This window comes from Falco rusticolus, chromosome 7, assembly GCF_015220075.1.
Source record: "Falco rusticolus isolate bFalRus1 chromosome 7, bFalRus1.pri, whole genome shotgun sequence".
Taxonomy (NCBI): domain Eukaryota; kingdom Metazoa; phylum Chordata; class Aves; order Falconiformes; family Falconidae; genus Falco; species Falco rusticolus.
Window position 1 is genome coordinate 2030775 of NC_051193.1, and position 138506 is coordinate 2169280.

The window sequence follows — 138506 nt, forward strand, 5'->3', positions numbered from 1 at the left end:
AAGGGTGAAATCTGTGGCTGGAAACAGGGCACGGAGCTGGCCACATTGCTTTCTTACCTTAAAAATGCAGCCTGCATCCATAGGTGGACCTACGCAGCTCAGCTTGCACCAGTCCCTTGGGAAGGACAGTAGTTTCCATGTGTTTTCCAACAGGCTCTTTTCTTTTCTGCACCATTTTCATCCTGGGGTCTTCCCTCCTCTCTGTGTGAGTGAATCCATTCATCGCAAGCTTTCAGCTCCTGCCCACGAGCAGGTGGTTGGGAAAATTTCAGTAGTAAAACTCTTGCCCAGAAACCCCCCATGATTCACTTTGAGACTGGAGGGGTGGGGGGAAACTCATTTTCATAATGTTATCTTGAAAAAGAAAGAACTGTCAGCTGCTAACAGACCATAGCCATGATCAAGCAGTTGCTGCTGGAGGGTTTCCCCTGGGAGCAGAGAGAAGAGGATGACCTGGATGTGCCAGGCAGCATCCCTGAGGGATGCGGCGCTGAGCGCATGGTGCTTGAGGAGCTGCCAGGGGCACTCAGATGGACCCAGCCAGGACAAGCTTTAATCTGAAACAGCAGCAATTCTACCTTGTTTTTATTGCCCTGCTCCATTAAACTGAATCTCCTCTTACTAATTTATTTCGTGCAGTCCCCAAACCAAAAATTGCCGGGCTGATGCCTGGATTTCGGGGCCTCCATCAAGCTGGGATGGGGCACCTCACCCTCGTGGCTGGGACTGCTCCTTGGGGATCTCAGGGTGGAAGTTCATGGCTGGGGGAAAAGCATTTGTGCGGCTGAGGGCAGGAGGAGTGTGGCCCACGGGAGGAAGGCACACTGGTTTAGCTCATGTTTAACTTCCTCCAGCATCTCTAGGTCACCTCGTTTCCAGTAAACGGCTGGATTTCCCACTCGCGTTGCTCACCGCTCCGTCTTGGTGGCAGAGCATCACCCACGCCACATCTGCCATGCCCCAGCATGGGCCACGGGCAAAAGGAACCCAGAGCCACACACAGGCAGACAGACACCTGTCCAAGGCTGGCCAGATCCTGAGATCCCCAGGGAAAAGGGGGGGAACGGCAGCAAACACCCCCTGCAAGCAGAGCTGCCACATCACCGACGGGGAAACGGCTTGGACAGGGAGGAGCAAGGGGTGACGGCAGCTGGGTGGCAGGGTTTCGGGCACCCGACCCAGACACCTGAGCTCAGCGGATGGCTCCCTTTTGCCCCCCTGTCCCAGGGGGCGCGGGCGATGGCACTGGGCCAGGTGGGGTGGGCTGGGTGGGCAGGACACCCGTGGGGAGATGGCCCGGGGGTGACAGCCCGTGGGAGCGCGGCTGGGTCGCGCCGGCTCTGGTTGCGGCTGCAGTTCGATGCAAGAAAAGATGCAAGATAGAAAAATGCAGGGGGAGGGCTCCAGCCGGTCTGCCGCAGGGAACGAACGGGGAGGGTGGAAGCTGTTGCCGTGAGGCGGCAGCACCTCTCCATCCCTGGGATCCAGCTCTTGCGAAACCAGGAGCGGCCGCCGGGGCTTTCGCATTCCAGGCTCCAGCCGGCGCCTTCTGGGATTGCTCTGCACCCTCATCCCGCCGGGAAAAGCTGCCCAGGGGGTTGATGTAGCTGCAGACAGCATCTCAGATGAGCCTGCAGTCAGTGCGTGCCCTGGATGCCTCGCGTGGAGCGAGCAGGCAGCTCCTGTGGGATTTCTCACCAGCTCTTGCATCCAGTTCAGACGGATACAGGATTTCCTGGGTCTATTGTCCTGCCCAGCAAAGCCTCCTCCCAGAGCAGCTTCCAAGGCCGCTGGTAAGGCTGGAGACAGAAATAGCCCCAAAAAACAGTGCTGGGGAAAAAACTGAACACTGTTGGGGCTTTTGTTCCAGGCGTGCGACCGTGCCTCCCTCCGCCTGCGCCGCAGGAAGCCTGGAGAAGCTGCTGCAGTACCTGACCTTCCTGTGCGTGCCTGCTGCCATTGAAACAAGGCTCTCGAAATAACTCGCTCAAACAATGTGGCCATCGAGCAACGCCTCAGCCTTGCCCTCCCCACACGCAGGTTCTCCCTCCGGCAGCCCCGGAGCCTGCAATCAATTCCAGCGCATATGTTTGCCCACATCTTTCAGCTCATAGTACCTAGAGGAAATAGTTGGTGGCCAGGGGAAATGCAGCCCAGAACAAAACACAACCTGAAATGTGCAGTCTGATGCTTTCCTCAAGAAATTTAGCAAAAGGCTCCATCTTTTGTCCTGGCTGTCCTCGGGGAGCAGGGTTGGGGACCCACTTACAAAAGCTGGGCTGGGGGAGGAGACGCTGCTGCAAGGCCCTGTGCAGGTCTGAGGGGTCTCTGTGCTGCCCAGGGACTCCGAGTTGTCCCTGTGGCACTTGGTCCCATGCTCCGAGCCTGCTTCTTGGGCAAGAAAAAGGAGCCTGGGCAGCCCCAATGCTGCTACTGCAGCCCTGCACCCCGCACATCCCCAGCCCATCGATTCTGACCCGCTCCCGGGGGTTCAGCATCGCCTCCGTGTGCTGCTCCCCACCCTCCCACTTGCCTCTTCCCAGGGCACCGCAGAACACGTCAGTGTCTGGGCTTTTTCCTGAGGGGTTTTAGAGCTTTGGTAATCCAACCCTTGGCAACAACAGAGCTGGAAATGCAACATCTCCATGTCCACACGCAGCACCCAAGCGATGACACCGGGGCACGGGCTGTCTCTCCCCTCCTGTCCTGGGTGAGCTCCCGCCGCCTCCCACCACAAAGGTGGGGGCTGCCAGAAATCCCGCTTCTTGTTTTAGCTCCACTGAAACCCACCTGCCTTTCGGGCTCATTTCTTCTTCTTTACGTCAAGATGCCGCTGCCGCATATGCTGCCGGCGCCAGCGGGAAGTTTTCTGCCAAACCCAGTGCTAAGAAAGAAGTAAGGCAGGGGAGGCTTTCACTTTCAGCTGCCAATCCCTCCCTGCAGACCAAGGACCTGCAAAACCCTCCTGCAAACCCAGGTCCCAGGGGACAGAGGTGCCCGTCCCCGTGCCCCTACCCAGTCCCCGTCACCGCCGAGGCTTTGTGGATGGAGCTCGATGGGGCACGGCCACAAACCAGGGCTGGAGCCTGGGGGGCTCCTACCCCACTGCCAGTGCCTCCTGCATATTTTCTGACCTACCTGCAGGAACAGGCCCAGCAGCAAGCGCTAGGAGTAGCACACAGAAAGGCAGCTGGGCACGGCTTTAGCTGAAGCCACAACCCTTTGAAAGCCCTGCAACAGGGGGCCGAGAGCCGCAACAGGTCTGCTGGGTTCTGCAGCCAGTCCTGCTTTTGTGCCAAGGTGCTTTGATGGAGGGTTTGAAAGAGAAGGGGAGGCATCGTTCTCTCCTGCTTCTGCTGGCACATTTTAAAAGCTTGAATTCCTATTCCCTGCTTCCTTCCATCCCAAGCTTTCTCCCCACCCGCCGGCTGTCAACCACCAGCTCATTTTTCCCAAACCCAGCAAATGAAGAGAGCTGCGAGTTCAGCGTCGCTCCGTCTCACGGGCTGTCCAGCCAGGCAGCCCCTGCATTCACCCCTAAAAGCCACCCCTGATGTCAGAGCCACTGCAACCACCCCCAGCTCCCCGCAAGCAGCAGAGCTGCAGGCAGAAGGTGCTGGGATGGCTCCGTGCCCAGGAGGACCCGCTATTTATATCCCTCCCTTTCTGCGGGTGGTGGGCAGTGGCGAGTGGGGTGCTGCTAACAGCCCCCTTGGGTTTTTCCAGCAGGAATCTGCCCAGCTTTTCACTCCCGATGGTGCCAGCCTGAAGTGGGAGCAGCAAGCCCAGGGCACAAGGGATGGCCAGGGGCTGCTGCTGGAGAGGAGAGGCAGGCGAGACATGGAAGGGGACCCCTTGGTTGTGGAGGAAGAGGGACAGGGGAGACCCCAGGCACCATCTCAGCAGCATCCCTTGGCTCCTGGTGAGGAACACAGCACTTGCCTGCTCTTTTCCATTCTTTATTTCAACAATCACATTCTCACTTTGGTCACAGCTCTGAAAGGATTTTTTTGGTAGCTGTTGTTTTTTCTCTTCTCTAATTTGAACTCACTTTCTATAATATTATAAAATTATACAAGTACAGTAATTACCAGCTGATAATAAATAGGTATTTGTTAGTTCACAAAGTTAAAGTGCTTTGAGAAGGGATGTAAGAAGCTCTATCCTAGATTTGGGGAGGGTATCTTGGAAATGTAGTGCAGTAGGAAGCTCTGGCCCGTTGTCCATAGTCCGTGGTCACAAGAGGCACGTGGCATCTCTCCCCCTTGCCAAAAAGACCCCTCGGACACCCCTGAGCATCTCTGAGCAGACACGAAGCAGGAGTTGTGCTGCTGTGACAGCTTACTGGAAGCATGAGATACGATGCCCACTCCATTAGACGGCCCAAGGCTGGGGCATTTCAGCCGTCGAGAGGGCTAGGAAAGGTTCAGACAAGGTGTGGGATTGCCCCTCGCCCACAGGGGTGGGGAGAGCATCCCATTTTTCACAGTTTAGTCTTGCTCGGAGACCTCAAAGCAAACCCTGGTGCTCGCCTGTCCCCTCACTGCGAGGGAGAGAGGCACATCTGCTCCGGGCGGTGGGGACAGCCACAGCCCCCCTGAGATGCGCAGCCTGCCGCCCCTTTCCCTGAGGAAGCCCGGTCCCTCTCCTGGAGGAGAGGTGCTGGGAGCAGGGCTGCCTGCTGCCCACAGATAAATGCCCTTAGCTGCCTGCAGAGGATTTGTGCGTTTAAAACTTCTTCCCAGGGCCTCCTGGTTTTCGTTCAGGCTCTTGCTTCTACGTTCCCTTCCCGTCCCCTTCGGTCTGACCTTCCCCACACCCCAAATCTAGTCATCTTCCGAGGCTTTTCCGTGCAAAATGCTAACTTTGCGCCTGCCCTCGCCTTGCAGGTTTCCAGTGCTAGTTCCCGATCCCCCTCCCATGTCAAAGCCAGCTGCAAAAAACAAAAATAAACCAAACCCTAGAACCCTTCCAGAGCACAATTCTCCAGGTCAGAAGGGGATTCACATGCGACACTGGGAACGTTCCAGCTGCTTGCCAGCCCAAACAGACATTAGCCACTAAAAACTTGGAGGCATTAGTCCCCGCTTGGAGCGAACCACAGATCAACAAGTTAAAAAGGCCAAGGGCTGGCTCCTCCTCTTCATCACATGCATGTTCCCAAAGAGAGGAGTCATTGTGCCCTGAGGATCAGTGCATGCACATCGGCAGAAGTCCCCTGAATGTCCACACCCAGGGTAGGCTCAGGACGATAACCAGTACAAAGCGACCAGCACGGGCTCGGGGAGAGGCTGACACCACTCCCTTCAAGCTGCTGGCTACAGTGAATGTCCCCCACTTGTTAGGGTACCCCTTCCCTCCCTGTCCCCAAACCCTGCTCCATCTGGCCCTGCAGTCATATCTTCCTTGCCACAACCCTTCCACCAAGGCCAAAGATGGAGGGGCTGCTGCCCAGGACCCCTTCTGAGACAGTCAGAGATTAACGTCCAAGGAGCAACTAAAAGAATGGCAATCTCGCCTCAGGAGCGGACAGCAAGTGCAGGAAGAGTAGCAGCAGCCAGGACGGTGGGAACACAGTCCTGTTGTGTTCAGTGGAAGAGCTCCACCAACACCACCATCAGGAGCAGCTGCAGCCAAGAGCCAAACGTCATGGTGGCCTGGCCCTTCTGGGACATGAACCTGAGTTGGTTGACCAGGCGCTCCTTCACCAGAGCCTGCCTGAAGCCATCCTCCTCCGAGATGCAGACGTAGTGGCCGTAGTGAATGTGGCTCACGTTCTGGATGAAGTGGAAGCAGTCCTGCTGAGGGTGGGTGGTGTTGCAGGTCTTGATGAGGCTGTTGTTGTGGTACCAGTTGTAAGTGGCATAGTGGGACTCAATGGGACAGTTGAGATAGTAGCGGGAGAAAGGGACGACTGTGATGTTCTGATAGTCATCTACTGGAAGAGATGGAGAAGGGGGGATGAGACAGGCATGTCCAGGAACCACGGATTCCCTCCAGAAGTCTGGCGGAAAGAACAGCTGGGTCGCTGGGGCCATGTTACACAGCCTTTTAACAATAATGGCAGAGCCTGACCCAAGCCTGGTGAAGTCCATGGGATCCTTCTCCCAGGACATCAGCAAACACAGAGTTTAAGCCCTCTCACCCAGCCCAGAAATGCATTACCAATTAACTCCAAGCTGAGACTTGCTCGGTGTGTTGGCTCCAGCACGGTCATTCCCAGCTCCCCAGCAATGAGCTGCAACACCGTGCACAACCCATACAAAGACCTGAGAATCCATCACCCTGCCCCAAACAGCCCCTGCACACATGGCCTACAGCTCAAAACCTTTACATACCTTCCTTAACATCCCCCTTTTGGCACTTCCCTCCCCATGGGTCCAGGTTCAGGGTCTGGTGCACCTCCCTAGCAGATGGGAATAAACATTAACAACGCATTTAACGTTAGGGAAGCAGCGCTTCAGGGCTAGGAAAGGAACTGCTCGTACAAGATATGATGGATCAGATAAGGAAGAAAGTTTAAACTGTTACCTGGGTGAGGAAAAACACGTGCCGCACCCTCACCCAGGAGCTCAGTGGATGACAAGTTTGAGACCCAGCAACCCACCACAATCAGCTGCTTTAAACAGCAGAGCTACGCACATCTCTAACGGCAAAAGAGAGGCTGGGTGCTCAAAACCCACTGGCCTCTCCCCTCTCCAGGGCAGGGGTGCTGCGGGAGGGGTGGGTCCCTGCAGAGGCACAGCTTCTGGGGACAGCGCAGATGACTGTGCTGTTACTGCCTGGATATGACGGGGCCATCTCTCCCTGTGATGGGAAGATGGCCTCAAAACCACCTGGCCAGGAAGAGGAATACTGAGGGTCTGGGTATTTCACACGTGAAAGCAAGCAGCTGAAGGTGATGGAGAAACAGTGGACTGTCTGCTCGGAGCGCCACGTACCGGCTTAGATAAACCGACTGACAACTCCCATTGAGCCACCCGCAGTACGGGTCCCTCGCCAGCAAGCAGCTGTCACAGTTGTTGCGATACACCCTGCACATGTCCATGGGTATCTCCATGACTTTATTTGTTGAGCCAACGTACAGCATCGCCTGCAGGAGGAAAGCAGAGGGGCTGATCACCCTGGCACCGTGTCCCAGTGCCACCTTATGAGTGTCTAGCTGTCTAGCACTTTTCCTGCAGCTTCACCATGATACTGGGGTGGATTTCACCAGCGAGGCTGGTAGGTCTCCAGGCAATGCAGTCAGAAGTCCCTATCATGGGAAGGGAAGCAGCCGTCCTTCCCCCATCAGCCCAGTGTATAAATAAGTTTGTTCCATCAGTGACAGCAGTGTCGTCACCTCTGGGATGGAGCACCAGTGCTGTCTGACAGCTCATCTGCCAGCAACGCTGGACAAGAGGGAAACTGCAGGGGGAGACCACTGTGCTGGGATTTGGCCAGCCCTCACCTCCAAAAGGTGTCTGAAAAGCTCTGCTGCCCACTGACCACACAGCTACCCAGGACTGGGGACATCAGCCTAGCTGTTCAGATTTAGCAAAGCGTGCTGCAGGTCCCTCCACCCCCCCCAACCCCTCCAGAGGCTACTTCCAGATCCAGGGGTTGTCATTAAACCATCTGTCCCTGCCTCCCCTGCTGCCTGCTTTTAAAGCTAAATAAAGCCTGACCCACTGTTTTCCTTCCTATGGAGCAGGCAGACTCACTCTCTTGTGGTCCAGGATCATGGACTGGATTGGGTCCTTCTTTGGGAAGACCTGGATCTCCATGATGTTCTGCACCCCATCCGGCAGCTCCACGATCTTGTGGATGGATCCCTTGTCTAGAAAGAAAGAGGGGAGAGCCCTGATGAAGCATGCTGAGAGCAGAAAGGCAAGGCAGAGGGGCTGCAGGCAGGGGTGGGGAAGCCAGGCAGAGAACCAGCTCTGCCCCCAGCCCTCTCGCTGTGGCAGACAATACCCACTCCGCAGAGTCAGGCTCGACTGGATTCCTGAAACCAGCCACCCGGAGAAGACAGGGCCTTTCTTGGAAGGAGCCTGCTTGCTCTGCTAGGAAATCATCCCCCAGACAGTGGCGTTTCCCACAGCGGAGCCTTGTCATCCTCCCAGCCAAGAGCCATGAGGAACCCATTTCCCACCGCCCTTCGGGACCCAGCAGTGCCTGCCTCCATCAGCTGCTCTGTAACAGCCTCAGCAAGAAAAACCAACCGCTTTCGGGCTCCGCTCTGCTTTGATCACTGGCCTCTTCTTCTGTGAGCCTCATCTCACTGCTCGCCTGAGGCTGAAACTTGGGGGTTTGCCTTTCTGTTTTTCTAATTAAACTGACTCCCCTCTCCAGTTAGACAACTCCAAACCGGTGATTTAAGAAAATGAGTCAGTTTGGCGGAGGGGCAGAAAGGCAGATCCTGAGGGAACAGCACTCAGGAATCCCCTCAGGAAAAATAAAACCCTCTTTTAGTACTTGCATGGTTCCCCCTTCCCAAACAGGCGCTCCCTTCTCCACCATCAACCAGGGGTAGGTGAAAGATGTGACCCCAGGTCAGGCAGGGATTAGGACCTCCCAGATGCTGGCCCTTGCCTCTGTGCCTGCCCCAGTGAGGGTGGGCAGCTGCCCTGCGCAGCTCTGCATCTTGGAGCAAGCTCCCTGGCAGGACTCTGCAAGGCGTTAGCTGCATTTAAGCTACGGCTTTCAGCAAGATAAGAACAATCTGAGCATGCGCGGGCCCTAATCCAACGTAGGCCACCTACTGAGAGCCGTCTGCATGTTTCTAATCACAGATTAGGAAAACAAACCCCCCAGAAAGTCCCTCCACAAGTGCCAGTGAAGAAATCCCAGCACAGTGCAGAAAAGACCAGGAGCATAGCTGTAGGGAGCAAGCCCTGGGGAGGGGAGGCAGGCCGGCTTCTAAGAGAGGGAAGCACTGCGTCAGGGACCTTTGCACCTTCTGGGCAGTGAGCAGCTGCATTGCAGGGGAACCCAGGCAGATGCCTGAGTTTACCAACCTTTTGCTCTCCATCCCATTCACCTGCAGCTTAATTGCCTTGGTCCAGCTCGGCAGCACCTCCAGGGGGCAGCCCCCAAGACCACCAGCAGCTGTGATCAGCTGGCCGTGTCTCCAGCCAGAGGTGCTGGCCTCACAGGAAACCTGCACAGCTGCACCAGAGCAATCGGGGACAGGAGATGACAGAGTGGGTCCCTTTGCAAAGGATTTCTGCTTGACAGTGTAAAGCTGCACCTGGGGAGAGCTGTGCTACGCTACCTCTCTCGCCCTAAAAACTCTTTGCCTCAGACCTACCACAGTCTGAAGCAGCCCAGCTAGGGTAAATGCCACGTGCTGGGGTTCTGCTTTCAGTCTTTGCCTACGCAGCCAAATTGGATGTATTTAGCTGTACTGGGACTTGGCAGCTCTTTTCTGCTTGACAAACATATGCCAAGTTGGCAACACAGCCCCTTGCTTTGCTCTGCACTGGGGGTCTTGTCTGCTTCCCTTGGGTTCCCTGCCCTTGAGGGGAAAGCAAACTCCAGGGAACTTCAAAGGGAATGGTTCCTAGTACCTGTTGCCAGATAAAGCACGTTGTAGCGGCGTCCATCACCCACAGAGACCTCGTGCACCCCGATCTTCTGATAGCGGTGCTTGTTGTGGAATAAGGGGCTCTTGGTAGGTGAGAGGGGCTCCACCCGGTCCTCCACCTCTGGGTGGCTGTCGGCTATCTTGAAGGTCTCACTGGGGGTGTGCTGTCCAGAGGCAACGCACTACGGCAAGTGGGGACAAAAGCCACCGTCAGTCAGACGGGTCCCTCAGGATGAGGCTCGAGGGCAGGAGAGCAAGGCAGGGCACAGCGCAGATACCTCAGCCCACAGGATGCCCTGGCATGGGCACAAACCTGTCCTGGGGCTAAATGCAAGCCCTGCAGCTGCTGCACTCATGCTCATGCCAGGTCCTACCAGCGATCTGCCCCAGCAGAAGCTGCAGTTTAGGAGACTCACGCCCTGTCACCCCTGCAGAGGCTTAGGGGAGCCTCTCCCCACCCTGCTGTTTGCTGCCAGGTCAGTGGTGCACCCGTAACCACAAGGCTGGGCTGCAGGTTGGCTTGGCAAAACCCACAGGGTTAGCAAACACAAGGCACGTCATTGCCCTCCAGCTTCACACACAGACCTGTTCACCAAGGTGCATAAGAGCCCATCCCCCCCCTCTTTCTATGAAGGCATTGGACCTTATCCAGCCTCCTTTTTTTTTCCGGCAACAAAGCTCAGATCCTTCCCGCAGCACCTACAACCTTCTTCGCTGCCCCAGCTCCCACCTGGCTGCTCAGTGGTGGGACTGTCCCCACAACCGTCCCAGCTACTCTGCCAACTAACTGCAGTGGCAGAGCAGGGACCAGCTCTCCTGGCCTCGGGAGGCCTCTCCACTTCATGTCGGCATCTTTTATCACTCACTCACCTGCCCAGGCTTGATCTCTGGGTTGGGACCATTATAGCCTTTGAGTTTAGATGTCCGGAACACATTGTCAATGTCCCCAAAGGAATAGACGCAAACAGCGGAGCTTCCCCTGTGGGCAATAAGACAAAGAGGGGGTCAGGGAGATAGTGGCCATTAGCCCTACAGCTGGGGCACGGCCGCGTGCATCGTGCCTTCACTGACGACATCCACTGGTTTCCGCCCATGTGACTGCCAGAGACACTAAAGGGCTGAAAGAAAGGATTTGGCCCATGGGACAGGACATGCCGCTGGTCTGGCAAAGACCCTCACCAGGTGTTTGTGAAGAGCCCATAGACTTTGGAGTGCCGCCAGTTACTTGCAGGGACAAAGAAGACATCTTGCAACCAGTTGAAGTTGCCCTTTGTGACTGGGTCAACACAAATCAAGCTGGCCTTCAGGAAGGTGGTCCACTTGGAAGCAGAGAGTGAACTGGTTCCCCCTTTATCTTCCTGGGGAGAGGGAAAGAAAGGAGTCAGGGTTTGGCAGAGAAGAACACAAAGTGCCCCCCAGTCCAGCATCTTGGATGGATAACTGGGGGATGCTCCAGAGGTATATTTGATACTGGTCACTGCAACTGTTGTGTGCCTCCCTAACATCCCAGAAAGACAGAACAGGGCTTTCTCTCCCCTGCAGGCAAGATGGGAGCCAGATGACGGGAAGGCCAAGGGACATGGCTGTACCCCACACAAACTCTGTGGCAGAGGAGAGGGGCCAAATCATGTGCCGACAGCACCAGGCATGTCCATTTGCCAGCCTTGTAATACTCTTGGCCACCCACCACACTGCTCCCGTGGTACCTTACACAGCTGGGCCACTCGGGAGATGTTTCGAGGGGCCTCAGGACTCTTATCCGGGTTATCTTCACGAAAGAAGTAGTAAATCTTGTCCTGGTGAGGCTCTTCATGCCTTAACGTGGTGGCTTTGACAAACTGAGGGTCTGAAAAGAGAAGTGAGCCATCAGAAAACCTTGGCCTGAACACATGCATTAGAGCTGAAAAGTCACTAGTGGGAACCAAACCAGCATGCTCTGCAGCTAACCACTCACACTCGCGCAAGATGCAGAAACACGCACACAGTCTGTGCTGCAGGTGAAGGACAGGTCCAAGCACATCTTCTACACCTGAGCGGTGCATCTCACTAACAACCGCTCTTCACATGCCACCTTCCCCGTGGATTCCCCTTTCTCTCCCTTCCGCCCAAATCCACGCAAGTCCCCAGAGCCCGGTGAAGTCTCGGCTACTTAGCAGCAAAGGAAACCTGTTCTCCCTGCTTGCGCAGCAGAGCTGTTATCACAGAGGAAGGCTCCCTCAGTGGCAGCAAGCTGCACTGTTGTTTGTTTGCTGTGGAAAACCCAGTGATGCTCTTCCTATTAATACAGCGCTGCCATAAAGGGCATCCCCAGCAGTACCAGGGTCCCTCTGAACATCGTTAGCTGGCTTCCCCATGGCAGGGAGTTCTGCGTAAGCAGGGGATGAGCCTCGCGGCTCCATTAGTTTTGTTTGCTGGTGGCTTGGTTGCCCCCTCCATTGCCCTGCATGCACAAGTTCTGTTTTGCCCTGGTGTCATTTTGATTTGCTTTTTTTCTTTGGCCAGTGGTTCAATAATCTCCCATTTCCCCGTGTCACTGGAGAGGCTTGCGGGAAGGCAATGTAATAAGCTCACGGAAACTGAGGAGGGTCCTTTCTCTCTATTCCCCACCCTGTCCCATGCACAGCCCAACATGTTCCTGCTTCAAGGTCTCACCCTGGCTGGGGATTTGGAAAGAGTCACTGCCCGGAGTGGAAGTTGTTCTTCCCGTTTCCATCACTGCATGGCAGCTGATGGGCACCTTTACACAACTGCATTTCCTTCCAGCATCTGACAAGGGACTTGCCACTCATTTGTCTTCATTTCCCCATCTCCTCACCCTGAGCAAGAGGAACTCAATTGTCTTGTTCCACAAGCAAAGAGGTGAAATTTCCCCAGCTGGCAGCAAGAGAGCCGCTGGGTCACTGGCATTGCGGATGGGGACCAGATCAGCCCTCTCCGCTGCTCTAGGGGTGACTGAACCCAAACAAGAAGCTCTGGAGCTACGCCCCAGCTGAGCAGAAAGGATGTACCCCTCCAAGCTGTACTGTGTACTTACCGCCCACAGGTGTGGGCTGACCAAAAGTTCAACTTATCTGCCTGGTGGGGCAAAGCAGCGGGTCCCGTGCCTTCAGGATGTTCCCCGTACTTACTCTGCATCACTGTGTCACTTGTGTAGAGCTCTCCACCCCCTCTCACTCGACGGAAACGGGGTATCTTGCCATTCTGCTGGCTCTTCTTGATGGTGGAGTAGATGTCGTGACCTGTGGGAATAGGAAAACTCATTTGCAGCCTAGTATTTCTGGAGGGGGCAGAAGGGTGTGTGCGAAGAAAACAAAGAACCTAGAACTCTGGGCACATGGACTCACAGAGGCAGTGGATAGAGTTTGAGAAACCCAGTCCTCACTGCTAGTACTGAGCAAGCCTGGCTGGACTCCCCCAGTCCTTTTTGTTAAAGAGTGGCTGGGACAGATTCCCTGCCTCTGGGAAGGATCCTCATCTGTCCCTCTGTCAGTTCCAGAGCAGTGGAGTCACTGCAGGACCCTCCTTCCCCACCATTACCATTGCACTCTACCCTCTCGCGCAGAGACTCAATCCTCATGCCCTGGGCAGGAATAAACAACCTTGTGCCACGCTCTGTCCCAGGAGGACGTGCATTTCAATGAGGTAAAAGCAAGAAGCACCAAGGCCAACTAGAGAAGAGGGACAAAGCCCTTAGAACAGCCTCAAGATGCCCCTTTTTGCCACAGAGAGCCCAGCCTTCCTACACAGCACTACGACTGAAAATACGTGAGTAGTCAGACTTACCATCAACGACGACGAGGGTATTCGAGTCAGGGGTGAAAGGAGCAATACCTCTCCCATCCCACGGAGTGCTCTCCTTTCTCTGCGTCTGGGTAAGGACAGAAATGGCCCCCAGGTGTGATCAGTTCAGGGAAGGCAGGGGAGCCAGGTGCCCACATCCACCCCTGCGAAAGGAGGAGAGCAGCTCTCCTTGGCTAGCGCAGCCCAAGTAAGAGAAGGGCACAGCCCATCGCTGAATGGGCCAGGCAGAGCCCCTGCTGCAGACAAGAGGTGAGGAGAGGGGAGCTACAACAAGTGAGCACAGAGGTGGCAAGCACAGACCTCTGCTCACATGGGCTGTCCCATGCTGTCACGATAAGCTCCTCAAGGGTGCTGGCATTTGGGCTTTTCGGAGCACTCTGAGAAGGAGGGGGGATCAGGGCACCATTTTATAGGTGGAGGTAACATGAAACAAAATAGCAAATGCCTCTGGTCCCATCACAGGTGGCCACAGCATACCAAGTTCCAGCAGGTAGGAGCACAGGCACCGGTCCCACACACTAACATCCCGTCTCCATACTTCTCCACTAAAGTGAGGTAATTTTTATTGTCCCCCTGCAAGAGAAAGAAAAGAAGCGTGAGTGGCTGCTAATGGCAGATCACAGACCCACAGCTCCAAGCCCCCTGCACTACCAAGCACACTGCTATATGGCTTCCTAGCTTTCTCATGGGTCTTAAAACCAGAGGAGGAAGCTACTATCACCTCATCTGATCTCTTGCTCCACAGGCACTTGAGGTCTTCACCCAGAGAAAGCACGTGTGGAGCATGCACAGCTCCTTCCCTAGCAGTCCTCCAACCCTCACCCATCCAGCTGTTCCACATGCTGTTCCACCACAGGTAGGACCTACCAAACTCCCAGGCATCATGCACTGTCCTTCATTTTTCACAGGGAATTCTTCCTAGGATAAAAGAGAAAGAGATATGATTTAATTTCTGCCCTCTAAAAGCCAACTAACATGGGCTCAGCCCCATGTACTACATGCTAGTCACTCTCTTCACAAGAAGCAAAACAAGCATGTTGGTGAGAAGGTCATTAAACACTGCAATGCAGCCCTCTTCCCCACCTTGGCATTTGAAAACCCTTGGGGAGGCTGGGCTGGATCTCTCAGTCCCTCAAGGTGATGGGGAGAAGTGGGATGCAGGGCCAAAGCAGCAGACATGACTGGCAGCCAGCCTGAGCTGCTCTCCAAAGGATTTTGGGAGAGGATCTGTCATTGTGGGGAACAGCCGTTTGACAGTGGGTGGTGGAGTCCAATGGTTGGGATCCATGAACCACACTGTTCCTGGGACAACAAGAAGGGAAATACCTGGGCCCAAGCTTCAACAACTGACTTGAGCAGGACAAGAAGAGGTCATGAGAAAGCCAGCTGGGGGTTTTCCTGCTGTAGTAACAGTGCCCAGCTGATCCAGAACTTCCTGCTTTTGAGAAGGGCTCCAACAATGGAAAGGGATGAGAACGTAGCTTCTCCCCAGTGACATGAGTTTGAGCATCCCTTCTCACACTAAAGAAAGGGTCCCTCATTGGAAAAATCCTCCCCCTGGGGCAACAAAGGCCGCAGGAGGATCATAGCCTGGGAAAAATCCACCCATGGCTAGCATAGCAGACTTCCCCCTTGCTGCAGCTATTCACCATACTGACATTGCAGCTTCCCAGATGGATGGGACAGGCTGGGCAGAGATCAGACCCTTCCAGATCTGACTTCGCTGCTGGCAAAGACACTAAGCAAGGTATCTAGTGTTTGGGCTGTGAGACAGATGCTGCACACTTTCTTATAGGGCTCCATAGCCAAATGTAGAGCATCCTTACCGTGTAGTTCTCATAGGTGGCAAAGTCATAGTAATAAAGTCTTCCCTCTCCTCCAATGTAAATGGCTGAGCTGTTTTCTTTATGATAGAAGACCGGGTACCTCTCACTCCTGGGAAATGCATACTCTTTCGCACCTAGAAACAGCACAAGAGGAGATACTCGTCAGGGGAACCGCAGCTGACTGTGGAGAACACCTGCAGCCAGCTCAGGCTGATCAACTCCCTTTCTATGTCCTCCGATGAGAAAAACAAGGACACGGGGCTGGGAGCCCTCTGGGATGGCTGGCCCCGTGCCAAAGAGGCCGGGAAAGGCAGCTCCTGGGCTCAGAGATGCGCTATTGTCCCCTTGGCCCCAGGGGAAGGAAGAGCTGCACAATGGAGCAGCCCAGCCTGGCTTCTGCAGGGCTGGTGATGGAGGAAGATGAGGAGGAAGGGAAACTTTGATGCAGGAGCTGAGGCAGGAGAGCAGAAGTTCAAGGTGACCTAGAACTGGCTGTGCAGCAGCCAGGTGAGCGCTGCCTTCCCACCTGCTCTAATGGCCAAGTGCCTCCCAGCTTTGACATGAAGGGCTCCCTCCTCACTCTGGCCATCCCCTGACAGCCACACTGGGCAAGTGCCTCGGAGATTTGGCTCCTGCACCCTCTTGCATTTGACAGGCCTGCAGGTTTTTCTGCCCTGCAGCTTTTTCTGCCCTGCTTTGGGCCCCTGCACATGCTTAACTGGAGCTGTGAGTTCTTATCTGGCTGAACGGGAGAGGAGCTGCTGTGCTGCTCTGCAGCTGGGGGTCAACCGCCCTGTGCCCATGGGGTAGGTCACCCGCCACAGCCCAGCACCACACCTCTCCTCGCCAGCCTCCAGCCGCACCGTCAGCATGCTCCCTGCAAGGGCCAGGAGGGGACGGACAGGGTTTGGAGCCCACACATGACAAGGGAATGGTGCACATAAAGCCACAACTCATGGGCTCCACACCCCAGATGTGAACAAGAAGTGACCTGCAAGACCTAGGTCCCATGTCACAACCAGCTGTTGCAGATGGGAAGCTTTCCAGGCCCAGCTGGGAGGAAGAACTGCCTGTCCTCCCCTCTTTCCTTCCTCTTTCACCTGCCAACTTTTCCATCTCCTCTTTCCTAAAACCATCCTCCCTTTCCCGCTGCATTGCCAGCTCAGGTGTGGGAGGCTGGCCCTGCACTGCAGCACAGTTGTGATTATCCTCCCCTGAGGCTTTTGCTGTTGCTTGAAGGGGTCTGCTGGTCCTTCATCCCTCTCCAGGATGGTGCAGCCACATCTGGGCAGCTTTGAGCAGCTGTGCCAGGGCCCAGCTCCACAGCAGGGTGCAATGCCCGTGGCACATGTGCTGCTGTAGGCTAACCTGTCCCCTACCACAGTCTGCAGCAGTGACACCAGGAGGATTGCTCCTCCAAGAGGGAAAAGTCTCCAGTCAGGACTGACCTCTGCTTAGTGTGACAGGGCACTCTGTTTTCATCTCTCCCTCTTTTCCCTTTTCCAAAGAAGAGGGGGCCTCTCTCCTGGCAAGTGTTGCTGCTCCCAGCAGACAAAGGCTGCGTCTGCCTCGGGAGCTGGCTGCCTGCATAGACAGGCAATTAATCAGTGGCACGTGTCCCCCTCTATTTATAGGGGCACTTGGCAGGACAGGCAAAGGACAATCTTTGCACAGTCCAGCACTCCCCCTCTGCCCGGAGCATGCTGCGCAGGGGTCCTGCTAAGGCTCTGCCAAGCCAAAAATAAAAAAGACTTAGAGGTCACTGGGGCTACTGAATGCCCCCTTGATTTGCAGCTTTTTTCCTCCACTATGCTGGTCACACCTCCTCCGGGTCTCTAATCCCTGTGGGGTTAAATGGCACCCAGCCAGCAAGGCCTTCCCATCACCAGCTTGATGCCAGCCACCACTTTGTGATGGGAAATCCTGCCAAACCCAGGGGTGGCTCTTTCGCAAGGGTACCTCAGCCGCAAAGAGAGAGGGTGGAGGTGTGCCATGGGCCAGAACTATCTCTGCCCTCCAGCCCACAGTTTCTCACTAACGCAACACCTCTGGGCTGCCCCCCCCCCCCCCCCCCCCCCCCCCCGGACCACAGAACAGAGGCTGTGGGGCTGCATGGCAGCAGGGGGGATTCAGCAGTTGGGACCCTGCAGCTAGGAAAGCTCGGCAGAATGATGGTCCCTGCCTGCTCCCTGTCTCCTCCCAAGCCCTACTGTCTCTCCTCTGCCCAAGGACACAGAGAAACTCCTGAGCATGTGCTTTGCCTGCTGGAGAAGCTGGCATCAAATCTTTTCAGAGTGACTGTGCAACTCACTTGCCTAAATGGCCCCAACAAGCAGGCAGCCAGCGGAGCATGCCAGCTAGCCCCGGGAATCTCATCAGCCACAGACCAAGTCTGTGCTTGCTAGGGAGGAGAGGACTAATCCCCTCTTCACCACTCCCCTTCTTTCCAGCAGTCCTTAAAATCCCCCTCTTGACCTACAGAGCAGGCAGGCAACAGCCCACGCACACGGCAGCCCCTAAAGCCCCTCTCCCCCATCCAGCTACCACCGTCAGTACAACCCATCACCAACATGCCACAAGCCGGTCTGGCAAGACTTCAGCAAACTTTGCTCTTGTTTTCAAACCTCCAGCCCAGCCCCTAAAGTTGCTGCTAATACAGGAAAATGTACACCTGCAGCCACTCCCTGCTCCTCTTCCTCCACCTCACCCTTTCGCACACTTCAGGCCCCCCCCCCCCCCCCTCCTATTAACTTTGGGTTTGATTTGAGGCTTTTTCACAGCATTGCCTCTTCCTTAAGCTCAGCTCCGAGAGCCGTGCCAACCTACAAGGACACACTTCTCTCCAAACAGCCAGAAACAAACAAGCCCAAAACAATAATTTGGTCGGCACCAACATATTATTTATCCTACCGCTCCCCAGGGACGGCACTGAATCACTAAGCTGAGGGTAAACAGCTCTGCTAGCCAGGGCCCAGAAGCGTGTTTGCGGCTCCAGCACTGATATAACTTAATCTGGAAGGGAGCTTTTAAAAGGTGCTTTCACAAGCAGGTGCTGGGGTCCTTCTGCCTCTGCATCAGCCCCCTGGCTGAACTGCAAAGCTGGCCCTCAGCCCCTGCTCTGCCTCAGACAGCTGGGCTTAAGGAAGTGGTTTGACCGCCTTTGCCTCTGCTTCTCATCTGGCAGGATCAGGGGGAGCAACCCTGCACCCACAGACTGGGGACCTGGGGTATAAATGGCTTCAAGAGCCAGGGACGATGAGGCCGAGAGCATCTAATGGCCCACATTATGCCCCCCGAGAAGGGCACATGCCTCCCCTAGCAAGTCCAAGGCTGCTTTTGACACTGCGAATAAAGGCTTGCCCGCCCTGGAAGGGGGAAAGGCATGACCCTGCCATCACCCTCCCTCCAAAATAGAGTCTGGAGCTTCAGAAGACACAGGGCTCATTTCCAGAGCCTTGCTAACCCCGCTGAGTCCCTCTGCCTGGCATTTACTGCAAACGCCACCATCAGCGCACAAATCAATGGCACAATTGTCAATTGAAATGCTAACCCCAGTCCGGAGGAATGAAAGGGAGAAAGAGCAGCTTTGTGCTTTACAGGGAGGATGGAGAGTACCACACCAGACTGAAGAAGAAGAATATTAAATGAGGGAGAAGGAGGGAGCCCGGTGCATCTCAGAAGGATGCCTGCAGGGTGAGGTAACGGAGGAGGATGGAAACGAAGAGGGAGGTGCTCTGGATGAGATGAGGGTAGGGAGGCCTGTCCTAAACACAGAGAGCAATGCAGATAACAAATGGAGCAATCCTGCTTCCCCCACCTGACAGGGAGCGATGGGCCTGCCTCCCTAGCCACAGCTTGGGAAAATCCAGCTTTAATAACACACCAAAGGGCTGTGGCCCCCTCTGGGTCCAGAAGCCCTTTCACAAAGGCACATAGAGCCTGCGCAGGGCCTGGCCCTCCCCAGCACCATGGCAGGGTCAGGCTCCCAGAGCATCCCAGAGCTTTGTGCAGGAGGGAGCATGCCCCCCACCTCCAGAACAGATGTCCAACTAGAGAAGCAGCGTGGGTGTACAGCCTCATTGCAGACAAACTCAACAACCCAGCTCTCATTCCGGCTGACTCAGCTACGGCCATTCTCCCTTCCACACTCCCGGTCTGGCAGCTGGCTCCAGCACCCCAGACACTCAGCTTAGTCATTGGCTTGCACAGCTCCCAGCACCAGTAGCGGGCCAGTCTTTGTGGGTCTACGATTCACTGATGCTGGGGGAGGACTACATCTCCCTGAAATGGAAGTCGTGGTTCAAATCCACCCTGGTGCCAGCATTTTAAAATGAGGAACTGAGATAAAGCCTGGGTAAAGTAAAAAAGGAAAGGAGGACAAGATTAAGAACCCATTGCTTCTTGGAAGCAACACTGATGCAGACAAGGGGCAGATCTTTTACTTGCTGTTCATAAAACCCTTGTTAAGTGGGATCCCCCCTTGGAGTATGAAGAGTGAAAATCAGGCAGAGTATGGGGTTTACCCGCTCCCTGGCATTACCTGCTCCATACCACAGGGTCTGTGCTGCCCTGAGCAGGGGAAGTTCCTTTAGCTAGGCTGCCTGTGTTCTCCCACTCTCGTGCTGCTGTCATATGATGCGGACACAGGGCTGGGCCACCCATCAAATGGCAAAATGGGATTTAAACAGGTGCAGCACCAAAGCTCACTGCTGTGGCAAACGCAGCCAAATCTCCAGCGCCACCGCACTCCCTGACGCCCAGGCAATCCACCCGGCAGCCCTGGGAACTCTTCTCGCTATAACACATTAGAACGCTGTCAGCCGTCACCATCATGCATCCTACCCTCCCCAGCATGATGCTGGTGACACTGCCACCTGCTCTGCTGCCTGCAGGTCTGACAGCGAGCACTCTCTTGCCTGAGTCATAGCACTGGTTGGATCCTTTCTAAGTTCCCTACTTCTACAACCAATTTCTCATTTCCCAGGTTTTACTTCTTTATTCCTCTTTGAATAGACTGAGCAGATTACGACCTTGATAGCAACGTGTCTGCTGCAATCTGACTAGGATTGGCTCTGACAGAAAAAGGAAATCTGTCTGCTCAACGCTGACTCAAGGACTGGCAACGCCGAGGACTCCCCGGGGTCTCGTCTCCTACACCTGTGCCAGAGCTCTCACCTCCCAGCAATGCCATGAGTCAGGGCTGACTGCGTGCTCCAGGCTCCTGCACATCACCCCGCTTTGGGGACACAAGAGCTGCCTTGACTCGGTGATATCAATCACCCTTCCGCTTCCCCAGCGCACTCAGGATGTGTGATAAGCAGCCCAGCACAGGCGGATCAACTGCTTTTCTTTAAGGGCTGGGAATGTGACTCAGGTCCGCTACCTTAGTCACACACAGGGATCAGGACTCCTGGTTCTGGTCCCAGCTCTGACATCACTCATTACGGCAGTTCCAGTTTCACTATTTGCCCAGGCAAGACCAGGAGGACTATACCCCGATTTCCTACCTCCTTGGCCAGACACCTGCCTGGAAGCCCCATCAGCAGACGGTCTCCTCTAAGGGGAGCACGGGAAGTCACGGCACCCACCCCAGAGGGATGTGAACACCACACGGAGCCACCATGGGTCCCCTCCATCCCTGGGAGAAGGACTGGACTGAACCACACTGCTCCCCATCCAAGAGCCACACGCCGTCTGTCTCCGCAGCTCCACCACAGATGCTGGTGAGAAGCCAAGCTGCGTGTTTGGTTTTTCTTTTTTTTTTTTTTTTAGATGATCTATAAATTCCCAAGTTGAGACATTTCAGAAGGAGGAAGCATGCCTCCGGGGGAGCTGCTGTGCTCACCAAGCAGCTAGGTTTTTTCTTCCCTTGTGACTTTGCCCAAAGGGAGCAATGTGACACAAGGAAACCACAGTCAGGCCTGGGAGGTGCTCCCCAGAGCCACGCTCACCCGCCAGCCAACTCCTTCCCAGGGGATGGATGCCTCCAACAGTCTGACAGGCCTTTGGGAGCCGGCAGATCCTGCAGTGACAGGGGGTTTTATAGGAACAATTTGTCTCTAGATGAGACAACCCAGGAGGGACACTCTGGGGGGGGGGGTTGCCCTGACCTGCCACAGAGTAATTGAGGGGCTTTGAGTTGCAAGGTCTCTAACACACACCAGCCAACACGCCTTGTGGAAAATTGTATGCTTCGTAGGAGGGGTTTCTGAGAAAGGAGCAAAAAGGCAATACAATGTGGGAAACCACTTCCTTCCCATTGTTCACGGCAAAACTTGGCCTGTTGTTCCCTCCTCTTCCCAGCTTATGCCACCAGCACTCTACACCAAGGGATTTAGCTGCACCCCTGGGAGCCGGGGTCCTTACAGCCAGCTGTCAGTGCTGGGGCAGGAAGGCACGGGAAGGCTGAAGGGCCAGCCCAAACACCGCTCGGTGTACAGAGCTCCCCCGCACCGTTTCGGGTCAGCCCGTGCTCCAACATCAGTCATTTCTCAAGAAAGCAAAATAAAAAGAGCAGAACCTGATCCCCTACAGATTTCTATCCTGTACCCCAAAAAGCTCCCTCCACAGTCCTCCCAGGGCCAGGTATCATCCTTGTCCCTCCCTGTTCCCTACCTATTCAGCTTGGCACAACATAGCTGACTGGGAGCATGGCCATGAGCCCATCAGCCTGGTAGCTGGCACATCTCAGAAGGGATCTGTGTTGCCTGCCTTCCCCTCCCTGTCTCCCCTCGCCCCTGCCTTCTTTTCAGGATGCTTGCAGGGACACTCCAAAACTCCTCTGTGGTATTAGTCTGCCAGGAGCCAAAAGGCACTGGGGAGCAGCAGCAAAAACCAGGCAGCCAGAAAGAGTGCTAAAAATGTCTCTTACTGAAGCGTGACCAGACACAGACATGCATGTTTCCTGCTCCTTAAAGCCCTCTGCACTCTCCTTGGGACCACACAGCTCCCTGGCATGGGGAGACCCCCAGCTGATGCCCACCAGGAGAGCCAGAGGGCAGGGTCTGGCAATTCAGATCAAACAAGCCTTGTTGTGGCCATGAGTCACCTGCGTACTTCATATCTGACACAGCCTCCCCCGCCGGGGCAGGGGGCACCGGCCAGGTAGGGCAGCAACACTGAGGTCAGTGCAGCTGCCTTTGCTTTAACCAGGCACTCCCACAAACGCATCCCAAGAGCATGAGTGTGCCCAGAAAGGACAGAGTAAGTAAAAATGGTTTCTAAGTAAAGGCAAAGTGCTTTCTCATCACCCGGGGCAGGTAAAAGCCCTGATCATAATTCTCCCCTGACCTCCATCCTGTAGGAAACATTGCAGTTTGGCTCCCGAAAGCAGCACAGCTGAGAGTGAGGGCGAGGGCTGTGTACTGCTGTCCTTTCTGTTTTCCATCTGTAGCCATCATCCCTCATGCAGAGAACCAGTAAGCCCAGCACTGGGCAGCACAGGCAGCCCGCAGGAGGCTGGAGAGGATCAGGGGGACGTGCAGCCCTGTAGCTAAGGGGCCCATGTGCTTGTGGGGAAACCCAGAAGAAAGAGAGGTGTGAAAGTAGAGAGTGGGGACAAGCAGCCAGGAAACCCATGTTACTCAAACCCAGACCTGCTTGCCTTACACATTTCACCCCTCTTTCTTCTTTTAAGTTTGCAGCAAGCCAGTTTAATCTGTTTAGTATTTCTCCTCCTGTCTCTTCCCCAAGACGGTTTGGAGACAAGCAGTATTTAATCATCTGCCAAGAAACCTCATGCTATCTTTCCCTCACACCCCTTCCAAACTGCTTCTGACTCCCTCCAAGCACCCCTTACAAAGGAAAGAGCGAGGCTATGGATATCTCAGTAACATCTACATCCTCTCTGCAGTGGGACTTTTCCACCCTTGGCCAAGCTACATTCCCAGCTGCCACCATACAACACTGCTCGCCTTCTCTCTGGCTTCTTCCCCAACCGCCTCTGAAGACCCTGCAATCACAGGGTGCTTGTGCAGCTGCTTTCTGCTGCCCTCAAGACACCCCTGCCATCAACAGCAAAATGCTCTGGAGCAGAGGAAACAATTCAGCCTGCATTTTCGGGGATATATCCTACCAAAGCTCTCAGCCTGTGTGCAGTCCAAATGCCCAGGAGGGCTGCGCTAGCGTGGCAGAAAGGCAGGCTCAAGCTCACCGAGTATGCTCTAACTAGATGAATATGCTTTATTTTAGAGTTACACTACAGAAGGCAAATATTCTGGCACATTAACAATTTCCACGCTATTTCTGGTGAGCTCCGGAGCGTCTTGGCAGCAGGCAGCAGTATTCAATGCAGGGGTGAGCTAGGGCAGGAAGAAAGAGGGGGAAAAAAAAAAAAACCTCTCAGTTTGGTAACCCAGCTGCTGGGCATGGGCATGCCTGCTCAAAAGCTCTTCTGAGAGCTATGCAGCCTATATCCCCTTCGCCGGAGCCAGAGCCAGCAGTGGGCTCAAACACCCACTCATCGAGCAACAAAAGAGGCCCCTAACCTGCAGCCAGGAAGGAACAAGCCTTGAATTCAAAGTCTCTGCCATCAGGCAGGGCTCCGTGAACAGGGGCAGCGTTGCAGGACTCCGCTTACCCTCCGAAGGCTTGAACCAGAGCGCTTTGTGCTCCAGGAAAGATAGGTTTCTCCTTTCTAAACACAAAATGACTACGTGACAGGCATCGCAGTATTTTCTATGCATGCTAACACACCACCGATATCCCCTGCCCCCCAGCCGCCTGCTCACCCCCCCAAAATTATGCAGCACTGAAGCCTGTGCCACTGCAAGATGAGTCCGGAGCCTTTGATTTCACGGATATAGCCTGTCATCTAGCAGGTACGTTTTTCCCAACCAGCCCCGAAGCAGAGCTGCCTGCTGCACCCTACGGATTGCGGGTGCTAAATTTAGAGCCAGGTTTTGTTACTTTCCAAAAGCTGCTCCCTGTAATGACAGTCCTGAGCTTTGCCGTGTTCCTGCTGGAAGCTGGGCAACTTCGGCCTGTGATTATGCTATTTTATTATACGGTCACTGGAACAATGGCAGAACAATAAAAGGATGGGTTTAGCAGGAGAGCTGCTATCTGGAGAGCACAGCTGCCCCTCCTGCTAGGAAGGTCAGTTTCCAGAGAGTGATTTATCATAAAAAGCCTTGCAGGATAAAGATTGCCCCAAGCACCTCCATGAGCATCCACCAGCAAAACAGCCGCTTTACCTTTTAGCTTAATTGGCAGCCATCTCCCGCCTCCCTGCTGCTGGTTAGGGCAGGGCAGCCAAGAAACCCTTCTCGGGCACATGCCATCTTCTCCCAGCCCAGGGAAGGCTAGCCAGAAGGTGGACACAGGGTAAGGGGACCTGTGCAATTCCCCGTGAAGCCTCCACCCTCTGCAGAGGTTTAAAGGTGGGAAGAAAGATCTGTGGCTCTGGAGTGAGGATGAAGTTTCAGTTTCCTATAGAAAACTGATGAGATTATGCACACAGCAAAGGGAGTTCCTCACCAGGTTGGGAAGGGCCTCCTCAGGCTCTTTGCCGCCCTTCTACCTGCTGCTGTAGGCTTCCCACCCATGCAACGAGTGTCAGCCAGGTCTCAGCCCTGCAGCCTTCTGGGTTTGTGCTGGGGCAGGCCACGCAGCCCTTCCTAGCATCCCCTTTCTGCCCGCTTGCACCCCACCAGCAGGAACACACAGTATCTATTCTTCTCACGTCCGTCTTTGGCTGCAGTGCCACATTACTCACACTTGGAAAGCCAAACCACTGCGTTACAGTCAGTCGTTTCAAACCAGACACTCAAATGAGACTTGCCAAAACTTGTATTATCCAAGATACAAGCAAATCCATGGCCATGGTTGTTGCAAGCAGCCCAAGGGCAGGTGTCTGGCTGGAACGGTCCATGCATTCCCCACGGAAGCTCCGACAGCTCCTTAAACTTGTAGTGCCCTCTCCCTCCCAGAACACACACCCAATAAAGGAGAATAATTTAACCCCAGCGGGTAATTAGATGTGGAGTCATTGCTGCAGGAGGATGCTGACACCAGGGTTCAAACTGGGGACTGAGTAGTTATAGCACTAGAGAACCAGAGCTGTCAGTAAGGCTGATACGAGGTCTATTATATGAAGCCTGTTGCTTCAGACTTAAGCTGCTCTGAAATTAGTAGAGGTGGTAGGAGATGCTTCCACATCCAGCTCCTGGGGCACTCTTACCATATTCCTCTGTCACACCAGACACAGACAGAGCCTACTACACCGGGTGGAGCTGGGATTGAAAAGAGTGCCCAACAGGAGGAACAAGTCCTATTCTTGGAGCAACCAGAAATAGCCACACACCATAGGATGTAGCTCAATAGGAGAGAGCTGGCTGCAAAACAAGCAATTTCCTCCTTCTAACTTACCTTCCAGCCTTTTTTCTGGATACAAGCTTCTCTAAAAAGCATCATGTACTCAGTGCTTAGATTTAGTTTGTACTCAAGTACTCAGGCTTAGATTTAGTTTGTCCTGCTCCAAGGCACTGAGCCTGGCTACATAACTACAGAATACCTTCCAAGGGCAATTTTCTGCGATTCTGACCAAGAATCAGCCCGAGGGCTGGCACAGAGCTGAGCAGCAGGTCAGCAATTTGCATCTGCCTCTCTTTCCCAGCCCTGAGCATTTCAGTGCAGCAGCCACAACTTTTGTTAGTTTGCCCATGCCTGTTGTTTTTGTGTCACGCTCTTGCAACAGGAGGTGGTTGTGATTCACTCGCTTGGTTTGTTTGGTTTGTTTTTCCTTTTCAATCTGCACAGAGCAAAAAATATTTTCAACCAACGTTTCATGATACCAGCATCACCCACCCTGTAAAAATGAGCCGTCTGCAGAAAATAGCATTGCTGGGAAAGAGAGACGCTTTCTCCTGGAAATACTGATGCGCTGAGACCTTCATGTGAAACTGTCCTACAGAGATGCTTCACACCCATGGGACCATGGCTCCTGAGAAAACAGTGCCACTGTCACGACGGAGTAAAAGCTAGTGCTAACACCACTCTCATTTTGCCACCACTCCCCATCAGTACGAGTTCAACCTCATCTCTGATCAGCTCTCTTGCTTTGCTAGCTGAATGCAGCACCACTGCACTGGCGGGCACAAAGAGCTCCTAGAAGAGCTCCTACAGCACTCAGAGATGCTTCCTGGCACAGTTTTCCCAGGGAAAGGAGAGGCAGCCGAGCTTGGCAAAGCCCAGGAGCTGCTATGGGCAGGGCAGGCAATTTCCAGGAACGGCCATCTCAATGCCTCCCCGTCACCCAGGGCAGGCTAGAGCCAGTTTACCCCGTTCAAGGCAGCCAAGGGTCAAGTGTATAATCTTTCTTTTCCCCTGCAGGACCTGCTTATCTCCTGTGAGCTACGCACCAGCTCAGAACCTGTCCCTTCCAGTTTCCAGCGTCACCTGTTAATGAGAAACAGGGTAATAATTAAACTGTTAGACCCCATGCTATTGCAAGGTATAAATGCAGCAGGCAGCCAGAGAAGGGCTGAGTTTATCTTAGATCTACACACATGCAAGCAAACAGGGACAAGACAATCTTAAGCATGGCGGTAGCTAAAAATTATTCCTATGCTGCACCAAAGGCCCCAGGCTACAGCAGCCTGACACAGCCCTCAGGCTCCTTGCTGTCCTCACTGCACTTCTCTGCTCTCCCAATGCTCGGTGACTTTCCGGTCATGAGACAGCCAGCCTAGGATGCCACCCTCCCACTCCACACAGAGGGGCTTATCTGCCTCTGCTCCGTCACCCGGACAGCGCTGCCCAGCCCCAGGACATAGCGGCCTCCATCTCTGCAGATGGGTCAGAAGAGTAAACATGCTATCTGTGCTGACAAGCAAAAGCTCAGTGTGGGATGTGAACGCACCTTTCTCAAAGCAAAGCCCAGCCGGTCAGCATTTAGTTAGAAAAATACATGGAGGCAGGGGGAGGCTGGAAATAAAAGGGAAGATAAGCAAGAACACAATGTGCAAAGTTGAAGCACTTGCTTCTGCGCCAGCCCAGGCTGCTAAGGCTGAACTCACTCCCACTCTGCATATTTCAACAGACAGGGAACTTGCCGTTTACCATCTTCCTTCGTTAGGACACTGGAGAGGGTAATAGCCAGAAGAGACCCTGACCCACCCGCATGCTGTGTCAGCTGCAAAGGAGAGACAGGGCAAAGCCCTGGCCACTAAAAAGGATCTTCAGCACTTCAGATATGAGCAGTGGTCTGGAGCTGACCTCAGCCCTTTGGTCTCAGTGTCTTTCCAGTAAGAGGAAGAAATCCTGCAGAGTCAGACGTGCTTTGAAAGAGCTGCTTTACCCAGCCGGACCCCAGAGCTGGCCACCTGTGCCAGCTGCCGGGAGAGCATCAGGGATCACTCACCCTGCCTTTGGTGGCAAACGCTCCCCAGCACATGTTGAAACTGGGCTGGTCTTTGGGGAAACCTGTCCCTTCCTCACCCCCTCCTGCACTGCGCTGCGCCCTCAGGGAGGCGAAATAAAGGCAGCACAGCGGCCGAGGCCTTGGGGCTGGCTTTATACGCACTGCATTCATGGAAAGGCAGATCTGCAGAACACGGTGCTCCAGCCACCCACCGCCCTGGCCCCACACCACAGGTCTGAGGCCCCAGGACTGTAAAGTTACTTAAATCCCAGAGCTCCAAGCACCGAGACAGGCTGACTCTGTTTCTTTGTCTTCAGATGTGAGCTCGGGATTGTGCCACCTAAGCCCAGCTACATATTCTTCCCATGTCGCAATGTCCCCTCACCTATTTCTTGCTATGAAAACGGACAATGAGGGACCATGGGGCAAAAGAGCAGAGTAGTTCAGGCTGCCTGCAGCGAGGCCAGCGCTCCCTCCCTGAGCCTGGGGGGGTGCTGGCGAGGGGAGCAAGGCTGAGAGATGGAAGGGCAGCTGCACTTTGCCCAGCACCAATTTCCTCCTCTTCCCCAGCACCGCAGCCCAAGGAGGGATCCCACACATGTACTCTTCCCTCCGGGAGAAGGCTGGGTTTTGGCCAGCACCAGGAATCTTTCCCTTCACCCACAGGGCTGTAACGTCTTGAGGTGTCTTTACTGAGGCTGCCGTACCTGGTGCTAGTAACGATGGGCTATGGCGTGTAAGAAATTTAATTATGTGAAAAGCTGCCGGCTCCTGCAGAGCCCAGGGCTGAGGCCAGCGTTGCACCACTGCAAACGCAGTACATCAGGCCCAGCCCCAGCATGAACACCCATGCAAATGTCCCAGACTGCTGCTCTTCTCCATCCAGCTCCCAGCCTCCAGGACCAGGGCTCAAGCCGCAAACCGAGCCCTGCAGTACTGTGACCCCCACTGCGAGGGACGAGCCTCTCCATGCGGATGCAAACAGCAGCAGTGTGCTGACCTGCAGGTTTTACTAAAGATGCTGCGCTTGCCTTTCACTGTGTCTGGATCATTGGGGAAGTTAACAAGGGCTCCCTGTTGTCCCTGGCATCCCCTTTGCCCCTGTCCCATGTCTTCACCCTCCTCCAGAACCTCCTCTGCACCCTCCTCCCCACCCACAGACCCACTTCCTAAAGGGTAGAGGTTACGCTGAGCAAAATGCAATCTGTTAAATAGGACACAGGACTGACACGTAACGAGTGTGCCACACAGCTACCTCTGAGATCTCCCTAACTGATTTCCCTCTTGGCCTGTGTCCCAGCTAAGCGCTCACTCACTCTCTCTCTCTTAAAAAAAAAAAAAAAAAAAAAAAGAGAGAGAAACAGATATAAGCAGAAGCTGATCCCCTTGCAGGGAAGTGTCCTAACACTAATTGGCTTCGGTGTTTCTCAGTAACAGATCCTTGTTGTGTTCGATGCCGGGAAAGCCACCCTCTGACACAGATGCAGGGAAAGGTCAAATGACCACACCGCACATGCATGCCAAGCACAGCCCACGGACACAGGTAGAAATCAAGCACTCTAGCCCCCTCTTCCCCCGCAGCACAGCTTTACTCCAGGACAGGCATTTCCAGCCACACCAGCCTCCAGCAATTTAACTTTCCCCCCTACCTTCCCTAAGCAGGGCAGGGGAAACGTCTACAGAGAAATGCATAACCCCCATCCTCTGTTCAGTCTCAGGCTCTGTGCCTTTTTCCCTGCTTGCACCCCCTTTTCTGAGCCACTTAATGTGCCAGCAGATAAAACAAATGACGCAATACCAGAAGCAACCTTTTGCTGCCCTCCCTACCGGTGTTTCTCCCCTTTGTGCGATGACGGAGGCCACCTCCGAGCCACGCACCCACTGCCCTTCCCTCTGCTCCGGGCCCTTCCTCCACAGGCAGCAATGGGCCTGAAGGAGAAGGGCATAATAAATAATGGCAGAAGAATAACAGATGGCGCAGAATAAACCACGGGAAATTTGTGTCCTCTGAAGTTGTCGGCGAATAGGAAACACAGAGGAGCTGTTGTACTGCAGAGCAGCGTGAGATCTGCAGCTCGGCTCAAACCGCCGGCTTAGCCAAACACCAGAACTGCCGGGGACAAGACGGGGTCTTTTGTTAAAGCCTCCCTGGAGGGTATTAATCAAAAAGCTTGGAAGACACATGATAAAACCAGTAAACGTTAGTCTGCTCTTTTCAACACATGAAGCTCAGGCTGTACTCTAAGCTTGCTCCTTGAAAACATTTCTTTGTTCAGTTTCTGCTAAAATCAGATCTGATTATAAGTCCTTGTGTGACATTTCAGATGTATATATTTTCTCAGAGAACAGAGATCTTCTGCAAATATTTACTCACAGAACTCATTTGCAACTAACAGGGTAAGTACATCAGATGAATAAGAAAATTAACTGTATTATGCAAATACACTTCTCCATTTCTCTCTGCAAGTTACGGGAAATGGTTACTGTGTCTGTTTCAGGGCTTTTCGACAGCCTTTAATATAGCCAGCCTGTAGGAAAGTATTTTTAGAATATAAAAAGGAAAGGAGTTGGAAAGAACAGCAATCTAAAAATTCAATTAAAAGCAATCGAGCAAGCCAGAAGCCCCTTCCTGAGATTACAGGCATTTTAGCTCATCTTAATGAGGGCCAAAAGTCTCCCCAAAGAGACAAAAGGAATAAAACAAAAAGACCAACTCTTCTCAAAAAGCAAGACACAGGTAGAAAATGCACAGTGCAGGGAGCAGCTGTCAGCTGCAGACACTGCTGCATCTCAAGGTTGCAGCCCACCGCAGCCCGGGACTTACCTTGCGGAGCCGTGATGATCCTGGGGTTCACCTTGGAGCGCCCCGCTGCCCACATGCCCAGCTGGCTGGCCCACAGGGCCACCAAGAGGGCAACAGGCGACCTCCTGCCCATTTCTACTTATTCAGTGAGCAGAGATCATGAGCCTGTGAGGCTGACAGCTGCATCGCTCGCCTTATACAAAAGAGTGGGCAGCATCCAGGGCAGCCAATGAGTGGAACAGAGGGCGGGACCAAAGCAAACCTATTAAAAACACCGGAGACTTCATCTAACACCGATCTTCATCAGTTCTTACCTCCAGGCTCTGCTGGGGTTTTTGGTCCTTTCTTTCCACCACCCCCCCGCCCCTCCTCCTGTAAGGGGAAGGTGAGAGTCTGATGGCTTTGTTCACCTTCAGGCTCTTGAGAAAAGCTGCAGCTGGCTCAAGGCTCACCATCAACTTACCAGAGACTTTTAAGAGGAATATTGAGGTTGATACAAACAAAGTAAGAATTAAAATATGTGTAAGAACGCACAAGCAGCAAGAGCAGACCAAGGGTGCAGAGGCTGATAACAAAGGATTGCTGCACCCGGTTGCTTCAACAGAAGGATGTGTGGAGAGCAGAAAGCTGTGCTCAGAGAGAGGGCAGCAAGAACAGCTCACCAACAGAAGACCTTGCGCTACCATCAGGAGGATGCAGCAGGGCTGCAGCATATCTCATGCGCCAGCCCTCTTCCTGCTGGGGCTACAATGAAATAATAGCAAAAGGCCACTCCTAGCAAAATGAAACACTGCCCAAAACGTCATTCCTTCATCACCAGAGGTCAGGAAGACTATGAGACAAATACCAGAGACACGACGACAACTCATCTGTGCCTTATCCTGTGGCACACACCCCCCTCACCAAACCAGTCGAACTTGTATGGTGGTGCCTGCATGAGTGCTGGTGGGAATGAGTGTAATCCCAGAGCACATGTGGGAAATCCACTTGGAGCTGGGGTGAAGAAATACTCCTTCCCTAAGATCCCGCCCTTACTTTTGTGATGCTAATGTTCTCCGAAAGGAGGGGATGCTGAGCAGCCTGCTCACGGGGCTGGCCTGCCACAGGGCTGTGGCACAACCTTTGGAAAGTCACTTTGCTTTGCCAAACCTTCCCATCCTCCCGATTCCCCATCGAGAGGCCAGGAAGGGCTGACAGTCTTTGTGAAGCGCTGTGAGGCTTGTTAATGAGAAGAGCAGGGCATTACGTGCAAGGAAAGCGAGGTCGGACGTGACCAGAATAGGAGAGCCCCACGGGGAACTCACAAGGATGAGAGACGCAGCTGCACTCTGTAAAGTTGGTATTGAAGCTAGACCCGGGACTGCTCTGCTCCTGAAGGAGATGAACAGTGGCAGGGCAAGGGGGGCAGTCTGGAGGAAGCAAAAAATTAATGAGCCAGCTAATAGTGAATTTTAAGGACCCACAGGAATTTCCCACCAACTCTAAGTATGGGGTTTCATCTTTCTCTTTAACGAAGTACCTGCTGGGGTAATGACAGTGTAATAACATACAAATCATTCTGGTTTTTCACTTCTGGATATGGTGATTCCCAGCCTTGAACCATTTTGGGTTCCTGCTCAGCTTGAAACAACTGCCTGCTCCCCCACAGAGGCAGCTGCATTTCTCTACCTGCCCCACTGCTCCCAGAGGTGCTAAAACCTGTTATCACTTGTTTTCTTGCAGAGAATGCTTCCTGAAAAACATGGAATTCATTAGGACCCTTCCACACAGTCACAAGTGAAAAAGAAATGCCATTTGTAAATCAACAGTCTAAGCCATACAACCCATGCTGGTTCCTTAATAAAAAGATGGGGACTTAGCATTTTGCATTCACCCCAAATTTGGGCTCCACTATGAGAGCTGCATACGTTATTATCTGCTTTGCCTTCTATGACACGATGCAGCTGGTGGGCTAGGAAACTGGCTTTCAACTCCTACTCTTGACAAAGTTGCCAACTGGAAACACAGAAGGGTTCTGATCAGAGATGAACAAGGAGAGTTTCTGCCATATTAGAACAGCAAATCCTTTGCTTTTCCGTTTTTCTTGCCCCTAACACAGCTGGGGACTCTGCATGGTTAACTTTTAGGGGTTTTTTTTTCCACCTACAGCTAAATACAATGCTCCTGTGTATAAAATTCAGCTTCAAGCTCTCCCAAGAGCTTGGAAGTGTTCAGCTCTAGGCTCTTTTTACTTCAACACATGATACCACTCCACCTCCTAGACGAGGAGCTGAGCCTCCCCATGAACATGACTGTATTGTGGTCCTGGATACAGAACGATGTTGTAGCACCTTTGCTTTCGCGAAGCAAGAAACTCAGCAGACCGGCATGTATCAATTAAATACAAAGCTGTGTGAGATCTCTGCGTGCATCTCACCAGCAAAGGAGCGCACAGCAGAGGAGAAAAATGTGATAGTGATGGAACACGCAAGTACGCAGGAGCATCCCACTCAAAGTGCTGGTTACAACTCTTGAAATGAATGGTCTTCATTAAAACTGAGCTTTCACCCAAATGCCTTTGCTCCCTCCAGAAGCTACAGCTCACCTTAGCGTCCTTTTCCCTCCCCACAAGCTCCTTCAGGGCAGCAATGTGACTGCTCAGCCAGGGTGAGACGGACTCCCACAGATGAAGAAACATTAGATCATTGCGCAGGCCAACACTGAGAAAAAGACTTCAACATGCGGGCAAGATTTAGAGGGTCAGGGGAGTGGCATGACACACACTGTGTGATGCATTGCGAAAATAATCCCACCATGAGTTCCCCGTGGGCAGGGCTGTCCCACAGACGAGACAAGCAGCACAGCGCAATGCTGCACACATTTGATCAAGAAGCAGCCCAGCCTGCACACTTGGGAGGAGTGCAGAGATGGTTTCAAGGTTGCTTCAACCCTGTACCAGTTTGCAGGAGGCGCTGAACACAGAACATTGCCCTGAATACATCCAGAAACCTGCTGTGCACTAAGTACACACACCCCCGTCCCACAGCAGGAAGCACTTCTGTGAGGGTTTGTTTCTCAGGACCTGCTCAGCCACATGTCCTCCAACTATCCGACAAGGAACATGTAACACAAATCCATTAGATTCCAGGCACGAACTCCCGCCTCAGCCCCCTCCTGCAGAGGTTTCCGTCTGCTTCACTCAAGTATCAAAACTTCCACAGTGCAAATTATGTGCAGTTTTTTCCAGATCATGCTACTCTGTTCCAACATAGATCAGAAGGCAGCTTCCCCCAAGTATCCTGTAAAAATCATAAAGCACAGACTTTCCTTGGGAGGAACAGTTTTATTCATCACTGCAGAGAAGACAGAATGCTTTCGTGTTTGTGGCCCAAGCAGTCTAACCATTACGAAACCTCCCATTTTAGCTGGCATCTTTTCATTAAAGATGAGCAGGTACATAGAATATTATTCACAAGAACATCTCAGTTACCTCCTGCTAACCTCAGGCCAGGAATGTGACCCTGGGAAACAGTCAGTAGGCGTTGATGGGTTTGAACACAGACAAATCTTCCTTGGAAAAAAAATGTCAACACCACAAACATTCTTATCCCTGCAAAAGCCAGGCAAAGAAATTTTTTCTCTGTTGTGCTATCTCTTCCAGAAACCCGACAAGGACATCTCGATTTCTGGCTGTTATCAGCTCCAGCAGCTTCAGAATAGCACAAACAGGGACCTTTCTGAACATGGTGCAAAGGGCTGAGGATGCTCACCAGGTCCATCATGGCACATGTGTTTCCCCAGTCCCTCCCTAGACGATACTGGGAGACTGCATGTTTTGACACAGAGCACGGGAAATCCTGTTAAGCCCTGCTTGTGCAGGGACCCTGCTCTGGGATGGACTGATGTCCCATGAGGCTGGGACACAAGCATAAATGACCATTACAGAGCTTTGGAAGATCAGAGCTTCTATTTCTTACCCCTTGCATTTTGCCTTTGGGAACAAGTTAACTTATAAGCATAGACTTTAAGAGAAAAAATTTGAAATTCCACTCACTTGTTTCTTTTGGCACGGACCAACAGGTCCTTCAGTCCTCAGATGACAAAGTGAGGCAAGAAGGAAGCAAAGCAGATCATTTATCAGCAAGCTGCTGCATTCTGCTTTCAACACACAAATCCTACCCCCAACTCACATTCACTGCAGAGAGCTACAACCTCAACCATCCCTTCCTAAAGCCACAGCCCTGCAATGGCCATCAACCCTTCAGCCTCTCCAGGCATCCTGTTTTCATGCAAGCACATCTCCATCAGCTCTTTAAGCTGGACTGAGTCTGGGGGAGGGAGCTGATCAGCTGGTCTACCTCCCCTTCTCAGTTCTACCATGATGCTGAAAGACAGCACAGAGTAGCTACTGCCCCAAGAAGCGTTACTGAAGGGGTCAGAAGCCTCCACGTGCTAGATGCCACTCCCAAGCCTTTAAATGTGAGTCAGGGAAGGGGTGAAGGAACCATGTGTCCCAGGACATTTTCCAGTAGATCAACCCCTTTGACTTGCAGAAACAAACCCGTGACAGAGCTGTCTCATACTCAACTCTTTGGACAGCAGCACAAAAAACCCTACAGTGGGACTCCCCTTCTTTCAGTGCTTTCCCCTCTGCACTGAGGAAACCCCTGGGGCTCGCCCCAGGCAGGACCTCCCAGAGCAGAGCTTCACACCGCTAGTCACTGACTGCAGTAGCTTGCAGAGGTCCTGCCCGAGGACCAGCCACAAACTCAGCTCATCTAGATGACCCCAAACTACACCTTTTCTTTACAAACACCCATTTCGTTGGCAATATGCATTTCACCTGAATGCCTGTCACATTAACAAGCAGCACTGACAATATTGATTCAGTGACAACTCACTGACAGAGCAGGAAAGGAGGTAAAAAAGATGCACATCGGTGACATACTGCCACGTGTGCGCACCCCTCAGACAGGGGTGCCAAAGGCTTTAGGCAGAGTAAATTAAATCCAATGCAGAGTCCTACCCAATTAAGAGAAAGTTAAAACAAAAAAGAACAGAAATAAGTTGCTTTGTGGAGATTGATCTGCCACACTCCCACCTCCAGAGCTGCATATTGATATATTAATGCTGCACAGCACGTCAGCTCTGTCTTCTGCCGAGGGCCCAGCAGGCCAGACTCTTTTGCTTACCTGAAACTCCTGGTGTTTCTTTTCTTGACCGCTGTGTTTCTCTGCTTCCTGGCAGGACCTGGATTTCACGCTCTCCTGCAAGAATGGCTAACTTTCAGCAGTGGGCAATGCAGCCACCTCAGCAGTACCAATTCCCACATCTGCCAGCTGCTCTGAATGGCCCCAAGAAGGGTCCAGCACCCACCATCCCATAAACAAGCTTATAAGCCCCTTTTATCAGCTCCAGTAAACCCACAAAGCTCTCCTGGTAACACACAAGTTAAGGTTCACTCTCTGCAGTTTGGTCTCATCCCCTGCCATAATGTGGGTTGGAATTTTAGTCCACATTTCCCTCTGGGGAATCAAAGTCAGTCACCTGGCCCCCAAGAAGCCACTTCAAACTGCTGCTGGGAAAAATGCCAACAGAATCTCTTCTATGCTGACCAGGCACATAAGATTAAGTGGAGGCTGCTCAGGAAAGTAAACTATTTTATAGATATTAAACTGACCTTCTAGTGCTCAAGTACTTCCAGCAGTGATATCTGTCTCGCCAGGAAGGGAGAGACATCCAAGTGGTCCATTTCCTACTCCTCCCTCCTGTTTTGGCCCCTGCTAGCCAACCCTGGGCCAAATGACGCAGAAGGTAAGTGTCTGCAGTTCAGCACTGTCCTTGGCTCTAAATTCTGAGCCTGCCCAGTGACATGAAGGCTCAGCACCACAGATGCACTGGTTTCTCCTTCCATCAGACATGGCAAGCCCTCCATCTCTTCCAGCAGGAGGTTGGGAACAGCTCAGGATCTCACTCTGTGCTAGACCCATTTGACCTATTTTTCCCTGTGAGCTGTCAAAACTCTTAAAAGGGACACCGGCCTGGGCAGGAAAGAGCTCCTCTTTCTTCCTGCCTCCTATCTGCCCATCCCTGTTTAGGCTCCATGCCTGTCACCAGCTTCCCGGTTATTATGTGTCCAGACTGCTCCCACACAGCTCATTGTGAAAAGCGATTGCAGGAAGCCGTAGAAGCAACCAGGTCACAGACTTTTGGGAGAGGAGGAAAAGAAAAATAAAAAATGAGGTGGAGGAGGAATAAATGGACAGGAACTCACATGATCAAACACCAGCTGGCAGGATCCATGAGCTAATTAAATTATGTGTAACTGAAGATCCTCTGGGATCAAAGCATTTAATGCCAGGGAGCTACACCTTGGAATGGAATCCTGAAGAGACTGAATTGTCAGGACTCTTTCCCTTCCCTGGAACATGGACATATGCAAGCAACCCCATTAACACAAAGGTAAACAGCGTGAAGCCTGCTTTGCAGGATGTCGGGGCAGCATGCTGTGCATTGCTGTCATTAGCAATCCTCTCTGCTCTTTAGTGAGATTAAGTGACAATTTTCTTCCTGACTGCCTGACTCCCCTAGCTATCCTTGTCACCTCTTGCTGCTTCAGTGGCCACAGCAGTCCCAGGCACCCAAAAATGAAACCTCCAGCTTTACTGGGACCACTGCCACCCCTTTAGAGTGCAACATCCCAGAAATTACCTGTGCCACAGTCCCACGGCTGCACATCATCTCTTCCTTCCAGCTGCTGGACACTCTTGTGGGTCACTGATTTTGAAACTGTGGCTAAAGCACAGGACTCCCTGCTGCAGGGTGGGACAGAGGCTACAATTTTATCTGTGTTTAAAGAAAAAAGTTCTGTGGGGTCTGTTAACTATCAACATCCCATAACTAGCTCTACAAGTCCCTAAGCCTCAGAGAACTGGATGCTGGAAAACCTATTAAAGATGGATCTTTCTCTACTCACCCTGTTCTTAAGTTTTCCTGCAGCACCTGTTATTGGCCATTGCAGGAAGACAGGGGACTGGCTCTGATCCTACACAACCCATTTGATGCTTTTATTACCCCTGGAGTGGAACTCCACAGCTCTCCAGCTTCTCCCTCAAACTTAACACCTACAGTAATGCACCCTACTCAACAAGCGGTCCACGACTCTTAAATCAGCAAGGTACTTATTTCAGGGCCGGGGCAGGGCGGGGGAAAGTCACAAAGTGATTCTTTGTGCTGGCAGCCTGGAACACCCAGAAGTCAGCTAGAGAGACTGCGCAGTCAGAAATGCTCCCCCAAATCCTGGTCTCACTTTAAGAGCATTGGGATTTGGGTGGGGGGTTTTTTGTTGTTTTTTATTAAAAGTTTCCAGGTTCAGTTCAAAAGGACTAGAGTCAGGAAGCTTCACGTTCAAAGCCAGTGGCCCAGCCATTGTCTTGACTTCAAAGGATTTATCAGGGGATGTTTGTCATCTTCCCTCTGAACTTTCCTTTTGCTTACCATACTCTTAAACTCAAGCATCCTTTTAAGGCACAACTAGAACTACATGCACTACTATAAACCAAAGGATTATTCGTAAACAGTGTTATTTATAAATATACTGAAAATGTCACATCATGAAAATATTTCTATTTCCTAATACTTTTTTCTATATTTATACTTTTATAATGTTTCTGCTTACACCAACTTAAAATAGTCAGTTGCCTTAAAACCACACTGTTTTATAGTGCTGTTCTCCAGTTAGCATCAGACCGACTTAGCTGTGCAAAGCGCAGTTCCTTAGGAGGATGCTTTGATGACTGAAGTCACAGAGCTCCCCTTTCGTCACTTCTAAGGAAAATGTTGATCCATGCTAGGAAAGGGACTGAGTCCCACAGGAGACAGACTGTTGGGAAGCCGCACTGTATCACCTGTCCTGATCTTTGGGCTCTCACCTTATTCCTGATCAGCTGTCCCAGCATCCGTAAAACTCTTTCCTCCTTCCTCAAAAGTCTGCCTGAGACAGAGTAAGACCAAGATTTCATTATTTCCAAGGAAATCCCAACCAGGTCCCACTGCTCCCTCTTCCCTTTGCCCTGCCACTAGCCTGTCCCCCTTAGTGAGACTGTTCGGCTCACTCAACCGGGACAAAGCTAACTTAAGAATAAAACCTGAAAATGATTATGTTTCCTGACACTTCAGAATTCCCCACAAGGAAAAAGCTGAAAGCAATCGGGAAACTACCAAGTCCTTTGGAAAGAAAGCAAGCCGATGGGCCAGGTTTCTGCCAGATAAGTTCCCTGTTCGTGGCACAGATGTATCCTGCCACGCTGCTGAAGCTTACCCCTGCCCTAGCAAATCCCAAGGGAGACGCTGAGCTGCTGCACCCTGGAGCACTGTAGGAAGTCACCTTCACCAGTCCTCTGAATAACGTGCCACAGAGGAGCTGGGGGGCCGTGGTGTGTAGCCCCACACTGTGCTGGGAAGAAGAGAACAGCATTCCCTCAGCTCAGCACAGACATCTGTACTGGTTTTTGTACCAGCGTCCTGCAAGCTGGGGGCACGAGCCTCCGTTTGGCTGGGGGGAGCAAGGAAGAAACATTTATTCTGAATACTGGAGACACATGGGAGTACGAGGGGAAATCTCTCCCACTAGTCATTTGAAGTCAGAAATCAAGGCAGAAGAGCTTGAAACTTTGGTAGTTTATGTTGTCACCCAACAAACCACCCAAGCACGCCCACACCAGAGAGACTGCATCTGCACATAAACAATTAATACCTTAACCATCAACGTCTGGTCCTGGGATAGATCTTGCCAGTTGTGTTCATTTCACGCATGGGAAGGCTCCAGCATCATTGTAAAAGCACAGGAAGACAGAGGTGGGCAGTCACACAGGCTGAGGTACTGCAAAAGCTATCAGGGACATGAAGCCTAGGAGACTCTGCTGTCTCCATTTCACGCTTCTGCTGGAAAATTGCCCCTACACACTACTGCTTGGCTCCTCATGGAGACAATCGGCTCAGGACTGTCTTAGGCAGAAATACACAAGGCAGAAATGGTGAAAAAGCCATCAAGGTGGCCCACAAAGAGAAGCAGAGCACATATGGTGAAGAGCCTAGATCCCAGCCACACTGCCAGCCCCTGCAGGTGTCCACAATGCGCCAGCATTGATGGTCAAACACCAGAACAAATAACAAGATTACTGAAAACACAAGAGAACAAACAGCTGCTACCATTACTGCTGAAAACACCCGCTGTTACTGCCTCCCTTGTCAGCTCCGCTACAGGCAAAGAAGGCACTGGACCAAAAATTTCTCTTTCATGTCAGAACCAGAAAGTCCCTACCAAAAGCGCTTATGTTGGGGAACCGTGGTCTGACCTCCACCTCTTCAAAGGGTCAGCCAAGCACCTCCCAGGCTGCTGTCACAGCACAGATGCTTGGCTGGCAAACAGAGCATGGTGGAGGCTGGGCACACACGGAGGATACAGGTAGGCCGAGACCCAACAAGAATGGATGATCATCTAACCCAAACATGGAAGGAGCAAGCAAAGCTGACACGGGAGGAGGGGAAGGTGTCAGGGCAGTGGCACCAAGGATGGACCACAAAGAACAGGCAGGTGGGAGACAGCGCATCACAGTTTGCTCCCAAAAGAGCAGAATCTGTTGTGTTCAGCCACTGATAAATTAGTGCCTGGACTTAGCTGCTCTCTCAGCAAGCAACGGATACCAGCATCTCCCAGAGTCATTCCACGTTTGCTCAATATCCCTCTTCGGATATAGGCTCCTCCAGTGACTGTAGGAATAAGGACAACTGGCTCAGACAAGAGACCTCACATTACATCCCCATAAGCCACATTTTGGCTGCTAAGCCCAGGAAAAGGGCCTCTCCAAACGAGCGTGTGCCTCCTGCAGCCTTCACCCGGCCAGTTTCTCCCCTTACCAGAGGCTGTGCTGGCTGAGAGTTTTCTCTGCACACAGAGGTGCCTGCCAGCCCTGCTTTCATCTCAAAGCTGGGAAGCGGGAGGCACTTGGACACTAGAGCAGGTGGGAAGGCAGCGCTCATGTGGCTGCTGCACAGCCAGTTCTGAGGATCTCTGAGCTTCTACTCTCCTACCAGAGCTCCTGCATCAAAGTTTCCATTTCTCCTCCTCCTCCATCACCAGCCCTGCAGGTGCCAGGCAGAGCATCTCTTCCCATCCCTGCATCTCTAAATTTGCCTGGTTGCTGAGCACGTCTATTCTAGGCAGCCAAAGGCAGGCGAGATGAGGGAAGCGAAGCGCACGCATCAGCCGCATCGTGAACAGTATCTGCCAAGTTCTTCTCTGCTATAGCCAGTTCAGACAGAGAATGTGTCTGATGCAGTACTCCGAGCCAAGTAACAGTTTGTGAAAGAAATCAGAAAAAAGTTATTTCCATGCAAAATGTCCAAGCAATTTTCAATTATCTGGGGACACAGGGAGAAGCAGAAATAGCCATTAAAACAAGAAACTATTTAATACACAACATGGGTCAACAAAGTGATCAAATCATAAGAGCAAGGTCATCACAGGAAAGAAATACCATCTGGGACACCAAGCTGGCCTAAGCTGAGAATTGACGTGGTACAGCATAGTAAACTAGTCACCCTGGTCCCAAAGCTGGTCCTGCTAGCCCTGAGCCTACAAATGCTTTCCAGCTTTGGGCAGCAGCATCTGCGATACAGCTAATCCTCGGTTAGCCCGGGAGGATTGAGGGCTGACAGCAGGGCTTGTCTCCACAGTGGGGAAGGGAGGGAGGATGCTGTGCATATGCTGTTCACTCCTCGAGCAAAGCATGGGGTGAAAGCACCAGGAATGGGAACAAATTAATCAGTTTTCATACACGTAAAATCATCGCCATCATCTGGACCAGGTTTCCAAAGCGGGCAGTAACCCGGAAGGGTGGAAAGCCAGTTATGTCCATCACATCTTATATTCTACATACTGAAAAATAAAAACAGTCCCTCCTCCCTCCTGAGAGACTTAATCCTCTAGACAGGATTAAAGTCTATCAGTCAACAGACTACCCTGGAGAGAACAATCCAGCATTTGCTGGGTGATAGCTGAGATCGTATCAGCAAGCTATCATAGCACTTGGAGAGGATTTAGATGGGAACACAGGCAGCCTGAAGGTAGGAGAGCATTTTCTGCTTTTAGCTTCCCTAGTAACGCATGGTGGCATTTCAGGCAAACCAGCTCCCATTTTCATGCCTTGTTAATCTCAATGGTACAATCAGAGCGAAGTTAGGCCCAGCTCTGGTTCTGGCTTCTCTCAGTTCCCATTGACTGTAATTACAAGCAAATGCCTTTGATGCCTTTGCAGCTCAGGTCTTAACTGCCTCAAATGTGGCACCCAGGATTAAAGACCCTTTGGAAAACACTTGGCTGCGGCCAGACTAACCCGTGTCAGAGACAAGGCATTTCTCCCAAGTCATTCTGCAGCATCTCTCTCTCTCTGGCCACTGCCTCAACACTTATGCTTGTCGTCCTTTTACTGTCACCTTGTGGTGGCCATGAACTCCTGTGCCTGTACCCTTGCTCTTGTCAGCTTGCAGGACTCTACCAGCCTCACCCAACAACTGAGAAAAAAACAGGTTTCTGCTGAGAAGGAGACATGATGCTTCTCTGCAGCACCTTCTTGGAGATATCTGGCAGCACAAATAGTTCTTTTAGTAATGGACTAACTCATGGCAGGATGGCTGTGCAGGTCAGCTACACCCCAAACACCGCTCTCCTAAGAGATAAAGCTTTGCTCTCCGAGAGGAGTGCCCTCTGCTGAAATAACAGTCCTACAACAGGCAAAGCATTTTCTCCAGCCTCCTTCAGGCGATGAGCACGCTGCCTCGCAGATCTGGAACACAATCCGGGACAGACCACAACCCAAACAACAGGCAAGTGAATACAGTCCATTTAATACAGTTAAACACAGAGGGACCTCAACAGCAAACCAAGATAGACAGAGGCACGTCAGGTGGGCAGGAACAAAACAGGCAGGAGAATGTGTTGACAGATCTAAGACCACAGAACCATAGGTGCCACATCTCTCCAACACACAGAGCCACATGCTGCTCTGTGCTGGACAAATTCTGAGGTCAGGAGGAGGAGGCTGGAGAGAGGTAGCTGGAGCTGGAGGAGCTGCCCTCAGCATGGTCAGTGCTCTCAAACAGAAGTGCACTGCCCACCTGCAAGGAAAGGAGCAGGCATCCCAACTCCTCCATGCTGGAGAAAGGAACCCCACTGCAGAGAGGAGTTACAGGGCCAAGTCCCAGACCAAGGAATGTCACAGCTGCCACAGTGCAACTCACCAGTCCAGCCTCTCCGGCCCAAAAAGCTAGGGAGCACCACCAGCAAAGATGAGCTCCAGGGCAGCCTGAATGTCCCCTCCAGTGGCCTGCAGGGCTCGGAGACTTAGCTCATCATCATGTATGCCCATGTCTCGCAGCTGCTGAAGCTGTGGTTGCCACTGGCTCTACAGACAGGAGACAAAAGAAGCTAAGGGTAGGTGCAAGAGTCCAAGCAGAAACAAACCAGCTTTCTCCACAGCCCGCTCTTACACACTACATTCTCCCACCTCTCTCTAGCTCACGACTGCAATGCTAAGTGTGCAAGCAGATCTCGAAAGCTCAGAGTCTTGCTGCAAACTCCCCAAATCCACCAGCCCACCGTCCCACTTTCACTTGGTACTTTTGCACCAGTCTATCACACCTCCTGCAAGAAGCACTTCTCCGGCAATGTCCCTTTCAGCTCAGTGCCCTGTCCCAAGGGGCAGCTGGAAGAACCACCTCCACCCTGCAACGCTCAGTGAAATATGGGCTCCCGAAAGAAAAGGCTGTGACACTGACCTGCAGGCTGGGCTGCCCCGAGGCCTGAAGGGCATGCTGTAAGGCCTGGCTGAAGAGGTCGTTGGTGATGGGTGTTCCTGACTGGACACTGGATGACATTGGGGAGGTTCCAGAGGAGTGACCCTAGGAGAAAGTAAGTTGTACACAGATCAGAGGAACACTTGTCACAGAAACCAGAGCCAGCACAGAGCAATGCCTGCTGCATCATGCCTCCTTGAGCCCATATGAAAGAGAACTCAGCCATAAGAAAATAAAGCAGCGAGGGGTCCCAGACCCAAGCAGGGCTTGTGCTCAGTCAGGCGCTGGTTTTATGGCCCAGGAAGAACTCCCTAGCTGCTGTGCTGCCACTGTACCTGGGTGCCAGGGGTGGGTGTGTGGGAGCTGCTCTCTGGGGTGCTTGCCAGTGCCAGCGCAGTCGCCAGCTCGCTCTGGGTGATCGGCCGGGGCCCAGCAGCCCCAGCGTAGCCAAGGGAAGCTGGGCGGGAGCCAGAAGTGCTGCTGGATGGCGTAGACCTTGTGCTCTGCATGGAGGAGGAAAAAAAACCAAAACAACCCACCTCTGACGTCGGTGTCCATGTCCCAGTAAAATCTGTCTCGTGCTCATTCCGAGGGATCCCATTCCTACACTACTGGAAACTTACAAGTGCAGAACTTTTTTTAAAAAAAATATGACAGTAGGATGTGCTTTTTGCACAAACTCAGCTATTACAAAGCTGCAGAATCTGGCAGTAAACTTTTTAATGTATCATCCATCAGCTTAAAAACAAAGCATTATTAGCCCGTAACAAAACAACTAGCTGTTGACAGGCACTTTTCCTGTCTAAACACGCCATTTCTCTTACAAAATTCGTTGTCCTTTGGACAGGAAAACTTCCTATGGCAGAATAAGAGCAGAGACCAACACTCCCATGCTGCTTGGCCATGCTCATCTGTGCACAACTATTTCTGCATCAGTTTGGCTATGAAGGTATTTACTCTGAGGACAAGTGCTGCTTCAAGTTGGGCTTCTGCATTCTTCTGTTGTGACCCTACTTCAGCACTGAAGAAAATCTGAACACAAACAACATCTGCGCACGCCACAATCAACATCTGTCTCCACAATACCCCTGGAAGCCAGAGCAGCTCATGGTGTTCACGAGACAGGAAAGAGAAAACCTGTGGAGTCTTTAAGGGCTACGAGTTAAACCCATATTGCAAGTCCAAAACAGCTGTTCCACCCAACATGGCCACTTACCTGGTGAAAGTCATCTTCATCATCAGAGAGACCCTCAAACAGAAAGCCACCTGCAACAGAGAGGAGAACCAACAGATGGAGAAAACTGGGTGCTGGCAGGAATGATGCACCAGAGGAGAATCCTGGGGAGCCCTTGGCCATGCCGCCAGGCTCAGCCCCAGCTAACGCACTGGTTAGGACAGAAGCCTCAGCACCAACCAGTTCACGTGCAGCAGGTCAGGCCCACCATTTGCACAAAGCAGAGGCCACAGCACAGCTACCAACACACCTGGATGGGAGGCCCTGAGGCCAAAGTGCCTCAGGTGAGCCTCACACAGTGCAAAACTTATCAAGCCACAGTGCATGTTTCTAGCTCAGGAACCCAAACCTCTTTTACTCTCAGCCTGGGGATGGGATGACCGTGTCAGTACTGCACACATTTATCTGCAAATCCCGCAGAACATCGTTTCTGCAGGTTCCTCACTCAACCGTATGGCTGAACGTACCTGGCATGTCCCGGTAGGAGCCAGAGGACATGCCTCGGGAAGATGTCTCTGGAGCTGGGAGGGGGGTGCTGCCAGCACCGAGTGTAGAACAAGGACAATGGCATTCACAAGTGCAGGGTGAGCTGGGATTAGCCTGGAGAGGAAGCATGGAAGAACAAATCATGCCACACATGGAACCTAAGAATCAGCAGCTCAATACTGGCAAAGAACTTAATGGCCACAGCCATCACCACTGGCTGCACCAACACCACTGCCTTTTGCTGTCCAGCAACAAACACCTCCCACATCGTTCCATGCAGCTGAAGAAGCTGGGGCTTCCTTCTTGACCCCCACGTTGACCCTCCCATGGTACAGATTTCCCACGTGCCCTCATGGGAGCAACTCTCTGCTGTGAGCAACCAGATCCAGATTTGAATCCATGATCTGGAGACGATGATGGCCCTGCCTCCCACTAAATATCCTTCAGTTTAATCCAACAGTGGAGGCGATGTGTATCAAAGTATCAGCTTCCCTCCTTCCTGCTGCTGAGGAAGACAAGTCCTAACCTGGATCTCTGGCCTGGTGTATCTGTACGGCAGGCAGGAGCAGAATTCTCCCACCCAGAGGGAAGCAGTCTATACAACAGTGCAACAAAAGCATTGCTTAGTCACTCCACAGCTCATGTGAACTACGTGTCCAGCATGTTGGGGTCTGCAAAAACTGAAAAGAGATCCTTGTCCTGTAGGACTCCTGAGAGGGACCAGGAACATGACAAGACAGGATACAAGAAACAGGAGCCATTCAAACAAGAGTCATGGGAAAAACCAAAATAATTAATTGTTTTTCAGGAACTGAGTCACTAGCAAATACAATAAATACTCATTATTGTTCTCTCTGAAGCCTTTTACATCTTCCTGGAGAGACTCTCCATCACAGCCACCCACCCAGGGATGGGGCTTTCCCAGCATATCCCATAGGCTGGGCACCAGCACAGACAGCTCCACCTTAAGGGCAGGATCAAATCAAGCCAGGTTGTGACCACATCTTGTATTCCACCTGTCTCAGAGCAACGTGCCAACAAGCCTAGTAACCATGTCAGAACAAGTGAGATGTAATGAACATTTTGTAACACTTTGCGCTGGGAGAAAGCACCCTCTCCACTGCTCTCCTTTGGGCTCCATGTTCCCTAATTCCTTTTGAAGCCAGCACCCGTCCACAGACATCACCAATGGAGCACAACACTGACACCTGAGCAGGCACTGACACTCATGCTCACAAAGCACAACCACTTTCTCCAGAGAAGTGGAACTCTCCCTTCCCCATGTCAGGAGTTAAACACAGACTATCTTTATTTGGCTTTCCTCAGATCCTCTGGATCACATCTGGACTCACCTAAAGCAACAGGGTCGCTGCTCAGGCCCAGGAGTGGCTACAATGATCTGATCCAGCGACTCCTTGTTCCCAGCATTTTAAAGACCTGCCAGAGAAATCAGAGCAGATCAGCAATGTTGCACAACCAGGCTCCGCCACGGGACTCTCTTCACAGAGAGGGGACAGACAAAAGACACCCAGACAGCACAGTATGAAGCCCCACTCACTGCATCTCTGTAGGCAGGACTGCTGTGCAGGGCAGTGTGAAGGACCCGGAATTCCCGTACTGCTGCCACCTTATCCACAGGCTCTGAGGGAGAAAAAACAACAGAACAAAACACAGTTCTCTCTGTCAGCTTTACTAGCCATTTTACATGCCACTGGGGCTTCCACACTGCAATCGCAGTGGTGATTCTTTAATGCCCCTGGAGTCAGCTAGCCCAAAGAGGAAGGGCACAGGACTAATGATTGCAATGTCTCAGTACAGTTACCGCAGCATAACAAAGAACAGAACTTTCAGTTTCCAGATACATGAAAAAATATATTCTCCTACATGTAAAAAGGAGCTGTACTGAAGTAATTAACTCTAACAGGCAGACTAGGAACACACGCAAGCCTGCTCATCCCTCAAGCTGAGTAACCAGTCGCTTTGTTGTTGTCTATTCTCTGGCAACACCCTAAAATCGATTACAGTCAATTAAGGAAAGGATATTCACTCTCTGTATTAAATAGTTCATTCCTTAATGCTCTCATCAGCAAGAAAACATAACACCCATTTGCTCCTCTTAGAGGTGGAGGGTTCCTCCACAAACATATCGATCAATTCCTCCTGAAAACCCATGTCAGCCTCCCAGAAACAAATCACAAGAGAAGCTGTTCCTCAGTCGCAAGGAACCTACACCAAACACATCCCAAGGCAATCTAAGCAGGAACCCACAGTCCTCTCCTCACCTGGTTTCTGATCAGGCTCAGGCCAGGATTTGCGCAGGACATGAACAGTGGAGCCAGGCTGAATGCCATAAAAATCCAGCGTCTGGTCATCCCTCAGCTTACGGCCACAATAGATGAGATCTAGGAGAGAGAATCATCTAAAGATAAACACCTCTGGCACACTCAGAAAGGGCCTTGGGTCTTTAAGTGAGGACTGCCTGGGGGTGATTGCTCCACATGTGTAGCTACTTCATCTGCCAGCCACACAGGGACTCCATAACACAGGGGAGTTATGGAGCTGAGATTCACAGAACGTGACTTTGCCACCTCCTTTAGAAGAGCTGACCTCTCTGACAGCTCTCATTAGAGTTCTCACAAGGACACACTGGTGGTAGCAAGTCAAAAGATTTCTTAGCAAGGGCACCAACACCACAGAAGCACTGTGATCTCAAGCACACACAGAACAAACTATGCAAATCACAAGGTACTACGACCACACTTTGAGCCCCTGGCCATGCTCCCCGGTTGCACCAAGTCTTCCCACCAGCCCAACACCAGTAACAGGGCATTCGTGTTGCAGCCGCAGAAAAGAGAAGAAGAGGGTGGCCCCAGGTGGGAGGGCTCTGACATGACACACACAAGCACCTACCGATGAGCTCAGGGTCTGGGACCGATTCCTGCAGCTTGCCGGTGATGAGCTGCTTGAGGTACGAGATGCTGCACCCACCAAGTGGGCATTCTCCCAGCTCTGTCTCCGGCAAATGTAAGATGGATTTGGGAGCCAGCGGCTGATCTGCCAGCTTCACCGCGATGTGCCACTCCGGCAGGGACATTCCAGCTTCTCGCTGGCTGAGTCACAGGCCAACCTAAGCCCCACAAAGCTCTGTCGGGAAGATCCACGAAGGTCTCCTCGGGGAAGGGAGGAAAACAAACCAAAGTGAGACCCTCCATTAACCAAAGACATTATAAATTCACAGGCCAGCACACAGGAGGCCTGACCAACACACAGCCATGCTTTTTAGGTTCCTACCTCTGTCTTAAGCCATATCTGAAGCTGCAGGGATGGCGGAAAGGCCTCTGCTACCCTCAACACCCAGCCGAGAAAGAGAAGCTAAGGGCAAGGCCCGGCCTGCCTAGCAGGCGCACCCCAGGCCCCTCTCCAACCCCGGAAGGCCCCGTTTCCCGGCACGGAGACGGCGGAGCAGAGGACAGATGCGGGGTAAGGCGCCCACGGCCGCTTAGCGAGGTACCCCAGCAGTACCAGGCCCCCCTCCAGCCGCACAGCCCCCCACCCAGCGCCCCCCCCCCCCGCCAGCCCTTCCTCCCCTCGACCGCGTCCCCAGGGCGCACCGGAAGCGGAAGTTCTCTTCGGCTGCGCGGTGCACCCTGGGAAACGGAGTCCGCCAGGGAAGGCTATATGTAACGCCAGGCGGTTCCGAGGTGGGGATGGTGCCGATTGGCTGGGCTTACTACGACGAACGGGAACGAGCCAATAGGCGGCCAGCTGGGGGTTTACAAGCCGGAGCGCGCCCGGAGGGCACCAGTGCCGGCGGGGCCGGCGCCGGGAGCAGGGCTTGGTGCTGGGCCCTCGGGCAGGGAAGCGGGCTGTGTCACAGCTACGGCAGACGTGGGGGACGGAAGGACAAGCCTCAGCAGTAGGAGCTGAGGGGTCAGAAGCCCATGGAGACATAACCAAATGCTTCCCTCAAGAGCCCCAGCTACTTTTCAATTAACAATACTTAAGGAGTGGCCACCCTTCCCCACAGAAGGGGGACAGCCTGCAGACAGCCCCTGAAGTAGGGGCTTCCCCAGCTGAGCAAGTTCATCACCATCTGCTGCTTCATCTTATCACTCTCTCCCAAAAAAGGAGAGGCCACTACTCCTCCAGTCACCAATCTTTGTGCCAAGGCACCAAGTTTTTCTGACAAGAGCTGCTCGTGTTCTAAAAAAAGCCAAGTTACCATTAAAGTACAGAAAGGCTGCAAGAGTCACATACCAGTCAAGCTTTCCTTCCTAACAGTTCTTAACATGGTCTGCACTGCACAGGGCAGCTTTAAAAGGTGCCATTACATGATTTGTATAGCATTTCCCCCCAGTTTTGTTTTCCAAGTATTAAGCAGCAGGCAGCTACAAGCTATGTTTGCACCAAAATCATGTACTGCACAATAATTCCTTGTAGCAAGAAGATAGAGAGCCCATGCTGAAAGAAAGCAAGATAACCTCTTACAGTTTTTTAAGCTTAAGAAGTTTATTTGTTTTCCTACAAAGGAGTCAGTTGTGACAAATCTAAAGGTGACAAGTCTAACTTTAGTGTCATCCTACCAGTGTTACATCAGAGAAGTGAACAACCCTCCATCTATTTTCAAGCCCCAGAGCGCCATGAGGAGGAGCAGCTAGCCAGCCAAAGAACTACAGCCTAACAGGCCATTAAAATGCACATGTCACTACTCAGTACCTCAACATATTAGTTAAAACATGAAATAAGTAACAGTCAAACAATCCTGGTCCAACGTGGAAGGAGGAGGGTGCCCCAGCACGCATCCTGGCAAGGACAGCCCTCAGGTGACTGCCAGCAGTCCCTCTTAGAAGCACTTGCGATGGACAATGGAAGGGCCAGACTCATCATACTCCTGCTTGCTGATCCACATCTGCTGGAAGGTGGAGAGAGATGCCAGGATGGAGCCACCAATCCAGACAGAGTATTTACGCTCCGGTGGGGCGATAATCTTTATCTTCATGGTGCTGGGTGCCAGGGCCGTGATTTCCTTCTGCATTCTGTCAGCAATACCAGGGTACATGGTGGTACCCCCAGACAGCACGGTGTTGGCATACAGGTCCTTCCTGATGTCCACATCACACTTCATGATTGAATTGAAAGTGGTCTCGTGGATGCCGCAGGACTCCATGCCCAGGAAAGAGGGCTGGAATATGGCCTCAGGGCATCGGAAACGCTCATTCCCAATAGTGATCACCTGCCCATCAGGCAGCTCATAGCTTTTCTCCAGGGAGGAGGAAGAGGCAGCTGTGGCCATCTCCTGCTCAAAGTCCAGAGCAACATAGCAGAGCTTCTCCTTGATGTCCCGCACAATCTCTCTCTCAGCTGTGGTGGTGAAGCTGTAGCCCCGCTCCGTGAGGATCTTCATGAGGTAGTCGGTCAGGTCACGGCCAGCCAAGTCTAGACGCAGGATAGCATGGGGCAGCGCATAGCCTTCATAGATGGGCACAGTGTGGGTGACACCATCCCCAGAGTCCATGACTATACCGGTGGTGCGGCCAGAGGCATAGAGGGACAGCACAGCCTGGATGGCTACGTACATAGCTGGGGTGTTGAAGGTCTCAAACATGATCTGGGTCATCTTCTCCCGGTTGGCCTTAGGGTTCAGGGGGGCCTCAGTGAGCAGGACAGGGTGCTCCTCTGGGGCAACACGCAGCTCATTGTAGAAGGTATGGTGCCATATCTTCTCCATGTCATCCCAGTTGGTGACGATGCCATGCTCAATGGGATACTTCAGAGTGAGGATGCCCCTCTTGCTCTGGGCTTCATCCCCCACATAGCTGTCCTTCTGCCCCATGCCCACCATGACACCCTGATGCCGGGGACGCCCCACAATGGAGGGAAAGACTGCACGGGGGGCATCATCCCCTGCAAAACCTGCCTTGCACATGCCAGAGCCATTGTCCACAACAAGGGCAGCAATCTCTTCATCCGCCATGCTGACCAGGCCTGAAGCAAGTATGGACACAAAGATATCACAGAGTGCCAGAACAGAGCAAGAACATCACAGAGCCCTGAAACCTGCCCCTACACACTATACACCTGAAATGATTTAATAGGCTAGGGAGCTCCAACAGCAACATGAGGGATCTAAGGGGAGAAAGGATATTGAGGCATCTTGAAAGGTTGTCCCACAGAGCCCTCTGGGACTGAGTGGGGAGGACACCAGTGAGACATGATACCTATTTATTCCCCGAAAGCATACAGATATATACACACACAGCCCCAGAAAAGATAAGCACTGACCCTTCCCACTCCCTCCCCAGGGACCAGCAGGTACCAACCAGCGGGGATGGCCCGATACAGATCCCCCCCTACAGATCTCCATACATTTTCACCACAAACCTGAAAGGAACAAAGAAAAGCCCCAACACAGGGCAGCCCCTCCCCACCACTGAGGCCCAAGCAGGCAGCGGAGCCCCCCGAGCCCGCCCCCAGGGAAATAGCCGCCTCAGCCCTCACCTACACACGCTACCCACCCCACAGCAGCTCCTCCTCAGCGAGTGCCAGCCCAGCCCCGCGCGCGCCCTTTTATCCCCCCGGAACCGGAAGCCGCTTCTTGCTTCGGTATTTAATTGGCTCCCGGCCTCTGCGCAATCCCGCCCTTTCCTCCTCTTAAGCCGCTTCCGGGCGCGGGGCGGTGGCGGTTCGTCTTCCGTCACCGGGGCCGTATCCGGAAGTAAGGCGGGCGCTTCCGTTACTGGGCACCGCCTCCGCCGCCCCGTTTCCGGCTGGGCCGAGGAGGGGCGGCGCGGGGTGGGGAGGGGGGGGGCGGAAAGAGGCAGTGCCGCGGGCGGAGCTGAGGCGGCCGCGCACGGGCCGGCAGCGACCCGCTCCCGGGGCCCGCGGGAGGTAACGGCCCCGTTTGCCCCGGGGGGGGGGAGTTTGCGGTGGGTACGGTTGGAGGGTGGCACCGCTCTGGGGGCCAGGCCTGCAGCGGGGGCCGCTATGGGAGGGAGTCTGGCTGAAGCTCACCGGCAAGCAGGGCCGGTTTGGGGCCGGGGGGCAGCCGCCCTTCTTCGGGGACTCCCCCCTTGGGGGGGGGGGGGGGTGCGGGGGTTATGGGGCGGGGAGGCCTCCGGTGAAACCGGGAGGGGTGGGGGGGGTGGCTGTGGAGTTGTTTACCGCCGCTGCAGAGCTCAGCCCCCCGGGCTGGGGGGCAGGCTGGCCTCGGCTCCTCACCTCACGCGTTAACTCTTTCAGGTGGTTTCCCCTTGGCAAACCTCTCCCCGGCGCGGAGGGCGTTTGCCCGTTACGATGCCAACGGGGCTAGTTACAAACGGTGATCCGGGGGCTTTTTGATTTAAGGGGTTCTCCCAGGGACTCGGCCACACAAAGGCTGGTGCTGAGGGTCTGAAGGTTAAACCGAATCCCTTTGCTGCCTTGGCTGGGAGAGGCACAAGAAGTAAGCAAATACCCATGCTGAGGGGTAAAATGAATGTGGAACCCTGGAGTGGTTTAATGTTATTAGTCTAGTTGTGATTGTTATCTTTAACTTTATCCTGATACTGTAGCTTAATTGTTTTCTGTGAGCAATGCATCTCCTTGTTGACTTAAAACTCCCTGCAAAGTTGGCCGTCTCTCTGCAGTAACACCGATACTTGATGTGGGCATCTTTCCTGTATCCAGAAATCATCTTTTTTAGAGGCTTGTGAGGTTTGTGCTGGGCTCTGGTGAAAACCCTCAGCAGTCGCACATAAATCCTGCCGTAACCTGTCACATGCTATTGTACCTGAACTCCAGGAAATACGCGGGCGCCGCATACCAGGGTGTTGCTGCACCTGAGGTGTGTTTGCACAGCACGTTATCCCAGTATCAGGTCATTTATTATTGTTAGTGTACCCGAGGCAGTTAATACACCCGAGTGTATTAACTGCACACCTCCTCCCAGGCAGGAGAGGTGACACCTCACCGTGCCTCAGGTGCAACAATATCCAGCAAGGTGTGGGCTGGAGGCTCTCTAGCCTGGTTTATGGTTGCTGTTGCAACACCCGCACCAGTTCATTGTTGTTTTATTGGAGGAGTATGTGTGGAGCTAGGCCAGATGGTGTATTGTGCTTTCCCAGCGAGTCTTAAGACTCTTTTCAGCTGCCAGGTAATGCGTTATTGCTCCTGACATTCAAACCACTAATCCACTTTATATTGTTTCATTTGCAAGCTAAAGCTATGCTGCTGCCTGCTTGATAAAAATGCAAATGCACCAGCCAGGCTTTTCATTTTGGTGATGGGCTGTTACTTAGTGCAGGAAAGAGTTTGTGAGTGGAAATGAGTTGGGCATCGTAGCTGGTGGGCACTGTACAAGAGATGTGGTCTGACCACCTTACGAGAAGACTTGGAGTGTGGTAGGGATGCTGTAAGTTGTATTTCACTTTTAAAACTGGTATCTGGTAGGTTATTTCTTGTTTTAGAAGGGAACTGTGTCTTGAGAATGTCTATTAGCAAAATAGTCTTTTTTTTCAAGTGTGTGGCTTGAATAGCACAGTGCTGGTTGTAAACAGGGTGGTGGGAGGTGGCCAGGAGACTGTAGCTTGTTTGTAGTTGGCCTTTCCTTTGTTTCTCCAAGCTGACTGTATTTTGTTATCAATGAACCTTGAAGAGCAGCAAGTGGGATCTGTTTAAGCATCTTTTTACATCAAAAAAACACCCAAGAAGGGCAGTCTTTGTCAGCAGGTCCAGTTGGTGACACAAAGTCCAAAATACACATGTTGATTTTAATGGTTGGGGATTAAAGGTGTAGTCGTCTTTCTAGGATTTACTCTAGATCAGAGCTGTGGTCTGTTCTGTTGGTCTTTGCTCAAGAGGAGGCTAGTGCTGGCTCAGCATGGGCTTGCTGCAGGTCAAAATGGAGAGCTAGGGAAGCTCTCGGGTCCTTCGGCTGGGAAAATCAAAGGGGGGCCAGGGCTTGAGATGGGCTGGCAACTCTGGGAACCAGAGACAGGAATTGCTCTGTGCTCAGCAGTCCATTTCAGGCTACAGCGATCTCTGCTGATCTCTCATCTCAATCTCCTTGGGAAGAATAATGGCTAAATATAGTTGGGGTTTTTTAAGAAAGATATATAAAGTGCAAAGAATTAGTAACATAAATAAAGCATTAAAGAATTCATAACTAACTGGTGTGCGATAAATTCCTGCCCGTTTTTTAATAGAAATATGGTCAAGCTTATCATCCCAGCTATCTCCTTTTAAGGTAGTATTTTCAGAAGCACCAAACCCTGGATGTTAAACCTAACATTTCAAAAGTAATTATTTAGGAAGCATGGAAGGCTTCTGACAAAAAATGAACTGCTGGGACTGTGGACAAAGGCATTTCAGATGCTGTATTTGGGGTATATGAAACTGAGGTTATAGCAAATGTGTTCAGCTTGAAAATACAATTAAACAGTCTGAAAATTGAATGCAAGTTTGAGCCTGAGGCTGTTAAACATGAAGCTGATTGTTTCACGGTCTCCTGCACAGGAAAGAGTATTGGCTTTGCACTCTATTTATCCTCTTCCTGGGGAAAAGATGAAAGCATTTTATATTCATACAGACAAATATTTGTCTATCTTTCAGATTCTGCCAATCTCCCAAGGTCGGGGCTTGAACCCTGCTAGATAAAGTCAAAAACGCCCCCCTCTTTTCCCAGCCATGCAAACTGCGGGATGAAGCTGGAAGCTGTGGTCGAGCAGCTGCAGAAGCAGCAGCAGAAGCAGCAAACGCCTCTGCAGATGGATTCCAGGGAGAGACAGCAGAGGCAGATGAGAGAAGCCCAGCTGCTCTACACTCAGCAGCTGGCTGTGCAGCAGGCTGTCCTAGCAGCCACATCTGGCAGGGCTTCAGGCGGCTCTGCTGTTGGTCCCTTGGCCAGAGGCCCACCTGCAGCCGGAGCTACGCGGGCATTTGATCAGAGCAGCATGAATTCAGAGCCAGAAGAGGAAGAGGAGGATGAAGAGGAGGAAGATGAAGAGGAGGAGGAGGAAGAAGGGGGTTTGGAAGGTGGCGATCTTGAGGATGGCGGTGATGTGACTGGAAAGGAAACCTGCTCTGCTCTGAAATACTTTCATGCTCCCAAAGTTGCCCATCACAACCAAAGAGTGGCCTCTACCTCTAATCCTCTTCCAGCTTCAGGGCACCAGCGGGGACAGCAGGGCAAAGAAGAACAGGGTAAAGACACTACTAAGCAACCGTATTCGGGTTCCCCGTCTGGACGCCAGAACTGGCGGTTGGATGAGCAGCTTAAACAGGTTAGTGTTAACATTACTTCTGAGTAAAAATGACCATATTCAGTCAGAGCGAGGGTTTCTTCAGCCCAGTGTCCTGTTACAAGCACTGGCTGTTTGCAAGTGCTTTGGAAAGAGTGTGAGAACTGGGCACGTGCAGAACAATGCTTCCCTGGTGTATTCTTCCAGGTTTATTCTTTTATAAAGAAATTTCATAGGAACTTGATTTGCTTTACGGATACAGATTTCCAGCTAAAGATATAGAAATGCCAGTCTGTCAGATCCTTTGTTGGGGAGGGAGTGATCTTTGGCTTGTTTATCTTCTATCTCACTGCTGCTGTGCCATTCAGAATGGAACATGCTGGTGTTATATTTATTTTTGGTGCAGACACTTGCCTGCTAATGTCTCACCCAAGTTATTTCACGTACGATATCTATAACCCCTTTGTGTAAGACCTCTGGGATGCTGTGACTTTGGCTGGATTTCTGGTTGGTGATGTGGGCAGGCAGGGAAGAGTGTGTGTCCTGTCACTGATCCTGTGAGTAAGCAGAGGCACTTGATATTTCATGTGTGGGAAGGAAGAAGCTAGCTTGGTACAGCTTGGTTTTGGTAGGAGGTTAATTCTGTGTTTGAATGAAGAATTATAACTCCTTGTACATAAATGCCAGAGGATCAAGAATTCTTTTTTGTTGTAAGTGGGTATTTCAGTTCATGTAGCACTTCTGCTGTTTTGTTTCAGAGCTAACTTGAGCAGACTTTGAGACATTTACAGAATTGATGTGTATCTAAGGCAAAGGACTATATGGTTTAAATAAAGAAAAAAAAATTACTTAATTGTCCTTTTCTACAAATGTTAGCCTGAATGTCTTGAGGGTTAGGTTTTGCTTCAAATAGTTGTTTGAGCTAAGAAGCCTTGTATGGACAAAACAAGAATGCTCTTCTTCCTTGTCTCCTGCAAACCCGATGAAGTAAAAAAGCTGGAGCTGCTTTGTGGTGGCTGGTGAGCCATTGGTGTTGGAAAGTTTGCTGTGGGTGCTCAGGGCAGGCTCTCCCTGTAGCTGTTGGTTGCATGCATGCAGCTATTTGTTTTATGCTGTTACAGGCAGCCGTTTGAGGAGGAACTGCTAAAGCTCAGCAAGCTTTGTTTCTTCCATTCCATTCAGCATGCCTGTAGGCTCCTACCCAGCTGTTTGTGTAAACTGGTGCCAGTTTGCTGTTTCTACACTGATGCATGCGGCAAGAACTCCTGTAAGTTGGCAGGTGAATGGCAGTTGTACTCTTGGTGCTATAAAGCATGCTGGCAAAGCAGCCCTGGCGCATGGGATGCGGCAGGCAACTGGTTGCTGCTGTTTCCTCTGTGCTTTTCAGTTAGGTTGAAAAAAGTGTTACTCAAGCTGCTATAGGGAATTTAGGTGGTTATGTTGGTCAGGGGACAGTCACTAGAGAAATTGCTTCAGAATTTACTGGAGTGGCAAAACCTTCCTCTTTCAGGTCTCTGGGTGGAGAGTAGTAGGCAGGTCTCTGGTGTCAGGGGGATCAGTGTCTTAAAAAACCCAATAAACTTAGTCCTTGGCTGTTTTCATTTCTAGCTCAACCAGTGTGAACAAGGATGTCGTTGTGCTTCTTCCCAACACTTGCTGGTCTTGTGAGAGTCCTGTGAATCTTCCTGAATTAATAGGCTTGATTCCTAGGTCATTTGCCCTGCTCTGGGAAGACAGATGAGCATAAGTGTGCCAGATCTGTTTGTAGCAGATGTGGAATAGCAAATAAAAAATTAAAAATACTGGTTTATAATTGGCATACTGTGCCCTAATACTGATCCAGTTACTTTGGCCCATTTTGGTAGTAATCAAGTATTTTGGTACTAGGTTGCAGCTTAGCCTCATTTCAGGCCAACTTACTCTGGAAACCAAAGTGCACAAAGCTTCACCAGGAAGTAAAACTAAAAGAACAACTCTCTTGCTGCTGTGTTAATCTGTTTTGCTGCTGGGGAAGCAAATAGTACAGCAGCAAAGAAAGGAATTGGAGAAATTCATGGACATGAAGTTCAGGATGGCTTGTAAGGGAATATCAAGGATGTGCTATGCTACAGCAGTCCTGGGTGGTGGGAACATATGGCAGAAAGTGGGCAGGTTCACATGTTGTCCTGAAATAGTGTCTCCTTGTGCTGTCATTAGAGGTGGAGTAGTGGGCTAGATGGTCTGCCCCAGCGAGGCACGGCATGGATTTGTAGTCCTGCTGGTGAACAACGTTATTAGGGTGCTATGCTGTGCTCAAAAGGCCGTATTGAAGTGCCTCATATTAGTGAGGCTGGTGCAGTATATTCACCTTGAGTAGGGTAAATATTGCAGATCAACTTGTTTGCATTCACCAGTGGAGTCTGCATACCAGGGAGTAAAAATTTAACTGCGGTATAGCAGTTCAGAGCTGGTGAGCGGGGGAGCTGCACGGATGTAGGAATAAACCGGGGCAGGCAGGCAAGAACTGTTAGCTGGCATGACAGCAAAGGGGGAAGAAATGTGTGTGCAGCTGTGGACTGTTCACATTATTCTGTATGCTAAGTGGTAACGCTGCTCCAGTGTGAGCCTTGCTTGAAATTTTTCATTTGAAAGGCATACTTAAAAAAAGCCCAGTATCTTTATTTTTTGTCTTTGTCTAAAATGGTTGTGTTAGGCAGAAGAACCAGGATCAAATGGAGAAGTGCCTGTGTTCTCCAGTTTGTTTTCGAAATGATTCCTGAACTTGTCTTTTTTTAGCTTCTGTTGAGATGGAGGCTAATAACCAGTCTGTGTACGCTGCTTCCAGCTCGCTCTGCTCTGGGAGTATTTCTGGTATGCGTAATGGCTGTTGCTTGGGAAAGAGGGGAGAAAAAGTCACTTCTATTCTTTCAAGTGTGGATTGTTTTTCTGAAAGTGACACCCTTGGAGAAAAATGTATCTTGAAAGTGTAAGGCTAAGGTTGCCTGGAAGGTATGTGGTGTGAAGATGGCAGAAAGGTGGAAACTACCAGCAAGATGATGAAGCCCCATTCTGTTCAGTCCTGGACAGCCAAGTAAATAATTGTAGAACAAGCCGGCAGACAAAAGAGCTGGCTCAGCTTATGACACGGGGGCGGTGGGAATCCTGTCAGCACAAAACAACGAGGGAGTGGAGTTGCTTGTCCGGGAGTTGCAGTCTCGAAAGAAGAGCCGGGGAGGGGGGGGTGGTGCTCAGCTCGCTCGCTCCTCGGACTTGCTCGAATCCCCTGCAAATCTGTCACGGCTCCGACAGCCAAAGGCTCCCGCAGCCGTCCCAGAGAAGGGCGTTGTGGGCTGCCTGTCTCTGAAGAAAAATGAGTTTTTAATTCCGCAAGTGAAAATGTTGCTTTTAGCAGATGGTTGGGTGTGGGTCCTTGTCCTGTGGGTTCTCGCATTGCTTGGCGCTGGCTCTGGTTACCGGGGAGAGCCGTGCAGGAGGCGCAGGACAGGACCGCAGCCCACGGGCTTGCTGGTGCTGCTTGCTCCTTTTCCACTCGAAGCTGGTTCTGCAGCAGTAGCATGAGCAATTTTGTCAGTCTTTTACTACAGCATGCACGTTAGTATGTGTATTCCTTGGTGGAATGTAAAAATAAAGTTGAGTTTTTCAGGCATCAGCTGATACTTAATGCCTCCTTAAGTGCAGCAAGGTAAGTGTCCATACAGCAGCTGTCTGACTTGCAGAGAGTGGGTTGTGGTCTGGGTTTTGGGGATGTCTCATGTTAGATTCTCAGAAATCACCAGTCACTCCTGAAAATCCTGACCTAAACTTTTACAAAGGTCATGGTGTTTATTAAGATAAGTCAGCTTAAAATAATTACTTTGCTTTTGCTCTAGGGTCTAGGAATGAGTGGCTGAGATTCCATAACCTTTAAGTATGTGCCTCAAGTGGTGTGTGTATTGAGGTATTGCTCAGGAGATACTCATTAATCCAGAGGGGGTGAAGGTCCCAGGAATACAAAAGTTGCATTTCACACGGTGCATTTTTTTACCTCCAAGTTATTTCAGATATCCAGGCCCCAATTCAAGGGTTGGAATTTTATTTCCTTATGTGGGTCACCGGATATTTTTCTTTTCATGATTTAGTGGGAAGGGAATTCTTTATTAATAGCTAACATTAAATACTTGATTTCTCTTTTCCTGAAAGCTGTTTTCTGTAAGAAGCTTTTAAGTCCTAAACTGCCCATTGCTGCTTCTCTTGAAATTCATGGTTTAGGTTTGTTTTGATGAAGTCTTCATCCCTGTGACAGTCTGCTTCTGTCATAGCACGTAGCTCGGTGTTCATAGTGATCTGCAGCGCAGCATTAGTGGCTGGAGCAACAAAGTCACCTTTTTGTTTAATATATGAAATAACGTATGGGGAGGAGAACCAAGAAACCTCTTGTGATAACGACCGTAGGCAGCAACCTACAAACACCTTGTATTAGACGTCAGAGAGTGCCCCCAGATCTGCATCTCGAGGCAGTTCCACAGGCTTTGTCAAGGCTGCGTTGCTCTGCGGTGCCTGTGCTGCGTGTGGAGGCAGGGCCAAGGAGCAGAGCGAGGAGCTCATTTCTATCTTGGGGAAGATGTGGCTCTTTTTAGGATTTGTTCGGGTGCTAAATTTATCTGTAGGTAGAGTTGCAGCTTGTCTCCTTCAGTGCCAATTCAGAGACATTCTAGCTAACACTGGAGACAGGAGGTGGAAAGAGCTCGAATGTGTTGTATTCTTACACTTCTGTTTTTCTCACTTCAGGGTAAATCTGAGACTCTCATGTGGCAGTGAGAATTTCTCTTCCCACAGCCATATAGCACTGAACAAATCTTCTTGTCACTTACGTTTTAGTTAATTCCTCTGAGTATTTGTGAATAGGAGTCATTCACAAAGAGTCCAACTTTTCCTTAAGGATAAGGAAGCGTATTCCTGTTTTGCAAAGAATTGTTAGTGCTGCAGTCACTAGGTCGTGGGAGCACATAAAAGAAACTTAATAAAAAAGGTAATTAATCTGTTAACTTCAGTCCATTCTTTTTCTTTCCTTCCCCATCCTCCCTGCCATTCCTGAAATCACTAAAATGTTTTCAAAACCTGTCTTTGAAGCTTGTAGATATTGAATTGAGCTCTGTTATTAGTAAGACTGGGAAGGGTTTATTCCAATTTCAGCAGAGCTTTACCAGGCAGCTTGTGCATGCAGTAATTATAACTTGGTTCTCCATGCTTGAGAACTTGCAGCTCAGGGCAGTAGTCCTGATCTTATCAGCATTTTGTAGTACAACAGTTTTCTTTATAATAGCATCTGTTTCACTTCCTAAGGCTTAACTCTACCCACAAAAGGAATTTCTGTGGATTCTCTGATAATCCTGAAATTGCTGCCCCTGTACCTTTTCATTGACTCGGTGCTTTCAGTTAACCCATGGGGTAGGGGAGGGGCTCACTTTTTCACTGCAACATTTAGCCTTGTCCCTAAGCGGGTATTTCAGCAGATTTCTGGCCTGAACCCTCTGTCAAAACTGCAGGTCTGCAGTACAGAGGTGCAGAATGATTGAGTTTCATGCCAGAAGGTTTTTTTCTCTTTTCTTTTACATATTAAAGCTTTAGTGGCTTCTCTCCTGTTAGTTTGCCATCTTAATACAACTTTGTACTCTGGCAAAACCTCCTCAGGCTTTAGCTGAGCCCCTCTCAAACAGCTGTATGGAACTGGGTGGGGGAGAAGGGAATGACCTGGAAAAGGAGCATTTCCAGTTTCTCATCACTGTCTCTGTTTGCACACTAACTGTAATTTGTGCAGGCAAAACTGGAGGAAGAGATGATTTACTGCTGTTCTGTTTGCCTTAATACTTTTTTTTTACTGAGCAGAGTTTTGATTTAGTTCTGATCTCTGGGACAGACATGTGAGATGGTAATATTTGAGAGGTAGGTGTCCTGCAGGGAGGGGTTGAGGCAGCTGGTAAGGTTTTTGTCCGCAAAAGAATGGGCTGGATGAAGCAGGAAAGTTTGTCATCTCCTTTTCTGTCTGCTTGGCAACTCAGGGTTAACTCTGGCTTTTGAATGTGGGATTGGAAACCAAAATTGCTCTGGACATCTGAGCTTCCCTCTAATAAGATATTCCAGGTGGTTAGGGAGTAATCCTAAAATAGGTCCAGATATAATTGCTTCTGAAGCCGGGCCCACAGCCTCTTGGGGAGGGGGCGGTCTGGGGGGGCTCTGATGGTGTCTGCAGTGCAGGGAAGGCTCCCTGGCTCTGCCAGCAGCTCGTGAAGGTGGCCAGCCCTTCCCAACACCTGCCTTCCCACTCAAGCTTTGCATCAGGGGCTCAGGCACAGCCAGTGCCACTTCTGCCACCTTTTTCTGCAAGAAACCAGATAAATTCTTGCCCACGATAATGCAAGGGCCGTTTGTCAAACATCAGCAAATTCCCTCCATACAGGCGGGTAGAAGGAGAGGCAGGACTCTCCCCAGAGGATGACCTGCCTCTCTGAACAGTGTTTTTTCCTTCCTGCCACTATTGCCTGACTTATACAAAGGTCTTTTAATGATTTGTGAGGATATATTGATTTCTCAGGTTCCTGCTGTTCATATGGAGGAGGGCTTCTCAGCATAGGGTAACTTTGTTTTCCTAGGAGGAATGGAAAGGAAGCTTGATACCAAAGCTCCCGCTGAGCGCTCTTGCTGTGCAAAATGTAGTTTATTCTGCATTATGGAGCACCTCTTGCTTCAGTAGCTTCATGGGGCTCTTTACTAATTTACCTGTTCCCGTTGTGCTTGAGTCACTGTTATGACCACTGCCAATGTTTGGTATCTTTGGTCGTAGCCTTGGTGTGGACCCAAAGGTTTTGGTGAGCAGAATAGTCCCTCAAGATCAAAGCTGAGGCCTGGGAAAGTGCCTGTCGGTGCTCGTACTCGGCTCTCTGAATAAATAAGGCTTTATTCCCTGGCTGCTGAGCTGACATTTCATGCTAGCCTGAGATTTTGCTAACCCTGCTACCCAAAACAAACCTGTGCTCTGTCCTCATGTCTCCACAGCCCATGTGGTGTTTCGGTGCACCCTTGCTGATTTACACCACTGCAGCTGCTGCTTGCCCTGAGGTGGATGAGGAGCACTCCCCTTATCTCTTCTGATAGCTTAATGTACGAAGTGGTAACTGGCTTTAAACCTTTCCAGCTATTGCAGGAGGAAATGCTAATACTGTCCACTGTCTCTCACCTCGGATCACTCCGTGTCATGCCAGGTTATATCAATCTCTGCCAATTTTCTGGACATATGGCAAAACACTGATGGCATCGGCTAGCTTTAAGCTCCTTTTCACTAGTGATGTGTGGAGGAGCATTACTTCTGTGCTCTTGAGCATCTCAGGATATAGGTATGGGAAGTGGCGTGCATATATTCTGCTTACTCTCTGTATCAATCCTTAATCTTGTCATTCTTTTCTAATTACCCTTGTTCTTCAAATAGAACAAGTAACTTGTCTTTAATCCCATGGAAAGTTTTGTTCCTGGAAATTTTACAAAGTTCAAACCCACTGGCAGTAGAGAATTGTCTCCTTTAAGCTCTCATCTCTTTCCTGTCCCTGTCCTCAAATGCAGCAGAATAAGCTCTCAGCCTGACCAAAGTTCCCTGTGAAAGCACGTTTAACACCACGAGCAGCTTTTCCCTCTGGATTTATAACCAAATACAAACTTGGGAAGAAAGTGGCTCAGCCCTCTACAAATCATTTTGCCTCTGAGTGTATAAAGTTGAGGATGGGAAATATCTGCCGTCTTCTGAAAAGACTGTCTCTTATTCTGACTGTTCACATAGGTTTGTTGATCTGAGTTAACAATCAGTGGGGTTTAGGAGCAGCTGGATGTTACCGTAATTAGCAAAAAAACTGTGGTTTTAATCTCTGCTAGCAAAGGACACCCAGTTGAATCCTCCTGTGAACAAAACTGGTCTTCAGATCTCTTCCTAGAGAGGGCTGGGAATTGATCTGCTGTAATAAACAGCTGACATAACAGAAGTGGCAATAATCCCCCATTAAATATCTTTCAGTTGATGGGACTCACTGGATAATTGACTTTCCAGCAGGAATTACTGGCTCAAACTAAATCAGCAGGCATTAGGGCAGCTCACCAGTGTTTTTTAAAGGGGGCAATGTAGCTTTGCCCAGCCTTGACAAGAGCTATTCATCTGTCTAATTCAATGTATGTGTCACAACCAGATGACTCCAAGAATTCAGATATTGGACCACCTCTCTAATTTGCATGCTTTTTTTGATGTGTGCTGAAAACTCTTGCTATCTTCAGTGCTTTCGTATCTGTATTAGGATGCTGTGTGTTTATCAGAACAGGGTAGTCAAAGCTACCTTGCTGCATGGATTTGGCTGCTCTTTCCTCAAGTGGCTCTGGAGTACTTGCTGTGCTGGAGCTTTATGAACTTTATGGTTTAAAGATGCTTGAACATATTTCAGGATCATCCTTCTGGTCCTGCCATACAGCTGGAGGCTGTCCCTGCTGGTTTCCAGCCCTGGTGATCATTTCATGATGATGACTTACCAAGTAGAACAGGCCTAACTAGAGTAATCCTTTTAATGCCTAAGAAGAATGAACCTTAATCCAGCAAAGCTGAGCTTTCCATTTCTGTGGGGAAAATCCACATCCAGTAGCTTCCAGGAGTAAGGGTCCTGGGTGGGCAAGCAGCTTTCCAGTGGGATTATTTCCCTTTCTTTGGCATACTCTGGTGCTGGTTTTTAGGCAAGCCAGGGGAAGGACGGAAGGGTGTTTCCAAGTGTTTGGTGTCGCTGGTGAACAGAAAGGAAGGATGCCTGGGTAACACCTGGACCTTTCACTGGGGTTGTCGGATGTGCACTTGGTAAAAAGATGGATGTGGAGAGCAAAAGCAGCACCTCTATGTAGCTGCTGGAGCTCGTCACAGGAAAGCACCTGCTACAGGGGAGTTAGCGTGCTTCAGTTTAGCAGATGTAGGAAGGTGGCTGTTGAAGATGTTGAGGTCTTTTCCCTAGAATGGTTTTCCCTAGTGTCAAGACAACTTTTTTGAGATACATTTCTGTGGGAGAAGTCTCAGAGCTGAAAACTTCCCCTACCTGCAGTAGTTCCCAGGAAGGTGGAATGCCACTTCCTGTTTTGGGCTGAGTGTCAGAGATTCCAGGAAAGTGTTCTGTGACAAACGCACAGATTCCCCCCATCCTTCTAGTCGTCTTGATCTGAGGCAGCAGCTGATGTTGCATGTGTTTGTGCCCAAAACTGCACATTTGCAGGCTTTCAGGAATTGTCCACAAAACCTTTCCCTGGCAATCCTTTCACGCTTTTATTTCTCTCCCCAGAATGGCAACGTGACCTGGAGCGATGAAGGCGATGGATGCAGAGGAAGAGAAATTTCACGAGACTTTGCCAAGGTCAGTCTGATCATTGGCATTTTGGGGAGGGGGTGACTTTGAGGAATTCTTCCCTGGATCTGTCTCAGAGGGTGACTACAGAGCCCTCACTATTCCTCTATAGTGAATTTGTAAGACAACTGCTTTGTCCTGCAACCCTGTGCCTAAAAACCTGCGACTTTGTTGGGCTGGTTTGGGCCTATTTTGTTGCCTTTGGTCACTGGAATAGTTTGAACGAAGACTTAATAACCAGACTTTTGACATTTAAAATCTTAGTCATACTTTCTCCAGCTTGCAGAAGAGGATTTTGTTTCTTGAACCTGATTAGCACTGTGGTCATGGATTTGAATGTGGCAGCTGTGTGTCACATCAGCCAGAGGAATTCATTTTAAACGAAGCTGGCCCTTTCTGAAAGGGTGCAGCTAATTGCTCTGCAAATACACTGGGGTGTTTTCTTCCCAGAGCTCAGTGTGTGAGAAAGCACAGAGCTTCATAGGAAATGAGCCCAAAAAGCTCCTCTTCTTTTGGACTAGATGAATACCAAGTAGCTACCAGCACCTATGGGGAGGCTGAAATACATATTTCCCAGTGAATCTTTGCTTTTCCATTGAGCTGCTCCACAACAGTAGCTACAACCAGCAAAAAATTCCCTGGAGCAATGCAGGATTCTTCCTCAATGCAAACAAGAGAAGGAATTGAATTCTTCATGTATAGCACTGTCTTCTGTCTTGTTCTGTATCCTCCTGTATCTCAGCAAGAGACTGACCAGCCCTTTCAGCCTGTTGCTTTGTGGCCTCACAGGATTCTTGAGGGGTGAAAATTAGATATTTTTTTTCTTGTTCAAGAGGTAGCTGCAAGATGGCACTCATGCCTGTCCCTTCTGAAAAATCAGTGGATAACGCTAGCATACAGTGCCTCTCCTTTGGAATAAGCTGCCTATGGAACTTCATTTTAAATGCTTTAAGCCTTTTGGTAAAACTATTTCTGCAGCAAATTGGTTCCAGGATGGTTCCTGACTGAAGGCTTTTTGGCTTATTGTAGAGGGGCCTTTACTGCCAGGCAGTAGTAGTTACAGGAAAGCTCTGTCCTTTCATCTCTTCCTTCAAGGGACTTGGAGTTTGTCACTTATGTGACAATCCCTGAAGGAGGGAATCATGAGGCTAGGAGAAGCTGCAGAGCTTACCTCCATGGTGCCTCAAAGGTACAGACCACTAATCTGCCCTAAACCACCGTCACCTTCCTTTTGGTTGTCTCGTCTTTCTTTCCAGCTTTTCTTAATAGTGTCTCTCCCCTTTGCTTTTAGGTGCTTTCAAACCTGCTCTGTAACCAGTGCTGTTAACAGGGTTGAATCCTGTTCCCTTCAGGGTGCCAGTCTCTGCTCTGCGCGCATGAGTTACAGAGGGGCTGAGCAAGGCAAACTCTAAGGAGGGTCCTCAAACCTGGTCACCAAAAAACCAAGGAACCCTTCCTTGTTTTGCCTCTTTGCCTGCAGCTGCCTTTCACCCCTCCAGTACAAACACCACGTCACCCATTGGAAGAAGCCAATATTACTTTTTATGTCTCATTGTGGATTGTGCCTTAATTTCTGTGGGTTTTTTTCCTCCCAGCTCTATGAACTGGATAGTGACCCTGAACGGAAAGAGTTCCTGGATGACCTCTTCATCTTTATGCAGAAGAGGGGTGAGTGAGCACTTGTTTGAAGTAGGGTAAATGGGGCACAGTGGTGGTGCTGCTGCTTGACTTCTTCCCTCCTGAGTTTGAAAGAACAGATCCAGCCCTTGAACTTGCAGATCAGGTGGAAGAGCAGTGGTAAGACTTGAAACATTTGCCCTGGGAGATAGGGAGGGCAGTATGAAAGAACTCTTCTGCACTGTAACTTAACTTCACGCTATTTCTTTACCCTCCTACCTAATATTGATGGTGTCCATGCGCTGAAGAGCCCAAGCAGCCTGCTTCCCCAAGGATTTTTGAAACAAGGCTGAGTACCACTGGGGATTCTCTGGTCTCCCCTTCAGGTGGCATGATCACACATCATATGTTTGATTTCAATGGTATGTGGAAGCTGAGTGTGAATGCCTTCACGGCCTGCGTAGAGTAGTGGCGTGCAATCTGGGGACTGGGAAAATAGACACCAAGCCACATTTCCCTGTAAATTCACAATGTGTCAGCTCTCAGTTTTAGTAATTTTGTGTAACTGAGTGTGGAAGTGCAGTTTCTCACATTCCTCCCTGTGGTGTCAGCAGCTTGCAGCTTTCCTTGCTACAGGAGTGGTGATGCATGTGTGAAGTAGCTCAGCTGGGATGTCACAAGCCTCTTTCTGTCTGCTAGTTATCAAAGTTCAGTTCCCTTATTGCAAACTATGCATAACAAAAATGTACATGTATGTGGTATTGTATAAAACATGTTTCTGAACATCTGTAGTAAATCCATTGTGGTGCACTATTCCTTTACCCTGCCAAGCATGCCAGGCTAGACAGACTCTTCAACAAAAATGCTCCTGACAAAAAGTGTTAAATTGTGCTTATAGACCTTTTCATTGTTTCTGAAGAGTCTGCTGAAGGAAGGTGTGAAGAGCAGACATAAAAAGGGACCCTTTGCTCCCTTTTGGCATAATGCTCTCTGAGTGTGCCAGACCAAAAAAGCCAGGCTGTGCTTATTTGAAGGGGGTCTTGTTAGTGTCACCACCAGTATTGTGCCAGGAGTTTAATAACACATAAAGATGCAACATCTCAGTCTCATCTACTTGAAAGTTATCTGTTTGCTGAGTTTGAGCTGGAGTCTTATTTCCTGTTGTCTTTTGAACCCTGCATCTTCAGATGCATCCCCCTCTGGATGCCTAGATCACCAGCAGAGGAAAGGCTGTCCAAAATGCAGCTATTGCAGTTGCTCTTCATGTCTGTGTCCATTTTTCCTGGCTTGGCTAGAGCTGACAGCTGACCTGTGTGAATTTTTACTCTCCAGCAGTTTGAGGTTATGCTTCCAAGGTGGTGAAAAATTGGAGCAGGGTTTTGCTGGTATTTTTGGCTTTCATGTGCAGAGGCATAACTGGGCTTAATTAGTTTACTTGCAAATGTTAACCTGAGCTCACATGTTAATGTAAGGGCTGGGATGACTGACAAGACAGGACAATAATCTGAAGGGTGTGATTGGCAGCAATAGAAACCTCCAGATACCTAGGGAGAAATCTGCTTAATACTTCAGTGTCTCCTTCCTGTTACCTTTTAATTATTTATAATTGACATGTTCCCAGTGCAGGGGCTGAGCTGGTTACCAGCTGGTTGCTGTAGGAGTTTAGCTTTTAATCATCTGGGCATTTCCAAGTGTATTTGTTTTCTGGAGACTCCCTTGTTTTCTTGCTTGCTAGAAGGCTGAAAATGAAATACAAGAACCCAGTGCCCACAGGGGTGAGATGTCAGGAACTGACAGCACACTCCTAGAGGGGCTGGAAATGTTTGGCACTGCTCTGGGGGACTGGCTAGGTTGCAGGGTGTGAGGCAGTTGTGGGCTTGCTTTGTATTTTGGGACCCCCAAAGTAATAGGCAGGATGACTCTGGGGAGCTAAGCTGCTTCAGGTTGATAGGAGAGCTGAACAGCATACATTGAGCTATAGGAGGCAGCTTCTGTCGTTCATCTGAGCTGCTGTGTCTTAACTGCAGAGGAAATCTTTTGACTTGGCATGGTTTCCCAGAAGCTGGACTGTCCACTTTTCCTGCTATTCCCAGCACTGTCTACAGCAGGACTTTGGTTTTCTACTGAGCAGATGGACTTGCCCACTGTGTCCTATTCTGGGATTCTCAAAAATCTGGAATCTTCTACCACAAAAATATCATAGGATACCATTCAGGCTCTGATTTCTTCTCCCCTCGTTTTATGTGCCAAATGAGCACCTTAAACTATACAAGGCTGAACAGATGCCTTGTTCTGAAAGAGTCCCCCAAAGATGGGGACAACTGAGGGCTCATTGCACCTGAGAGCAAAGTGCTGTGTTTCTTAGCTAGTATGTGTGAAGGGCTGGTTAATTTGCACCTCGTGTCTGAAGGGAATGGAAAGCAGCTCTGCTAATAAACATTGCTGGTGTAAAGATGGGGATTTTGCTGTTGTCCAGGAGAAGTGCTGGCCCTTGTTTAGGACTGATGGATTTGTGGCACAGATTGCAAACTGATGCCAAACCAAAAAAAGCTCGAAGTGAAAGATAAATGACAGATTTCACAGGAGCTACCGAGTAGCTGGAGGGATGAAAAGATTTGGTTGTTGGTGCTGCTGTTAGGAATGTACCTAGAAATGTAAAGCCATGAAACAGGCTTAATGCAGATCAAATGTTCAGGTCTCATCTGCCTCTGAGCACAGCAGGTTGTTGCTGAATGACCACAGCTGCAAGTGATAAAATGGCCCTTCAGTGGCAATAATGATGGAAGAGGGAGATGAGAGGAAAGCTGTAACTCTTCCTTTGTTGGATGTTTTATTCCTTGTATGTGTTTAGGTGAATGGGTCCCACCATGGCTGTGATTGAAGGGGCAGATGGGGAGAGGAGGGGAGACCAGCCGAAGAGAGCAAATTACCGTGTGGGGCTAGCTTCGAGCCAGGCCTACGGCAGGACCAACCTGGCGCGGCTCAGCAGGGACGATGCTAGCTTGCTGTATTGCCCTTTCCACCTTTCCTGGTTTTTTTCAGCTCTTCTGCAGTCTCAAACCGAAGGTTGTCTTTCCTCAGGCTGAGCAGGGATAAGCAGCTTCAGTGGTGGCTTCCCTCTGTCTCCGTTGCTGAGCTGGTGTCTTGTGACAAGTTGAGCCTTGGGGTCTGGTTTCCCAGAAGCTCTTAACCTCCTGCAGCGTGAGGAGCTGCTCTGTGGGCAGGCTTGTGGTTCAGGGCATTTTTAAGGGCACGGGCTGAGACTTCTCTGCTAGTGCACTGTGGAGAGGGTTGCATTGCAGGCACAGAGGCTGGATTTGTTCTGCCTGCTGCGGAGAACACTTGAGGCAGGAGCAGTTTTCTAAGTGCCCAGGCTAAAGCTGCATCCATCACAGTAAATCAGGGTAATCTTGTGTTCCCCCATCTTTTGTATTACTGAAAATAATTTTCTTACAGCAAAGTATGTAGCCAGCTAGGCAAGTTCATTTACTCGGGTCTGGCTCAGTGTTAGAGGTGATGACATCTTCCAATTTTCGGGTCTTTCTCACTCTGTGAACATACCCTGGTGGTAAATTTTGTCTCCATCTTTTTTGTGTGTGATAGAAGACATAGGTATGATGATGAGTAGCAGAAAAATGTAGCTGTTAGCCCTGTAGCATGTACTAGGTAGTGTAGCTAGACAGCTTTTTGTCTCCAGATAGTGAAGGACTGTCAGTGGTGTGACTGTTACAGCTGCTGAGGCAGCCACTGATAATGGAGCTGATTGTATTCCACTAGTGCTGGTCAGGAGAGAGTTGGAGTAGTGGGACTGTTTCATCCCCTGGAAGGATCAGTTGTGTTCGTGCAAGACATTCCTCTCGAGAAAAGGTTTGATGAGGAAGAGATCTAACTGTGTGCTATGGTGTATTAGGAAAGGCTCCCTTTCAAGGGAAGCTGTTTTGTTCATTTTAAGTACTGCCTTTGTGAAGACCTCATAAAATGTCTCCAATTGTACAGCTCTACTAATTTTGTTCAAGGTTTCTGTGTGACCTTGGTTTTCCCAGATGGCTTGACCATTCTGTTTTTTTATGTGTATATACATAGAAGGGGCTTTGTAAGTCTGACCGTGTGGTTTTAATGTTTTCCTGCTGTTGTATGCTCTGTCTGCACATTTTAGATGTGGAAATACAACAAATCCAGGGCATTGACAAAAGCGTTTACTGATGGATTCTTTTATCTATAGGCCAAGTGGTGTTTATGAAATGTTTGTTCAGGGAGTACGCTTCATTCTTCTACTGATTGTTTTGCAGGTTTCTTCTTTTGATCCTCTGGAGATATTTTTGTGCCTGAATTAAGCAGTGTAGTTCTGAGACATCAATAGACATAAATTCTCAGCATCCTGTGTTCATGCTACCTGCTTAATGCTGAGCCACAACAAATGTTTCCCTAAATAGTAGATTGTATTCTGCAGTGGAAAAATTCTCACTCGAGGCACTGCAGATATCTCCTCTGGAATGGACCAAACCAACCAGGAAAAGTCCTCTTCCCCGTTAGACTATTGGATTTGTGCACAGCGACTTCTCTGCCTCCTGTACCTCCTTTAAAGAACCTCTTCTGTGGCCAACCATACTGACTTTAGAGTCGGGAAAAATGATGGCTAGTGTCTTGTGCAAATGGTAAGCAGTGGGGACCAGTGAAATATTTTAGCTTTTTATTTTTATATTGTTAGAATGGAAAGAATGACTTTTCCTGAAGTTGTGGGGGGAGCTGGCATTCTGGTTTACATTCCTCTGTATGCTTTAAATGGTTTAAGCTTTTCAGAACATGGAACAGAACGCACTACTCAGTGTACTTAAACACTTCTAAGTGATGCTAGGGTAAAAACAGGTGCAAAGCAAGGTGCTTGGGATCCCTGAACAGCTTGAATCTGGCTCTTCTGGGGATGCAGAGTCCTGTACCTGAGGTAGGGTTCTCTGTAGCATCCACAAAACTCTTGCAGGGAATGTCTTGCTCCACCAGCCTTGGGTCCCAGGTGACTAAAGTCTCCACCAGGCACTTAAGTTGATATTTTGGGGGAGTTTACCTGGGCCAGTTTGCAAACTGCAATAACTTACAAGTAGCTGTCAGCAGGTCCTTCCCATGAAACCCAGACTTGCTCCCCTTTGTTTTTCATACACAAGACATTCATTGCGGCATAGAGACATGAGAACTTTTTTCTCTAATTTGGAAAAAGCCTGGAAGTTACCTTTTGGAAAGATTTTTTAAAAAATTTTTCTGGGAAAATACCCAGTGCAATTCAAATAACTAATATCCCTTAGTTTTAAGCAGCTGAAAAATAGTGCTTTAGAGTGAATGTTGCTTTAGCTTCAAAGAAAAATCATATTTGGAAGCTGCAGTTGTAATTAATGGAAAAATAGTACTGCAAGTTGACTTGGTTCTGGCTTACAGGAGATTTGTTTTAAACTTAGCCAACATGAGGAATGCTTGAGCAGCTTAAATGTTCTGTATGAACCAAGTTGGCACTTGACAGGGTACAGAAGAAGTTAATTTGAAATGATTGGCTGTTGTTGCTTTGCAGGAACCTTTCTGTAGCTTATTCAGCTGATACTACTCTGCTCTAGTGATTGCCAGCTGAGGATCTCTGGATCCCAGGTGCCCCTTCCTGGGTATACAGAATTGAGTGATGGAGTCAGAGGGGGTTTTCCTTGCTCCCCCTGAAGACTGAGATGTTAGATGGTCATGTGTTTCTCCAGTGTCTCAAAGCCTGCATGTTTTCACCTCAAATCCTGGTCTTCTCAAGCTTTTGCTTGTATTGGTACTTCCTCCTTGCTATGGGTGTTCTTGGCCTTTCCCCCCCTCTAAATTTTAGCAGCATGTTTTTCAAATGAGGAATGAACTGCTGCAGTCAAGCAGTGGAGGTGGCTCAGCACTGAAGAGATGACCCTGTAGATATCCAAGTGGATGGAAGAAGGTGGAACCATTTGACATGAAGATGCTTTAATTTTTGACTTGGTTCAGCCTGCCTGACCTACCTTTATTTTCCCCAGCTGCCCTCCTTTATCAGCATTGCAGTCAGTATTTCTGCCTCTCTTTGCCTGAAGAAGAAGAGTTTGCCCATTTAGTTCAGAGGTCACATGTATGGAAACCCACCACCAGTTGTGTGGCAGTTCACCATCTGGTGAAGAAATTTGTAATAGCAAATATATTAGACCCAGCTGTGTCAGTAGCAGCCAGACAGTTGGAGCTGGGTGCAGGAGAGCAAACCTCCGTGGGACCTCTGTTACAGGGGTGTGCAGGAGGGTTACCGTGGCCGGTGCCATGGCTAATACAAGGGGGCAGGGGATGCCAGTTAGGCTGCTGCTGGTTCAGCAGCCGAAATCTGATAAGGGGCTGCTGTCAGCCTCGCTTACTGGGGAGGGAAGCAGAAACTGATGGTGTTTCAAGGGGCGCAGATAAGAAGTGGGCCTCCTGTCAAATAGAGCATGATTAATTACCCTCTATCCTGGCTCCTGCTTTGATAGGAGTTGTCTAATGGTCTGCAGGCTCACAGATCAGGTGGTGACATTCCTGTTGGGAGGTGAGATTGCCTGCTGTGGAAATGCCATGCGTGGGGAGAGATTAGATCAGCTGTGGCATGAACAGGGAGGAAGAGGGGAGAGGTGGTTTCCTTTCTGTATCCCTTAGCTTTTTATTTTAACATTGAGTGCTTGGGACAGACTCAAACCAAATCAACACACAAAACTCATGCAAAGGAGCTGGGGTGGCTGAACGAGCAGCTTTGTGTGAAGCCAGCCAGGGTTTGTCCTTGCAAGAGGAACTGGGGCAGTGCAGAGTTCAAGTTGATTTGCTCGTGTTCTGCACTGCTGACTTGCTGTTGAACTGAATTTTCCTCTGTTTAGCCTGGGAGATGAGGAGGTTGTTCATACCAAGTAATTACTCAGTTTCCCTTCAAATAAACACGAAGACCTCTTCAAGATTTGGTTCAAAATTCTTTTGAATCACTATGGACTTCCCCGGTCTCCTGGGGAAAACCTGTTCCTTTTGGCTGTCTGATACTGTTTCTCTTCTGAACATATTTAGAGTGGAAGGTGGAAAGAGCAGCTCTTACCTGTACAGATAGTGGATTAAAAATGCACACACACACACACAGTGCCTATTTTTCACTCCAGAGTGTACTTTGTTGCGCTCTGAATGTTGCTCTGTGGAATAATGTTCGGGATTCTCACCTCCTTTGTTCCTTACTAAGAAATGGACACTTCTAAAAGTAAATTGGCTAGGAAGAAAAAAAAAAAAAGGGAGGTGATTGCAAAAAGTAGTGCTCCAGGCTGGGTATAATTAACTGCTCTTTGTCTCTTGCAAGCAGGACAAGTCATGGCTTAGACTGCTTGATGGTGGGGAACTCCCTGCAGTGGGCATGGCTCAGCAGGAGGAGAGGAGAGAGTGGCCCTTGGCAGGGGATCTCCATCGTGGAAGGCTTGCAAATCCCTCCAAAATGAGGGGATGCTTATTTTCTATAATTTGGTTATGAACAGTCTTAGGGGCAGTTTTCCTTGTTTAACATCGGTCTGCATCTTTAGTCTTAGATCTGTCTTAGCCGGGCTTCAGGTTGAAGAACGGGGGGGGGGAAGTTGGGCAGCATGCTTGGGTGGATAGTGAGGAAGATGTTGGTCCAAAGCTTAGTTCCCTTAGGAGAAGGGGAAAGGCTGAGCCCCAGCACTGAGCGGGCGGCTGTTGTGCAGGGGAGCAGAGCCTGCGGGTGCCGATGGCTCAGGCAGTGCCCCCTCTCCAGATACTGGTTCATGGCCAATAGATGTAAAATCAGTCATTCAGAGATGGTCTGGGGTTTACAGCTTCCTCAGTCCCTTCTTAAATGGCTCTTGAAGGATGAAAATTAAACAGTTGCCCCTTCTGCCTCGCCGGTACAGGGGACATTGGGGACATTCAAGTCTATCCATATAAGCCCTTTAGGCTTCTGTTGCGTCTGCCTGGAACAGAAGAGGCTTTTGAACAGGGGGAAACAGCTTGGCAGAGGGGGCTGCCTATTTCCCTTGAAGGACAGAGATGTTTATAGCTAGGCAGGCTTCCTCCAGGGAAACTCTATTCCAGAAATCTGGATTGTAGTTACAGCTTGCTTTCCCTGCAGAAGACCAGGAGCCCTTGGGCTGTGGGATGATTCCTCTTTCTCCTTCCAGAGTTTGCCTGCCCTGGAGTTTGTCTTTCTGAGGTCTCCCATGCTCATCAGCTACGCATCACCCCTTTTCCAGTAGAAACAAGACTGCCTGTGTGTCCCAGTTTTGGGTGATTCTTGAAGGAATGGCCTGTACTTACATAGCTGGGGTTATACTAAAAGGAAGAGAAGTTGCTTACGAAGAAAACTAGGAGAGCAGGCAGTCATCTTCCTTATCCTCTTCTCGAGTCAGGCAAGGCTGCTGGCTCTTTGCAAGCACGGTATGTACAGCATTTCTGAGAGCCGGCAGAATAGAGAGGCTTGAAAGTACAGTAAAATGAGTTCGCCATCAAAAGGCAACAAGTCTTATGCTGTGCCCCCGGCTGCTGACCTTTCCCTCTGGAATTCTCCCCTCTGACCTCCGGATCATTAATCCTGATGCTGCCAGATGACAGTAATCCATCATGGCCCCTGACAAGCCTTGCAGCCGCCTGTGAAAGGATCCGCTCGGCTTCAGCATCCAATCGTCCCATGATACTCGTTTTTCAGCCTTTCCTGTTTGAGCGCTGGGGGTTTCCAATAAAGACTTTATCGCCTTGCCTTTCCTCGGTGAGGGGCTGGGGGAGGAGGGGGCTCCCACAGCAGCTTTTCCATGCTTCTCAGCTCTTTTACAGTCAGATCCTGTGAAACATGCAGTGCCCTGGCTTGCTCAGAAAAGTACAGTTAATTTACCAGGTCTAAAACCCAAATGGCTCTTTGCTCACTCTGGGAGACATTACTTGGAGTGGTGCTATGAGAGAGCATGAGAGGGAAGCGATTGCAGCCCCATGCTCAAGTGGTAGAAGGATGGAAGTAGTTTTGTCCCTGCTGTAAAGTTTCTCAGCTGGCATGAAGAAATTTTGTAGGGAGGAGAGAGGGGAAAAAAAAAAGCTGTAGGTCTTAGCTTAATTTATAAAGCTACTAATTAAATTTCAGGGCACTTTGGTCTGTGGGTCTTGTTTAAAAGCAAACTTCAGGAAGGGAAGGTGTCAGAGGGGTAGTAACTTGAGGTGGGGAGGTCAGACCCGAGTGCTGTTTCTACTCCAGCCGTGAGCAGGCTCTCTGGAAATATATTTAAGCCTTTATTTCCCACTGTGTAGATAATGTTTGTCCCTTGCACGGGAGCATTTGGATAAATACGCTTTTGTCCCTTTTCAGCTGCTACGATGGGATAATCTCAAGAAGAATGAAACTGTTGAGGAAAAATGCAATATGTTAAAAAGCAGCTATTTCCTTACGCTCTGTGTTAGTGGCTTGTTTGCCTGAGGAGCCTTATCCGTGACCCTTCCCTTTCACTCTCCATCTGGGCACTGTCCAAGGAGAGCTGGATGAAAGTCCCTTCTGGACAAGTTAATGCTATTCCCTAAATTGGATTGGGGAGAAGCGGGTAGCTTGGAGCAGTGCGGGGTTGCTGGAGGAGGAGGGGAGAGGGTCTTGATGCTGCCCCCGGGGAGCAAAGGCTTTGCTGGCAGTGTGATGCCACTTGGGACACCCTGGCTCTCCTTGCTGCTGGGGCAGAAATGCTGAACTGTTAATGAAGGGGCATTTTGGGGTGGAAAGAAACCACCCCTGGCTCTTCCTAGAGACCTCCAACATAAATATTTCCCTGCTCTTCATTGGGAGCGGGCTGGGTGTGACTGGTTACTGTGGCTCAGCTGATGAATGATAACTTAAGGCTGGTAACATGATCGCTCCCAGCCCTCTGTGTGTCTGAAATGACGCTGTTGGTGTGCTCTTAATCTTTGCAATAACACACTGAGACAAAATGGTGGCTGAGGAAAAACCGAAGCAAACTGAGGATTGCATTTACACAGGCTGGCCTTTGGGAGGGGCTGGCTCCTGGCTTGGGGCAGCCGGCTGGGATGGATGGATGCAAGGAGCTGCAGCACATTTAAACAGTTTGGAAACATCTCTATCTCTGCTCCCTGAGGGAACCATCGTCTCTGAAATGCAGGAAGAGGATCTGATGCAGTTTGTGAAATTACTGCTTTGTGGACTTTTCTGCTGGGGACAGGGAAGGGGTTGTTTAGACAAGGCAAGGAAAAGAGGATATATTATAGATACGAAATGACGGAGCATGTGGACCAAGCCTGATCAGGTTGCTCTTTGTTTTCTTACAGTTTAAGAGTTAGTAACTTGGTGAAACTGAAGGGCAGCCCTTTTAAAGCTGCAAAAGTTTTCTTTTTCTATCCAACATCTCATTAACCTGTGGGAATTGGTACCATGAGCTAATGCATAACAGGCTTCAAAAAGAAAGGAAGAAAAAAAAAATTACACTTACATGTATAATGAGGACATCTGCAGAGCTGAGCTGAACTCCTTTTCACTAAACAGAATAAAACCCATTTATAAGGGCCATAAACTGCTCTGCTTCGGGGCATTAACCGAATCGCTGGCTGATGAGCAGTGGCAGAAGTCTCCCCTGTGGGTTGGGTATTCCATAATTGTCCATTACAGCGCTTCGCAGGCTTTCCTGTAAAGGCTGGTGCTGACCATTGTGGTAGACAGGATACTGACCTCAGATGGATGGCTCTTTGATCCAGGACAGTATTTCCTATGCAAAATAAAAGGTTTGCTATATCAGCAGGTTTTTTCTCCTCTTCCTCTCCTTGCCTAAATCTCATTAGTTTGACCTTTTCAAACCCTGCACGCTTTATCACTTTAAGGTGCTGCTAAAAGGGCACTATCGGGTTAAAAATCAGATGTTTCTTACTTCTGTTAACCCAGAAGATGACAGAACTGAACAGGAGGGGTAGAGCTGTTTCCCTGTCTGTCCTCTCAAGGATCGAGGATAGAGTAGGACCTTGTTTTGGGCTCCAGAAAGTGCTTGGGGGTACCTGGTGCTTCTCCCAGCCACCATGAGGATGCCTGGTGTTGCCATGTCTGAAGTCAGGCACACTGTTGCTTCGTCACACTGCTCGTTTGTTCATCTCCACCATCCCCACGATTGCTCTAGCTTTCTCGTAACAAGTTACGGCTCCAGCAGCTGGGTTGCAGTTGCTACCAAGGTACACGTGTGGCCTCAGTGGTGTGTCATTTGGGAGCATGTTCAGGAAGGGGTGGGAGGGTGAAAATGCTTTGTGAGAGCAGTAGCCGCAGCAAAACATGCACGTGCTTGTGAGGGAGGATAGAGGTGCATGTACGTGGGGGAACGAGGTGCTCTCAGGTGTCGTGGACCCCTTTGTCACTGTTCCCAAGCAATACAGGATAGCAAATCCTGGGGAGTTGAGGGAGACAAATCCCCATGTATAAGTAGCTTCAGTTGCCTGGCTGCTCAGCCCCTTCCTGAGCACAAGCAATACAGATTTTTATCTGAGATTGCCCTGGGAGCCCATAAAAAATGATTCCTCTGTGCTGCTCCCTCACCCCTAGGACTGAATAGTCCCTACTTCCCCTCTTTCTATTTTAGAAGTTGCTGCTAGCTGCAGGTTATTATTTGTCTGATAATTGCTTTTGCCTACAGGAAAGGATTTTTCATGGAAAGGACGTGCCATGTAGCTACACTTCTCTGGCTCATTTACTCACCCATCGAGAGGTCTCAAGTCAGGCTACAAATACAGTTGCCTGAATTTCCTATTAGAAAGAAGATCGATAGCCCCGACCTGCCGGTTTTCTTGGCCTCATTTTCTTTCTGACTCCATGTTTCCTTCCCTGCTGTTTCCCTCCAGGAACTCCCATCAATCGGATACCCATCATGGCAAAGCAGATCCTGGATCTCTATATGCTCTACAAGCTGGTAACTGAGAAAGGAGGGCTGGTGGAAATCATCAACAAGAAGATCTGGCGAGAGATCACCAAAGGCCTTAATCTGCCCACCTCCATCACCAGTGCTGCGTTCACGCTTCGAACCCAGTAAGTCCAGAAGGTCTGACAGCGTGGATGGGAACACGAAGCGGGGACTGGGGAGTGTGAAGCAGGGACTGGGGTGGAAAAATTGAAAGACTAAATTCTGCTCTGTGCCCAGGGAGGAGCTTTATTTGTCCCTCTCGCCCTAGGCTTGCAGTTTTAACTTTTCCTTTCTTCCTTCTGCTCTCATTTTTATTTTAGCCGTGATTCCCCTTGCATCCCTACAACCCCAGCACTAATATGCTATCGCCTTGTTCCCTGTGCTCTGCACCTCCCTCTATCCTGTGCCTTTCTCACCTCTTCAGAGCTTAAACTCCTCGGGGCAAGGAGGGTCTTGCTCTGTCTCTGGAGAGCGCTTGGCACAGCGAGGGGGGAGGGAGGCCTCCTGATTTTTAGGCATCAAGTATGAACTTGATCATTTCATGTCTGTAATCACTACTAAGTTGTGGAAACTTGCATTTAGCACCTGCTTACTGTGAGGATTGCTTTTCTGACCTGCAGTACCTCACATTGATTAATTTGAGCAATTAATTGATTAACATGAGCAATTAATGCGAGCAATAAAGAAGTAGAGTAAGCAGAGGAAAAAGAATGGTGAAAGTAAACCGCAAAGCTGTGCTTCAGTGACTCGAGCACGGAAGGCTGGGCTCTGGGAATCCATACCCAGCTCTTGTACAGACTCTGTTTTCTTGGAAGTTGTAAGAGCCCCTGGGACCCAGAGAGGGAAGCTCCTTGCCATTCCTACAGCCTTCAGTACAAACAGGCTGTCTCCTGTAAATGTGTGTGCCAGAATTCCGCAGAAGTGGTAAGGTTTGGTGCTGCCCAACAGAAATGACTTGGACAAGGGTAATCCTTCAAACTTCCTTCCTTGTGTTGAGTGTTACAGTCCAAGATCTGAATTCTTACAATTTTAGGTGGTATCTCAGTTGCAGAGGAATTCTGCATGGGTTTTTTCTGCCATTGTGGGTGTAGTAGTATGTAACTATGTGCTTCCCTATAAACACTGAGTAAACTCAAAGTTTGAGAGCTGTGCTTCACACCCAAACCGCTCAGTGCTCATCCAACCAAGCGTAGCTGCTGTCATGATATGCAAAGCCTCCAGATCTGCAGAAGACTTCAGTCGGAAGGACTTCCTGAATATGGTGCTTGTTGCTGTAGCCTATAATTTCATGTTCTACTGAGAAACCTACTTGAGTTTCCCTGTGCTCGCCTCTCTCCCAGGTACATGAAGTACCTATATGCCTACGAATGCGAGAAGAAATCCCTCAGTTCCCCTGCTGAGCTTCAGGCTGCAATTGATGGCAACAGGCGGGAAGGCAGGCGGCCCAGCTACAGCTCCTCTTTGTTCAGCTACTCGCCCACCACCACAGGGCCTCCTTCCCTCCTGTCTCCCCCAAAGATCCGCTTCCCCATCATCGGTGTCGCGCCAGGCAGTGGGACCAGCAATCCTCGGGTGTCTCCAGCAGCAGCTGTCAGAAAAGGTCAGCAGCTACTTGTACTTGCAGCAAAGAGGGCGGCCGGCGGTTTCCACGTTTGCGTGCTCGCTCTAGGAAGGGCTGTGGGAGGGACTAAGTGGCTCTTACCTTTTCTAGGTGACGGTGTGCCCTTGACTGTGTCTATGCCAAATCGTATTGCTGTGCCAGTGACCTTGGCTAGCCAGCAGGCAACTGTGGCAGCAAGAACAGCCACCCTGGAGCAGCTGAGGGAGAGGCTGGAGTCGGGAGAGCCTCCAGAGAAGAAGGTCTCGCGGATGACGGAGGAGGAGCAGCGGCTTGTCCAGCAGGCTCTTCAGCGCAACCTGTTCAGCATGGCGCGGCAGATCCCCATGAAGATCAAAATCAATGGCAAGGGTAAGCAGCACCTCTGGATACACAAAAGGTCGTTGCAGACTGCAGCAGGGAGGGAATTGCTCCCAGTCTAGGATGTCAGACACCTCTTCACACACGGGCTCGATTATCTCTCTGGGTACCAGGCAGAGGTCGCTGTCAAGCAGCTGTTAAAATGGAGCACAGTAACTGCAAAGCTAAACTGTAGCAATATTTTGTTAGGTTTTACTTACTGCTGCTGGTTTTATTCTTGTTGATGCATAATCCAGCATCACCTGAATCCAGCCTGGATTCGGAAGAATCCTAGCTGTGTTCAGAAAGCTCTGCATCTAAGCTGATAAAACCCACTTGACCCCTACAACAAGACCCTTACTCTGGGCTTAGGACCTCCTGCGTTGATCGCGGTGAGATTGCTTCAGGACTCAAGCTCGCAGAACTTGCACTGTGGGGAATTACCGGTTTCAGTTGATGACTAGCTCGGTTGTCCTTGCAGCAGTGCTCTGTTACGTGCTGTGAGTGTGTTCCTTCCTTTATGGGAAGCACATGGGCTGGCTGAAACTGCTTTGGTTCATGTAGCTGACCCCTTCGTGTTTAATACCTGGTGTACATCAGATCCGAGAGCGTGCTTTAGCCTCGCCAAAGGCAGCCCTTCGATTCTGCTGTCAGTGAGATGGCTTTTGGAAGGGAAGCCTGTCCTGTGCCAGACGCTCAGCTTTCCCCTGTCTTGCTCTCATCTGAGCCTCCTGCCAGCGTTGTGCTGCAGGGAATGATTTTCTGTCCTTTCTTGCTCACAAACCCTTTCAATTGATCGTGTCGGTAACGGCTTTTTCTGTACGGATAGCAGACTGCAGGAGGTGGGGGAGAGATGCCCAGCTTTTAGGAATCCTTTGTCAGGTGTGATGTGGAGGCCACAAAGACCTGTGTATCTGCAGGGGCCCCTGCACAGCCCACGGCTTTTAGCAAGTCAGGTGATTTCTACCAACATCTGCTGCAACCCTACGCACAGCCTCCAGGCAAAGAACTCCTGGCAAGGCTGGGTTAGAAGGTCACATATAAGCAGCATTCATGGCCTGGGAAATGCACTCCTGAAATGCTTTGTAAAAGGGGAGTCGCCCTGTAAAGGTCACATTGTCAGAATCAATACTGTTATATAGTGGCTTCAAAAGCTGATTAAGTGCCGTGGCTCCCTTACCTGTCCCCGGGGCTGCACTTCACTGGACAGCAAAGCCTCAGAAAATTTCAGTCCCAACAGCTGCTTCCTCCAAACCTTTTGATCCATTAAAATTAAAGGGCTCAGACCCCCTATTAATTGTGCAGTTGGATGTAGGTGCAAGGCCAGGCAAGTTTGGCACCCCTTGGAAGAAAGGGAAGAGTTGTTCTCGAGGCCCTTGCTAGCAGTGCTGGTAAATGCTTTATTGAGACGCTTTGCCAGAAACGTACATGGCAGAGGGTCAGAGCAGGTTCCCCTCCGAAGCAGCAGCAGCTGGCTGCGGGGTTAAACGGCACTGGGACTTCCCATCACAGTTCCTGACAGCGATGCGTCCACCTACATTTCACCTTTACATAAAAACAAAACCAGTGAGTGAAAGGGAATACAAATTTTATCGAGTAATGTTTATCACTCTCATCTCAATTTAGTTTGGTTTTTTTTCTCTCCACCCTGAACTTCCGAAATCAAAATGCTAGGGATAATTTTAGTCTCTACCAAGAGTGACAGGCTGAGGGCTGAGCCCCAAGGACTCAGTGATACTACTCCCACCTTTGTTAGGGCACAAAAGACAGGACAGACTTGCTAATTTTCCCAATTGCAAAATAAAAATAATATTGAGCTTTGTAAAGTCTTTTGAGAGGCACTTTTGAAAAGCACTGCACGAGCTTATCATAGCTTGATAGCAATGTGTAGGTTAGATGTTGACAATGTCCTTAGTGTTCCTTACAGGGACGGTGAACTTGCTGTCCTAGCTCCTTCCAAGTCTGCTAAAGCCACGCATTTTGCATGCAGTGCCAGAGCCCGAGCAGACTGTCTGCGTAATCTCTCTCTGTTTTAATAGCCCAGTGCCCCAAAACCAACATCGGGTGGGCCGGCAACCACGGTACGGCTGTGCAAACTGTGCAGATGCAGTCCTGCGAGCCAGGGCCACGGCCACCAGTTGCTTCGGTTGGAGGTTCAGAAACATCCAGGAGAATGGGACAACCGGCTCCCCTGAGACATCAGTGCAAATTGAACCCCACGGACACTTCCAGAGCGGCCCATCAGGGCTTAGAAAGGGCTCCCCGGGCTGAGGACACTGGAAAAACACATTTCCCAGGCTGGAGGGGCAGCCAAGTGTTGTGCTGCTGGGTTGAGCCCCTGGCCCTGCGGGTGGTCCCCTCCCTCCAGTGGCCGCTGGAGCTGCTGCAGCCTGAGCCGTGCCCAGGGAGTCGCAGCAGCTCCCCGGGAAGCTGCCACCCCTCAGTGAAGGAGTAGGGGCATGTCCCTGTGCTCCCAGTCTGCTGCCAGCACGGCCACAGTCCAGCCCATTTAAATGTGCTCTTGTGTCGTGTGTGGAGGGGACGTTAACTGGGCCCTCCAGTGTGCGAGTCGGGGAGATGTGGAAGTGCCACTGGGCTCACAGCCGACCCTCGGATCACACCGAAGCGCTCAAACACCTTTGTAGACATAATAGGACTGGAAGTGAATGTTGTGAGGGATTTCCTCACCATAGAGGGGACAGGAGGAGGACTGTGTCCACCTTTGATCATCTCTGGGTAGTGCAGGGAACGGGATAGTTACTCTCTAACTCTGCATCTCTTCTTTCTTGAAAAGAAGATAAACCAGACTCGGCAGCGGCGGCGGCGGCACTGAATTTGTCACCTAACGGCATTGGGAGTATTAACATGTCTGTGGAGATTAACGGCACAACTTACGCTGGTGAGAAGGAACTGCTCCCGGGGGGGTGTGGAGAGCCAGGCTGGTGGCACGGAGCGGGGCACGGAGGGGGTGGCGTGGCGTGGCGTGCTGTGCTCCCCGGGGCTGGCCTCTGCCGAAGCGTGACACGCGCAGCCTGCCCGGCTCAGGAGGCTCAGCAGAGATGGTTTCCATTCTTTCTGGGTTTTGGTCCTGCAGTCGAGTGCCCTTTCCTTTTGGCGGTGGTTGTTAGTATTCTTAAAATCCAAGGGAAGGGACTTCTTACAGCAGTGTTAGTAGGAAGGAGTATGATCCCGCTTCTCCTGCTGAGGAGTGGCTTTACTCAGCTCTTCCTCACGCATCTCTGGGAAGCACGAACTGTTGTCCCGTGTACTCTGCTCAAGGCATTTCACTTCTGCAGGTCACACACGTGCATCCTTGGACAAAGCCCAGGTGGGAGGCCTGGCACTGCGGTGCAATGCAAGTTGCTTCTCTCCTCCAAAGGTGTTGAAGCCATTTGGGATCTTTGTCTTCTGTAAGCGCAACATCCCCGTGACAGAGGCTGCCAGAACAAGTCCTGGGGGATCCCTTCTTATATCCTGGTCACTATTGACCCTCTGATCTGTCTCTGAGCCTCCTTGTCTTGTGCTGAGCCTCTTTCTGTTGGGATGAGGTTGCTGGGGTTGGATTGAGTGTCCTTTGCTCTGCACCCTATCCTTCTCGGCCGTGCCACCCCATAGTCCCAGTAACCCTTCTTTTTACCTCTCTCTGCCTCGCAGGAGTGCTCTTTGCCCAGAAGCCGGTCGTCCATCTCATTGCAGGCTCCAGCACCCAAAGTTCCTGCAGCAGCAGCAGCAGCTCCCACTGCTCTCCCAGCCCTACCTCATCCCGGGGAACCCCCAGCGCAGAGCCCTCCACCAGCTGGTCTCTCTGATGGACGGCCGAGCCTGCTGTCTCTCACACTGGCCTCCGGCAGCTCTTCTCTCTGCTCTCGGCAGGGAGCGAGCCGGGAAGGAGTCGCACAGATTACCTCATCTCAAGGAACCTGCTTTTGTGGTTGGCCAACAGCAAGATGATGATGATGCTGAAACCTTTCCATGCCAGCAAGTTTTTCTTCATCGTCTGTTTGTCCAGCCTTTTTTCTTTATTCTCCCCTTTCTTCCTCCCTTTTGCTTTTTGTTTTCTTCCTCCTCCTCCCAGGGTTTGCTGTGTTCCTGTTGCGGGTGGGACATGGAGGGGGGGGGGCATGCCTGGCGTTTTTCAATCAGGGACCGTCTCTAGGAGCTGTGGGTTGAGAGATGGCTGAGACGTCACCAAGGCAGGTGGAAAGACCTGGAGTTGGGGCCCAGAAATGTGGTTCTCCTCGAACCAGTGGCCGCAAGGACTCTTCCCACAAAACAACCCTGTGTATTGACAATCCTAAGAGCCGGTGGGGTGCCTTGCCCCTGTCCTCCCGGGGCTTGTGCCGTGTGGCTGCAGAGCGGGCAGGCTTCCTCTCTTTCCTTCTTCAGGCTCTGTCGTGGTCCGGTGTTCATCTGTCCTCCCGTAGAACACGTGTTCTTGGCTGGTGAGCCTCCTTCCCCCACCCTGAGGTCTCGGCAAGAGGGGAAGGACTTTCTCACCGCTATGTTTGACCCATAGACACATTAAAAACCTCTCGTCAGCTGCTTCGCTCTCCTGGCTGGTGCTGGCCTCTCCCCTACGGTTGCCTTCAGGCTTTCAGCCAAGTTTTGAATGCCCTTGACCTTGTCTCTCTGCCCTTGAGGAACTCATCCCACTGGCATTTACCCTGACAGCCTGAACTTACTGTGGCTCGGTGTTTTGATCCTCTGCCCCCCTCGTCACCAAAGAGCTGTCACTTAGATTGATCTGGGCTTCCTGGGGCGACTTCCTTCTCGTCAGGTTCAGTAGCCCCTGGAAGCTCTCCCCACCTGTGCGCTGGCCACATAGAAATTAAATATTTGAAATCTGATTCAGCAGGGCTGCAGGGTGTGTGTAGGTGTCGTGGTTAATGCCACACGTGTGTTCCTTGGTTGGTCTCTGGACAAGCCTGCAGAAGCCCAGTCCCCTGCAAATTGTACATGCACAAAAAGGCAGCTGCTCTCAGCTGAGTGAGACCTTCTGCGCTCCTGGGCAGAAGCAGGGAAGAGGAAATCTGGCCCTTCCTTGCCTTTTCCCTTAAACCTGCAGTTGAAAGCAAGTGAAGGCTGGCCCTGGCTCTCCTGTGTCTGGAGCCAAGTAAGCTGACTTGGTGACTCCATCAACTCCACTCCTGCGCAGGTGGCCTCATTCTGTCCCTTCTCTCCTTCTGGCCTTTCCCACACATGCTTTCCCCAGCCTGGAGATCAGGTCCAAGCACCATCCATCCTGCCCTGGTGACGTCCTTCCCATCCTCTGGGCCCAAGTCAGGTTTTTTTGAGCAGATGAAATACCTCAGATATGTACTTGTTGTTGGGTTTTTTGTTTGTTTTGGGTTGGTTTTTTTTTTAATCTCTTCAGGAAGTATTGGCATATCTTATCGCTTGGGTTTTTTATATGTGGTTTTGCTGACATTGTGTTGATTATTTTTTTTTATTTTTAATTGTATCACCAAAGACAAAGTAAAAAAAAAAAAAAAAAAAGCTGAGCTAAAGAGCAGTGGCTTCCCCAGCCTTTAGGCCAGCAGGAGACAAGCTGAACAGCATAGTCCCAGGACATGTGCATGACACGGGAGGACAGGTACAGGTAGGGCAAGAGTGGCTGCTTACTTAGAAGATGTGTCCTTTTGTGTTGGATGTGAGGGTGTCTCCAGAGTCCCTGTTGTTTTTCTAAGCTCCAGGATCTGAGCTTGCCTTTAGCAAAGCTGCTCAGCGCAGCTGGGAGATGATGGCGCTGCTTACACTACAGACTGGCCAAGCCTCTCGCAGGACGGTGGTTTCTGGCACCTGAAAGAACAGCTTGGCCTTGTGGTGCTGCACCCAGCTGCCTCCTCTGCCGTGCTGGGACTTCGTTACCCAGGCACAGCTAATTCTGCCTACACTACAAGACTAAGCCATGTTAGGTAGCCTTTGTGAGAGGCACCAAAATAAGAAGTTATTCTAGTTTTTCACCTGTGCGCGGGTGCCTCTGTAAGAACCACCTGAGCCAGTAGATATGTTGTGACCAAATCCAGAGGTTCAGGCTACTAAAAAGCAGTTTCCTGGCGTGTGGTGGGTGAGTTGCCCGGTGTCACACCAGTACGAGGTCACCTTTTTGCTGCTCGCGCAGGCGAGCAGAGCTGTTGGGAGAACTGAGCTCCGTGCGGGTCCGGAGGCTGGAGGTGCTGTGCCTGCCTGCACCGCTGAGCCCGAGCTCAGCCTGGAAGCGTCTGTCCTGTTCCTGCCCGGTCCTTTCTGCCACGCACTGTGAGCAGCCCAGCCCAGCCCGGGCTCTGTCAGACTTCACGAGCCCGGGAGCTCCCTCGGTCCCCTGGCTAGCTGCGGCACGGGCCCTGCGCCCCCGGGGTGCCCCTGCTCCTAGGAGCTCCTTATTTATACTACTGAAAAGAGCACGGCTTTAAGAAACGGAGCCAGACACCACCACAGGAAAAGCCCCAGCAGCAGCTGGAGCATCAGGCTTAAAACCGTACCTAGGAACCAAAATGAATAATCCTTCCTTGGAACTCTCAAGCGTCAGGTTCTCCTTTTTAATCCCCCAGCGTTGCTCAGCGGTGCTGCTGCTCTGCCTTGAGAGCCGAGCGCTGGTGCCAAGGCTTGTGTAAACCGTAGGTAAGACCTCCTGGGTGCAAGCAGCTCTGCGCTCTCTAGACGTTAGTTTATACACTGTGGCTTGAGTTGTCCCGCTGCATGACGTCACGAGGACTTGGTGGGAGGACGAGGGAGAAGGGGTGGGAATGCCCGTGTCCTGAGATGGATGCTGCTCGAGATGTCCCCCCTCCAGCTGCTTTTAGCGGGAGCAGCGGCCGCCTGCGGGGCAGGGAAGCGAGCTGAGCTGCTCGTGGGTGCAGGGAGCTTGCTCGACAGATCCCACGGGCCTCCGTGGCACCTCACCCTCGCAGGCTCGGAGAGGGTTTCCCAGACTCTGGGACTCATTCAGATTGTTGGGTTTTTTCCCCTTTTTTTGTTTTCTTTTGTTCGGGTTTTGTTTATTTTATTTGGGGGTGGGTTTGGGGGCTGTTTCCTATGAGTGGGACTGGGGCACTTTTTGCTTTTCCTTGTTCTTTCTTCTCTGGTCCTGGGGAGCAGAGGTTAGTAATGGGTGGTTTTGCTTATGTATCACATGCTAACATGTGTTTCTTGCACAGAAAGGCACTGGAATCACTGAACTGCTAAACAGCTTTGACACTACTAGAGTATTAATGTTATAAGCTTTACACAACTAGACTGGAAATAGACAGGGACTAACAGATCGTTTTGTATCCACTTCAGGGAAAGAATCAAGGTCGGGATGTGTAACAGATACCTCAGTAAAAATAAGCTGCAACAATAAACTGGTCCTTGCTCAGTACACGGGGGCAAGGACCAGCCCTTCAGACTGTGAAGAGTGACCCTTTCCCCCAGCCCGGCTTTGATACTGGCAGTTGGCTTAACGAGTGTTTTGCCAAGCTCCAGGTCTCCTGCTGAGCTGCCAGGCTTTGGGGACAGGGTTATGGAACCAGCAGCAGAGACAGGGCTGGCCGAGCCGGGAGCCAGGGAAGGCTGAGCAGGGGCGGTGGATCCCCCTCCTCTCCCCGGCTCCGCTTCATTTCACTCGACTGTGTTCGATTGTATAGTACTCAGGGGTTTTGATACTGCGGGTAGGACTGTTCCTCGCGTGAAGTGCTCTGCTTTGCAGTGTGGCTAATTCTCTTTCAACTCCAGACCAGCGAAGGTTTTGCAGTGAGCAGCCAAAAAAAAACACCAAAAACCAAACCAAAAGCGCCCAGCTTGCTTCCGTGCAGCCTTGATGCTCCTGTTTCAGGGGGAGATTTGCCAGCTGGGTTTGATGCCCAGCTGGGGGGAAAAAAAAACCACAAAACAAAAACAAAACACAAAACCAAACCTGCTTGTCCTCTTCCAGCAGATCCCAGTTTATGCTGGGAAGGCACAAAGATTGTGACCTGGGAAAGGGGGAAGAGGCAAGGGGGAGGCTGCGTGCCTGCTCGGCTCCCAAAGTGAATGTGAACGTGTCACACCAAGTCCTTTTGGCCACTGCGTGTGTGTGTGTGTGCTCCAAACAGAGTCAGATCAGATGTTTTCACCAAACAGCTGCAGCAGCCTTGCTACTAGTTTTCTTACCTATTTAAAAAAAAAAATAATAAAAAATAAATAAAAAAAAAGAAATGTGATAGCCTAGGCGGTGGATAAATACCTCAACGTCTCCTTCCAACAAGTGTCTGTATATGTTGTTGTTGGGTTTTTTCTATCTTACACGTTATCTGAATGTTTATATTCCAATAAACTTCTACCTCTTCACACAGTGACCCTGCAAGCCTGTTTTGTGGCCATGCTGTTTGGCTGAAGCGCAAGTTAAAAATTTCCCAGCCCCTTCTTCATCCCGGGAAAATATTCCCAGAGGCTGGCTCAGCCTAGATCCTAGATGAGGTTTACGTCTTTGCAGGTCTTTGCTCTCCCAGTTTGTACCCTTGTGGGGAGAACTGGGCTCTAAACCCGCTGTGGCAGGCTGCGGTTTGGAGCGGTGGCTAGAAAGGAGCTGGGTACTTACGGGGTGGAGCCAAAGGGCTTCCAGGTTGGATGCTCCCTGGTGAACCCCTGCACACAGCTCTGGGGGAGAACAGGCGTGAAACAGGATGAGTTACGCTGATCTCCTCTCCCAGGCGTCCCTGGAGGGCTCAGAGCCGCAGCTGTCCCTGCCCCGTGTCCCTTACCCAGCCCCGGCCTGGCAAGGGCCAAGCTGGGGCAGGAGCTGCTCCCCCAGACCCTCCCGTCACCGCCTCCTGCACAAAAATGACATTTTGTGCTATTCACGCAGCACCTGATGTTGTTTTTCCAGTCATTGAACCAGTTCAGCCGTTGGAGAGGAACTGGTTTCCAGCCCTTTTCATACCAGTCTGTCTGATGCCTCGGTGTCTGTTTGTTTTGGCCAGTGGCCCGTCCGTGGTGGCTGGGTGCTGGGATGGGGCTCAGCACCACAACCTTCCCCATCCTCCCACCGACGCCCGCCATGCCCATGCCATGGAGTTGGAAACCTCTCCCCTCCTGCCCGCACCCTGCCTGCGCTGCCCGCTGGCCTCTCCATCGGCACCTGGCTGCAGGGGGGACCCATGGGTGGCTCTGGAACACGCATCCAACGGCGGCGGCAGTGCCGGGGCTGCGGCACACGCTGGCACGGCCTCCCAGAGCACAGATCCACTTGGGCTTCCTCGGCGGCACCAGGGCGGGATGCTGTAAGGCACCAGTCGCGCCTGTTCTGAGCATCCTGGCTGCCTCGGCTGCCTCCCTGCAGAGGACGGAACAGCAGCGCGCTGATGGGTGCAGAGAAGCCGCCTGCTCGCACAGCACCCGAGCCACAAAATTCAGCTGCCTCTTGGGGTTTCTGCTGATTTCACTCCACGCTGTGTGAGAAGAGCCGTGCCTGTGTTTTACAGCCCCCCGCCCCCCCCCCCGGTTATCGGACAAGAGTTGGCTGGCAGAGCCTCCCAGCATACCTGGGCTCCGGTCCCAGCCTATCCGGGTGGCAGGCAGGTGAAGGCAGAGCCTTTCCCCCGCGTTCCCTTCCCCTTGCCCACCGCTGCCTTTGGCCTTGCCCAGCTCCAGCTTTTCCCGGCTCAAGGACCCATCTGCCCTCACTTCACACCTTAAAAGCCAGATGCCTGAAGCAGGTAAGGTGGGTTCTGGCAAAGGGGGGGAGCAAACACCCTTGGGGCGCACGGCCGTGGTGTTTATCCACCAGCAGCCTTAATATCGGGGGTGGGAATGTGTGGGCCCCAGTGCCGGGCTGGAGGGGGGTCTCAGAGACCTGTTGTCAGGTGAAGGGGGGCTCCATGGTGGCCACCCCAACCTCAGCGCCAAGATCCAGGACAGCCCTGCAGCCCTGCCAGCCTCCAGCCCTCTTACCTGCTCGGTGCAGCAGGTTGCTGCACAGCATCGTCCCACCTGGCTGCCCCAGCACCCTGAAACAGGCACCCAAAGGGGACCCCACTCACCCTCCCCAGCCCCACAGACCAGTGCGGATCTGTACGCCTGCGGTGGCCATGCTCCAGCCCTCCCAACTCGCTTTCCCAGGGCTGGATGCCCGTGGACATTGGCAGCCGTTGTTTGGGCTGGAATATAATCCTCCAGGCAAGTTCACATCCCAGCCCCCTTCCCTCCATCCCTCCCCTAAATGCCGCCATTTGCCGCTCATCCCACCGCAGCCTGGCTTCCCTAACACATAACAAAGGGCTAAAGACGCCCAGCGCAGAGGGAAGTATCTGGGCAGGAGAGCCCAGCGCCACGCGTGGGGCAAACACGACGATTCCTCCACCCAGGCGGCTCAGGCTCTGGCGGAGCTTTGCCCAGACCCTGCTCTCCGTAATCCCTCACTGCAGGGCTGCAGGCGAAGCCGGCTCTGTGCACGGGAGGGATTTGCATTGGCGCTTGTTGCTCACCTCTGAAAAACAAGTTTCCTATGAAACTTCAGCGCTGATGTCCAGGAGTTTGGTTCCCTGGTCCTTAAACGATCCACATGCAGAGATGCCACCCTGCTCAGCTGCTGGGGAGCCCGAAACCCCGCGGGCATCCCAGCCAGGAGGGATAAAGTCCAGCTTAACCCCCCCAGGACACTGGTCCTCTGGGCACAGCTTGGGGAGGAGGTGCCCCCTCTTTGGGGGCCAGGCTTGGATACATAACAACTTGGGGAGCGCTGCCGCTTTGAATCCAGCTCAGGCATCCCCAAATCTCCCCCTTGCAGGTCTCCTGCTCCTCCCCAGGGGCACCAGGGCCTCCCCACGCATTTTGTGCGCCCCCCCCCCCAAGCAAGCGACCCGCATCACCCTGGCAGCAGGGCTAATAACTGATAATGCCGCCTTTCCCAAGCCCTTATCACCCCCGGGGTGAGGCTCCGTTTGTTTTCGCCTCGCCGGAGCGGCCTGGTGTCAGGCTGCCCACACCCACAGGTGCCGAGCACGGCCCTGACCAAGCCAACTCCCACCTTCTGGCTTTGGGATGCCCCACTCCGATCCCGGATTGCAACGATGGGGGTGGGTCACAGGCATGGCAGGGGAGGTGGGCACCCAGGCCTTGCTCTTCTCCATTGCTCCATCCCCCGCCGAGAGCCACGGCAGTGCAGCCCTGGCAAGATCTGCTGTGCTAGTAGTGCCCGTCTCTCTCCAGTGCATTTGCAGGTCTTCCTTGGTGCAGGGCTGGCCCTGCTCTGTCTCAGCATCCTCCTGGGCTGCACCGTGTGCTGGTGGCACCGCCAGCACCCCCGCCTCAGCCAGGAGCAGGCAATGGTGGAGCTGGGACCTGCTCTGCCCGCCGGGACGGTGCCGGTGCCTGTCCAGCAGGTGTATGAAGAAGTGGCAGGGGAGGTGCTGGGTGCCCAGGAAAAAGAGGGTTCCCGTGCATCATCAGCACCCTGCAGGGCCTTCCTCCGTGGCAGAGCATCCTTGCCCACTCTTCCCTTCCCTAAAAAGCCGGCGAAAGCATGGCAGCGCTGCCGCACCATCTCCAGAGCCAAACTCTGCAATGAGGAAAGCCCACCAGTGCACCCCATCCCAGGACCACCCACCCCGCTGCCTGCTGGCGCTGGCCGCAAGCAGCGTCCCCGGCTCCACTGCAACTTGTTCTACTCGCCAGCTGAGGCCACGCTCACTGTGACAATTCTCAGCATCTCCTACCTGCCCAAGGGCTGCTACGTCAAGGTGTACCTGCTGCCGCAGCTCCCGGCATCCCGGCATGTGGCCGTGCACCACAGCAGCCTCCACCCTGCCCGCCGGCAGCCGTGCCGGTTCGGCCGGTACAGCCTGGAGGAGCTGAGGAGCTTCACCCTGCACTTCACCGTCTACACCAGGTTCTGCAGCCTCAAGGACTCCTTTGTGGGAGAGGTCCTCTTTCCCTGTGCTCAGGCCACCTGGGACCCCTGGGCATCTTCTTGCTACAGCTGGGAGCTGTCAAGCACCAAAACCAAGCTCAGAAAGGTGAGGCAGCAGCAGGCTCCAGCACGGGGGTTGTCTTCATGTTTTGGCTGAGCTCTGCTTGGTCTCAGAGCCCTAAAACTCCCCAGTGAGAGGCAGAGCCTCCTCCAAGCACCACCCGGTGGGAGGCAGCAGGAGGGACTGAAGGCACTGAGACAGCAACCCCCATCCCTGTGGTGTCCTCTGCTGTGGTGCAGGTTCATCAGCTGCCCATAATTAACATCCATCAACCATAAGGAGTGGCAGCATCTCTGCCTGGGGGCTTCGCTGAAGATGGGGGTGCCCGGGTGGAAGGGGTAAATGCAGAGCTGGCACCATCCTCGCGGGGATGGTAAGCATCAAATTCACCTTCCTGGCCCTTTTTTGCCCATTCATGACCCACCCGTAGTGTAGGTGGGAGGCAAGCATCCCTGAGCTGGAGAGACTAGAGGAGGTTGGAGAAGGTTTCACGGTGTTTCCTGCTCTCTCACCTCATTCCAGTGCCTCAGCGCCCATGATGCGAGCCGCAGCGTCCTCTCCTTCCCACCCAAACCACCCACATCCCTTGGCCAGCTTTTCCTTCTCCAGCCCTGGCCAGCCGCATCAAGGTGCTGGTCCACAAGGCAGAGCACCTGGGCCAGCTCTCGCACATGCCGGGCACACCAGGTAGGGCACGGGGCATGGACCGGGGGGCAAGGCGATGCCCAGGTGGGCACAGGGAATGGCAACCCCTCCTTTTGCTTGGCAGGTAGTCTTATTTCCTCTTGAACTTCTCTTTCCTAAGCTAAATGAGTACAGGTAGGGCAGCTAGGATCTAGACATCTCCAATATGGCCCCCAAACGCTTAAAATATACATATTTATATATGTAAAAAAAATAGCACGGGGCTTTCTGTCCCACTGGCTGTTATCATCTCTGTCTCCCCCCAGCTCACGCAAAGCCTGGGACGTGGGCAGGGACATGAGCTGAGGACTCTGGAGGTCCTTGCTCCCAACCAGGGAGGGGAGGGGTAGGTGCAACCAAGATGGACAGCATCTCCCTGTCCTCTGCCCACAGCTCCGCAGAGCCCCACGGAGGACCTGTAGCCCCCCCCCCGGCACCCCAATGTGGCTGCCCATGGCGTGCAGGAATCTGGCTTGCCAACCTCCAGCCTCCCTCCCTGGTGCGTGCCCGGAGCAGGTCCCTCTCACCAAGGCTCTGTCTCCATTTCCAGGCCACTATGTCATCATCCACCTTTACCACAATGGCCACGTCATCGACACCAAGGAGACCAAGTCCATCACCGGCTACAACCCCATCTGGAACATGCCCTTCCTCTTCAGCCTCCCTGCTGGGGACATCCAGAAGCAAGAGCTATCCTTGGAGTTCACTGTCATGCAGGTGAGCAGGATGGAGGTGACCACAGCTAAGAAGGTGGCCTGGGTCACCTGTGCTCAGAAGCTCCTCCTGCAACCAAGGGTCTCAGCCCCCACTTGCGGGAGGGGCACAAGCAAGCCCCAAGGAGCTATTTCTTGCTGTCCACGGGAGGTTGCTGGGGTGGGATTGCTCTTCTTGGGGTAACGGGTGTTCCTAGCTCTGCTGGAAGGCCACCAGCCATGTCCCACACTGCTTCTGCCCCTCTCCTGCCACAGGGTCGCATCTACACCTGCAGCTCCCCACTGGGCCGCGTGCAGGTGGGCCCCTGTGCCCCCGGGGCCGGGTTGCTGCACTGGAGGGAGATGTGCAGCCGGGGGCAGCTGGAGTCAGCGCGGTGGCACCGGATCCAGCCCGATGCTCTGGGACCCCGGCCGTGCCCGCAGCCCACGGGCAGGGCTTGTCCAGGGCTCAGCTGCCCACAGGAGTGAGGGAAGGGGGGTCTCCAAGCCTGGAGAGGTGAGGTCTCAGCCCACACATCCTTGTGGGAGAACTCTGGGCTCCATCACCAGGGCTGGAGATCCTCTGGGGGGTAGCCTGTGTGAGATGGCTTCAGCCCTGGGGAGAGAAGAGGAGCCTTCCCCTGCTACGCCCACCAGCCAGCCACTCGGTGCCTGCACCTGGAGTGAGCCCCGAGCACCCAAAAGCTCGGTTGTGGTAGGAGACGGGTGGGAAGCTCACCCGAATGGGAGACCAGCCCCGTGGCCACCACGGTGGTGGAATCTACTGTCCCTTCTAACCCACCGCCACCAGCCCACCCTTTCCGCCCAGTCCCACAGCAGGGAAGACCCTCACCAGGCTGTCCCCTGTCCACACAGGCTGGGACACGCTCTGCTCCTCCACGAGAGCCACAAAGACTTGCTGACACCACCCCAACCCTCCCTGCACCAGTGCTAAAGGTGTTCATCAGCACTTTTCATTAATTGCTGGCCCAAATGAGTGGTTGATGGACAAACAAAAGGTCTGAGCACGATTGCACACGCAGAGTGGTTGAAGCTCTTTCCTATCCCGGTGCTCTTCGCGTGGCTGTGCCATGGGCCAGCAGCATCCACAGTCCCGCTTTGGGAGCAAGGCTTGTCCTCCAGAGCCTGGTGGGAGGGGATGGTCACCTGTCCCCGTGGGGACAACGGTGGCTCTCAGCCCCGCTTGGTGGAAGGAGTTTGTCTGCAGAGCCCATGGGGGGAGAAGGTTCACAGGCCACAGTGATGGAGACCGTGGTGGGAAGGCCATGGAGAGGGCTGCCATCATGAGGGTTGTCATTGCGAACACTGTCATGGTGAGGAAGGCCATGGCAAAGGCTGGGCGAGGAAGGCCACGGGGAGGAAGGCCACGGTGACAAAGGCTGTGCCAAGGAAGGCCATGGCAAGGCGGCCCACGGGGAGGAAGGCCACGAGTGGCCCGGCCGAGGCGGGGGGCGGTGCGGCGGGGGGCGGTGCGGCGGGGGGCGGTGCGGCGGGGGGCGGTGCGGCGGGGGGCGGTGCCCGGTGGCCCGGCCGAGGCGGGGGCCGGTGCGGCGGGGGGCGGTGCGGCAGGCCGGCGGTGAGGCGGCGGCCCGTGCCAGCCCCAGCCCGGCTCCCCGCGCCCCCCGGGCGGGCCCGTTCCCCGCGGCCCCGCGCGGCAGCCGTCAACTGCGGCCCCCGGGGCACCGAGCGGCGGCGGAAGCGGCCCGGGGCGGAGCCGATCCGGCCGCGCGGGGCGGGGCGGGGCGGGGCGGGGCGGGGCGGGCGGCACCGGAACCGGAAGCGGCAACGTCGGCGCTGCGGGGCCGGGGGGGCCAGGCCGGGCCGCACCCGCCGAGCGGAGGGGCGCGGAGGGGCGGTGAGCCAGCGGGGCCGGCCCGGCGGGGCGGGGCTGGGGGCGCCCGGCGGGGCCGCCCGGTGGGGCGGGGATCCGGCCCGGCGCTCCGGAGCTGGGAGCTCGGGCCCGGGCCCGGGCCGCCGCGCGCCGCTGTGGGACGTGTGGCCCCGGCGGGGACCGTGCCCCGGGGCGGGCGGCGGGGCCTCGGCCCGGAGCTCACGGGCTGGGGGCAGCCGGGCACGCCCCGCCCAGCGGTTACCGCAGCCGGGGAACGCGAGCGGCACCGGGGGGGCTCTGCAGGGGTCACCGGGGGGGCTCTGCAGGGGTCACCGGGGCGGTCTGTAGAGGGCACCGGGGCAGTAACTGCTAACGGCCTGCTTGCTGAGGGGAGGCCTCCGGCTGCAACCCCCCCACGCTGCCGGCGGGTGGGCAGGCGGGTGGGCAGGGGCCGGCTTCCCTGGGCACGCCGGGGGGCTGCGCCTGCACCCCTCGGGCAGGGGGGCTGGGGTCCCTCGGGGCGGGGGGACAGGCTGTGAACCCCCCTGTCCCCCCAGATGCATCACTGTAAGCGATACCGGTCCCCGGAGCAGGAGAGCTACCTGGCACACAGGTGGAAGAGGAAGAGGTCTCGCAGCAGAGACTACGAGGGGAGGCTGCGGTACCCACCCCGCAGGGATCTCGCCAGGAGGTCGCGATCGAGAAGGTACGGGGGGCTTCAGGCCGGGGGGACAGCCTGCCCGCCGGCAGCCACCCTGGCGGGGCGAGCGAGCAGGGACGGTTATCTAATAAACCCTCGTCCTCAATTCTGCTCGTGTTTCAGAGCAAGTGCTGAGCGCTGGCAGCTTTCATTTCCTGACTGCAGATCAGCTTTAGACCTGTAAATCCCAGAGATGGAAGTAAAGGGCTTAATTGCGTGTGCCTTTCCTTATGCATTTCTGCCGCTGCATCCAGCCAAAAGTTCTTCCCAAAGCCACGTCTTTAATACTAATGAGGGAGAGCAGCCTGCCCTGGAATCACATTTCCCGGTTCTAATGCTGTGCAGGCATTAAAGTCTTTCTCTCCCAACGACCCACTTCCTTCTGAAAGTGTTACAAACCAGACTGAAAGTAACGACACTTTTCCCTCGCCTATCCTGTCAGAAAGGATCTGAGCATCACTAATGATCTTTCCTGCTTTGACTCTGGATTTTTACCTTTGATCCTCTCTTTGTTCAGCCTTTCCACAGGGACAATTAGGTACTGGAAGCGGGGTGGATAAGGCCTCTGATAACAGAAGCTGCGGCGAGGTTTCTGGAATAGAGGCGGGAACGCTGATGGGGAGCCGTGTGCTGACATGTCGTGGTGTTCGACCAAAACAGGCTAGCAGTCCTCGCTGCTCGGTGGTACTGGAGCTGGTGTGGTTCCACTGGTTCGGCCAGTGGTTGAACAGGGCAGGTGCAGGCAGAAGGGAGCTGAGTTCATCTTTAAATTCCTGAAATGTTCTACAGATTAATTTCTCTTCTGAGCCTGGCTTTTGTTTACTTGAAGGAAGTGGATTGTGAAACACCCAGTGGGCTTTCCCATTTTTCCATCTGATGGGTTAGGTAGGACAGATTTGGATGAACACAGGCTTTTGCCGTTTTAGTTCCAGACTCTGAGCCTCTCACAGGTTCCCTGGTCTCCTCTGTAGCTGAGTCCTTCAGGTTGTCATTTCTGATTCCTCTGTATCTTGAAAGTAAACACTGAAGTTTCAAGGTGTGTTTGAAGTGGAGTATTGATGTTGGAACAGAGCCATGGGGGTTTGGGTTTTTTGTGTTTTGGATAGTTCAGTGGTGACCTAGAGCCACTGCTTTCAGCGGGCAGTTTGACATTGTATTCTTGACCCAAGAGGAGATGAATGTGAAGCTGTCGGCGAGACAGCTAACTGTTGCTAAAGCAGAGAAGCACAAACAACGCAGGTTCCTGTTTCCGGGCTGATGCAGCTGCAGCGAGGTCTTGGTTGGCGAAGCCATTGCTCTTGCTGTCAGCTGGGTGATGGCATTAACCTGGCCCGGCACGTGCCCAGAATGCTGCTGTTTGTCCTTGGAAAGCCAACGTGCTGTTCTTAGTTCCAGGTTGTGACATCTTCTACCAAAAATGCAGTTTCTCACTCAATATGTGTGAGAAAAAAGCAAGACTTGTGGTGGAGGCTGGTTTATTAGACCAGCTGCAAGGGCTAAGTGCAAAAGACTTTGTTGTGCTTTCGGGGGCAGAAGTGATGGAATGGAATCACTGCTAAGCAATACCATTTTTGTCGTCCAGTTTGAGAGGTACCACAACAGTGCTGCCAAGGAAACATGTGGGACCCGCAGAGCAAAAGGCAGGAGCTGCAGAACTGCAGTTTGAGGCACTTGGAGCTTGCAGATGCTTGCTCATTGAGCGCGGGGCGGGGAGAGTTGCTCTTATCGTTAATGTGCACACATGGTACCTAAAACCGTGCGTGCGATGCCAGCTTGTAAGTACTCCCTCAGGAGAGCTTTGTCTGAGGTCTTCTGGCCCTTCCTGATGCAGAGATGAGCTTGACCAAGAGTTTCCTTTAGATACTTGCAGAGCTCAGTTGTTGCTAGAGGTGCAGGAGCTTGACTATACTGTGGAGACCAATTTTTCCTTCTAGCTCTCGCTAATGGTGTGTTGAGCTGGGCTGTGTGTATATGTACACAGAAGGCTTGGTGGTTAGGGGACTCCAGTCCCCCCTGGGGTGATGCCTAGAGCACTGCTGCTGGCCTCAGTTCTCGTTTGCTTAAGAACTAATGAGAGACCTCCCTGGGGGAGGAGAAACGATGCTAGAAAAACACTTGGTATGGTGGCAGGGGTGGCTCAGATGAGGTAGGCAGCTCAGATCGAGCTCCAAGTGAGTTGTCTCCCCCCCAGCCCCTTGGAACATGGGAGTACCGCACTATTTTTCTCTTGAAAACTTTCTCCTTTTTCTCATCTGAGAAGCGGCCAGCATTGGAGCTGCAGCAGAGGGGTGGTTTGAAGCTGGGGCGCTAGCTGTTTCTTCCCTGCCACCAGGGAGTGGGAGCAAGAGCTCTTAAGTTTCAGCAGGATTCTGTCTTTCCTGCTTTTCCAGGCTTATAAATGCATTGTTGTTTGTCCTACAGCCATGACAGGATGCCTTATCACAGGAGATACAGACGGGACAGTGATGCCTACAGATTTGAAGACCGAAGCCCGTCTTTTGGAGAGGATTATTACTCGACCCGCTCGCGAAACTGGCGGCGATCCAGAGGCAGAGAGCAGCACCGTCCCAAGAAGCATCAGCATCACTGCCGGAAACGCAGGACCAGGTCTTGTAGCAGTGCCTCCTCGGTGAGTAGCATCCAGAATGAGTTTAGGATTGTTCAGGGGTTTAACTGTTCTTACCTCCTTTCAGCTCTGAACACTCTGGGTGAGTACCTCTGATCCCATTTTTGTGTGTGTTTTCATTACGTGGAATGTATAGTCCGAAATCTGTGTCTTGTTCAGTAGGAAGCATTTGTAGCTATTGGTTTTTACCAGTCCAGCCCCTGCAGCCTTAATAGTGAGGAAACGAAGCCGTATTCTTTATGGCTGGGGAGGGGATGCGGGAGAGCTTCAAATGGCACACACGTGACAGGCTAACAGGGGCGCGCCTGGCCGCGGGCCAGCCTGGCTGCTGGGGATGGGGCATTGTTCAGGTTTATACGTGGCTGGGGCTTCACTTCTGCGTACCGCCGCTGCTGCTCGGGGCTTTGGTATGCAGCGGTGGTACGGAGCGCTCCTGCAAAGGCACGTTGGTTTGACTGTGTGCCAGGATCCTGTACCAGATGGGATCAATCAGCCAGTTCTCCGAGTCGTTAGCCCTGTGCTTATTAACCCCTGTCCCACTGTACTTAGAGAAAGGCTTCCACCTTCTGAGGGTACGCACGTGTCCTCGTTGCCTGTTTCCACACAAGTGTCCTTGGATTTCAGCTTCTTTGAAAACTTCCCTGTTTTCCACCCTGAAACATAGTATTCCTTTCAAGGATTAACAGGGAATATTTGGAACTGGGTGGGGAGGCTGGTCCCGAGACTGGGAGTACCCTGGAAATGTTGTGAGGTATCGGACCGAAGGTCTCTGCTTCACTGCTTCTCTCCTGTAAGGAACGTTTCCATCTTTCACACGTTTGTCGCTTTTAAATGTCACTACAACTAAACGACCGAGTCCTGATCCCTGCAGTTGTAGTGGATATCTGCATGGCTGGGAACTTCTGACGGTCTGTTGCTTTCCTCCTTTTATTTCTTTCCAGTTGACTCTCTTAGTTTTAGGCAGAGCCAGGGTTATGATGAAAATGCTCCAGTGCGGTTTGTGTGTGTGTGATAACGGTGTACAGGTTTGGGCTGGCGTGATCCAAATCCCTTGAAGTCTCACAGCTGTCTCAACTGTCCTCTCTACCTTCTCCTCCGTTTCAGCTGACCTTTTGGGGTTTGATTGTAGCTCATTATTTTGGACTAGCTGGGGGGTGAGGGGCACAGAAGAGAAGCCTGATAGAAGCTCAGGAGTGGAAGTGTAGAGCTTTGTATTAATTTCTTCGGCTGTAGAGATTGTAACTATTTTTAAAGCTGGATAGAAAAAGATCAGGAATTAGGACAGCTCGCTTTGTGGACCCTGGGTCCTTTCTGGAATGTTCGGCTGGTTTTCCAGTAGAAGCTAGCAGTAGCAGAGGTAAATGTGACCTCGAACCTTTAGTGGGCACCTGAAGCAGAGTGAAATGCTCCCCGGGGATTAATTTAACTGGCCTGTTCCTGAAGTTCTCCCAGGCTTAAAATTGCATCCTAAGGCCAATGCACAACACCAGGTCTGTTTGCAGCCCGTCGGGCGTCTGGATTTAGGATCAGCATCGTAGTTGGTTCTGTCAAGAAGGGAAGGGCTGGTTCGTAGCCGGGGCAGGACACGGCTCTGGGTAGCTGGTGATCTGTCAACTGAGGTACAAAAGAGCAGGCTACACAGAGGGAGAACTGCTACTCTGGCTTCTACTGGACAGCTTGTCCAAACTGACAGCTTGTATACCCTTCATCACTTTTGCCAGCGGAGAAAATGACGTTCTTCTGGCAAAGCCCTCCTTCTTCTTGTGCCTCTGGCAGCATCCTCTGGTGCTGCGGAGGAAGCTGCTCCTGTGGGGAACGGTGGTGCCAAGCCAAGCCACCTAACACTGGAGCTTCCCAGCTGCTGCTTCCCTTCAGAGAAGAGGGGGGCATTTTACTGCCTAAGAGGCGGCGGCACCAGAGGTGTAGCTAATGAGAGAGTTTTCTTTACATACCTGTAGCTGTTGATTACTTTTCTGTTTTGAAGTTAGTTTGTGTCTTGACGTGTCCCTTGCAATATCCCTATCGTTATATATGCTGTGTGCCTTATGAAATGCTGGGATCTGGAAAATCCAACCACCGACGCACCGTCATCTCCACCTTTGAATGACAACACAATCCTGCCACTCGGAACTGCCCGCTGTGCGCGCTTGGTCGTATGCCGTTTCGGGGGGCGGTGTGTACAGAGAAGCCAACAGAGCAGTAAGCGCAGCAGGAGCGTGGAAGATGACAAGGAAGGCCACCTGGTGTGCAGGATCGGCGATTGGCTTCAAGAGCGATGTACAGCCACCTTTCGTAAAACTTTACCTCTCTACTTTCTATCCCCATGTTAGACGAGATCTCTCGTATTGTACTGGAGGGGTCTCTAGTGTTTTATTGCTTATAAATGGACTGGCCAGTAAATTGCCTGAGGCAGACAATAGACACTTGAGTTTTAAAGAGCGTAGCAGTGACATTTTTTGCTTTGACATTTTATTGCTGTGAAATTGCAGGACCTCAGCTCTCGCCAAGACCCTGAATTCACATCCACTCCTGTTTTCTCTCCTAGATGAAATTGTTGGCAGCCTTGGTGAAGGCACTTTTGGCAAAGTGGTGGAGTGTGTGGACCATGCCAGGTAGGCATCTTTCCCTTCCAGATAACTCGTCTGTCCCATGTGCACCAAGCCCAGATGCTGGCAAGCGTGGCAGGATTAGTGCTGCCAGTTTTGCCTGGGCCTCCACTGGACCGAACTGTTGTCACCTTCCACTTGTCGCTGTGGTAGAAGTTGTTTCTCATAGCAGGTGGGAAGGGGCCTCGTACCTCAGTGCCCCGAGTGTGCAGGCTGGTGTGTGAAGGGAGGCAGGGGAGTTTGTTCAGTGGCTGAGAGCTCCGGCACAGGCTGTTCTACTGCAGAGGACTCCGGCTGAGGGATGGGCCAGGCAGCTGGGGAAAGTGACCTCTTAAATCTGCTGGGGTACCTCTCTATTTTTTTTTTATTTTTTTTTTTAACCTCTCCTGTGATTACACTTGACCCCTGCCTCTTCCTGACCTTTTGTCTGGCTCTGAGCCGTGGGGGTCAACTTAGTATAGGAGCTGCTGGGATCTCCTGCCTCCTCAGAAATCTCTCTGGCACAGTTGGAGAGGGGAGGTGGCTGCTGGCGTCACGGTGACCTTACAGACTGCTGTGTCAGGAAATGGTGTGCTCGCAGAGCTGTCTGCAGCTCTCTTTGGAGTGTTACCAAGCAATAACCTTTCGCTTCAAATTAACTGCCGGTCAAGCAGCATAAATCTTTGGCAGACCTTGAGAGCTTTGTTGGGACCCAGAAATGATAGAACATTTCAACACATGAAGACCTGACGGGAGTAACTGGGATGTGCCCTCTTTCTGTGGACTGAGGATGTGTGTATGTGGGCTTTTCTGTCTGACTCCATTTTTTTGTCTCTTCCCTTACAGAGGCAAATCTCAAGTGGCACTGAAAATTATAAAAAATGTTGGAAAGTACCGAGAAGCAGCCAGGCTGGAAATTAATGTCCTGAAAAAAATCAAAGAGAAGGACAAGGAGAACAAATTGTAAGTTCCTACGAGACTCCTGGGTAGTCAGTACCACATCCTTGCAGATAAGCGCTCTGCTTGGGTGATGTCTAGAGAAACACGGGCTGAGGGCTTGGCTCCTGTGTGTGGGGAAACCTCTCTCTGGTCTTGGAAGAAGTCTGTCTCTAGTTCTACTGAACACTTGTTTTCTTAAAACTCTTAATGATTGACGTGCTAGGTCACAGTGAGGAAAAATTAACCAAAACTTTTCTAACAACCACCTGCTGCCTTGTCCCACTTGAACTGGAGATCTCTCCCTTAGAGGTGGTTGAGCAAAGTGGGGAGGGAGTGTCTCTCTGGTGTACATAGAGGGATTACTGTGCTTCTGAGTCAGCTGGCTCGGAGCTTTTGCTCACCAACCACTTCTGAAGTAGCCAGAAACAGGGAGGATGACTGTTCTGTCGACTCCCTGAACGACGGTTAATCCTCATGTCTTTCTCTCTGCACAGCTTGTGTGTCCTGATGTCAGACTGGTTCAACTTCCATGGCCACATGTGCATTGCCTTTGAGCTTCTGGGCAAGAACACTTTCGAGTTCCTGAAGGAGAATAACTTCCAGCCATACCCTCTCCCTCAGATCCGGCACATGGCCTACCAGCTCTGCCATGCCTTGAGATGTAAGTCACCCAGGGCCAGCCTCGCCAGGCGACGATGTCTCACCAGAATGAGTCGGGAGGGAGCTGAGAAGGGCTTGGCTTGGTGCTTTGATGGGCAGTTGTAGGGGTGCTTCAGCGCGTGGTTCCTTATATGGGGTTTTTTTTTCTCTCCTCTTTGCCACCTGTGCAGTTTTACATGACAACCAGCTGACTCACACTGACCTCAAGCCAGAAAACATCTTGTTTGTCAATTCGGATTTTGACACTCTGTACAATGAGAAAAAGGTGCGTCCAAATGAGAAGTGAATAGACGAGGAATAGCCTGCCTTTCCCTCCCTGCAGAAATTGGATCTTCCCTGTTCTGTACGTGCCCCACAGGGCTTTAAAAGTCTGTTTAATAGGAACAAACCGTAAGTCAGGCCTCTTCTTTCTCCCATGTCTTCTAAAAGCCTTAAGACTGCTTCAGTGGCTCCAGTCCACGAAGCGGAGTGTTCCGTGGCTTTCCTTAACGCCAATCTGAGACGTAAAGAGCTCAGAGCTTCACAGTTATAATCCTTCCGATGAGTAGTGCAGACATGGTAGCTCTGGGGTCAGAGAGCTCCTCTCAAAGCCTAGCGTAATCCTAACCCAGCTATTAGAAGCACTGAAGACTTGTTTGCTTGCAGAGCTGCGAGGAGAAATCCATTCGGAACACAAGCATTCGTGTGGCAGACTTTGGAAGCGCCACCTTCGATCATGAGCACCACACCACTATTGTGGCTACCCGGCACTACCGTCCACCAGAAGTGATTCTGGGTAAGTACTGCTGGGATTTCGGGAGCCGCAGAGGGGTGGAGAACAGTTGTCCCAGGAATGCTGCAGGATGATGCTGTCTAGAGGAAAACCAGCTTGAGAGTGCTCTAGTTCTTGGGGGCAACCTGTTCCCTGCCAGTCCTCTTGCCAGCATGCAGCACCAGAAAACGCACAGATAACTTCGAGATCTGTCTTTGTGTAGTCCCCTCAGTTTCAACGAGGAACTAGTAGAAATCTGGTGGGACTTGTTGAGAGCATGAAGTTAACTTGATTTTCTTTGCAGAGCTGGGCTGGGCGCAGCCATGTGATGTCTGGAGTACCGGCTGCATTCTGTTTGAGTATTACCGCGGCTTCACGCTCTTCCAGGTATGATTCTTGCAAAAGGCATTGTACCCTAAAAATCCTTAACGTCTAAAAAGGCTCAAACTTCAGTGAAGGGAAGGAAAAGGCAGATCAGGCAGTAAAAGTCAGAAGCTGAGTTTGAAAATAAGCGCAGGAAAACTCTGTGTGAGGACCTGTGCCTTGCCAGAAGGCCAAGGTTCAGATCTCTTCTGGTTTCTTCACTGTGCCTATGAATAGAAAAATGAGAGGATGCAGAGGTGGGCAGGACCTGCATCATTCCTGAGGGAGGCTTGTCTCATCTTCCCCTGTACTTGTATAGGTGACAGATCTTTCGTCGTCAGAGCTCGCAAGTTCTGAATTAATGCACCATTGCTCTTTTCCTTTGCAGACTCATGAGAATCGTGAGCATCTTGTCATGATGGAAAAAATCCTCGGGCCAATTCCATCTCACATGATTCACAAAACTCGGTAAGAACCTCTTCCTGAACTCAGACAGTCCAGTCAGCTCTTGGTGACTAATTACTCAGGATGCCAACCCTCTTTCTTCACACTGGGTCTCACCTACATGGATGTAACTGTGGGAGACATGCTGGAAGTATGTCCCACTAACCACCTTACTTACCTTTGCAGGAAGCAAAAATATTTCCACAACGGGAACCTGGTATGGGATGAGAACACGTCTGACGGCAGATACGTCCAAGAGAACTGCAAGCCCCTGCGGGTAGGTGCTGCTCTGCAGCCAGCTGGCTGTGTCATGAGGCTGAGCTGCCGTGCCGTTCCCTTCCCGCATCAGCGGTGCGGGGTGTGTGGAGGGGAATTTCCTGTAGTAACGGGCTTTTAGAGAGTCCTAAACTCTCACCTGCGCTAACAGTAGGTTATTGGTGTGGCTGAAGTAGGACTGATACTAGGGCACTGGAGGGGCGCTGTACTTCGGGATGGGAGACAGCCCTTGCCTCGCTGTGTCACAGAACTAGGGCCTTGGGGTTCGATCCCTGTCCTACCAGAGTGCTGCACCCCTCTCTGTCCCCCCCCCTTCTCTTTTCAGACGTACATGTTGCATGACTCACTGGAGCATGCGCAGCTCTTTGACTTGATGAGGAGGATGTTGGAATTTGACCCTTCGCAGAGGATCACGTTCTCGGAAGCCCTCCTGCATCCCTTCTTTGCTGGCCTCTCTGCAGAGGAGAGGATGCTGTGTGGCCGAGGTGCCAGCCGCGACCTGAGCAGATGACAGCTGGGGAGGGTGCGGTGCCTGCTGGATCTGTACATACGGGATCGGTTTAGCCACGGCAGTTCAGCCCCGCTTGCTCTCTTCTCTCAGAGGCAGGGCACTGCAACAAGGACCCTGGGCATAGGGGAGGGGAAGAAAAACTACATTGGAAAGCACAGATTTGTCTATTTATATGTTGTAAAGTTAAAATAAAGTGTTTCTTATTGTTTGATACTTCCCTTGTCAGCAGGTGTCGGGTTCTCTTGCTCCCAGCTTTGCCTTAATGTTGAAAAATTAACTGGAAACTAAGCAGCAGGAATCTCTGCTGCATTGGAGGGCAAAGAGCGAGGGTGCACGGACTGACCCCCCCTCGTCCCTGCTCCTCAACCGCGCAGAGCAGCGGGAAGGCTTGCTCCAGCTGCAGTGTCAGGCTCTAGCGCAACAGCGGACAAATAAACAGCTGCACACGAATAGCACACATGAATAGTTGCACTTTTATTTCAGGGCATCCCCCAGTAGTGGCAGGAATTAGTCATTACAAACATTAGGTCACAAATGGAGTATCAAGCAGTGACAGTGCAGTGATCATCACATGTTAGTGACCAGAGCAGCACTCGTGGGCAGTTCCTAAGATGGTGGTTAAGGTTGGGGGTAGAGACTATATCAAACACAGCTAAAAAAAGTGTTCCATTCTTTGAACTAACTGGTGATGTGAGGAAAGGGGGAGAAGAAGGGACCCAGACCCTTCTCACACCTGCACATAAGATGCATTTCACATGGGTGAGGCCAGTGCTTCCACAAGTCAGCCTGCCAAATGCCCAAATCCACTCTCACCCCCAGAAAGCAAGCACACCGTAAAGTTCAACTGTGTCCAACACAGCCCAGAGCTGCCTGATGTGCCCTGAACACCGCACAAGTAGGGACTGGGAATCCCTTTCCTTCCCTGAGGGTTTGTACCCTTGTGTTGTGCAATACTGCTCACTGTATTAATTTTTTTTGCTTAAACGTGGGGAACCCTATTGCTGCATGGCTGGCAACGCACCGGTGTCTTGGTGCTTCCTGGATTTGTCCAGCAGCAAATAGAGATGTGATTCCAGCCGCCATCCCTGCAAAAACATCTTCACCTGGTTCAGTGCCCTCCAGCCAGTGGCACAGCAGCAGAGCGGCAGACAAGGACCCTGTGATGAAGACTTGAATATTTCTACACACCGTGCTCAGTGCATACAGTCTACAGTTTAATGGTCAAACCCAGAAGGGGCAAGAAAAGCTGCAGCCTGGTTCAAGAAAAGCAGGAATAGAAACAGCAAGTTCTCTTACCGAATGTCTTGAGCAAAGGAAGTGAAAGTAAGGGGACTAAAGCTACTGCTACTACAGCAACAACCAAGCAAAGTCATCCACCTTTTTAACCCAGCTGCTGCTTCTCTGCCTGGCTAAAGATTAGATGAAACTGAAACAGCCAAAGAAACAAGGCAGGCAGAGGGAAGCCTAGCATCTGCATGTTAAATATCCAACCACAGTGCTATTCCTTCCCAGTGCAGCTGAGTCAGAACCACAGCTTGTTAAATGCCACTCAAGTTCTAGCTGAAACATGGGTCACCTGAGGAATAGGTGCTCCAGCTTTGCCTTTTCTGCCGGAGAGGAACTGCTCGAGGGCAGAGCTACACCCATCACAGCACCGACAAGCCCTCGAGCCCTTCTGTGTGAGAGCCAAGGCCACTCAGAGTAAGCCGGCAGACACAGTTCAGCCAATCCAACCCTCAGCTGTGACAGAAGCTCAGGGGAACCTGGGGTCCAGACACCGACAGGGGCAGAGCCCTTCATCCTGCTGAGGTAGATACGGCACAGTGCAGGTGGTCTGGCAGGGGAAGAGACCCCAGCGGGCTGTGGGGGTGAGCCCCAGCACCCCCCAGCCTCCTGTCCTTACAGGCTGGGTTTTCCCCCATCACTCCATGCTTCCAGATGACATCAATTACTCCACTGCTTCTTTTCAACTGGGAAAGTCTCTTCCCTCAATACACCTGGCCTTTGTTCTAAGCAGATGAAAGGGAAAGACAAGCGCCTGACCTGTAAATCCTCACTACTCAGAGCACGAGCGGGTCAGTAGGTTTGCTAAGTGGGACTCACCTGCTTAGCAGAGCCCAGCAACAGAGCAGCTGCAACAGCAGGTGACCATTTTTAGATATCCCTGTGCTTCAGCCTCACAAAAGATCCAGCTCTCCTGGAGAAAAGGCACTGTTTCAAGCTCTAAAGCTCTCCCAGATGCCAGGAACAGGGTCTGTGCAGGGTACCAGAAGAGCAGCAGAGCTTCAAGTACCACCCACACTCTTGGCACTGGGAGCAAGGAGGGAGCTGAGCGCCACTTTGCAAGAACAGGGACCCTGCCTTGCCTCTGCCCAGTTCCTCAGAGGGAACAGCTCGCCCTTACAGCACCTCCTGCATCACTCTAGGTTCAGCACTTCCCTGGCTCAGCGGGCACAAAGCCTTCAGAGAGCAGCACAGAGCCAGCATGATGGACTCCCAAAGCCAGCTGAGCTGAGGGTTTCTCAGCTTGTCCCTGCACCAGGGTCAACAAAATGAACACGGGAGAAGATAACCCAATGCCTCCTGGCAGCACGTGGGAAGCAAGTGCTGCACAAGAGCAGTTAGCAGAGCAACCCAGGGCAGATCCTCTACAGTAATTCAACAAAACCCGCCTGCCGTTCCCCTCCAGAAGGGCAGCAGCTCTCACCACACCATCCCCTACAGGCAAACAGGACCCTGTGAGCTGAGGACCCAAGGCCCTCCTCAAGCTGGTTCCCAGCACACAGACACACACACAAGCCCACCCTATACGCAGGCTTTGAGTCCAAAGGGAATGAACGGATCCGTGACCTACTTCCCAAACCACATTGAGTGTAGAAGGGATACTGGAAGCACTGGGGGAAATATCACCTGCACCATACACCATGCAACAAACTGAAGAGTGACACTGCTCTGCTTCACTATCCTTTCCCCAATTCAGCCACTCACTGTGCCAGAAAGAAGGCGGGAAAAAAAGAAAACCAAAAAAACAACCCCCCAAAACCCCCACACAACTATCCTGGAAAAGTTCTTTTCCAAAACACACCTCATTCCCGTATCCTGGGTTTCACCCACTAAGCAAACAAAAACCCAACAAAGTATATAAGCAAGTAAGGCCTAGCTGAGGACATCAGTGTTCCCAGAGCATGTGAAACCTGAGAGCTTCTGCTCTTGACACAAGCTTTCCAAAGAGGGAACGCTCTCCTTGAGGAGCTGGAGGGTCCAGGAGGGAGAGCAAGCTACAACTGCCTTCAGAAACATAAAACAGGGGAGGGGAGTCAAAAAGAACAACGGAATGAAACCACGTCCTCCCTTCTGCTATGACTGCAACAGAAGGTATTTCTACACAATCAAGGGGTGCTGTTCCCACCAGGATGCCCTCGCTGGGTCTATCCACCCAGAAGGACAGAAACACATCTCAAATCTCCAAACCACCCATCACTTGTACCACCTCCACGTACACCCCCTCATTAAAGAGCCTCCCGGCTGGGGCTGGGCAGCAGCAGCCGCCTTCACTGGGGACAGACACCATCATCCTGCATGTTCCTTCATACAATGGCACAAGAGAATGAAAACAGCTTTGCAGGAACATTCACTTCCTCCTCTTTTTGTTTCTTTTTATGATTATTCTTTTTTTTTTTTAAACACACAATGTTTCTTCTGGAAGGAAAATTCTCCAGAACTTCACATCCTTAAGGCGTCACGAGTTTACTAGTCAGGATCCACTGGACAGCTTAATTTGACAGACCTCCTCCTTCTCTCTTCTCTCCCTTCAGAGCCATGGCTGGATGGGCTCTAAGTGGAGTGCAAGGGGATGACGAATTTGCAGCCGAAAGGCGAGTGGTAGTTTATTCCCACTTCTTGAAAGACCTTCTGGGGAATGCCAATGTCACAGAGGTACACGCGCCCTGCCCTCTCGCCCAAGGGCAGGGGCAGGCCCAAGGCCAGCGACCACTTGGCATCGATGCCCTGCTCCATTTCGTTTATCGGAGGGTCTATGCTGAGGACGGGTGCCCGGTTCTGGTTGGCCCAGTCCACAACTGCTTTGTACCAAGGCTGATCCCTCAAAAAGGCATTTTCATGACAATCCAGGCAGTTGATCACTAGGTCAACAGGGGTATCTGGGAGATCTGAAAGAAACACAAACACCGCTGAGTGCTGAGGATCAACCTGAAACCACAAACTGAGGCTCAGTGCCTTCCCCCCCTGCACCGCCAGCAGATTTTTCATTTTTGCCTCCAGCACCCACAGTCTCGCTGCATGGTAAGACAGCCTGGTCTTACCTGTTATTGCTGTCATTCTGCAAAAAAGACACTGACACCAATATTTAAAAGCTCTTTAGCACCCTGGAGAACATTCACAGACTCTCAGGTACAAAAATCTCCTCAAGTGGTCAGCACGTGAGCAGCCCTGGATGCTGCTGCTGAGCTGGCTCACCAGTCCAGGCAGCCCAGGGAAGCAGCACTGCTCTCTCTCCGTTATAAAAGGACCATTTTATATTCCACAAGCTGAAAAGAAAGCTATTTTTCTGGAGCACACCAACCAGCTCTGCTATGGAAAGGCAGCTTGAGCTGCACTGCTGCCTGCCCCACTGAGCTCCACCAGTCTCAGTGCACTCACCTGCTCTGTACCACATCCACTGCATTCCTTTTACCCGACAGACCACAAAGTCCTTGGTGCAAAATCGCTTATAATCTTTACTAAGAGGCAAGTAGCTCAGCCAGCACAACACAGCCCCCCACGCTGCCAAAGCGGAAAACATTGTACAGTGCCCTAATTCCCAGGTTTGTTTCTCCCAAGAAGTTTAAATGGACCAGGTTTAAAACGAACACTGGTGAAATGACAAACAGAAGCCAGCTCTCTCACAGAAGATGGAGCATTGGTTTATCCTAGGACATACTAAGAGATGTGAATGTTGACAACTGCTGGGCCTAGTTCAGCAAAGCTGCCTGCTTGATTTGAAGCAGCAGCAGGATGCTCATTTGCTTGCAGTTTCGATGTGCTCGAACAAGGAAGGCCCTTATGCTAAGACAGCGGCTGGCCTGACTCAGATCCACGCAGCAGCTCTTCCATATTTGTTCAAACAGGAAACATCTGCACCAGCACAACCGCTCCAGTGTTGAACCTCTCAAGTGGCTGCTGCCCTGCCAGCCTCCAGGCAGCCACCTGCCGGTGGCAGTGCCACTAGATGGTGCCACCGGGCCAGGCAGGCAGCGGGGAGCCGAGCCGCGCAGGTCTCTGCCAGGTGCGGGGCAGCCCAGAGCAGACCTGCTCCCCAGCCGCTTACCTTTGACGCTGGACACCTGCTGGCCTTGCGTCTTGCCGAAAAGGTTCAACTCGTTGGTGATGGATTCCAGCATCTTGACAAAGTTGGGAAGGAAAAGGATGACGTGGACGTCGTGGTTGGAGAGGTGCCGCCCACAGCTGATCCCCTGGGCCCCCTTCACGTGGGGGCCGCACAGCAGGGCTACCGTAGGCCGTTGATGCACGTTCTTCGGATTCAGCCTGAAACACAGACAAAAGGGGACTGTTAATAAACCCCAGGATCTCCTACCTTCTTCCTGCAAGACAAAAAATTAAAAAAAATAATCACTACAATGTAAATTAGCAGGTGTTTTGCAAATCTTCCGTTGCCTCTGAAGAAGGAACCCACACCCTTTTGTAGTGCTGATGCCAGAGAGCTGCTCTGCCTGCACATTCCCTTCCAGACTTCCTTGCACCCACAGCAGAGAGCACAAGGTCCCGGTCTTTCCTAGCTCAGCATGAAACCAACTCATACTTTCAAAGCAGGGGTATTTGCACTGCTCGTGTAGCAAGCAATTTCACTTTTAGGAGGTTTTTTTCTTTGTCCCTCTGATTTTAGAAGAAAGCTGTCCTATATAACCTTAAAAATATGGGCTGACTTCTCTCGTCAGCAGAACCACAGTTAAAAAAATGAAGAAAAATAATTTCTACTCCCTAAGCCTCAACAACTGCAAAATAAAGCTGATCTATTTAAATGGCCTGCAAGCCACCAAGGGTGGCTTACACTAGGATTTTCAGTTGATAAAGTCAGTGCTGCTCTCAATCAAATGGTCAGGTCCCTGGTAAAGCACTACCAAATACACATATGGAGAGTTAACGCTTACCTTCCATTTCCGGAGCAAATAATTTGGAGCAGCTATTAACAACATAAAAATACACATGCAATTGTCTGCCCACATCAACAGCTATGGTAAGGCACATCGCTATGCAGGCACAGAGCAGACCTTTCAAAGGAGTCAGAACATATATTCACGTGCCAAGCAGTAAGTGCACTCCAAACCTGCTAGCAAACTGGGCCCTCCGAAAGGGCAGGATATTCTCAGTTTTGGTGCAGATGCCTGAAAGCTAAGTTAGCACTGTGAAAAGCTAAGCAGCACTTTGTTTTCATGAGCTGGCTTTTGGTTTTATTGATATAACTAATTTGTACCATGTAAAAACAGCAAAGGAAAGGAAGGTTTCCTTATTTGCAAAAAGGACTAGCTTGCTACATATTCCGCAATGGTTCAATCTGCCTTGGGCTACACCTGCATAAAGCTCAGTTCCCTGAAAAAACTCCCACTAAGCAAGAGAGAAAAATCTCAGGTCTGCCTGTTCTGTCTTTAACTCAAGGGATACTTCTGCTTCTGGGACACAGGAGCCAAAGAGAAGCCCTCAGTAAGTCACCCACCCAAGACGGTATGTTCAGCCAGCCCTTTTCTAGAGAGAGGAAAAGAACAGTAAGAACATGGAAACCTACTGTAAGTCTCTCTCCTACTTCAGGAGCTTGAGCCTCACACTTCACCATTTGGAAACAGGCTGATGCAGGAGCTACGACACAGGTCTGCATGGCATTAGGATGAGGGTTTTTTTCTTTCAGAGGCAAGGAAGGCAGAGTGGTGACAGCTGCCTCCAGCTGCAGGACCACTGAGGGACTAGAGCAAGCAGCAGCAGGCACTGACTCAAAGGTAACCTCTCCGGCTCTTCTCCCTCAGCTCCACTTAATGGAGCAAGACAAGATGAGCCCTGCTTAGAGGGGGCAAACCCGCAGCAGAGCAAAAGGGAACTGCTTTACCTGTTGGGCCCCCCAAGGAGACTCAGGGCCATCTGACTTGCGCACACTCCTGTCATCTCCAGCCTCCGCTCCAGAGTCAGCCCATGCTTCTCAGCAACTGAGAGCAGCTTTTTGTGAAGCTCGTAAGATACACTTGGAACAACCAGCCCGGAGTCTAGGGTTCAAAGAGAGGGGAGGGAGGAAGACAGAAATGGGTATTATCAGAGATTTTTCCAGAATGCTGCAGACTAGTAAGGTTTTATGTAACATCACTTAGAAATAATGACAGTGAAAAGGCTTATTAGCTGCTACCAAGGGTCTGCTTAACCCAGTAATCCAGGTCCCTTCCGAGACCATCAAATGAATCCAAACTAGCGCATCAGAGTCAGCTTACTCTGGGCGAAGCAGAGACAGCTAAACACAACTGCTGGTCTTGGAATAATATGTTTCCACAAAAATTCAGCAGGCACCTGGCAATTCTAGCAATGCATGGACTGAAAAGGCCTTTTTGACTTAAAGGTCACCAGTGCTTTAACCCACACTCAAGCACATCTAAATGTTCCTAATCACTGTGAATGTCAGAAGAGCAGCTGTGAACCAGATTTCCCACCAAAACAGCTTGGATGCATTATGCTTCCTGACATCGGTAGTGACCAGCTCCAAACTTCCAGCCCTTAACCCACATATCACAGCAAAACAAGACATCCCACATTTACTAGGGAGACGTCCGCACCACCTGAGCTGTTGTCATGCCAGAAGGGCTGGCTTCAGATACAAAAGCTGAATCATGACACACTGAAGCAGCAGGCAAATGATGCAGCTGAGAGAATAAAGCCTGCAGAAAAATACTTCTCAGACATTTTTGACAGCCTGGTCTGTGAGCCAGGAAATGCTCCAGCATGTGGATGAAGGGAAAACAAACAAGAGAGGTTTTGTTAAGCACTGAGAACAGCGCCTGCAGTAGGCAGCGGTACAATCCTTCCCACTCACTTCTACAGTGAACTTGCCTGGCATCTGCAGGTAAGAGAAACACAAACCTGAACAACTCTTCTGGCTGATTTTTTTATACTTTACTTCTTCCAGGAGGCCAAGCTGACACTGACTTCACAGAAATAAATCCTGCAATAACATCTGTAAACTCTCCTGGAAACAGATACAGAGGATTCCTTGCTGCCAAAAGGTGGATCAGTTTGAGGAAAGCCACAGCAATTTTTCCGTGGTGTGCTGAATAGTGGAGGGCAAGGAAACTGAAAATAGTTACTCATGGTGTACAGAGAGAGAAGCACAAAATGTAAGTGACAGGTGAGAAAACTGCTGCAGCAGCCAGCCAGATATCCCTGAATACCTTCAGCCACAGAAATCAGCTTCTTCATTCTAACTTTTCTCCAAAATAATTCTGATATCCAACCCCTTTTGCTCTGTGTTTAAGGATTTGCAGCACTGTAGAATCAGAAACACGCTATTCTTCCCTAGAAACATCCTCCTGCAAGGCCTGGATGTCCTTAACTGTCTCCCAGCTAAGGAGCAGTGCAGCTTAATTCCCTCCCCATATGGGACAGCCACATAGCTGGAGCACAGCTGCCACCAAGAAAAGCTCTCAGCTCCTGCTGTTCACATCACTCACAAGCACTGCTCTGAGCTAAACAAGCAATCCCAGCAGAGTCCAGCCGGGCAAGGGTTCTGTGAATTTACTGTTAGTTCCTACTCTGGGACAGGCAGATGAGGTGCACAGGAATCGGGCACAATGGGACAAAAAGGTCCAGGACTCAGACCGATGCCTGCTAGAGCTCAGGCATGATGCCAAATGTCAGGCCAAAGCGTGAACTTGGTCCTTCCATCAGCACACACTGCTTCTGCAGTGTTCAACGGCCAGCAGCCCTGACTCACCCTTGCACTCCCATCAGCCGCTCTGCCTCTGAACTCGGGGCAATGGCAGCCACCCAGGTGCTCATCACAGCCCAGCAGGGCTCGGACCGCCTGCACTAATGGGGAAGAGTCGTGGGAACAAGACATGCTCCAGGGAGAATGCTCTGCAGTGATATGAGCTCAAAGAGGAACAGCCACAGCATATACATCCGCTCAGAGAAGAAACCAGTTACTTGTGGGCTCAGGCTCTTTTGTAGCCAGAACAAACGTGTGAAGAACCAGTTGTAACAAGCAAGTATCACATTCAATGAGAAAAGAAGCATACATTTTAATTGTGAGGAATTATTTGTACTGCCCTATTTCCCCAGGGTGCCCCAGTCACAAACCACTAAGTCAAGCTATGGCACAAATGGCAGGTTTTGTACATCTCGAGGTTTTCAGAGTCAAATCGGAGGTACTCCTGCAAGGTAACAGCAAAATGTTGTGGAGCAGATCCTGCTGAATCCTCCTGGCCTTCATTTCTGAACACACCAGCTAGTGCTTTGCAGATAAAGAGGGCCCAAACGTGTTCAAACACTTGACCTTGCATGCTAACTGCTGATTAAGCTACTTCTGCTAATAGTCTTTCATTACATGCAGCACACATGCAAGCATGTTATCAAAGTCATTTCAGACTCCTGATAGCAGCCTCTGAACATTTGGAGTCATAAGCCACTAATAATCCTAAGCCGTCGCACTAGTCACGCACCTGCCCTGTGTTCACACACCCTCTTAGCCTCCAGAGTCACGCAAGGCTCGGCTCTGCCTTTCCCATTCACACTTCTGCTACTTCATCAGGTCTTGTTTTTCAAGCTTGAGGGAGGACTTGGAATGAATGACCTGAGGTCAGGATCTCTCCAAATGGTTTCATGGGATGCATCCTCTGCTAACCTGAAACTGGGGGTCCCAAACTGTACTTTTGCTCCTTCTAATTTGCAGGACCACAAATTCCCTGCTTCGATTATGCACAAACTCTCCAGCTGGAAGGGTGAGTTGATCTACATTCTGTACCTACCCGATTTTAGCAGGACTATTGCCAAGGCCGCCTCTGTACCCATTTACATCTTTCCCTCAATCATTTTCCCCAGACCACGAGCTTTAGTAAACCTGCATTGACCATCAGCTCGATGCAACTCAGTGCCCAGTGGGTTAAAGCAAAGGGGGTAACTGGGAGGCAGGAGGCATGAGATGAACTTGCATTTAGCATGACAGTGCTACACTTTGTCCTAATTGCTCCCTCTCAGAAGCAGGCTTAAATGCCAAGAGAACTTCCCTTCTTCGCACTCACGCAAGGTCCAACCAGTCAGACTGGCTTATCAAAACCAGGCCGAGGGGAGTTAAATAAACTCTGGCAGAAAGCAATCAAGGAGGTGATGTGTAAACCCACAAACAATAACACTACTGCAACAAAACTGAACTCCTGCCAACTTTAATTATGTTTGGGTTGGACAGAGCATCTTTATTGTCTGGTAATGAAGGTAATAAAATAAATTAGCTCAGGCCTTTTAATATTAAATAAATGTATTTTACAGCTGCCTGGAAAAAAAAAAGGCAGATATAGACTAGACACTTTTGTGACATGCAGAGTAGTGCTGAAGCCTGATTAAACACGAAGTATTCTCCATTTATGAGGCACACTCTATACCGGGCACTACCACTGCGAACAAGTTCTCTCCTCAAGTTTTGCTATGCAACGTTACACACATACTGGTTGGATTAAAACACCCTATGCCAGCAGAAGGACTGAGCTAACTCTCCAGAATTTAAGAGGTTTTCCCCAAATAAGCCCAGCGCAACATTGCTGTCAGAATTCCAAAGGCCTGCCATGCTTGCTGTAGCAAAAAAAAAAAGAAAAAAAAGAAAAAAGAGAGTTGTTGCTGGAGTAACTCAACGTGTAAGCCCCATCTTTTGTCTATTTCAGCAGCTCTCTAGCTGCTAAAATAAATACAGGCAAGCTGCAGGAATGGATGAGATGGAACTAGACTTAGGATCTCCCGGAAGCTGTATGTAATGCTGTTAGTTCTTTCCTTTAGCAATAAATAACTCTAGGTTCCAGAGCCACACAGCTTATGGTATAAGATGCGGCTATGTGAAGCAGGTATAACTCTTGCCCAGTTTAGGAAGATGAGGCATTACTTGCAGTCTTTTTCTGGTTGTAAAGCTGGAGCCACCTGCCTGCCAACTCAGCAAAACAGTTACTTGCCCCACAACCATGAATGATTTTCTCCATAACCTTAAGGGCTAGATAATTAAAAATAATGATGACTAAAAAAAGTAAGACAAATTCTTTGAGTTCTGGCTGACCTTCCAATGTCAGCCTCTCCCAGCATTAGTGCACAATTCACCCCAGCTGAGCAAAAAACTGCCTGAGGGACAAAGAGATTTTGCCCCATGACCGCTTTGTTTTCTCCTGCCATTGGACAAAATGAACTTAATTTGCACTCTACTCAAAGATCCCAGAAACGCTTCACACATTCAATATACAGAATCGCTGTAAGGCAGTCATTCATAAACTGAAGAGCTAAAAGCTACAGAGAGCAGAAAAGTCAGTCAAGGACATGGAACACACACACACAAAAAAAAGAGATATACTGTCAGCATCATCCTCACAGAACAGACTCAGCCTTAGTTTTGTAGTCTGACCCTGGCACATAAGCTCTACCTGCTGCACTAATTTACTTCTAAGCGCATATTTTCTTTCATTATCTCCTTACCATAGGGAAAAAAGGTTTCTTGAAGGACAGGCTTGAAGTCTGGTTAGGAGGAGAACAGAGAAATACGGACAGTCAGATTTTTTTGAGCACAGTCCTGCTTTCACTTGACAAGTTCTACAGCAGCCAAGTTCGGAAAAAACCCCCACCACTTACTTTCCAGAAGAGACACTGAGACAGAAACAGCATATTTTCCACACTAACAGCATTAATTAGAAGAGAACCTGCTTCGGACAAAGCCTTACTAGTACATGAGGGAAAGAAATACATACCTTACCTATGTGGCATACAGCTCTCTACCCATTCCCAGTGTGCTCACAAAGACCCTGTCTGGCCAGACACCACTGCTCAAAAAGCCAGGCTTTGGGTACAAGCCCACCGCACACATCTGCACCCCCCTACACTGCAAGGGAAACCAGAAAGGCGAGGTGGTGTGGCATATGAGAATTTCAGTCCCATTTGATGCCCACAGTCCAGGTGAGGGAGGTTTTAATCCAGTATAATCATCACGAACTGGAACCCATGGTATGCATGTGGTACATGCTACCAGTGACTAAACAGAGTTGAGGAAAGGAGAGATGAACTGCAAAAAGGAACCACCTGTACAGCCTGCTATGCTTCAGGTTGTATTATACAGTTACTGACGACAAGCAGAGATACTCCATCCTGCTGCAAACTCCTCTGAGCTCCAACATACCTGCAGAACGCTGGCTTTGCACTTACTGCTACAAGACCTGATCCCAAAACAAGGTGCTGTTCAAACACAGATCATTTCAATGCTGATAGCCAACAGAGGAACCGAGACAGAGCTATGCCAACACACATGAAATTCTCTAGCTGGACAGCTCAAAGCAGAAAAAAAGACAGCTCACACAAGGATCAGCCCTTCCAGGGAGGGAGATTTTTGTTAAACAGTTGCACTCCTCCTTTCAAGCATCATGTAATGCTAAATAAAGAGACCGATCAATAGCAGCCAGCCCTAAAGAGTAAAGACTAATTATATATTTGGAAGTGATTTGTATGTGAAGCCCCAGGAACAGGCTCAGCTCAGTCATGCTCAAAGACCTGGTAAGCTCTATTAGCTTCAGGTTTTCATTTTTGTTTGGAACAGATCCCATCTTCATTCCCTGCTTACTTCTAAAACACATGCTAGTGTACCTACGTGACAGCCGGGCTCCATAAAATTAGCTCTCAGAAAAGCATCCTGGTAGACTGAAGTGTTTATCAAGCTTTGCTTACATCCTACACAAATCAACTTATTTTAGTCAGTAATAAAAACAGACTGGAAGCCCTGCAGATTAGTCTTTTAGAGAACTGGCATCAGCAGTTTGCTGGTTTTACTGCTGCACATCCTGGCTATTTCCTAGATCCACAGAAACATGGCATAAAAGAGCATGCAAGGATTCACAGGCTTCTTCCACAGGTAGAAGAGCTGGATATTAGCTCACTGTCAATCACCAGCATCACTTTTTTTGTGCTATTATAGCAGACAGAATAATCACTGTATCAGCCAGAGTTCTTTTAAGACAATCAAGATTGGACTAGAGTAAAAAATTACAAAGTACTTATTTCTCCTGTAACTAGGAAGTGCTTTTTGCAAGTAGAGCTCCCCTTTGAAGTCCAGGGAAAAGTCTGTAGGGAGAATTCAGAAGCGGAAAGAAAATTTCTGCCACAGATATAGCCAAAATCATGGATTTGGGGCTACTGGCACTCTCATCTCATTTCAGCGGTTGCTGCTCTTTGAGCCACTAAGAGGCAGGCTGCCTACAGTTTAGCATCCTCCTTCCAGCTGCTGAACAAAGAAATCAGGATTTATTCCGCCCCCCCCCCCCCCCCCCCCCCCCCCCCCCCCGCCCCAAGTGACAGCCCATCATTACTCCAAACACACCGAATATCTTTCTGTCCCTTGGAGGGCTGACTCACTACAGAAAACGCTAGACTGCATGCCAGAAACAGCAGGCAAGTTACAACTGTTTACAAAAGCTTTTGCTAGATAGCCATTAGCATTTCCTAAGTAAAAGTAAACTTCCTCAGAGGACACAAAGGAAGTTACCCTCTGTGGGAAAAATATAGAGAGAAATACAGCACTGGGACACTTTTATCATCATTCACAGGACTGTGAACATGCCTGGCTCAGCACAGGCGACAGGGAACTGTAGTTGTCAATACCCTGCCCGTTGTGTGACATGACAGCTTTTCTTCCAAACAAATCCAGAATTCCATAGGGGAAACTAATCATCCAACAGTAGCTAATGAGGCTAGCAAGACCCTGCAACTACAGAGGGAAGTCGTTCACCACCCTCCCTGCACAGGCTTGCCAAGAACAAAACAAGAAAACAGCAGCCCTTTCACTGTGCTGCTCCCTTCAGCACACTGCAAAGAAAGAGCCAAGAGTTTCCATAGTGAAAGACGATGGGAGTTTAGCAAACATGATTTCATTTTCACCCCCTGAATTTACTTACTGATGCTTGCTGCTTATTGCATGTCAGAATCCTCCTCCCAGGAACTGTACTGCTAGAACACCGTATTAGCCATACTTCTCAAGCTGGCAGCTAACAGTAGGTTAGCTTTTGTTTCAGACTAGACATACATAGAGGCCCCGTCTCCTCTAAACAAGCCAGCTGGAAGATGAATTGACAAGTAGTAAACTTAAAAAATAAAAATAGTAAATCACATACAAAAATGAAGAAGCGCTTATTCACACAGCACACAGGCATCTGGTGGAGCTTCTTGCTACAGGACACTCTGGAGATATTGAAAGCTTGCACAGATATAAAAAGCAGTAAGTTAAATTAAGCAGAAGGAAAAAAAACCTTCATCAAAAGCTATTAATATTGAACTAACACTTCTGCTTCAGGAAGTCTTAAAATCATGAAAGACAAAGCACTCAGGAGAAAGTCTCACTGCACGTTTACTCTGTTTTTTTCACTTTTCCTTATAAGTATCCTTGAAAACACAATACTGAGCTGGACAAGCTCTGATACGACCCAGTATGTTTTTACCTCATTCAAGAGCAGAACAGATCCACAGGAAGATGGATGATATGAATGGAAAAAATTATTTTTTTTTTAAATAAAAAGCAGCAAATCATTACAAGTGAATCAGCTTTCTCCTCTAGTGTTTCACCACCCAAACGGAGTTTCTGGGCAGAGAAAGAATGACAGATCAAGGACCTGATCACACTTCTGCTCAGTGACCAGCCCACCCAGATACCAGCTATTTAGTGTCTCTCCACAAAAAGATCTGAAATTTTATTTCATCCTGATGTAGAAAAGAAGTGTTCCTGGAATGCCAAAGCTCCTTCACTCCTACATTTTTCAAGTGCTAAAAAGCATGCAAACAGAAGGCAGGACACCACAACTAGACTAAAATTACAGGAATTGGCACCTAAATGTAGCATAAAGCACATATGCTGTACTTGATAGCATGTATATATACAGAAATAAAAAGATTCCTTGTAGTAAAATCTATTCACACACATAAGCAGCTCCTGTTGAAAGCACCATTATCTGGTGCTTGGCCAAAAAAATATACTACTGAACATAAAATGAGAACAATTCTACCCTTCCCCAGAGCCATGGATTAGGAGCTGAATAGTTATTCTCTGCACTGTGATGTTAGGAGTGCTGCCTCCCTGCAGCCAGGCAGCTCACTGATCCATCCCGCTGCCTTCACCTCCCCCCAAGAGTCTATGCAGTGGCAGCAAGGACCAGAAATCAGACTTGCAAGAGAACATCTGTGCAGCAGCGGGCACCAGTGAGCTAAACTAGTTTCCCCTGATGATACACTTCATGAATACTTCAACTCATGCATCTGCCGTGAAGTTTTTCTTTCCTTTTACAGTTAAGATGAAGGTAAAGCAAAGGACAGAAAGACACAGCTTGCTCTCAGCACACTCTCAATCTTTCACACAGCAGCAGTGGGCAGTAAGTTGCAGGGAGACCCACATAAAATGCCTTTTGTACAATGAATGTTAGGAATTAGGGCTGGGAAGAGCCAGAACTGTTTAAACATCATTGGTGTAAAAAGAAAATTCTGCAAAACCATGCAGAAATATGTAACTACCAGCCAAGGAATATCAGGAGCACATGACATCTACTTTTTATCAAGAAAGCACAATGACATGCTACCATGTACCAGAATCCTGAGACCATCCCTCCCTCTCAAGAGCCAGCCATCAAGTCCATGCAGGTTCATCATGCTACTGAAATCAAAGGATTCAAATGGCTCCTATTCAGTTTACATTCTTGTTATCCAACTATCGGCTTTGTTCCCTACTGCAAAAACACTTACCTTGTTGCCCTATCTGAATATATTTTATCTCTGATATATTGCAAAAAAAGGTTATATGTAGATACAAGGCACAAATCCAACTTTATGTAAATGAACACCCTTGCTTGTACCACATTAAGCTGATAAGACACCCCTTGGGGAAAACAATCCAACACATATGCCCCAGAAAAGTGGCAGAGTTTGCATCCTTATCAGTAAGGGACATGGCATACCCGTACAGAACTCTTTGCTAGCATTCTGGGGTACGACAATCCTTCTGTAGACTATGGGCTCCGATTCCAAGATGTTCTCATCGTGCCGATAGCGAGCTGGTTTCTCATTTGGGGTCCCCCGGGAACGAGTGCCACTCCTCCTCTCGTAAGTTTCAATCTCTTCAAACACAGCTGCCTTGTCAAAAAGGGCCAGGTTCCCTTCAAAATCAAAATCTGTGTCTGGGATTTCGTCAATGTCATCCCCAAAGCATTCATCATCTTTGCTCTTCATCTGCCCGTTTTTCAAGCCACTCTTCTTTGGAGTCACTTGGTTTGGATGACGGCTGCTGGATGACCCTAAACCAAAATAAAAGCAAGTTGAAAGTGTGTCGTAAATGGAAAAAGCCACATTTGCTCATACAGTTTCTCAGCAAATTTTGTGAGAGAGAGGAGCTCGTGCTTGCAGTCCACCAACTCAAAGGATACACGCTTCCCAAAGAAGCTACAGCCCTCACCTTTGGCATTACTCATGCTAAGATAAGCTAACAGAAAAGAGAACAAAAGCATCAGGAGAGAGACTTTCAGGGACTTTCCATCTCAGCAAGGTTAGAAAAACAAGCTTGACCACAGTAGCAAAAGAAGTGCATCTCCACTTTTTTTTAATTCAACATGGTGTCAACATTAGTGATAAGATAATAAGCTAGACATGATCTAGGACAGTTTTTCTCCTATACTGAGCTCATGTTCACTCAGGCATGTGGCCCAAGACTTTCTCTGGAATTTCCCTAAATTTCAGAAACTAATGTAGGTGTTTAATTCCATAACAGGCTGACCACCTATTAATGATCATTAAAGGAGAACTTAAAACCCTGAATATAAAGCATTTCTTTCTCCTTGCACTTGCTACCATTAAGTACACATTTCTGTAGTGATATAAAGTCCACTTCCTTATTCCTAGTTCATTATTCTACTTAATTCATCACCTTGCATGTTTAAGTACACTTCTTTCCAGTCACAAGAAATTGTGAAAGCCTGATTTCTCTGGAGTAAGACAGATGAAAGTTTCCTCATTGTCAGCTTACAGCTGGAGCCCAAGGACTGATACAAACCCACGTGCAATTATAAGGCCAATATATCCCTTTACTTGCTTATTTGTTATGCTATCATTCAGGTCACCCCTACAAACTCGGGTCCAGACAATACTAATCTGTTTGCTATACCTATTGTTAAATATGCAATTAGTAGAAAATATTTCAGGCTAACTTCAGCAATTACAGGTATCACATACAGTGTCCAACAGATGGAGTAAGAGTTACTATGCCAAAACTGCTTCCTCTACTAAAGTATTTCTTATAGTTTAAGACAATCACTTTTCTGAGTAATTTCTACGAATGAATTTATTGACAGAAGCCATTTGATAACACAGAAACAAATCATCACCAATTTACTAGGATGATGTGTGTTCTTTATATACCCCCTCCATAAATAAAAAAGCAGCATTTCTTTGTCTTTATACATTATTTCCCATCAGTAAGAGAAGACAGGAAGAATTTCAAGTCATCTAAGGATACTTAGACAATACCCCAAAAAGATCTGCAATAGGCACAACCTTCATGGCATCCCACAAAGTTACTTGTCACCTTTGTAAGTGCAGACAAGTCTAGCTTGACCTTGACAAACCCCTCCTCCTTCCCCCTGCCTGGAAAGGCTTATCTGTAACCTTGGGTTAGACCGGTGGAGCAGTCGCAAGCTGCCAAACAAACCTGAGCTCTGGTTTCCCACATTTCCCAAGCGTGAAATCCTCCACTCCATCACCAGGAACAGCACTTCCCTAGAAAGCGAAGGGCCTTCCTCCTGTCAATTGTTTCTACAGGAGCGTTCATTCATCTCAGGGTCAGGACAGGAACTGCTACACTCAAAACCAACGTGCCGGTTTTGGCCAAGTTAACAAACAGAACTCATCTCTCTATAGTAAAGTTATTCAGTAGCTCAATTACACAATTTAAATTGCTGCCATTAACTCCAGAACACCCTTATGACCACCTGAAGCCTTTACAGAAAGCACTACAAAAACAGACTGGAGCAGAGCATGCATCCCTGGAAGATACAGATGGGCTTGCCTGTGGCTCTCAGACACTTACCATGGACTTTGTGAGCTCTGAAAAATTTGTTATACAGCGTGATACTAAGTTCAATAACACCATATCTAACTTATGCCATGCTGAAAGATGGCTTGCTAAGGATATATACCTGGTTTTATTCTCAACTAGGAATATGCTGTCTCAGTAAGGATCTTACTCCATTTATTTTTCCCCGTATTTTAGACAGCATGTTGCTTGTTTGTTCTAGAGAACTGTTTAAGTGACTAGCCCGAAAGCTTTCCCAGCCCCACAGCAAGAAAGGTCTGTAAAAAGCTCAGCGGCTCCTTCTCTGGAGCCTGTCTCAAGTACTTGAGCAAAGCAAAACAGAACCAAACACCCTAAACACTCCCTCTCAAAAAACTTCTTCAGCTTTAGTCTCCAACCATGCCATAGTCCAGCAACAACCAAAGCACACACAGGAAGTCAGTGTCCAGTTATTTCACACCTTGAAAAGCCAGAGATAAGACCCGAAATCTTCAAAGCTTTGCAAAGTCATCACTCCCCATTAAAAAAAAAAAACAACAACCACCAACCACACACCAAACAAAACCAAAACAACCCAAAAAAGCCCCACAATGACAACTCTCCTGGTGCAAGTCCTTTATGGTTCTGGGGTTTTGGTTTGTTTTAAATACGGCAAGAGTTTGAGTGCTCAACTTATACCAGTTTAAAAAGTTTTGCTCAAGCATCCCTAGCAAGCACTGAAGAGACTGGAAGAATCAATTTTTCCCAGCTTTATCACCTGGCCTAATGAAAGATGTTAGCTCTTCCCCTTCTTCTCCAACACCATTATAGCTATAGCACTGCTATGTGAAATAAAAGATCTTAAAGGGCATCCAAGAGATTCATGAGCATAACCTGAAAGGAGGCTGTGGCGAGGTGGGTGTCAGTCTCTTCTCCCAAGTAACAAGCGATAGGACAAGCAAAAACGGTCTCAAGTTGTGCCAGGGGGCTTTTAGACTGGATATTAGGAAAAATTTCTTCCTGAAAGGGTTGTCAAGCCCTGAACAGGCTGCCCAGGGAAGCAGTTAAATCACCATTCCTGGAGGTATTTAAAAGACATATGTAGACATGGCCCTTAGGGACACGGTTTAGTGGTGGACTTGGCAGTGCTGCGTTAACCATTGGACTTGATGATCTTAAAGGTCTTTTCCAACCTAAATGATTCTATGATTCTACAAAGTTATGACAGCTAACAGCATAAGTCTCTTGCAGCAACACAGCTACCCTGCCTTCTAACCTCACTGCATCATGAAAATCCCTGACTACAGCACAAAGCCAGTTACTTCTTCAAAACAGCAGTATCAGTACAACAGCCAGCATGAAATACTTATTCTGCACATACTGGAGCAACTGAAACTAGCAGCACAGCATTGTGTGGTCAGCGCTGCCACACTTTGACAATACTATTTATAATAATTTTAAATTACTATTAACTACAGGCAGTTCATTTTCAGACAGTGATTTTCAAGCTGCTGGAGACATCAAGGAGTTTTTACATAAAAACAACTGGGTGAGTGCAATACACCTTTTGCCAAGAAGCCACTGAAGGACAGATAGTAGAGTTCAAGAGTTGCTGGTGACAAAACATGATTTAGGACAGAGGAAAGGGTAAGGCTTTCTGGCGAGCAGAATTCCAGTATGCAAGCTGTGACCACTCATTTACATGCATAGTTTTGAGAGAAAGGAAAAGCTTTTTACTAACGCACAACTTTCTCTTCTGTGAAGGATCCCCAAACAAAAGCTGACAAAAACCACTCCGAAGTTGTGTACAGCTTGGTATGGAGCTTGCAACTGCCATTACTGACAAGGGAACCGCATCCAACACTGCTGCTACCAGCCGCACAAGACCAACCAGACCCAGCCAACACAATGGGCTGAGTTCTCCCAACGCTCGCAAACTCCAGGTCAAAGCAAGTCAAGAGACTCTGAATTCAGATGAATAAGCTGGAGCCTACACTGAACACAATGGCAAAACAAGCATGCTTCTTGTGTCAATGTCAAGTGTTATGACAACTCAGTCTGTTCCTGTTACCCAACAAGAGTTTTTACACTCATTGCCAGATTCTTCTGCAAACAACTCCACGCTACCCTCAGCTGACCTGAAAAGCAAAATGTGGAGATAGATCCACCGCCATGCAGTGGATCCAGGGGACAGAAGCAGCTGATGTGAGCAGTATGTTAATGCAGCTTTTCATTCTGTCAGCATTTGAAAAGCTGCAAGAACAATGGCTGGAAAGCTCCCCAGGCTCCCCTGCAGACACAATGAATGGGAGCCAAGACCGCACCTCATCAAAACAAGACATATCGGCATTGTGGTGGGCAGCTCTCTAATCCATACCAATGGATGCCAACTCCAAAATACTGCTGACCCACACAACTGGCTGTCTTTTCACGGACTGTGTTACAACCTCGGAATAGAAGTTGCTCAGAACACAGCACAGGCCTCCAACGAACTCCAAGCGGTTACGTGGTGCTCCTCTTAAAGCATCTCCACCTGGACAGGCAAGACGACTGGCAGCTAATTTCATTCAGGGAAAAGAGAAAAGCCTAAAAAGAGGGCAAGGGGATGGCAGGGAAAACTCAGGCAGAAGAATCTGAGATAAGGCTAACAGGAGAAGTGTCCATTGCCTTCCAGGGCACTAGCGTGACACACCAGACCAAGCCGTTGCCTGAAAGCTGCTACTCACAGCTGCGCTTGCCTCCATGGCCTAATCCAAGCAGCTACAGAAAGCCAGTCCTTCCAGTCCAGCTCCTTCGGATCGCAGCTTCCAGCGCCTCTGCCCTGTGTGTGTATGCATGAAGCTTATTAAGGAGAACAGCACATGGCTCCCCATCAAGCTGGCAGCTTGACGCTGCACAGAAAAGCGCCTCCCTCAAAAGATAAACAATACTTCCCAGGCTTTTTTTGTTCCTTAGGAAAAAAAAACTTTCATGTATAGCACACAAGCAAATGTAAAGTCCCTAGTGAGCTGGCCGCCTTCCTGCAAGATCCCTGTGGGAGCTTTTGCTGCCAGCCCTGGCATGAACAAGCCTGGTGCCAGCACGGCACAGAAGCCATTGTTGTGAAACCTGCGTTGAAATTTGTTGTTTATTGATTCTTGTCACACAAGTACTTTGAAGAGGGAACTTTGTCCCTGACTTAGCACGCTAAAGGGCATCAAGAGGTCAACTTTCAGCTGTAATAAACCCTGTATGTCTTAAGTTCTAGATGACATCTCAGCCCACTCTTCCCGGATGCCTGTACTCAGCACCTCCATAGAGCCAGGACCTCCTCCATCCCCCTGCCAAGATTCAAGCATCATTTGCCCTACTCTCCAAATACACACATTTTGGAGGGTAAGAGTTTACTTCTCTACCTCACTTGTTCTAAAACGAATCCAAGCTAACAATAATCTACAGCTAGCACCTTGCTCAACTTCTTTCAAAATCCGTAAAAGAAAATCTGACCTCCTGTTGTGCTCATGTAAAACCAACGCAGGCTATTTATGGACCCAAGTGGTCTGAAGCACTCACTGCTCACCCCAGACCTACCAGACACTGACAAAACAGCGGTGAGGTAACCCTCCTACACACTCCATTCAACCAGAATAAAACAAAGCAGAAGTTATTTTAGACATATAGGTAGCTGACATTGAAGTTTGAAAAAGTTTTCCTAAGAACAACCAAAGTAACATACTTAAACAACTAACTGGAATTTAGGAAGAGCTGGGGAATCAAAAAAACAAAGTTAAACCTAAAGGAGTCACAGCTCTCTTCCTACAACAAGTACTACACAGTATTTAAGCCTGGGTAGAAGTAAAACACTCAAAGACAGACAGGCTTGAAGATGGTCACCAGGCACACCAAGGAGTGCACACCTCCCCCTCCACATTGTTCTAGCCTTTCTCCTCCCCTCAACCCTATTTGGCAATCATTTAAAGAAGTGAATATGAAAAGAGTTGCAACCCTTTCAGAAAATAATGCAGCTGTTGGTGGGGGAGGAAGACTTCCAGAGGTCCAGGCATTTCTCCACAAAAATACACCCTTTGATCTCCCCGTTTAACTGGCCTTGCCCACCTTGGTTTTGTTTCTTTTCTAAACACAAAAGAAAGGGGAAAAAATGAAGTCATGGAAATCCTCTGGATACGTACTGATGCTTCAACAATTAAGTCATGGAAATATTCTGGATATATATACTGACATTTCAATAATTGCATGATGAAGATCTGGAAAGGAGCATAGCCCAGGGGACTTTAAGAAGAGAAGAACATATTCAGTTTTGGCACAGCATGAGAGCTGGCTGAAGATTTTATGAACAGAAATAAAAATAACGGATGCTTGACTTTGAGATGCGCTGATTGTATCTTTACATCATCCCCATTACAGCCCGTTAATTTGTATTTTTAACAACACAGCAAATAACATTTGTAATTAACTTGCAGGGTGATGTTGTAATAGGTTATGGTTATACAGGCTTTAAATAGAAAAGCTTTATAATATTGCAATTTGTTTCCAGTTCCTTTTAGAGGAAAGACGGAGGCTGGCACTTGGGCAATTTTCAAATAGGAAAGACGGGAGGAATGAGGAAATCGCTGTAACTGGCATTATTCAGCTCTACAGTTTCTAACATCTGATGCTGGTGAAGCAGAATAACACACAGGGTGGGACAGGGAACATCTCCACTAATTAAACCTGAATATTCACCTTAACAAAAAAATTGTTAAAGAACTATTTGCTTTTTAGGTAAACAGGCGTCACCCACACTTCTCAGAAATGCTGCAGTAAAGAAAACACCAGTACGTTGCTCTTCACACGCTCAAGATTGTGGATGAGATTGCATCACCATCTAAGCATAACAGATCTGAAGATAAGTGCCAGACATTTGGAAGATCTGTACTTATAATACTTTGAAGCACAGCTTGTGAAGTCTTTCTCCTCACTGTTTAACTTCCTCTTCTCCAGACCTTCAGGTGGCAACACAAGCATAAAAGCAAACAGAGGAAAGTTTGCAGCACTGTTTGAAACGTTCTTGCCAAAAGAGGGAAGATGTTGCAGCAGTAACTCAGGTAGGCAAAAAGGAAAGCTGCAGGATAACACCCATACTCACAGGAATTGTGTCTACGACGGAAGCCTTTGGATTGTGTCAGTGTTTCCACGTGTCGATCCATGTAGCTCTTGGAGCACTGTTGCTGTGGAGAGATGATAATATCCTGATTCTTCCCGTCTGTTCTCCTTGGGATATTCTGCGGGGCACTGCTGGAGATGGGCTTCTTTAACACTTTCCCGGTGCCGTTCTGACTGGGACCCACTTGGCATCCAACCCCAGGGATGCCCATTTCTGTCTGCTGCAGATCCCCACACTGTCTGCTGTCCCCTGGCCCTGGGATCTCCAGAATTTTCAGCTCCGTAATGTCACCTGCCCTAAAAACAGGAAAAGAAAAGCAGACATTCAGGAACTTAGCATTCCAGGTACCTCTGCAAAACATAACCCCTATAAAAAAATCTGCAACAATGTACAGTGTTTTTTTTCCAATGCCATTATCAATAGAAACAAGAAAAAATAAAGTATTTTAATTCTTAAGCATAGAGAATATTTCCACAGACATCAAAATATTACATGGAAATGGCAGTAATCTTCAAAACAACAATGATTATTTCTATACTGCACCTGGATTTTATTTGAAAGGTTGTTCCCAGCTGAAACGGGAATCAGTCAAGCAGAAAATGGAATCAACTGGCACAGATCTTTGCAGAAATCTGCAGTAATTTAACAGTTTCTAGACAATATAATTAATCTCAGCCCTGAGGCTACTATTACTTTTAATCTGTTTCTACAGAAAGCTACCCTTAGATTAGTGCAACTCATGCTCAGATAAGGATGGCACTTCCCACTTCCTCAGAAAAAGGATACGGAAACTAATGTAGCACAAGCCAAAATGAAACACAAAAGTCATCATTTGCAGTGATTGCAAGAAAAAAAAAATCATCAAAAATTAATGTCTTCTATTTTAAACTTTGTCCAACTGGGATACAAAAGTAGCCAGAGCTTGCTACAGACGTTCACACTTCTGGAAGAATATGGTTATTGTCTCTCCCCACTGTCTCTCTTTAAAATCCAAGGGGAAAAAAAAAAATAGACTTCAGGGAATCAATCTTATTAAAAAATCAGTGACTCAGTCTTAACTATCACAATATGCCAGGTAACAGGAAAATTTCCAGTGAAGAGTGACTCTTTATTTATTCTTTTTAAGCACAGTGTTACCAGGAGCTGGTGGGAAAGAACTCCTGAGAGCTACAACTCCCTCCTGTCTACACAGAGGAAAGAACGTAGCAGGAGGCAGAGGGGATGGAGCTGGATTTAGTCACTGCATTTAATTGTATGAGGGCAATAATTTTAAGTGATCTACCACTCTGCCTTCTCTTCTGTCATACTTTAATTAGATATAGTATGCATGCTGAGAGCAAAGCTTTAAGAGAGTATGCCATCCTTCTCAGCTGCCCAGAAACCTAACAACAGCGTGTATACACAAAATACATATACAGATACACAAACCTATATATATATATACACACATACACACACACAGTCTCACCCACAAATAACCTCCAAGTGTGAGCTACACCATTTCTAACACTAGGATCACAGAGCCAGAAAATAACCTCCTGCGCACAAACTAACAGAAACATGAGAGGCACTTCTCATCCAAAGATGCTCAGTGGCAGCAGGGAGATTTAAGGCAAAAAACTAATGTCTGGGGAAAAAGAAAACAAAACCAAACATCCAGACCATCACAGACCCTGCCTGAAAAAAGGGAGGGGGGGAAAGGATGACACTAACCTGAAGGTGACTTCTGGCACGAGGCACTTGACCCCATTATGGAAGGGCCGCGTCAGGGAAATGGTCTGGCTGACCTGATCCACAGCAGACACTCGTCCTTGGTAGACTCCCAAGCTTTCTCCACAATTAATTGACACAATGCTCCCGAGCCAGTCCGTAGCCATATTTCTGGCACACAATTGCTGTGAAGAGACACAGGCCTGGCTGTAACAAGATGCAGAAAGTGACAACCTGAATCAGCACCAACTGCATCCCCCAGCCCAGAAACCTGGCTCCCACCCAGGCTCCAGCTTTGTCAGCTTCTCTCTTCTTTGTGGGTGGAAATAACATCCATACAGACACTGGCAATCACAGCGAGCGTGTAAATCCCTGGATGGGGCTTCGCCTATACAGTTGTTTGTAATGCAGATCACTGTTTGTATCATTAAAGGAATAATTTTCTAACTGAATTCAAGACCAACAGCTTCCAACAGCAACATTTAGTCCTGTCTGCGGGCATGCTCCCTATAATTTCAAACAGAAATTTTTTTTCACTTCCCTTTTTAAAATTTTGACATCTGAACACTGGGGCAGGACAGCTTTTGTGAATACTCAGCAGTGAGAAGATTGATCTCTGCACTTACAAATGAGAACCAACACCTTTAATGGAACAGACAGATACAGAGGGGAGGGAAAAAAACCCCAACACTGGAGTCCAGGACAAAAGCCTTCATGCTCTCCAAAGCCAGGAGTATTAATATTACTGCCACAATTAGATAAATGAAAAAAGAAAGTTGCACTCCTTTCTAGTGCCAAGTCCTACCAGAATACAGGGGGAAAAACACACTTTATTTAGTTAAGATGCTCAGTCCCACGTAATTCCCTCAGTTTTGATGCTTGACTGAACTTGTATCAACACACTTTGAAGCAGCTAAGCACATCTTTTGATCTGAGATTTCTTCCTCCAGACAAAGAACACAGGAAGATGACAGGCTCACTAGCATCACGGTAGCGTGGAGGAGCTGACAAGCTCATAAATGAAAATTACTACCGTATACATTTGCCTTTCATTCTGTAATTGACAGTAACAGGGAGAACGCTTAATATTTACTCTACAGAACACAAAGACAGAAAGCACAGGAGATAACCCAGGAAGATTAACATCAGTATATAAACCACATTTCTGTGAGAGTCATTTTAATTGTCTTCAAGCCCTTCCTGTCCCAAGCTTCTTGGAAAAAGATGCAAGGGAAAAAAACCTGGAAATAACTAGGATGTATACATGCTGCCAGAAAAAAAACCTCCTCACTTCCCTCAGCTTTCAGGGGACTGAAAACAGGACACTTCAAAGTTAAGTGAACGCTAGATTTGGTGACCAACCCATAAATTTGTCAGAACCATCCTCCTCTCTTTCCTGTTTCTGTGTATTTATATTAACCCATTATAACAATGTCTGGATTACAAAATGACAGCTGATAAAAAGCACTTTCAAAACACAGATAACACATCCCCAAGTATCTCCAGTAAAACTAAAATTTCACTCCCTTTCCTGTTTTTTGTATCTCTTTTTGAAAACAAGGGAATGAGTTCAGTATGTCCTACCATCTTTAGAAGGATTCTTTACAAAAAATAAGTCTCCTTTACCAAGTAAAAAAAAAACCAAAAAGTCTAGGTTTGCATACAAACATAAACCAAACCAAGGGAAACTCCTCATCTCAAAGGAGATTCTACCACTTTGTGTGCAAATCATTTAGAAGAGAGAATGAAATACCCATGCAGTGAACAATTTACTTCATCACATGTGAGAAACATGAGCACATTTGTTTGTTTACATACAAGTGGAAAGTCAAACCTCCTGTCTAATATTGGGTTATATTCCAGGGTTTTTTCGCACAACTGATATCTTGTATTCCCCCACACGTCTTATTTCAAGTGGGTATTTTTGAAACACCTGACATTCTTGCAAGTTTCAAAAGAAAGTAAAATCAGAGCGTACTCAAACATGCATGCAGCACTTTAATAGTTTGTAAGCAACAACTTAGCATGTGGTGAGTCAATAGCTTTGCACAACGGACACTGCTGGTTGAGAATAATGCCACTGTGCACGTTGTCTCCAGCTGCTAGATGAGTTAGCACCGAGGTGGCTTCTTTCAGTTACGAGGAAAGCAGCCACAGGGCCCACCCGCTCCGTCCGGGGGGGACCAGCTGGCGTGGGATACACGCTCCCAGCGGGGCTCGGCTCCGCCGGCTGGGCCCAGGCCGGCCCCCGCCGCAGAACACAGGCCCCCAGAAGTAAACACAGGCCCGCTCTGCGCGGAGCCCAGCTAGAGGCCTCGGTGCCCCGGGCGGGCAGGCGCTCGGCCCAGCCTCCACAGGCCCTGCCCTGCCCTCCCCAGCCGCTCCCCGGCCGCAGCCTCCCCACGGCGGCCCCAGGCAGGCCAGGGAGGGCCCGGCGCCACGGCCGCGCCTCACGGGAGGGCCGAGCGAGGCCCAGCCCCCTACCCGGGGCCCCGGCTCTTCCCGGCCCGCTCCCGCCGGACCCCTCGGGACGAGGGGACGGGGAGGGGGAGCGCCCCCGCCTCACCTGCCCCCGCCGCTCGCTCCCCGCCTCACCCGCCGCCTCTCCGCCGCAGCGACGCTCGGCGCTACCGTCACTTCCTGCCCCGCGCCCCGCCCGGGAGCGGCGCTCCAGCCACCGCCGGGCGACCATAGAGAGGCGCGGAGGAGTCGCTGCTCGGCGCATGCGCAGTGCGACGGCGCGGCGGGAGCCGGGGCCGGGGGGCGGCTGCGCCCTGCGCGCGCGCGGGACGAGCGGCGGCGCCCGTGCTGCGAGCGCCGAGCGCGTGCGCGGTGCGGGGCCCGGCACCGCCGGCACCCCCGGCACCCCCGGCACCGCCGGCACCGCCGGCACCCCCGGCACCGCGCCGCCATCGCACCGCCCTCACACCTCCAGTGCCTTCCGCGCACCAGCACCCCTCCGCCATGCGTCCAGCACACCTACGTCACGTCTACATCACACCTCCATTGCCTCTGTGACCTCTGTCACACCCCGTCACTGTTGCCTCACGTCCTCCATCAGCTGTCACTTCCATCCCACTCCAGTCACCTCCATCACATCCCTGTCACCTCCATCCCACCCCAGTCACCTCCATCCCACCCCAGTCACCTCAGTCCCACCCCTGTCACCTCCATCCCACCCCAGTCACCTCCATCCCACCCTTGTCACCTCCATCCCACCCTTGTCACTTCTGTCCCACCTGTATCACTGCTGCCACACATCCTCATCAGTGGTAGGTGTCCCTGCCCATGGCACAGGGGGTGGAACTGGGTGATCTTTAAGGTCCCTGTCAACCCAAACCCTTCTGTAGTTCTACGGTTCTATGTCTCTATCACCCCCATCACCACTCCAGATGTTCTCCATCACCTCTGTCACACTTGCATCCTCTCTGTGACATCAATCACACCTGCATCCCTTCTTTGACCTCCACCACACCTCTATCATCTCCTCCACACCTCCATTGCCTCCATCATGCCTCCATCACCCCCATTATATCTCTATCACCTCTGTCACACCTTCATCACCTCCTTCACCTCCATCATACCTCTGTCACCTCCATCACCTCTGTCACACCGCAATCAGCTCCATCACACCTCCATCACCTCCACCACACCTCCATCACCTTCGTCACCTCCATGACCTCCTTCACACCTCCATCACCTTCCTTGGACTCACCGGCAGAGGCACGGATACATCCATCTCCCACTTTCCCCTTGGCTCCATTAAAAGCAGCTTTTCCCCGCTCTGAAGCCGGAGGCTGTTTTGCTGATTACTGGGAGGAAGGAGCGGGTGGGGTGCTGGATCCGCACGCTGCTGACCTTCCCCAGCTAATGGCAGGCTGTCCCGGGGATGCTAATTAAAAGCCAAATCGTTGTGATAGCAGTCAGTAACAATAACACTAAGGTGAGCAAGGTCATGGGGGGAGGAAGGCTCCTCATACCGAGAGCCGCTTTTCCACAGCACAGCCCCAAAATTAAAAATAACTGAATTATTCAGCTGTCCTTTATGTCTTGGTGATAGACAGCGTCAAATATTAACTTTTCTGCACTTATTCTGATTTTGTCCCTGTGTGGGGCAAGGGTAGCTCACACCACAGAGCACCCCAGGGCAGGGATTTGGGGAAAAGAACACTTTTCAGCAGAAGACTGAATTTGGCCAAGATTCCCGATGTTACAGCCCTGTTTGAGGGCTTGGCTAAATATTTGTGGCTCGTGAAAATGTCCCTGTGGGGCAAGAGCTGTTTCCTACCCTGCCGAGCTGGCAACCCTGGCAGGCTGGTCCCTGCAGGGATGCCACTTCAGGTATGCGCCGGCCCCAACTTTTCATATACTTCCATATTATTTGCATGGCAATTTAATGTTTCTTGCCTTTTTTAAAAGTTAAGTTATGCAAAGCCTCAGAAATAACCATGCTTCGAGATGGGGAAGCACAGAGTAGGCAATGGCTCAAAGCATCCCTCTGTGGATTGCCTCCCTGAGGGCTCTGAAAGGCTTTTTTCAAGCTATTGATTTTTTTTTTCAGGGACAGAATGGCTAATCTTGATTTTTAGTGAAAACCTGAACTAAGCCAGAGCTTGGCATCACCTCTCTGCAAATCACAGCTGAGGCTGTAGCTTCTTTATATACGCAGGAAGAGGGACCAGAGACAGCACCCACAAGGGCTAAAAACTGCCCCTAAAGGCACTGGGGTCCCAGCCCTGACAGTAACAGGACAGCCAACTCACGTGTCTGTAGGAAAACCCCTGATCCAACATACCCAAGTCAGATTGTAAAGGATGATAGAGAGGTAGAGGGGGCTTCCCCCCCCTCCCCCCAAAAAAATCTTTTTCCAGTGGAATAAGACCAGCAAGAACCAAGCAAGAAACTTTCATATACATATTTATTGGATTAGAAATACTGTGCAGTTGATATCCCAGCATATGGATGCATTCCACACAAGCAGGAATTGCTGCTCCGTTTGCCATGAGAATTCACCTTCACGCTGGCTAAAGCGGATGCAACATAAGGCAGCGCATCCCCTGCGGTCCTCAGACCAGTGCTCCTGTTACTTGTCTGAGTATAGACATCTATTGCTTAACAAAAAATAAAACCACACTAGTTCAAAACAAAAGATGCATAGCCTGAAAGCCAGAAGTGTTCTGCTGTGCCTCTTACTACATCTTGTCCCTTGTTCTGAGTCCTTCGATATTTTCCAGGAGGCTTCTTGTTAGGAATTTAGCTAATATGTCAATTTGCGAGCAGCGCTACTTATGAATATATATAACTTTTTTCCCCCCAGTAGGCCGTCACCAAGGATTGGTAGAAACACTTGGGTATTGATTTAATGAATTTACATTCAGGGAATGTGGCTGTGCGAGGTGGCACCCAGCAGGGCTCTGCTTGGGCTGGGTGCTGCCGCAGGGAGCCACTGCATCGGCTGGAGAGCCCCTTCCCACCAGCACAGGGAGCCAGCGGCTTGGCAAACAGCTCTGCCAAATGAGCTTAAAGACTTTCCCCACCGCACAAAAAGGCTGGCCAGGTTTCTCGGGGAGGAACGTGCAGGTTTATTCCCATTTTGTGGATGAAGGGAGTTGCCCACAGCAACTCCAGCTCTGCCTGCAGCACCGGGCAGGTTGAGGACACCCCTACTGATGTCCCACACTGCTTCTCCCAGCCCAAAGCCTCCCCCTCCCCACCACAGGGCTGCGGCCCCCTGGACTTGCCCAGGAGGGGTGGGCAGGCTGGACCCCGGTGAGCTTTCCTGCACGCAAGGGCAGTGGAGCAGTCTGGGGGGGCTGCGAGGAGCCCAGCAAATCTGGCGTTATCCCTCCCTGCTCGCAATTACACGAGATGAACAAGCCTCCAGTGAAGCAACACTGCGAGGGGCTGCGCTGGCTTCCAGAGAGCGCTGGCAAAGGCAGGCTGAGTGTCTGAGTCCAAGGGCTGGCTTTCTGCAAAGCGACACGTCCTCCCACAGCTTATGCTGAGTTCTTCACGGGGAAACGCTTCTTAATCTGGAAGCACTCGCATTTCTTGTATTTCATTGTCAGTCCATACTGAGGAGTGATGTCCACCTCCTCCCCAGGGAGAAGGCTGAACTCCAGCTGCTGCAGCATGGTGGTCAAGAAGAGGAAGATCTCCCACCGGCCTATGGACTCCCCGATGCATCGCCTCTTCCCCAAGCCGAAAGCCATCACCTTGTCACTCTCTGTCCTACTTATTTCAGTCCCTGCAGCATTGAGGAACCGCTCAGGGTTGAAAGTTGAAGGGTCCTTCCAAAGGGTCCTGGAGCAGAAAGGAGACATGCTGAAGGGAGCTGTTTTCAGCCATTGTGGTAGGGACAGCAATAAAAAAAAAACCAAACAAAAAACCAAAAACAAAAAAACAAATCCTCGCAGAGAGCAGCACTGCAATGCTTTCTCATTTCACCCTCCAAAAACTTTGGCAACCTCTACCCCAATCTAAAATGCCAACTAAGTGTCAGACACCATCAGCTCAGTCTACTGAGACCTCTATTTCAAACTCTGATTGTGTTTGCCTGTGCAGATACCAGAGATGGATTTAATTCAGCATGCAATAGCGAGAGATCCTGCAGTTTCAGCCAAAAGGAGAGCACAGAAATCGGTCAGCAGCTCATAAAAAAAAAAAAAAAAGAACGGAAACCTGAAGGTTTTGCTGGTAGAACTCAAAGAGGGAAAACTTCCCAACCTGTCCCAACTCAGCTGCTGGGAGGTGCCAGGTGGGATTTTCCAGTGTCTTAGCTAAGAATTTATGCTTGGATATGGAGAATCCTCTCTGACCCTAAAGACACTGTCCTGTTGCAGTGCTCACCAGCACAAGCAGAAGAAAAGTTTAATGTTTCTGCACTGCTGGGCTATTTGGATACAAGTCTCTTGAACTTCTGATCCAGAACACCTGGTTTGGGAACCACCTTGTGTATCAAGCCTTAGTCAACTTACTGCCCCCCAGGAGGGTTTCTACTGGAGAGCAGTGGAGGAGTAAACCAGGGCTTTGGTTTCCAGAGCCCCTTTCAATCACCAAAGCTGATTATCAGCAATAACAACATGAGCCTATTGAGTTTAACGAGAGGCACGTCAGGGCATATTTCTTCCTGAAAGAGGGAACCAGGCTCAGCTCTTGCTGAGCACATCCAGAGCCGTCAACCCAGATCACAAGGGCTGCTTGGCAGCAGGATCTACTGATTCCTGATTATTCAGCAGCCCAAGCTGCCAGCCCTTGCACGTATGTGGAAAGTCCGGTGCATTGAGGACATCACATTACTGCACAGAAATTGGGTAAGCCCTGGTGTTGGGGACTTGCTGAACTGGTGACCAAGTCAACCCAAGGTGGCTCCATGCCCCGGAGAGCCAAGGCTGGGCTGAGGAAACCCACGTGATTTTTGGTCCGATCTGCCTTTTCCTGCCTTCGTGGCCCATCTGGCTTTTGGCATGTTGCTCTAAAGGATCAGAGTGATCTTAAAGCCAAGCAAACCCACGGCAGCCTGGGTGAGCACGGGGGGTTTGGGATACTCACTCATCGTGATTCACTTGCCACTGGTTGATAAACACGCAGGTATCCTTGGGGATGTAATAGCCATTCAACACTGTCGCTTTTGTTGTACTGAAAGTAATAAAGGCAGGGGGGAAGAAAAGTTAAGAGGAGACCCACAGCTTTGCAACAAAACAAAGCTTGGCAAGCCCTAGGGGCGTTCCGTTTTCAATACCCTATTTGTACTTCTAGAGCTGGCTAGAAAATACCCCGGTTTGTATTTCAGAGACTAAATAGTCTTGGTTAACACTTTTCCTCAAGCAGAAAGATTTTAGTTTCAGGAAGCTGGATGAGTTGTGTTGTGGTTTCTTCCAAGGCAGAGGGAAGTAAAAACCCAGGGGTGTTCACCATCCCTCTACTAGCAAAGGCTTTGGAATAAAACTACCCTCAAAGGAAAGGATTCACCCCCAGGAGGGCAGCAAGCTGGGCAACAGATGCAGCCACAGGTGCCAGCACTATCAGCGAGCACGAAAGACACAGGGAGCTTTAGCACAAGTAACTCAGGCTGTGCACTGGAATATTTCCCCGTAGCAGGGACTGGTTCCCAGGCAATTATCTGCCAAAATGGCACTTCCCAGAAAAACACTCCAAAAAACCCCCAACACCCCAGACAACATGTCAGCCACTCCAGCCCGTACCTGTGCGGGATGGTGAAGGGCAGGAAGGAGGAGTGCCTGAACATCTCCAGGATAAAGGCTTCTGTGTAGGGCAGCATGCCCCGGTCCGACAGCCTCGGTCTCCTCTCCCAGCCGATGGTCTGGTCTGTGGGAG

General features: G+C 50.5%; 7 protein-coding genes across 16 annotated transcripts in view; 2 read left to right on the forward strand and 5 right to left on the reverse strand.

The window, feature by feature from the left end:
* Positions 1–3946: 3946 nt before the first annotated feature.
* Positions 3947–35594, reverse strand: SEMA7A (semaphorin 7A (John Milton Hagen blood group)). Of its 3 annotated transcripts, none has more exons than XM_037395719.1 (14): positions 35531–35594; positions 15196–15329; positions 14237–14287; positions 13847–13942; positions 13352–13436; positions 12697–12807; positions 11275–11414; positions 10748–10926; positions 10439–10547; positions 9552–9750; positions 7704–7819; positions 6942–7093; positions 6339–6406; positions 3947–5938 (listed from the first exon to the last, which is right to left on the reverse strand). In XM_037395719.1, exons 3-14 carry the CDS (start codon positions 14252–14254, stop codon positions 5589–5591), a joined length of 1623 nt encoding a protein of 540 aa, XP_037251616.1. In that variant the 5' UTR covers positions 14255–14287; positions 15196–15329; positions 35531–35594; the 3' UTR covers positions 3947–5588. The 3 variants fall into 3 exon arrangements, with proteins under 3 accessions (XP_037251616.1, XP_037251614.1, XP_037251615.1); XM_037395717.1 differs by lacking the exon at positions 35531–35594 and adding an exon at positions 30381–30557; XM_037395718.1 differs by lacking the exon at positions 35531–35594 and adding an exon at positions 30381–30556 and having other exon boundaries at positions 3947–5935.
* Positions 35595–42225: 6631 nt separating this feature from the next.
* Positions 42226–48472, reverse strand: UBL7 (ubiquitin like 7). The gene is given in 14 exon segments (XM_037395724.1): positions 42226–42802; positions 43176–43298; positions 43529–43696; positions 44410–44459; positions 44895–44972; positions 44975–45027; positions 45566–45623; positions 46266–46293; positions 46295–46335; positions 46338–46350; positions 46472–46554; positions 47196–47315; positions 47824–48083; positions 48205–48472. Coding segments are annotated over 13 exon segments (1137 nt in total). The 5' UTR covers positions 48008–48083; positions 48205–48472; the 3' UTR covers positions 42226–42664.
* Positions 48473–49397: 925 nt separating this feature from the next.
* On the reverse strand, positions 49398–51527 carry LOC119151611 (actin, cytoplasmic type 5). Of its 3 annotated transcripts, none has more exons than XM_037395727.1 (2): positions 51429–51527; positions 49398–50898 (listed from the first exon to the last, which is right to left on the reverse strand). In XM_037395727.1, the coding sequence occupies exon 2, from the start codon at positions 50885–50887 to the stop codon at positions 49757–49759; it is 1131 nt and encodes a 376-aa protein (XP_037251624.1). In that variant the 5' UTR covers positions 50888–50898; positions 51429–51527; the 3' UTR covers positions 49398–49756. The 3 variants fall into 3 exon arrangements, with proteins under 3 accessions (XP_037251624.1, XP_037251623.1, XP_037251625.1); XM_037395726.1 differs by having other exon boundaries at positions 51412–51491; XM_037395728.1 differs by having other exon boundaries at positions 51416–51439.
* A 35-nt stretch (positions 51528–51562) lies between these two features.
* ARID3B (AT-rich interaction domain 3B) lies at positions 51563–88317 on the forward strand. 4 transcript variants are annotated; one of them, XM_037395722.1, is made up of 9 exons: positions 51563–51628; positions 54502–55172; positions 64460–64531; positions 66118–66190; positions 77993–78176; positions 79392–79651; positions 79763–80020; positions 82803–82907; positions 83663–88317. In XM_037395722.1, exons 2-9 carry the CDS (start codon positions 54591–54593, stop codon positions 83815–83817), a joined length of 1689 nt encoding a protein of 562 aa, XP_037251619.1. In that variant the 5' UTR covers positions 51563–51628; positions 54502–54590; the 3' UTR covers positions 83818–88317. The 4 variants fall into 4 exon arrangements, with proteins under 4 accessions (XP_037251619.1, XP_037251618.1, XP_037251617.1 ...); XM_037395721.1 differs by lacking the exon at positions 51563–51628 and adding an exon at positions 51697–51801; XM_037395720.1 differs by lacking the exon at positions 51563–51628 and adding an exon at positions 51705–51839.
* A 6750-nt stretch (positions 88318–95067) lies between these two features.
* On the forward strand, positions 95068–105231 carry CLK3 (CDC like kinase 3). Of its 2 annotated transcripts, XM_037395414.1 has the most exons (13): positions 95068–95187; positions 95721–95869; positions 98285–98492; positions 100673–100766; positions 101035–101101; positions 101921–102037; positions 102508–102674; positions 102844–102938; positions 103319–103448; positions 103729–103811; positions 104176–104255; positions 104418–104508; positions 104833–105231. In XM_037395414.1, the coding sequence occupies exons 2-13, from the start codon at positions 95721–95723 to the stop codon at positions 105016–105018; spliced, it is 1467 nt and encodes a 488-aa protein (XP_037251311.1). In that variant the 5' UTR covers positions 95068–95187; the 3' UTR covers positions 105019–105231. The 2 variants fall into 2 exon arrangements, with proteins under 2 accessions (XP_037251311.1, XP_037251312.1); XM_037395415.1 differs by lacking the exon at positions 100673–100766 and having other exon boundaries at positions 95130–95187.
* A 2846-nt stretch (positions 105232–108077) lies between these two features.
* Positions 108078–132821, reverse strand: EDC3 (enhancer of mRNA decapping 3). 2 transcript variants are annotated; one of them, XM_037394111.1, is made up of 7 exons: positions 132736–132821; positions 130173–130354; positions 128442–128755; positions 121233–121568; positions 112133–112286; positions 110345–110562; positions 108078–109187 (listed from the first exon to the last, which is right to left on the reverse strand). In XM_037394111.1, exons 2-7 carry the CDS (start codon positions 130334–130336, stop codon positions 108853–108855), a joined length of 1521 nt encoding a protein of 506 aa, XP_037250008.1. In that variant the 5' UTR covers positions 130337–130354; positions 132736–132821; the 3' UTR covers positions 108078–108852. The 2 variants fall into 2 exon arrangements, with proteins under 2 accessions (XP_037250008.1, XP_037250009.1); XM_037394112.1 differs by having other exon boundaries at positions 132765–132820.
* Positions 132822–135069: 2248 nt separating this feature from the next.
* Positions 135070–138506, reverse strand: part of LOC119150931 (cytochrome P450 1A4-like) — a 6132-nt gene continuing 2695 nt past the window's right edge. Inside the window, exons 5-7 of the mRNA XM_037394113.1 lie at positions 138374–138497; positions 137721–137807; positions 135070–136472 (exon numbers count right to left, since the gene is read on the reverse strand). Of these exons, the coding sequence (XP_037250010.1) occupies positions 136166–136472; positions 137721–137807; positions 138374–138497 (518 nt within the window). The 3' untranslated portion in view covers positions 135070–136165. The remainder of the gene's footprint in view (positions 136473–137720; positions 137808–138373; positions 138498–138506) is intronic.

Coding starts and splice junctions, on each gene's coding strand:
- ARID3B (XM_037395722.1), top strand. CDS start 54,591: ATGAAGCTGGAAGCTGTGGTCGAGCAGCTGCAGAAGCAGCAGCAGAAG. Junction 55,173..64,459: donor TGGATGAGCAGCTTAAACAG/GTTAGTGTTAAC, acceptor TTCTCTCCCCAG/AATGGCAACGTGACCTGGAG. Junction 66,191..77,992: donor CATCTTTATGCAGAAGAGGG/GTGAGTGAGCAC, acceptor GTTTCCCTCCAG/GAACTCCCATCAATCGGATA.
- SEMA7A (XM_037395717.1), bottom strand. CDS start 30,492: ATGGGCAGGAGGTCGCCTGTTGCCCTCTTGGTGGCCCTGTGGGCCAGC. Junction 7,820..9,551: donor CGTGCTTTATCTGGCAACAG/GTACTAGGAACC, acceptor CTTTCTTTCTAG/ACAAGGGATCCATCCACAAG. Junction 6,407..6,941: donor CAGTCGGTTTATCTAAGCCG/GTACGTGGCGCT, acceptor CCCATCTGCTAG/GGAGGTGCACCAGACCCTGA.
- EDC3 (XM_037394111.1), bottom strand. CDS start 130,336: ATGGCTACGGACTGGCTCGGGAGCATTGTGTCAATTAATTGTGGAGAA. Junction 121,569..128,441: donor CCGTCGTAGACACAATTCCT/GTGAGTATGGGT, acceptor ATTTTGGTTTAG/GGTCATCCAGCAGCCGTCAT. Junction 112,287..121,232: donor TAGCAAAGAGTTCTGTACGG/GTATGCCATGTC, acceptor TTTGAACCCTAG/ACTCCGGGCTGGTTGTTCCA.
- LOC119151611 (XM_037395727.1), bottom strand. CDS start 50,887: ATGGCGGATGAAGAGATTGCTGCCCTTGTTGTGGACAATGGCTCTGGC.
- CLK3 (XM_037395414.1), top strand. CDS start 95,721: ATGCATCACTGTAAGCGATACCGGTCCCCGGAGCAGGAGAGCTACCTG. Junction 102,038..102,507: donor AAGGACAAGGAGAACAAATT/GTAAGTTCCTAC, acceptor CTCTCTGCACAG/CTTGTGTGTCCTGATGTCAG. Junction 103,812..104,175: donor GCGGCTTCACGCTCTTCCAG/GTATGATTCTTG, acceptor TTTCCTTTGCAG/ACTCATGAGAATCGTGAGCA.